The sequence below is a fragment of the Peromyscus eremicus genome, chromosome 8b (genome assembly GCF_949786415.1).
Source record: "Peromyscus eremicus chromosome 8b, PerEre_H2_v1, whole genome shotgun sequence".
NCBI lineage: Eukaryota > Metazoa > Chordata > Mammalia > Rodentia > Cricetidae > Peromyscus > Peromyscus eremicus.
Window position 1 is genome coordinate 17,261,382 of NC_081424.1, and position 122,241 is coordinate 17,383,622.

At 39.9% G+C, this 122,241-nt stretch overlaps 1 protein-coding gene across 1 annotated transcript; it reads right to left on the reverse strand.

Moving 5' to 3' along the window:
- Positions 1 to 7,281: 7,281 nt before the first annotated feature.
- Frk (fyn related Src family tyrosine kinase) lies at positions 7,282 to 108,575 on the reverse strand. The gene is made up of 8 exons (XM_059272545.1): positions 107,632 to 108,575; positions 62,227 to 62,348; positions 29,082 to 29,245; positions 27,404 to 27,572; positions 21,454 to 21,612; positions 12,669 to 12,850; positions 10,440 to 10,605; positions 7,282 to 10,058 (listed from the first exon to the last, which is right to left on the reverse strand). The coding sequence occupies exons 1-8, from the start codon at positions 107,994 to 107,996 to the stop codon at positions 9,847 to 9,849; spliced, it is 1,539 nt and encodes a 512-aa protein (XP_059128528.1). The 5' UTR covers positions 107,997 to 108,575; the 3' UTR covers positions 7,282 to 9,846.
- Between the last annotated feature and the right edge of the window lie 13,666 nt (positions 108,576 to 122,241).

A 122,241-nucleotide genomic window follows, 5' to 3' on the forward strand; every position in this document is an offset into this window, starting at 1 on the left:
CAAAGTAAAATCTCACACTAGAGGTTTACGGTTATCTGCATTGAATACTGTATATTGAATACTGTAGGTTTCTCTAAAATACAAGGAAAAGATAACTCCACACATTGTTTTCATCTGATCTTTTCATGAAGATAAGCAATTCTGCAAGGAGATAGAGTCCATAGAGCTGTTTCATTTGAAGGAAAATCTCTCCCAAATGGCTAAAGATCCTTTGCTTTTTATTATTTTTGCCTCTGAGTTTCCTTCTAACATAAGGAAAGATAGCCTGAAAGCTGACTGCCTAGTCTCAAGAGTCCCCCTCAGTTTGAAAATTCTGCGGCACTGTAAAATTAAGTTGGTGAAGATAATTCCCATGAAATGTTTTATTACAAAACCTCTTTTGTCTGATCCAGGTCCTGAAACGCCAAGCTTTAACTAAGCATATTCAATAGTCATATAATAACATTTCTGTATTATTCTTAAACCAGTCTACATCAGATAAAGGAAGAAAGATTTTCCCAAAGATTTTGATGATACATTTTCTTAAAATAGCCTCCCCTTCGTTTGTTTTTGGTATTGTCTCTTTTTCTCTTTTCCCTTTACTTATAATTTTATTTTTTAGGGTAGTTTAATGTCTTACCCCTGAGATATGAAATCTCAAATCTCCTATCACCTCCTTGGCACTATTTTAACATACTCTTAAATGGATTTAATAATTCATCTGCAATGAGCCATATTGTTTCATTTTGAATAATTATATCTGACATCCATAGCCAAGGAAAATGAATTGTCATTTTACTTAATTTTTTTTCTCTTTCTTTTTTTCTACTTCTCTAAGCTGGGTGAAAATTCTATTTCTAAAGAAAAGCGATCTGCTTGTTCAAAGAACATTAGGAAACTAGCTTGGTCTTGGGGAAAATCAGGAAGAATATTGGCAGCAAAAGCCTTTCATTAAAACAAATTAAATGGTCATTCTGGAATAAGAGGTATACCAGGTCAATATGTGTCTTTACTGAATTCCAGGTTTAAATCACCCTAAAAGAACAAAGAACCAGGTTGTAGAATGTACACAAATTTATTGGCCAAGATAGCAATGGGTAATTCTTTCAGATTCATCAGAAGCACAGACTGGTGCTGCCCTTAGCATGTTCCTGCTGAAGTGCCCTCTGGTAACCCTGCTTTAAGCTACCAGACAAATCTAGTGTCGCCTATGTTTAGAAGCACGTGCATCCCTGTGAATTCTGCAGTCACAGCCAGTTGCTATCTATGTCTCTTCTCGCTTTCACACCCACGCATCAGGAAAAGCTGTCTTTGTGATGTGTGTGGTCTCGAACCTCTTCCCTCTCACTTGGCCTCAGCCCCTCGCTGCTCGACTTCGAGCTTCCTTCCCAGATGAACCGAGTTCTTCCTCAGGACCCACAGGTTGCTAATGAGAAAGTTCCATGCTCTTCCTCTCTTTAATTTCAACATAATTGGCCACCTCCTTAATTATTGGCTCCTATAAGAGCATTCTAATTTCGAATCCACGTCTCCAGCATTTCCACTGAATCTGAAATCCCTATTCCCTTTAGTTTTCATTGACTGCTCTCCATTGCCAGGCCTTACCCCTCCCTCCCTCTGCCCCTGCTTATGCCTAACTTTGGCCCATTCTTCCACCCCCACACTCCACACTCCAGTGAAAAACTGTATTTCTTTCAGTTCTTTACCATCTTCTTTCGGTGAAGAGTCTATATGTCTTTGCCATGTCTACTGTCTCCTGACAGACACTGGCATTTTTTCTTCCTTCAGACCACAGAGAAGCATGATTTCGTTCCTTTCTTCCCAAGCCACAGGTCTGATTATACGATCTTGTTATTGACTCCCACAGCATGCCACATAACTTCTTTGTCACACTCAGCACCCACTTAGTTACTTTTTGCATACCTTTTTCTTCTTTTCCCTACACAGCAGGTTACTACTTTAAGACATCATTTGACACACCTCCTAGGCATTATGTAGCATGCTTAGGGTCTCTCTCCACAAGCTAATAGGGCATGAGGAACTATTATCCAAAATAAGGTCATTATAATTGAAAAATAGGAAAACAGAAGTCAAAATCTTCTTCTAGGAGTTTTAAAACTAAAGCTCCTGAAATGCAGCCTTCAGTCTTTGAATCCACCCAACCCATTCCCAACACAAAAGACTGAAGATTCCAAGGATACAAGGAAAATGTGAGTTGAAGGAACTCACAGGTTGTCAGGGTCCTGCTGTGGGATGTTCTGTATGGCAAATGTGTTGCTGATTAGTCAATAAATAAAACACTGATTGGCCATTGGCTAGGCAGGAAGTATAGGAGGGACAAGGAGGAGAATAAAGCTGGGAAGTGGAAGGCTGAGTCACAGAGACACTGCCAGCCGCCACGATGACAAACAGCATGTGAAGATGCCGGTAAGCCACGAGCCATGTGGCAAGGTATAGATTAATAGAAATCGATTAATTTAAGCTGTAAGAACAGTTAGCAAGAAGCCTGCCACGGCCATACAGTTTGTAACCAATATAAGTCTCTGTGTTTACTTGGTTGGGTCTGAGGCTGTGGGACTGGCAGGTGAGAGAGATTTGCCTTGACCGTGGGCTAGGCAAAAAAACTTTAGCTACAGGGTCCTGTTCTGAGAAAGAAGAAGGGCAAATGTGAAGCTCTCCATGACTGGGACAGGAATTTCCTGCTTAGTTCTTAACTTGGGTCCATTCTCCTCTGAGGGGACATTTGAGTGCCTCTACAGGGACACCATTATCACCAAGAAGGACCAGCAGAGGAGAAATTTTCAAGAAGGCTTCCTCACAACAGAAATATTATGGAGGAGAACCACTCTGGGCTGTGTAACATTTAGAGAGAGGGATCAGTTCCATGCCATCATCCTTAGAAAGATGCATCATTAGATGAGGAAGACCCAAGGCAAGATTTCCTCCAATGGGAAGTAGATATCTAAGCAGATGGCTACATGGTCAGAAAAATAAATAGCAGTTTATTTTTTAAAAAAGCTTTAACACACTACAACACTTAGGGATTACGGGAGAAAATACAGTATCAACTAATATTTCTTTAAAAGTAATGTTGGAACACAGGTTTGAAGCAGACAGGACGTTATGCAGAAATGGGCCCTGCAGATCCTACACAGCAAAGATTAGAAATAACAGCTGGCCAGCTGGCGCAACACATTTCTACTTTCCAGGCTCCAGGGCCACAGCAGAGTTTCCTGTCATCAAACACCCAGGAGTAGCTTCCATGTCCAAGTTTTCTTCATGGTTTAAGATGGCTACCCGGTTTCATGCTTCAAGGGTACAAAAGAAAGGAAGACCAATGTTCTCTTTCTGTCCCTCTCTAAGTCTTTCAAACATGCATCCAAATATTCTCTTGTATTTCTTTATCAATACCTATCTATAAAAGAGGCTTAAGATGTAATGTTTCTGTAGTTAATTTTTGGTTAAGTGAAGTAGGCAGGGAAATGGGTAACGCACAGCTGATTGCAGATCACAATTTCATTCTCAGAGGGAAAACCAGAGACAAGTTGTATGTATAGATTTGTGAGCTGAGACTCACATATCCCACCCTGATTCTGTGGCAGACTGAAAACTGAAAGAAAACAGGGGCAATGTCACTGCTGATCAATTTGATCCAAGCATCTAGCCAATTGTCTGCTGTTCACAGGCAATCAGTAAATATTTATTGAATGAATAATAAAATTATAAATGAAAAACAATGATAGAGGTCAGAGAGACGCTCAGTGTATAAAGAACCAAGTTCAATCTCCAGCACCCATGTAAACACACACACACACACACACACACACACACACACACACACACGATGAATATATATGGTAGTGCACCAATTGGTATCACTTGAAGTTTACTAAATGCTTTAGTGTACTGCGACAGTCTCTTGTCTTGCTCACTATCGTGTTGCTGAAGTCTATTTCTGGACACACAGTGGGACTGCAAAACCAGCTTTTCTTGCATGTGGGCAAAGCCACATAAGTGCAGTCAATGAATTGAGCAAAGGTGGGGTATATATCTTCTGACCCCATGGGTATAGCTGCTGGTGTGTGGTACACCAGAGCCCTCATTCCTACCACCAGAGCAGCGGCCACCTGGCTTGTGGTTTCCCCAACAGCCAGACTCCATGCCCTGCAGCGTATATTTGGCAAAGACAACATCACATATCTGGGATTCTTGGGCTTGCTTTCCATCCTACAAACTCTTTTAATGTAGTCAACTGAGGACTCATCTTACTTGCCATGAAACATGAGAAGCTTAGGTGGTAGATCCACAACTAACCTGATTCTGAAGCACTTGAGTCATCTTCTAAAGTCGAGTTCGAAATTAGCAATTTGATGTGACTCCCATGTTAAACAAATCCACTGTAAACCAAGAACAGGTAGGGTAAAAAATATTTCCATGTCAAGTGTTTTTCTTAATGTTTTAAAAGTCCAGAAGTGGAAATTATCTTTAAATAGTTACATTTAAATCAAGGATAAGTAATAGCATTATAAGAACAGTACAATTAAAGGGGGTCTTTTATCTTTTCATTACATGTATAATCATATGTAAAAACTAATCATATTTAATTACTTAATAAAGTACTAAAAGGTACAAAAAGCTCTCTTCCTTATTTAAAAACACTAATCTGGTCAGCTGGACTTACTTCAGTTTCTCAATCTATAAATAAGCACATATTTTGAAAAGTGATCAAAAACTGTGAATATGTTTTTATTTTTAAATTTTATGCTTTATACATTTTATGCTTCATAAAATTTAAATGTAAAAGTCAGTATAATATAAAGCCCGCCTTCTAATATCTGAGGAAATTATTTTAAATTAATATTTTGCTTCTTCAAAATAGAATAATTTTAGTTGCTTTTAGCCATTTTTCCCTAACACACAGTTTTGTGATTACTAGAGTATACGAGGTGAAGGCACTGTACAGAAATACACTTAACAAAACGCAAAAGGCATATCCAAGCTGGTTTCCTTTTCCGGAAAAGCTGACTACTTTCCATCAGAATGAAAAAGTTTTTGTATTTGAAATGTATTGTCTTAGATGACTACTGTTCATAAATTTAACCACTCAGGTAAAAAGAGTAACTAGAAATAACGAGGCATCTCTTTCCTTACAATCTACAGAGATAATATCATCTGACTAAAGACTTCAAGTAAATTTGTTAAAGGCTCACAAATTCAGGGTTCGCATACGTTGTTATTGTAAATGCACATTAAGTAAATTAACCAGCCATGGACGCAAATATCATACTTTGATCATGACCACCCTCCTCTCTACCTTCTTTTACTTTTTTCTCTCTGGCTTTCCTCCTTCAGACCCCTCTTACACTTTCCTACTCTATGTTTGTCTTTTTATTGTAGTTTGTTTGTTTGTTTGTTTGTTTTGTTTTGTTTGTTTTTTACTTTCCACGTAGCCCTAGCTGTCCTGGGATTGGCCTTGAACTCAGAGTGATCTATCTGTCTATCTCCCTTCTTTCCTGTTTCTAACAGTCTCTCTTCTATGGTCAGGTCATTTTGTTAAACTTCTACATACGAAAAGAAAACATGTTATTGTTGTCTTTCTGTGCCTGGCTTGTGTTGTCTTAACATGGTGTCAACCAATTCTATCCATTTCCCTGAAAATGATGTAATTTCATTCTTCTTTATGGCTAAATAATATATTCTATTTTCACTCTCTAGTTTATTTCTAAATGGAATAAGTAATTTTAGATATTAAGCAGGACTCTTAAAAGAGAAAAAAAAGAGAGTCTAGGTTTGGTGATGCACATCTACAACTACAGTATTCCAGAGGTAGAGGCGAGATGATTCAAGGACTAAATATAGCCTGAGCTACGTGAGAAACCCTATAACAATAGATAGATAGATAGATAGATAGATAGATAGATAGATAGATAGATAGATAGATAGACATGGTTGAATGGATGGACCAACAGACAGACAGATAGACAGATAGATAGATAAAATGACAGATAAAACCCAGAAAGGGTTTAGTAGGCTACTTGGGTAGTAGAGGATGGTACTATAGACATTAAAACATTGCTGAGGTCAAGGGCTTAAAATATTTATGGGTATTCTCCACCGAAATTTCTAGCTTTGTTTTCCTATAATCCTGAGTTTTTGCATCATGCTGATGATCATAGCCAAAGCTTCCGGTAGTGCCAGGAAGTACAAGAACCAACCATTTCCAGTAAGTCCATTGGTAGCATTCTCGGTATATACTGTCAGGTATACAAACCCCTTTACTTTAACAGTGACGAGAGATGGTGATGCAATTTGAGTACGAGATTAACTCATCACCATTCCAGTTAATATCCAATGCATCTCTGTAAAAAAATCCTAAAAAGTCCCCAATTACAAGCTACTGGCAAGGTGATTTGGCCTAAATATTCTATGTCCAACTATTTCAAGAAAAACTTGATTTCAGGTATAGCATGTGCTCGATGTGGAGCACCAACTGGGTCCTGCTTTCTCTCTGAAATTGTAACTGGGTTACAGTAAGGTTTCCAAGGAATTATTATTTCCTTTAGACAACTAGAGTCAAAAGAGTTAGTGTCTCTCATGGTACCCTAGATCCACGTGACTATCATGAAGAAACATGTATGTAGTAGTTATGAGTGTGGTGGTAGCTACAAGCTTGTTTGCTGGTGTCCTTTCAGGCTACCCATTCATACGGCGTGGTTGTACATTTCTGATCACTGTGGATTTGACTTTATGTTTGATGACAAAATATCCAGCTCTGTACAACTGCTAGGACACCACTCTGTGCCTCTTTGACCCTGAGTAATTTAAACCCATTTCCTTCCTTATGCTCTTAAGAGGAGGCTTAATGGAATTTTGAATTTTCCTATCACAAAACTTCTTAAGGTTTTTGTCAAAAACGATTTGAAATACCACATAAAATGTTGTACTCACATTCCTCACTACCACCTCCAAATAACTGGATTACATAAATAAAACATTCCATGAAAAATGCTTGGCTACAATTTATGGGAGGTAACTTGAACAAGAGCTGGCTTATTGTGGAAAACTCAGCCTATCTTTTTCCTGACCCTTTTATTCTATACAGGGAGAGAAATTTATGTCAGCTTAAAAAAAATCTATTACTGCTTCTCATAACTGAATCCATTATTTTTCTCCATGATCCATCAGGGTAAAAACAGGAATAATAGATTGCTTTGACAGAACTTGAACATAAATGTCCCCAAGAATCAAACATAATGAGTTAAACAAGTTTCACATGGTATTAAAACAGGAAAGGATAACCACTTTATGTTTCAAAACCAGATCTTACTACAAATTTATTATCAGCCACCACAAAAAAAGTACATAGCATTTGAATTTGCACAATGAAATGGGAATATTTCCATTCGTTTATACATATGCCCCAAGCAGAATCTGCCCTGGAGGAATTAACTCAGAAAAGGGAATCCTTTTATTATATTACTTTAACCAACTAGTTGTTGAAAATCATCTCCTTGGTTAGATTAGACTAGAAACTTAAATAATTGAAGTAACTCCATGCTCTGTTATCGGATTAAAATATTAATACTTTTACTTCTCTGAGTGCTTCTATAGCTTTTATCTCTACATGATCCAGACTGCAATCTTCAGAAATGCTTGAGATGATAAATGGATGCATTCATGTACATAGATTAATTCCAACAGTTAATTCATCTTAAATGGTTTTGTTAATGGACACCTCTCCATCAACTAATCTCTAATTTTATTTGAATAAACAGCTTGTCTTGGAGAAATTCATATCCCCCAGCTGTGCAGTGCAGACTTTCTTCTAAGCCAATCAACACACAACACTCACATTCACTGTACTGTTTGTTGTCCAGACTTGGGCACAGGACTTGTGTTTGCCACCCGCTTCCCCTCAAAAGATAAGATTTTTTTTTTTTAGGAAGCTTAGGATAATGCCTAAGTGTGAAGCCATTTTTCTCTTGTTGGTTAAAGGAGAAGGAGTCTCAGTTACTACTGATGGCCATCTGTGACCACAGGAACACAGTCAATGCTTGTGGTAGATTGGAAAATCTGAAAGGATTTGAGTCTTAAGTGGTGTGATGGCTAGCTGTACTTGACAGCTTGACACAACCCAGAATCACCTGGAAAGAGAGACCCAGTGATGGGTTGCCTATATTGGATTGGCTTGTGGGCATGTCTGCAGAGAATTGTCTTAATTAAGTTAATTGATCTGGGAAGATCCAGCTCATTGTGTGACATGCTATTCCCTAGGCAAAGGACCCCACACTTTTTAAGTGTATAGAAATTGACCTGAGCACAGGTAAGCAAGCAAGCCACACGGGCATGTACTTATTTCTCCCTCCTCTTAGACTGTGGATATGATGTAACCAGCTGCTGCAAGCTCTTGACACTGTGACTTCCTGAAGTGATGGACTGATCTGGAATTGAAATATAAAATAAACCCTTTCTCCTCTAAGTTGCTTTTTGTAAAGATTTTTACCATGGGCAACACAAAAGGACCTAGGACAATGACATCACCAAACCACTAGTGGTTAGTCCCTGGAGCCTTGCCCCCTAGTTTCTAGTTAAAAGAATTGACATTTTTTAAATTGCCAGTAGATTTTTGTGACCATCTAGATAATCTCTTCTCTCTTAAAGAAGGATGAAAGGTAAACATGATATGTCCTGTTTCCTTTTGGTATGTTCATTCAGTGCTGTGCATTAGAAGGTCTTGAAATACATAAATCTTGACTTTGACATCACTTTGGAGAAGTCTTGTTAGCCATTCACAAGGCAGAATGTTTGATACACTCATTGCCTAAGCAAACAGAGAAGTTCTTACCAAAGTTAGAAAAAAATAAGATACTAAAAAACTTCCTGTCTTAACAGACAAATGCTACAGTTCATAACCAAGTTCAGACATTATCCCAAGACTCAAGAGCTGAAGCAGGGCTTGGCCTGTCTTGTAGCCAATTTAAAACTGGCCTGTGTGCCAAAGGAACTTTTTATTGTTACTTAGAAGTGGCAGCAATTCTCCAACTCTCCTCTAGCTCCCCTAAACCACGTTAATATCTATTTTTCAGACCGGGTGGGCAATATGGTGGTTCCCTTATATTCCCAAACATAATAATTCATCAGCTTTGCAACCTGATTCCTGACATTAAGAGATTAAAACTAATGCAGACGATTCTCTGATGGCACATACTGAGGTATAGAAAAACACCATCATTTCCTTCTACAAAATGAGAAAGATTTTAATTCTTTTTCTCAACAGCTGCTTCATTTTCTTATGCATAGGAAAAATATGTGCAATTACTTCAAGTACAATCAAGTCATTTAACATGGCTTTGCCATCATTGTAGTTACAGGATATTTTAAAAGAGAGGGAAAAAATCTCCAAGCACAGGTCCTGCTGTGCTGCAGAGCAATCAGATTCCTTCATAATAACAGCCTGATGGGATTCAGCGATTTGAGGAATAATGATAACCATTCTAATCAGTAAACAGGAAAATGCTACAACAGTTACTGAGTTGGAAACTATCATCTGTTGATTCTCTTGATCGGCATTTCCAACAATAAATAGAAATGTGAGTAGTTCTTAAAAGGAAAAAAATAACTTCATTTAGTGTGTTTGATTGTACCAGGCAGTGAGAAAATGACATACATCTTAGACTGTCCTGCAGTGTTCCCTAGTCAATAAAATACACAGATAATCTTTTTTAATATATAATACATGGCTGAGTTCACCCTACCACCTGAATATGTCAAAAGAAACTGATTTCACAGTTGGTTTATAACATTGTATTTATGGACTGATGATTCTGATTTTCTTCACATCTTTGTTGTATTTCTTCTTTTTGGTGTTCATTTTATGAAATTATTTGTATCTGAATATGAAGCGTCCGTCTCAAAGTAGTCTTCAAGTTTCCAGTGCAGGGTCTCAAATGTGGGCCTTTGCTTAGGCTCTGCATTCCAGCACTCCAGCATGATGCTGTAAAATTGCTGTGGACAGTTAGATGGCTGTGGTAGTCTGTAGTTTTGACTCAACATCTGAATTACTTGAGCACCTGTCATGCCTACGAAACAGAATAGAACAAAAAAAAAATGGACAATCAGAGTCTTCAGTTTATAGACACTGAACTCTAGGTTACAATGCAAATTCTTTCCCTTGATAAAGCCGTGAGATCCACCATCCACTTCCCAGGATGTAGACATTAAACTAAAACCTGCAGGAAGTCATGTCTATAAGACTGCAATTCAAGAGCAAAGGAGAAGAAAGCAATAAACCACCTCATTAATGCAAATTATCATCATCAAATTTTATCTATCGAGCTCCTACAGGCACCTAGTGTGGTCAGCCTCATAACTCTGCCCTCTAAGTCTGGGCAAAGCAGTTAAAGTCCCATCTAAGCCGGTGACCTGCAGCGGAAGAGCCCACTTCTGAATTAATCACTCACCACTGTAAGGCATTTTGCCGTAAGTAATGATTTCATAGAGAAGGATTCCAAAAGACCACACATCGGACTTAATGCTGAATTTATTAGTACGAATGGCCTCAGGAGCAGTCCACTTCACTGGCAGCTTTATTTCGTGTTTAGATTCGTAGATGTCTTCATTCTCTACCTGTTAACGCATCAAGGATTCAAGCCAAGTTAGTGATTGGTTGTGCTGCCCTTGTTTAGTTGTGACCTGTTTCACTTGAAAATTTAAAGGGAAATATTCCATACGAGCTTAGATAAATTTCTATTATAATATCAGATATTATGACTCAGATGTATAAAATTAGAAGAATCAGTGAGAAGTCATTAGCAAGATGTGTCTTAAGAACATACTGTGCGCTAATAATAGCCTTGGAAGGAGCATCAATCTATTGCATACAGGAGAATTTCCGATAACTTGCATTTACATCAATCCTTTACAAACTGAAAAAAAGGAGGAGAAAGAAGGAAGAAGAAGGAGGAGAACAGGAAAAGGAGGAAGAGGGAGAAGAAAAGGATGCCTCATTTTATTTGCTCTTGGTATTGAAGAGCTCCTAATATTAAGGCTAGAGGGATGGCTTAGCAGTTAAGGGCATTTCCTGCTCTTGAAGAGAACCCAGGTTTGGTTCCCAGGACCTATACGGTGGCTCATAAACATCTGTAACTCCAGCTCCAGAGGATCCAGGGCTTTCTGGCTTCTGCAGCCACTATGCCCATGTATATGACGCACAGACATACACACAGAAAAAAATATGTATATACATTAAATAAAAATAAATAAAACTTTTTAAAAGGCTAGCACTGATTGTCATTTAAACCACTTGCTAATACCAGAAAAAGCAGTATCTAAACAATTTAAAAATTTATCAACAGAGTGTGTTTCTAATTAATTTCTAGTAAAGAAAAAGTGATATGGAAAAAAATCTTTACTTGTTGTGTTCCATTTCTACAGTCATATTTTTAGTGGATGATGTGGAAATCTAAAGTTCAGATTTAAACACCTCCTATAGTACCTTCTTATTGGTGCCTTCTTATTGATGGCACAAAACAGGGTGAGTATGGGGAAATGAAACCCCAGTGGTTCAGTTTTGGAAAGATGGATCACTGGACAAACTACTTTCTGGACAAGCATGATTCCCAGCACCCACATCAAAAAAAAAAAAAAAAAAAAAAGGTGATGTGATACGTGCCTGTAGCCCCTACACTAAGGTGAGGAAACAGGTGGGTCCTGGAAACCTGCTGGCCAGTTAGTCTAGCCAATATGATAACCACAGGTTCAATGAGAAACCCTACACCAAAAATAAGGTAAAGCCCACCTGGTCTCAGTAGGTTTGGAGAGAGAGAGAAAGAGAGAGTGGCGGGGGAGATCATGGAAATGAACATGACAACATGAATTTAGATGGGTAGAGAGATGGGAGACAGACCTAGGACAGTTTGGGGAGAGAGGATGAATATGATCAAGATACATTGTATGAAATCCTCAAAGAATTAATAAAAAACATTTTACTAAGTTAGAAAAATGATTGAAGAAGAGACCTCAGTGTCAACCTCTAGCCTCTACATTTACTCATAGAGGTAAGACCACTTGTACACACACATTTATAAAACACACACATGCCCACATGCATATAAACATATATAGAGTTTATGATTGCTGCAGAATCATTGTAACAGCATGCATTGTCAAGTGAGCAAAGGCAGATATAGTCTACGACTTTCTGTAAGAGATATGTAGAAGTAAATAGATGTGGCTGGTAGCATTTGAAAAATAGGCCATAAATTCAATCACAAACTTAATTACCTATTTATTAATCTACCTGATAATTGTTTTCCGTCATTGCCCCACCCTTTGATGAAGAAATAGAAATAGAAAGGCACTCTGTTGGTAAGATCCTAGACTACTTGCCTTTATCAATGAACCACAGATAAACAGCATAGCTGTTTTTACTTGCTTTTTTTTTTTTGTATATGTGGCTTATTACTTTTGTTGCAGTTATTGTTTGGAGACCAGGGTCTCACTGAAATTCAAAGTCTGACCTTGAACCCAAAATCCTCTTGCCTCACCCTCTTGAGTGTTGGGATTCCAGCTTGGGTACCACACCAAGCTGAGAAACAAAGTTTTAAATAATAATCATGAACTTAAGGTTCTATTAACCTGTATGGTGTTTAACCCACTATAAGAACTAATTAAAGCAAAGGTAAATCTACCTTAAAAACTCTTGCAAGTCCAAAATCTGCTACTTTGTAGATATTATGTTCACCAACAAGAACATTTCTTGCAGCCAGATCCCTGTGGATGTAGTTCTGGGACTCCAGATAGGCCATTCCAGAAGCCACCTGTGCCGCCATGTCTACCTGTTGAGTCAGGTGGATTTTTGACCCACCATCGTCTAAACAAAAAGAGAAAATGGGAGATTATTTTGGAAAATATTGAACTACCAAAGTGAATTCTGAGAATTCTGATAAATCAATCATATGTGATATGACACCAATCTACTAGAAAAAAAAAAAAAAAACACCATCACAACACGGGTGCCAGTCTGTGTGTTTTCAAAAGCACACATCATTGATTTGCCCCTTCGTGGAAAGGGGCAAATCATTTGGGAGCTCCTGCCTTTTTAAAGAGCATTTCCAGGATAGAGCGGTGGCTCGGTGGATGAGAGCCTGAATTTTAGATTTCCAGTACCGATATAAAAAGATCCGGTCATGGTTGAACACGCCTGTAATCCCAGTGTTGGAGAGGCAGAGACAGGAAGAACCCAGAGCTTGTTGGCTAGCCAGTCTCATCAGTGAATGAGCCCAGACTCAGTGACTCCATCTCAAATAATAAGGTGGAGAGTTATTGAGGAAAGCACTCAATATTGACCTCTAACCTACACACACACACACACACACACACACACACACACACACACACACACACACACACGGTGCATAAACACTCAATTTTTTAACAGGAAAACAGACCGCACAGTTGGCTTTAGTCACTGAGCTGATGAAGTGGCAACAAGCTGGCTAAGTCAAAGAAAAGTTTTCATCCTTCTATCATATTTTTCTTAAAAATTAGATCACTAATAAATTTTAAGAGTATACCACTTATAAAATGCATACATCCCATTTATACCAACATGCACAATGCACTTTTAATTTCCCTTCTAGGTTTACTATTCTCAGAACAGGTTGTACATATCTCCAGTACAAGGATGCCTTAAATAAACAGAAATTCACCTACTGCTCACTCTATATAACTAAGTACAGAAATTTACATAGTAGAATAGGCTTGATCATTAGTAGAAGGCCAGTGTTATCTTTGGAAACTCTAAAACTTCATAAGTCACCCTCGGGTTAAACTACCATACTGGGCTAGTATTCTCAGACATCTAGAAAATTGGTGTTATTTCACAAAAGGGCAAACTCCTGCTCTCCTTGCCTTCCTAAATCAAATCTTATTTCATATAGTTAACTGGACTTGCGGTCATTAGGCTTAGACATAAGCCCTGACTTCAGAGATAGCTATACATAGGAGGTAAGGAGACCAACACCAGGGTATCAGATTTGATGTTAGGGCTACTCTTCATATTGCTTTGTAACTTTGAACAATATGGTTAACATCCTGAGCCTCAGTGTCATCTACATAGTGATGGCAGTAATTGTCTCAAAGTATCCATTGTTAAAGTGTAATTTCAAATGAATTAATACATGTAAAGTACTTAACATGATATCAGGCACCTAAGAAGAGCCCAATAGATCCTAGATGTTAATATTATCATTGCACCTATGCAAAAGTGAAGCAATTTTAATTCCCCAGTGACATATGTGAATTACCCATGTGGAATTGGCTGGAAAAAGATAAGCCTGTGAGTCTGGAGCTCAGGGTTGCAGCTAAAGGTACAAAATGTAATGGTTGTGTTAATGAACGGAAACAAGTGTGTTAGATTCCTAGGAGAAACACATTTCATGAGAACATCAGCATTTAGAGTCGGCAGAGAAAAGTAAAACTGCAAGAAAACTGGGAAGAATCAACCAGAATCATGAAAGACAAAGATGCTGTAACAAGTCAAAGGTGTTAAGAGAAAACTACCATCATAGTCAAATTAGATAAACAGACTCAGTAAGATAAAGGCAAAAAGGCAAGTAAGGAGGAGCCATTGATGAGCATGGCCGCAGAAATAACAGTATTCCTCCTAGTGATGATGCATAGGGCTGAGGAGGGTGTGGAGATAGCCAGATGAAACAGCAAATCCCAAAGTGCTTGTCTGCAGTTCAGCTCAGTGGCAAAGCTCCTGTCTAGCAGGACACAGAGTTCAGTCTTCAACCAGGGAGAAAATAAGGAGGTAAAAATGGTCTGGTAAATGCTAGGTCAAGAGAAAATAACTAGTGTAAAATGCAGGACAGTAAGAGCTTACGGGAGTTAGAATATTCAGACATATCTGGGATGCCTGCTATGTTCAAATTCTTTGGGAGAGCGCTGCATACTTTCTTACTTAACTATTCATGTTATAATTACATGCTAAGTTACTTTATAAGATATATATACTTTCTACATTTGTAGTGACTTTTCCAATAAAAAGGAGAATAAATAGAATTAAGAAATAAATAAATTTGAGAGTTAAATATCATAAGCATTTGTATATTATATATATGTATATGTATATATGCACACACACAGAAACACACGCATACACATTTCATGAGACAAGAACCATTATTATGTGACTGATGATTCACTAATCATTTGAGTCCCAATTTCTTTTCATCCAGGACACACACAGAGAAATCACATTTAAGTTGGGCCCCTTTGCTAATTTGGAGCAATGGGATATGTGCAGAAATCGACAGGATCTTCAGTCCTGACCCTTAAAACCCCCTCAACTCTGAAGCTACAGGGATGAATTTCATAACGTAAAGTCATCCAAATCCTTGTGTCACTTCTCAGAGAAAGACACCTAGAGAGCCATTTATCCATATTAAAAAAAATGGTTAATTTTGTGGGTGAAGTCACAAAAGCTTTAAATGCTATGTTATGGTCTCTAACATCAGTTACTCGGTTGAAAACCAAATACTATCCTGAAGATGAAAGAAAGCTCAGCATGGAGCATAACGACTGCTCTGATGGTCACAGCAGCCTGACTTTTGGTATCAAATCCACTCAATAAGGAAAGAGAGGTATAGGGAAGAGGGGAAGCTGGTGGCTAGCCATAGGTGGTGGTAATCCTGGAATGGTTCCCACTGATCCTTGCTTCCTAGTCATCATCCCCTTCCCTTGGGCTGGGCTGGACCCAGTTACACATTGAACTGATGCGATATGGAAAAACCGAGGGAACAGAATTTCCAAGATTAAGTCACAAAAGGCTGGGGCTTTGTCTTACTGATGGTCACCACTCTCTTTCTCACTTGCTCACACTACTGTGACAAGCTGCTGAGTTAAGAGCTGTCCTTTGTGATAAAGAGAGCAGAACAGCCTCTCACCAAAACCCAACAAGGAACTGACTTCTTCAATACAACGGCCCAGGATGAGCCAGCTCCTGCCAATAATATGAGGTGGTTTGGAAATAGATGTAGCCCTATTAGAATTTTGAGATGATTTTGTCAAATTCTGGCACCTGAGCCATGAACTATGACCCCTAAGCTATGAAACCCAGTAAGCCACAACCACATTCTTGGTTGTCTTCATTGGGGTTACTATTGTCGTGACAAAACAGCATGACCAAAAGCAACTTGAAAGAGGAAAGGATTTATTTCACTCACTGTCCCATATAACAACAGTTCATCATCAAAAGCAGTGAGGGCAGGACCTCACACAGGGCAGGAACTTGGAGGCAGAAGCTGATGCAGAGACTGTTGAGGGGTGCTACTTACTGACTTGCTCCTCATGGCTTGTTCAGCCTGCTTTCTTACAGAACCCAGGCCCACCAACCCAGGGATGGCATCTCCCACAATGGGCCTGGCCCTCCCTTGTCAATCACTAATTAAGAAAATGCCCTATCGGCTGACCTACAACCCGATCTTATGGAGGTTTTTTCTTGATTGAGGTTCCCTCCTCTCAGATGACTTTAGCTTGTGTCAAGTTGACATAAAACTAGCCACCACACTGACTACAGCAAGTGGCATAATAAATGTTTGCAAGATAACAACAGACACCTAATTCAGGCTAGGGAAACAATATCAATGCTATCCATGGTATTAAAGCAGAAACCATGGTCCCAGACATTCACTTGAAATGGGTTGTTAACCTTCCCATGCTTGTTTCTTTGACTGTAAACTAAGAATATTTGCCTCATAAGATGTTAGAAAAATGAGTTAAGTTCACGTTTGTGAGTAATCTGGATGAACATCTGACACATAGAAAGTACTACAGTATTTTTTTAAAGAAATAATGTACATATCCCCCCCTGTTATTACCTCATGTACCTGATTTCCAGTAAATAATCTAATTAAATGCACAGACCAATATACAAACTGCCGTTTACTATTATTTCTACTTCACAGGGCTTCTGACTACCCATAGGAACAGGCTGTAGAACAGACATTCTGATCCAGGCCTGTTTGAGGCTGAAATGTTATGATCACAGAAGCTGTTCTGTGCTGCCTGCCTAAACATGCTTTGCCTGTGACTCTAAACACACAACAGTAGAGGAGTATGGAGACACCTTGAGGCTTCTGAAGGACAACAGTTATGCACTCCTGCTTGACTGAAGGCGACACTGATGAAAATAATATGCTTGCCTACTTCAGTCCACTTCAGCAAACTGTGCGTGAAAATCATGAACCATGTATGGGAACCCGACTTACGAAAACAGAAAATGTTTGTTACTCCTTAAGGGGTACATAGATGCCTGATATGTGTTAGATTTTTTTTTTATTTATTGAGAAAAAAAGGAAGCTCAATAAACTAAATCAAAAACAGATATTTACTTTCTTTAAATTTCAGTAAGATGTTATTAGTAAAATATGTATGTAGGTAAACACATTTTGCTATATTGCCTGGATTACCTGAAATACCCAGGTTTTCTTCAATGGTATTTATGAAAGAGCCAATAAATCAATCATTAAGTATTTATTTTGCTCCCCCAGATATAATATTATTCAGTTTGTGGGTATCTGATATGTGAAGATTTCTTTTACAAATATTAATTATGAATGTGCACATAGTTGTTCTTCACATGACTCCTCCTAAACGCTGGTGGCCGAACACTGGAAAGGACATCCCAGCTCACACTGATGCCATCCTGTTTTTCACATTAAACTGTCTGATTTCAGTCTATAAAGAAACCTGCATAACTTAGAATATACATAACTCAAAACATAACTTCAGTAGAAAGCAATATAAAGCTAATATCCATCATACCTTTTTCTTTTCACAGCCTGTATGAATGCCTATGTTCGTTTAAGTTTGTGTTACTTGGGTGGAGTGAAAGCGAGAGACCTCTTTTTCCCCAAGTTCTTATCAGCAGAGCAATGTGGCTGCTCATTCTTGAAACCAGACATCTATCTGCCTCCCCCATCTTCCAGTTCAGCGCCGAGCGACACTGTCATGCAGAGAAATGCTATCACTTGATCATAGTGTACATGAGTGTATTCTATGTCCTCCCCTTCCTTTGATTAAACATACAGTTAAGAGTGAGAGTGTCTATGTGTTTAGAGATTTTTTTTTTTAAATGAACCAAGTAAAAAATGGAGTTCTGAAATCTACTCTTCTACAAAGGTGACTTCTTCCTCCTTTCCATTTTGGTGACCACTTTCTCATATGAAGATGCAAGGGTGCGTTTACATTCTCCCGTAAAAGCACTTAGACCAAGCTTCCCTCTCTGATTTCTTTCATCTCCAAAGTTACTGAGATGTCTGACTGACATGAAATTTGGTACTTTAAGATAGTCTTTTTCTCATAGAGTATGTTTAATAAAAATGGTGTATATGTAAAAAAATAAATAAATACCAGTAAGATACATCAATGTAGAGAGAGGCAGATGATAGATAGATAGATGTCACCAAATATTTTCAATGTTAAAGTATTTTAATAGGCTTCTCCCATTTTGAAGAAAGTTATTACCAAAACAAATCAGCTAGAGACTACAAAGACTGTTATATAGAAAAAAAAAGGTGTACATTCTTTCAAGCATGCATTACACTGGAATCCTATTACAGAGGGCGTGGAAGGTTTTCACCAACAAGCCCCATACTGGAAGACTGGCTCATGGGCTTTGCTGTTCTGAAGAACTGGCCTAAGAATCACCTAAGGTCACGAGACTTCCATGACCACCGTGCATCAAAACTAGAGCAAAGTTCACAAACCTGCAGCAATTTATAACTTCTATTACATCAAATCTATTCTGTTAAATCTATGACATGCTATCACTAAAGAGTCTTTTGGCTCAGCAAGAGTAACAGAATCCTTTCAAGGTTATTTTATTGAGTTTTTACCTCCTTATTGGTAAAGACTTAGATGTAATAAATATGCATTCATTACTCCTCCTATCTGCAAATTATCTTTGAACATGAAGGCCTTAGTAAATTTGCCCCTGGTGGTCTCATTCAAAGACAAGGTAATCCTGAGTAAATCACATCAACAGGCCTAAGAAATCCTCAAAGTCTGAGTTTTCAATGGACCAACCAGAGCTCTTCCAGTTGGTGCCTCAGTCTCAAAACTTGCTGACTCCAAATCCCAATCTTATTAGTTTATGGGTAACCTCAACTTAACTACTCAGTCAGTCACCATGTAAGAGTAAACACACCCCTGTGCATCAGACATTGCTCAAACACTGAAACAGAAACACCTTCCAGTCCTTGTGGGGTTAAGAGATGCTACACATAAGCTAGATAAACAAATCAGCAATGTTCTCAGATGATTAACAACTAAGGGTTAAAAACAGAAGCAGGGAAGAGGAACATGAGGAACCAAGAGAGAGATGAAATGTCAGGATCTGACAGTTGGCCAGCCAAGCTTCGCTTAGATGGAAATGTCTGTGCAGACTTCCAGGAATGGAGAAGTAAGCACAGCCTAGTCCCATCCACCAGAGGAACATGCAGTCCTGTGCCCCTTTCTCAGGCAGCAATGTCCACCCACACTGGAACCCAGACTTCATCCCTGGCCACTTAAGGATCACAGAGATCCTGCTGAGCCTCCCCCAGTTAGCAACACTCATCCCTGTCACAGCCCCAGCCACTACCACCTGAGAACCACCACAGACGTGCATACCTCCTCCAAGTGGAGCCACCCACTCCCGCTGTGACCCCAGGTCCTGCCACCTAAGGACCTGCTATGTAACAGTGCAAGCCTTCCATAGATGTCTGAGTATCTGCAGCAAGCAACTGCGAATTCTCTGGAAGGCCTGTTGCCATGCTCAGAAGCTGCAGCTAGTACTAGATGAGCTAAGACTACTTCTGATACCTTACTTGCACATCAATACCTGAGTGGTGCTGGGATTGACTCTCAAGCACCATTCAGCTGGCCCATAACCTGACAAGTTTGGGTAACAGCAAACAGGGATCTAAACAGCCACTCAACAAAACTGGGACAAATACACATACCAAAATGCGACCAACAACCTAACTCCAGATGCTTAGGTCCTACCACAAAATAGAATGTAAAAAACCAACACAATATATCTCCCCCCAAAATTAGTACTACCACAGTAATGTTCCCTGGGGAAATAACTCAGATGATACACATGACAAGGATTTAGAAATAACAATCCTAGATATGTTCAAGGAGCTCAAGAGGATATGGATGAACACAAGCATTCAAACACCAAAAGCAGGTGACAGTAACAGGAAAATAAATTACAGAAGGAATGCATCTTAGAAGAACTCTCATTTGCTGGGAAGTCTGAGGATGGACATCGCAGAATGAGAAGAACCAAGAAGGAAAGATAGGATAAACAAAATAAATTAGTTAAATAGTCAAACAGGCCTAAATATTGGGAATTCACAATTCCACCTAATGTGGCTGGTATAGGTGACATTTGCAATGCACTTTATTGGATATGACAGAGAATCACTCTTCTGCATTGTTCTAGGAATAAGACAAGAAGTGTCAGTGACTGAAGCTAATTCTTCTGTGGTAGGCCCATGTTCTGAGGCTGCTAATTTTGGTGAGCTCATGCAAAGGAGCTGAGTATATTTCAGTTCTTCACAGCACTATGTAGGACACATCATGCTCTCTGTTCTTTTGTTTTGTTTTGTTTTGTTTCGCAGGTTCCCCCTTGAAAGCACAGTGCTCATATCTTCCTGGACCCTTCCTTCCCCTCTTCTCACCTGCTCATAATCCTCTCAGCTTTACTCTGATATTGAAAAAAAAATCAGAGGAAGTCTCTGTTTTCTAAGCATGAATTATTCTCTCAGTACTTTATCTCAATTTTAAACATCTTGTTTCAATGCTTATTGTTTTATTATTATTGAATTATTCATCTGTGATAAACATTGCAGTGCCCTTACTGTGACTACGGGGATCAAAATGAGCAATATAGCAATACTATATTTCTGCCGTTTAGTCTGAAAATTCTAATGGTGCCTAGCCCCAGTGGTAGCTTCAAATAACCACCCCCCATACACACAGACAGACACACAGACACACGCAAGTACAAACTTAAGAACAAAGAGCCTAGGATACCTTTCTCTGTCTTTTTCCAAAGTATTCCATGTCCACAAACTCTCCTCCATAGAAAATATTTGTCTGTGACTAATAATGTTCAATTAGTTGGTGAAGGAAATACACAAAATATCCATCCACCAATTTCCCACACTATACTTAAGTACTTGGTATGTCTATTGTTAAAAATTTCATCTTTCACTACATAAATATTCCCCCTTTTTGAGTACATAGAACATATTCCATTAAATAGTAGTTGAGCTGGTCAATGTTACAACATTCATTCCTACACATACACACATTGTAAACATCTTTTGGGTTATAGAAGGCTTGCTAAATTGACATTTATGGGACTAGCTAAACTAAATTCCTCCTTTTCTTCCTTTTATTAAGTCTTCAGCTTACTTTGGAGATATTCTTGCAGACTTCCATGTCTCATCAACTCTGTAATAATATAAATTGGATCTTCTAAAGTGCAAACAGCATACAGCTGGATAAGCTTTGGATGTCTCAGGCTCTTCATTATCTGTGCCTCCCTCAGGAAGTCATTTGGATCCATCGAACCTGAAACAAGAAGGAGAAATCACTTCATGTCACTGAGGCATTTCTATCCCCACAGCAGCCTGGTGGGAATCACTAAGATTGCCTCCTGCCTCTCAGTAATGTAAGAACATCAACATCACAAATCTTCAGAGTTATCAAAGAATGGAATCAGTTCAGCCAGGGCAACCTAATTACTACATGTGCCGTTGTGTCAGGGGTGTGCAGTTTATGTGCCACGATGTGTCGGTGGAGAGCAAGTGGATTCAGGTCCGTATGAAAAATGAAAAGACAGAGAAATACTGACAGTGTAATTGATGACACGAGGCAGGAATCTTCACACAAGGAAAGAGTGCCTCTTAACACAAACACAGGCAGACATGGAATGTTTAATTACTCCAGGCAGAGTGCTTGGTTTCAGATCCAGAAAGGACTGACTGACTGCTGCCCTGTCCTTGGTGCTCAACTGTCTGCTCTGGGAACAGCTGGAAAACACCTTAATACAATGATTTTGCCATATTCCATTGTGGAGTATGCCTTTGTGGAAATATAGGGTATAGGCCAAATAAATGTTCTGGGACATTTCTACAAGCTAACAGTTATATTGCATCATCTTTTATGTTTAGTGTGAAACTGATACTCAACATTTTCTCCTGCATTATCCAGTTCCTCCATCAGAGCCCTAAAGATTTGAGGCTCTGAAGCCTCCTTTGAAAATGCATTAACAGTTAAATTGATTTTGAATGACATAACTCTAACTCATAGGCAATGCATTAAAGAGTTAATGTCAAATAAAATGGAGAAGGAACGATGCCTGGAGTTTACATTTCAACAGTCATTTTTTAAATCTCTTATTTTTAGTATATAACATTCCAGAAGTATTACTGTGATTGATCACATCTTGATATTTGCTCGGGACACCATTCCATTCATCATTTGCACCAGACAAAGACTTCACAATGGACAACTGAACCCAGACGGAGATACATTTTGTAATGTGTGTGCTGTAAGGGTTGCACTGTGACTTGTCAACGGGATGTTATGTTATACTACGCAGTGAAACAGTCCACCCTTGCAAAGTCTAGAAGTTCAGCCTCCAGGCTCAAACTTGAATTTGAAACAATTTCAGCTCTACTACTAGCTTGCTTTGTAGTCTTAAGCAGGTTGGCTGATCTCTCTAAGCTTCAGGATAATAGCAGTGCCCAGCACACTTGGACCCAGTAACTGCTGCTGCTGATGATGATGATGATGCTGATGATGATGATGATGATGGTGATTTCACATACTCTTGGGAAAACCAAATACATTAATTGTGGTATTTTTGTTGGCTAAGGAGAAGAGAAAAGATCTTAAAGAGGAAAAGAAATGAATCTTTTCTCTTTTCATCACATATTTTTTAGCTCCCTCAATGTCAGCATTACCACTGGTCAGAAAGATTAAAATGTGGAATCATAGTAGAAAAATGTAATTGGGAAAAAAAGAGACGCATAAATCCTAACAAATCACTTGGTTCTTGGTGGTTAAAAATAACATATAGCAAATACAGATACAGTATGAACGTCTCTTCAAAAAAAAGTTAAGAAAGATGTATCTAACTCATAAAGGTTCAAGTGACAGCAACAGTTACAATCATCATTCGAACAATTTCTGCAGGACCCTTAAACCATCCCCAAGTCAAACTCCGTACTCTGCTGACGTTGCAGCACTCTGGGAGGCCCTGCAGCCGAGGGCCCCTCAGATCACTCCTTCATGACCAGGCCCACTATAGCTGACCAGAAACGGAGTCAGACCGTCTCAATCTCCAGTCAGCTAGGAATGCAACATTAAATATTCATTTTTGCCTGTCAAAGCCAGTGTGGGAGTTGATTTCAGGCTCATCTTTATTGCGTGGTAGTCTGCTAGGCAATAAATACCTGCTAAGATTGATTAATGGCCCCAGTAAAGTGAAGACATTTAACCAATCACCAAAGCTGTTTGCTGCTATTACACTGTAAATCAATAATAATTATTCCTGTTGGGGAGCAAACTATCATGGCTTTTTTGGCATAAGAAATATGACTTTTTTGTTGTTGTTGTTCTCTTTTGACCTCCAGAGAGCCTTCCATAGAGAGTAATGTTAGGAAGGATAGCTTACTGTTTATCTTTGGAAAAGAATAATTAGATTGGACAATAAAGTTTCATCTCTATTGAAAACAAGATTAGCATTTAGAAGTGCATGTGTGTGGTAACTCTGAAAATATCAATGCTGGAATAGATTGTCCTCAATGACAGCCATTAGGTGGCTTCTAGCCATAAACAAGTGTCTCTCCGATATTTCACCTGGCAGAAGTGATCAATGGAACTGAAATCCCTGTATGATCAAGCCTGAGCTTGGAAGCTGCATCTGCCTGCAGCAGGAAGACAGCACTTCATTAAGAATGTGTAGCACAACCTTTGTGCCCACTGACCTAATCTGTCCTCATAAAACTCTACCAAGTTGGACCTGTGTTGATTCTCACATCCCGATGAGGAAACACAGGAAGTTTAGTGAACTGTCCAGAGGCAGAGAAGGACAGAGAGAAGTTTGAACTCAGGGTTATCTGACCCAAAACATCTAGCTCTTACCTGTTACACCATCATACCCCAACATTGTCAGTTCATAACACCCTGAATGTCTCAGTTGGCTTTAGTCACAATGCCCCAAGTCACAGACAATATTGAACACTTAATTTGATTGTCAAGTTAGATCCAAACAACTGCAAGCTGTTTTCTTAGGAAGCTAATAGCTGTTGGAGAAGGTGATGCAGGGCAGTTAAAAGGAAAAAGGACAATCTATATTCCATTCTTAACTACAATTACTTCCTAAAGTGACACAATAGCGTAGGATATTGCATTCTCAAATCTTGCAATCAGATTGAGTGCTGTTACCCTTTGTGCCCTAGTCCATGTTGATTTTTGTGTGGATTTTGCATTTGAGGATGGCAGTCATCAAAACCCAGCAGAAAGAAATTAAACCGGAACTAAGTTGGAAGCTTTTCCTCCACTTGCTAGCTATGATAGTGTGGAGGATGGGGAGAAGATACGGTGCAGGATGCTGGGGGAGAAAAGTCACCATCAGTCTTGCTTGGCTGTAGACTCAGTGTGCTACAATGCTAACCTGCCAGGTAAGATGCTCCCACTCATGCAATAGTGGCAGGACTGTTATGGGGATAACCAGATGCTTTTTTTTTATTAGATATGAGGTCCTATCCATGAGAAAAAAAATCCATGTATGTACTAGGAACCGTATAAAAACAAAAACAAACAAAAAACTATGGCTAGTAGGGTCACAGGCCCTAGGAAGAAACCTACTACTCTTGTTTTACCAAAAGGACATGTTGTCAAGTTGCGTCCCAAACGTTTATGACTATACCCCTAGATTCGTGCTGCTCTCAGCTGTAGGGAAGCTTCTTTTTGTGGTGGGTTAGGGTTAATGCAGAGACTCATAAAATGTCAAAGTACTGAGATGAGTGACTGGGAAGAGCTCACACCTAAAGAGGACATTCATATCACCCTCCACACCAAGGCTCGGGGAACATTCTAGAAGAGAGAAAGAGTGGAAGGTAGGCAGGAATCCTGGGAAACACTCTCTTCTGAACATGGCATGGCTGTTGATGCCCTCACGGACTCACAGAAACTATGGTTGCCTGTACAGGACCTGCTCACAATTGGGCCTGTCTATATTCTATTATGGATGGGGAAGGGGCTCATCTTTACCCCTTCCTGGGGAGCTACTGACAGCTACTGGCTTCTGGGGGAGAGAGAATCATTTTCTTCAGTGGTGTAACCACTGGTAAATTTCCCATGCTCCAGTGGGAATATCACCCCCACCCATATTTTTGCAAGCAATCCTGACTAAACTTAGTCGATCATCATACACACACACACACAAAAAAAAAAAAAACAAGACATGAAAATAGGAGAGGTAGTTGTGGAAAGAAGAAACAATTCAATGGGAGAAAAGGGGGAAATGAGAGCTTAGTGGGGTATGTGAATATGATTAAAAAATACATTATATACATCTATGAAATTATCAAAGAATACACCAAAAAATGTCGTTTCACAAAAATGTGGTGTCAACAAAAAGAACATAACATTATCAAAAGCTGAAACTGAATTTCTTACATGCAACAACTTAGTGTTATATTCCAGATCTTACTTCCGATGTCCCTCAGCTCCTCTGGTCAATTCCTTGGGGTTCTGCAAAGGGTCTTGGCACACAGTTTGGGAAGCATGGTACTACACAAACCGGCATCTGAGAAGTGCCAAATGCTCAAGTCCACTCACTAGGAGGCTTCTGAAACTTTTGAGCACCGTGGACTAGGAAACAACGAAGGTCCGCAGAGCACGGTAGTCTAGCCAGTGGTTATGATCTTTGCAGTGTTATTAGAGGCGGACACAAGGTGACGAGAGCCTCAGGTTGTTCTTCCACAGAATGTCATTTCTATGGAGTAGGACCCAACCGTGACAAATGCGGGTCAGAAGCTCTGCCACTTACTCACGTTATAATAACAACAACAATATATTTTTTTGTTATTGATTTTGAACCAGGCACTATACAATGTGTCTCTGTTAATAACCCAGTTTAATCTTTGTAATAACTCTGCTAAAGTGGCCTTAGCATTATCTCTATTTCACAAGCAATGTAACTAAAGAATGCAGTGTTTCTAACAATTGCTTGGTTTATATAAGAATACTAGTACACGCTCGGAAAGTTACTTAGTCTCTCTAACATACCTTTAAAATAGAGAAAATAACACCTGCATGACTAAATATTGATCTTAGGATACTCTCATTCCACTACAGGGAAAATGAAGATTGAAGAGAAAATGATTTCTACATTTTCAAATATGAGGTCTTCTAAGCCAGGCATAGTAGCAAATGCCTTTAATCCCAGCACTCAGGAGGCAGAGGCAGGCATATTTCTGAGTTTGAGGCCAGCCTGGTCTACAGAGCGAGTTCCAGGAGGCCAGAGCTACGCAGAGAAACCCTGTCTCAAAAGAATAAAAAAGAGGTCTTTTAGATGAACTATTTTTATTTTATCCTTAATCATGTATAGTTCCTCTTTAATAAAAAATATTATTCTTTGAATAACAGTAGTTTTTCATCTGACTGTGTGTGTATGTGGTGTATGTGTTCCTGAATGCATGTGGGTGTGTTTGCACATGTGCACAGATGTGTGTGGAAGTCAGAGGCCAACATCAAGTGCTTCTTCTCTCACTCCCATCTTATTTTTCGAAACAAGATCTCTCACTGGACCTTGAATTCACAGATTCAGCTAGATTAACTGGCCAGCAACCCCCAAGAGTCATAATACGTCCCCCGACCCAGTGTGCTGCCATACCTGGCTTTTCACATGGATGTTAAGGGTCAAACTAAGGTCCTTATACTTGTATGGCATGTACTTCACCACCTGAGCAATATCTCCAGCCGCCACATCTGATTTGTATGTTTAGTCGGTGAGTTAAAAAAAAAAAAAAAAAGGAAAATGGAATCCTAACTTTTGAAAAGACATGCATTGCCAGGGTCTCACACTGGGGGTGTTTTAAGCTTCAGTGACATGAGAGCATGCCCTTGCCTTCCTATTTTAAAGTCACCTTTATATGCTTTATAGTCACCTAGTGCAGAATGATGGTAACATCTGCTTGCTGTGAGCACTGGCTGTCCTATGAAGTCTATGGCATTTACCCATAGGAATCTGTCTCTCTCTCTCTCTCTCACACACACACACACACACACACACACACACACACACACACAATCAGTGTATGCCACTTAATCTTTGATGTTTTCATACCTGGTTTTAATGTTTTTACAGCCACAGGAGTGGTATTATTCCACAGGCCTTCCCAAACTTCTCCAAACTGGCCAGATCCCAGTCGCTTCAGAAGCTGTATGGAGTTGCGGTCTATCTCCCACTGGTCCACAGTTTTATAAGACAAATCGAAAGGAGTTGGGACCTGTATCTGTGTCAGAGAATAATGAGAACACTCATCAAAATTAAAGATAGGGAACTGGCTTAGAGGGTAAAGATACTTCTCATGCAAGTGTGATGACATGGGTTTGATTCCTGGAACCCATATAGAGGTGGAAGGAGAGAAATGTCTACACACAACTGTCCTCTGACTGCTATAGGCACACTATGGCATGTAAGTGCACACACACACACCCACATTGAAAAATATATATAACATTTTGATTGGACATGATAGTTTTGGACTTTAATAGGAAAATACCGATTCCAAAAACCAAACATGGTAAATTCAAATCTGTACTATTTACTCTCTAAACCAACCGTCTCCCATATCCTACAGCCCTATGTCCATCCACCACCCCACCCCCACAGCACCCACTCTCATCCTCACAGGAGTCTGCAGTGGCTTCTCTCTGCCTCCTGCCTCGATGGGTCCTCTCGGTGTGAAGCTGAACTAGAAATTCTGCCTCCCTCGCTTGCCTTTCCTGACCTCTCGGCTGCAGTCTTTATTATATGCATGGCTGCAGTCTTTACTATATGCATGGCTGCAGTCTTTATTATATGCATGGCTGCAGTCTTTATTATATGCATCATGTCTTTTTGCAAAACAAAACCGTCACTTTTCAAATCCATTTTTGTCATTTCATTTTTTTTTTCATTCACTCATTTACTTCATTCAATAACTAACTTTTAGGCGCAAACTACGCACCGTTCAGTTAATAAAACTGACAAGGCCTCAGAGCACTATTAGGGTCATCTGGGTGGTCAACTTGAGTGGATTAAGAAACACCTGAGAGATTAGTTAACCAAACCTCTAGGTACATCTGTGGTGGCATTTCCAAGGTCGATGAAGTTATAAGAGCTTGAGTCTAATCAAAGGCTTGATCCTTGGTGTTCTTATAAAATGATGCCATTCCTAGCAGGGTTTAACGTAAGGACTAGAGTCTATTGGGTGTTCAGTGGAAGCATCTCCTCCAATTTGTATATCTCATCCTGGTCCTCTCCTGTATTCTCCCTTTTTATACACTTCCTGATTACCATGAAGGGAAGAACTTCCTCAACCACAAGCTCCTGTCACCATGATGCTCTGCCCAGGTGTGCAAAGCCAAGAGCCCACAGCCTGAATCCTCTAAAATCTGCATTTTGGTTGTCTTTGTCCATTTGGTTATAGGAACACTGTGGATAGTAAAACTCATGGTCAGCCTTACTGCATGCATTAAGTATGTCTCTATTGCAACTGCCAAACTCTATCTAATATAAGGGCACAAAGCAATAAAAAATAGTAAATAAATTGGCACATCTCCCGTAAAATAAACAAACAAGCTTTCTTTTAAAATGAGGATGGGTTAACACTGATTTGCAGGCCATAATTTCCCTATTCCTGCTCTAAGCAACCAAGTGACTATTTTTCTATGAGCTGACAGCAAATGACAACTGTTGGAATGTCTGAGAGGAAGATGCTAACTTTAAAGATGAATGAACTTAGCTGAAATCATTTCACCTTTAAGCATGGCTTTTCCAACTTGACACACAGCCCATCGCTTGTTGTGGTGTAGTAACTCACAAATTCATTCAAAGTTGAAAAGGCTTTCCTCCTGGTAAGGAAAAAACTGCCTCCATCCAGCCTTCGGATCCTGTAGTGCTTTACGACACCTTCATCTAAAACTAGAACACAAAGGGAACCCTATCAATAAATGCATCACCAAACCCAAACCATCTTGTGACCGTTTGTCACCGTATGGAATGAAATTTTCACAAAACAGTAACTTTCAATTTTGTCACAGAAAATATGAGATTTACAAAGCATACACACCCAAAAATTTGTGGTGGGGACACAGGGGTACTCAGAGATCAGACTGAAGGAGGAAAAAAAAAAAAAACAACTAAGGAGTGAGGTTAAAACTCAAACATTCCAAGTTGAAAGGCCGACACACATCATTGTGGAAAGACATAAAATGGAGTCTGTCATTCTAGCAACAGAAGGAAGAAAATCCTGATGTAGCTTGGAAATCACAGCAGCCAGAAGATAACAGCACAAGCCGTTGAAAAAGCTCAACACATGCTGGTCTTTTGCCCCTGGAAATCTCATAATGGGAAGACTGAAAGAGAGTAAAATGGGCCTATGGCGTATCTTACAATATGATAAGGAATTCCACAGAGCCCACTCTCTGTATAGTCTCCCTTCTGTGAGGACTGATAAGAGAAAGTCCCAGAACAATACAACAAGAGTGGCTAAAACATGGATTATGTGTGCAACTCTGCAGCAGTATTGTTTAATCCACAGGCAAATCCTACAGTATTTGCAGAACAATGAACTGCCTTACTTTCCAACAATCTGAGTTGCAAGGAAAATGGCATACTCTTGTCTGCCATCAACCATTGTCTCTTGCTAACAGCATTCCTGTGTTCCCCAGAAAGTCCTTGCTGTTCTACTATCTATCGCGAGATGCAGCGGGACCCCAAGCCCACCCTGAGCTCGGGAAGTGAGAGCTATCAAGAAGCTCTGATTCTGGGGCATATAAAGGAGCCCAGAAAGGCAAGACGAGTTTTGCAGTTACCGTCTTTTCGGGGCTTGTTTTGGTTTTATTTTTGCTATGGAGGTTTTGAACTATTGATATAATTTGTGTCCAGCAGGGAGGAAACTGACCTGAGAAGAGACCCAACCCAGTGGAAAACAGTGTTAACTGAGAAAGTAAATCTTTGTCCTTGGAGCAGCCACACATGGCTTTTCAACCTCAAAAGTAGGTCGGAAATTAATTTGAATCAGGTTTTCTGTGATTGTGTTCAAAACATTGACCAGTACAACTGCTATCTTCCTGTCACTTAGCAAAGGCACTGGCAGTCCTTGAGGAAAGAAACACATAGCTTTTCTGAGCTTTTTCTAAATACAGAAGCTAGGCTTGGAATAAGTAATCAAATAGCAGCAACGTTCTCATGAGAGGGCAGAAGTCTAAGCAGCATGGAGGTGAGCTGAAGACATGCAGTGGCTAAAAGATTTGTTCAGAGAACAACTGGCACAAACCAGGTCACCTAAATTAAAGATAAAACCTTTAATTGCAAACAAATATCAAATGTTGAAAATGAGGTGATACAGTTTCAGAAACACTGATGAAAGTATACTTTTTACAGCCATTTTGGAAACTGCTACTATCTAATAAAAGCAACGATAGTTATAATTAATTCTAAGTATCATGTTAATAAAAATGTGGAATGTTCTCATCCAAGCACATGTGTGAGAATGTTCCTGTTGTATCAAGAAAGAGCCTGTACTTCAGAGCTGGAGAAATGAGTCAACAGTTAAGAGCATGCACTGCTTTTGCAGAGGACCAGAGTTCAGTTCCCAGCAACCCAAGTTGGGCAGCACACAACTGCTTCTAACAGCAGCTCCAAAGGGATCCAATGCCTCAGCCTACACCCAGGTGCACATACACACACATACACATAATTTAAAAGAATAAAAAACAAATATATTTAGAAGAGCCTATATCTCAAAATAACCCAAACAGCCATCAACCAATAATAGAATTAACTAATAAATTATTGCATATTTTCCCAATGAAATACATACAAATTTATAATTAAATAAACAACAACTATCTATTCAATATAAGCAAATCTCACAAACATAAAAAGTATGGTTTCATCTTGAAAAAGTCTAAAGACAAAGAAAACCCCAGATCCGAGGGGCCAGAGTGGGAAATGAGTATCAGCAAAGTTCCATCCTATGACCTGGTGTTGGAAACATGGATTCATTCTCTCTACCCAACTGACTTACCGTTAATGATGTACTTTTATTATATGTATCACACAACAATTTAAATGAAACCAAGGAATGATTATCTGCTCCTGTTCACATTCAAATACTCAAAACTGCTGTGTTCTGGGCTTGCTGAAAAATCGAAGCTTGGGAATTTCACGCACACAGTGACCTAACTTTAACCTTGGATGTACAATTTCTCAGTGAGGTGCTCAGAGAACATTAATGGTAGGCAAGTAAACGTTCTGGTGACGACTGTGAGAAACCTGGTTACAAGACATCCTCCTTCGTCACTAAAGGAACCAGCTTGGGATACAGGGCATTGGTTACGAGCCAAAAGTGGTAGAGGAAAGATCACACAAAGCTGAGAACCATCTGAATGCAATGCTGAAGGTAAAGTTGATGATAGCCCTTCTACAACAGCATTACCCACAGTCTTGTACCCAATGCAGCGGACCAGCACAACTGATGCTCGCTTGTATAGCTTTAATTTTCTTCCTAACACACTTGAATTTGTATTCAGCAAGGACTGCACAGCTGAGTCCCTATAGAAAACCCTGTACAGTTCCTCTGCTCACTTTTATCCATCACAAAGTCCTACTTTCAACTAAAGTACCATTTTCATTCCAACTTAAAATGCCCTTTCCAAGAGAGTACCGCAAGACCCATTCCTTGATGTCTGTCTGTCTCCCCTCCCAGCTCATGGGTCTGCTTCAGGCTGAAAGGCAAGTGTGGTGTGAGTGATTCCATCTCTCTTTTTCTACCTAGAGTTTCTCTTTCCTCTACCTTCTTTCTAATGAGCTCTGAATGGTCAGGTTTCAGGAAGCGAAGAAAGGAGAGAGTGAGGAAGGAAAGATAGATGGATACCTCATCAAAGCTAATGGGCTCCACAGTTGATCCCAGTGGCTCATTCCTTGGACACTCTCCTATGTCCTCTAAATGTCACATCCCTGCACACTATCTCACTGCAGCAGAAGGGTAGGCATTCCCTAGGCTTGCTAGAATCCATAGGCTCTCGGCTTCTTCCTTTGTCGGCTTCTTCCTTTGTCAGCTTCTTTAACCGTGTTCTCTTCTGAATGTGACCACTCATCTTCCAGTAGAATCCTATTGAGATGGAACCCCAAATTTCTTTCAGACCTATGGTCCCTGGCACATTTGTTCAAGGAAGAGGATCATTTGTGTTTCTAAGAGAGTATTCTCAATGGATGAGGTAGTGCTTGTCTTTACAACTGATCATTGGGAGTTGGCAGTAATGCCACAAGGCACCTCTAACCCCTGGGCACAGCCTGTGTTGGGAATCTGTGTTAGGAACTGCCAACTGCACGGAGCATGGAGAAGTTTCAGAGTTGCCTTTCTGAAGATCCACAACTAGGTTTGGGATCCCCCATGTGCCCTGGAAAAAAAGGGGGAAATGTATAATGTGCCTATGGCTATCCCCACAACCAACATGACAAATTTTCTCTCTTCTACTCTGTGTACCCTTTTAAAGTCTTTAACAAGCCAAAGAGCCCCAGAGCAGCACAGCAGTGCCTGTCTGACTATGAGTATCTGACTTTTGAATTTTACTTCTATTTTATCGGACATCCTGTCAAAAATTCCATTTAAACTTTCTGTTATAAGCACATTTATTGAGTCAACCACTAGAATAAGCTCCATTTTACATCATGAGGTATCTTCCTCACAAGCCTATCAGGTAGGATTAACTTGTTAGTCATAAAGAGAGGCACAGCCAAGATTCAGATTTGGGGCCTTGCTTCAAAGATTCTCTATACCAGTGTTTCTCAACCTTACTAATGCTGTGGCTCTTTAATATGATTCCTCATTTTGTGATGACCCCCAGCCATGAAATTATCTCATTGCTACTTCATAACTGTAACTTTGCTACTGTTACGAATTATAATGTAAATATCTGATTGCAGCATATTTGCTATGTGACCCCCAGAGCGGTCGTGACCCCCCATGTTGAGAACCACTGCTCTATTCTACTATGTTTCAAATAGAAGATCCAATTATCTAAGTTCATGATAATGAAAGGGCATCATCTGAATTTGGGGAAACTTGCTTTCATTTCTTTTTATTAAAATACAAAAGGCAAATGTACAATTAGCTCTCTTAAAAAGAATATCAGTATCTTAAATTATAAAGTGTATAGTATACATCCTTATGCCCTGATCTGTCAAATTACCAGTGCTACTGACTGAATCTTGGGTCAAGGTTAATTGCCCTGTATCATCATCTCCAAGTAGAAGGCTTTTAATACCATGGAGAGCTTAGCTCATAATAGATTCCTGTATCTGGATTAAAAGGCTAATAAAAAAAATCAAAGATAGCTATAAACAATACCACGTCAGTCCCAATTCATTTCTCCACAATGTAATAAAAAATATCAGAAGTGGAAGCAAAATATAAAGTATAGCTGCAATTTATATAACTTATTGGCCTGAAAATTTAAGCTTTGTCATTTATCAAAAAAGAAAAGTGCATCAGTTATAGCTGTGATGTCTAGCAAGACAACAGATCTGTAATTGGAAATGATGAAAAGCAATTCTTCTAATTCCCACTTTTAAACAAGATGGACCATCTCATAGCTCCAAATGGAAGTGGACTATGTGTACACTAAATGCAAATTTATGGATTTCTCTTTAATGGGCCACAAAAGATCGAAAAGATGCTAAGCAAGAGATTTAAATCAATTGATGAATAAAGAGTTAAAATACTCTATGTTATTTTCTCAATCAGGGATGAAAATCAGCATGATTAATACAGCTGTGGCAATTTCTATTGATTATAAAGAACGCCTGAGTAAATGTTTGCCAGATTTTTGTTAATAGAGGTTAGAACTCTTAACTTACTTAACCAAATACTAATATTTGGTAATACAGGAGAAGTTTTCAAACTCAGTAAGAATAATTTTATCTCATGGTATAAGGCATCACTGCAGAAGATGGGAGATCCAGACTAAAATTTAGTACACAAGCAAAATGTGTGCCAGTCCCACTGGGCCTTGATGTTGTCAACACTGAGTTAAATGGAGACTTTAGAAACCTCCAGGTTCTCAAATGTTTCTGCATTCGTGTTGAAATCTTCCTGATGCCTGTTGATTTCTCTCCCTGGGTCCTGTACCTTTTTTGGTTTTCAACAGTCTTTTCATGAAACGTAATTCATATCTTAAACTTTTTGAGTGTCACTTGAATGACCCTTCCTATGAATGGCCTAACTGATGCCTCTCGCTCGAGATCTCCATTTAAACCCATCAGCAAGCCTGTCATGCTCACTCAAGCTCCTGGCTTAGGTCACCTGCTTAAGTGCAGTGGTGTGTATCCCAATAAAGGTGTCCCCTGCAGGGCAGAGCCTGTACTGTGCACATCCAGTACCTAGCAGAGCTTGGGATGGGGTGGCAACTCACATAAATGTCTCTGAAATGAACAATGTCATCAACCTGTGAATTTAAAGTGAAATGTAAGTAACTGAGGGGTCTGATTCAAACTTAAATGGAAAAGTAGCAATTACTTTCAGAACATAAGAAAACTTCCCTAGAGTCTCCCTCTGTGTCTGTGAGTGTGTGTTGTCTGTGTGTGTGTGTGTGTGTGTGTGTGTGTGTGTGTGTGTGTGTGCAGATGCTTTGCCAGTGTGTGTACAGGTGGAGGGGCAAAGTCGATGGCGTATCTTCCTCTTTCCCTCTCCGTCCTATTTTTGAGATGATGTCTCTCATGTCACTGAGCCTGGAGTTCACTATTTTTGTTACATTGACCAAAGAGTACCAGAGATCTCCCTGAATCTATCCTCCTACACACACACACACACACACACACACACACACACACACACACACACACGGAGGAGGTTACAGATGTGCACTACCATCCCTGACTTTTACGTGGGTGTTAAAAATCCAAAACCCAACCCCCATACTTGTGCAAGAACTACTTTGTACACTACACTGAACCATCTTTCCAGCCCTGAAATCTTATTTTTTAAAAGGAAAGAAAACAGAGTAATAAAATACTATTAAAAGAAAGCTATATTCAAAGCATCTAATTTCTTGGCTTTTGAAAAGCAGTGAATATATATTATTATCCCATATTTTCTGGCAGCATAGGCCACATGACAACTTAAATGTGAACCATTCACCTTCAATCTGAACAAAACTGAAAGATATATATTATTTAAAAATTGGCCACTGAAGTTACAGCAGAAAAATTCAATACACTGTAGTCAGAATGAAGGCACTTTTGATATTATAGGTATTCTTGAGTAGTAAGATTAAATTAAAAATATATAACTGATTTCTAAAAGTAATTTCAATTTACTAGAGTTCCAAAACTTACTAATTGTCATTCCAAATGACAATGAATCAGGGGTCTTAGAAATAGGGGGAAATGATTTTTATATTCCTTTTGTTTCTTATGATTTGTCTTACAGAATCAACTGTACTCTAAATTCTGTTGCCTATAAATGGAGAATCATGATTGGTACATTCTCAATGTGAGTTGCCGTGGGTTCAGAAAATTAAACACTTTAGTAGTTGAACTGCAAAAAAAAAAAAAAAAAAAAAAAAAATACAATGAAGGTCAATGATAAAGCATAATGGAACCATCCATCAAAAAGTCAGCAGCAGCATGACGGAATTAAGTGATTACAGATCCTGTGTTTACCTCTTTGCTCTCATTTGTGCTTTTAGACCTGGGGAAATGTTCACCTGTCAACTGATTAATCTACCAGAACATGTCTAGGAATCTGGACTACTGAAAGATGTAAGTCAGCATGTATGAGAAGTACAAGAAAGGTTTGGTGACTGTTCAAAAAGTTATATTTCTGCACCTAACTGCTGTATGGGCCATACCACAGACCACCCGACTGCCCCCTTCACCCGCAGAGTAATGGACTAGGGAGTGCAGGGTATCAATGGGATTTAAATTGTTTGCCACAGCCGGGTGCACTTATGTGTAGTTGCTGACAAGCCCAGCTCAGCTCTGTCCTAGCAGTGAGGTCTTCTTTTACCCAGTCACAAACAGTAGAAAAGGGTGGCCTGGTTCTAAAGGAATGTTGTGAGATTGTATAATTTAAAAGCTACAAAGAAAAATCTGTCCCAGCTCCATCACACAGGTAACATGGCATTCAAACATATCAGATAAGCATGAAAGCCAAGATATTCCAAAATTAGATTTTTTGAAAGATAGAGGCTCCAGAAACTAACTTTGGAACAGAACTTAAATAGAGTTAGAGACACAAAAAACGTCTAGTCCTTTCAATGAAATATACCAGCACAGAAAGCAGTTTGTTGTTTTATGAATAAACCAATGGATGATTGAGCCAATTCTTCTTTTTCAGCATGTCTTCTGGCATCATGTGGGTGCAGCCTTACCCCTTCTGATGATAGTAATCAGTTCCCACACTGAGTAAAACAATATGACTTCCTTGATTGAGCAAAGGATTGAAAATCAAGAACTCTCTGCCCTAATCTTATTCTGCCAATGATTTGTTCTTTGACCTTAGGCAAAGAATTTCATTTCAGCTTCCTTATCTACAAAATGAGAATGATGATCTTATCTATATACCCCCACAGGGCTAGTTCTAGCGTCATTGTTCACAAGGAATGATAGATATTTGCCATGTGCAATGTATGGGTACTGTATTACAGTATCAGTAATATCAAATAGCCTTGTCAACAGCTAAGAGACGCTTCTGGAGTAACATTTTCTACTCTTTGCACAATGATAGCTGCAAAACATGGTGGTTACCAAATAGATCTGGTATAAAGAAAAATGCTATTAATTCAAGGTGAGAGAACCCCGCACTTACCAACTGCTTACTTGGTTTGACTACAGAAGAATTGCTTATAAATTTTCAAAACTATGCCAAAGGCAATCTTGATGACTCTTCCTGTAACAATGCCTCAGAGCTTAGGCTAAATTAGCACTACACCAGTAAGTAAGGAGCATATATAATTGAATTGTGATGAGGTATCTCCCATCAAAACAGAATTCAAAATACACACTCATTGCTTTTCTAGAGGACCTGAGTTTAGTTCCCAGCACCTGCATTTGGTGGCTCACAGCTGCCTGTAACTCCAGCTCCAGGCGATCTGACACCCACTTCTGGCCTCCACCAATACCCAGCAGACACACACACATAGCCACATAGATCAAAATAAAATCTAAAAATAAAAAAAAATCACACTCACTGTATAGTGAAATCTTACTCTACATGAAAGGACTAGGACTTGGGAATGGGGAAATTGTATCTGTCTTAAAATATTAAGAGGGATCATGTAAAATAACTGTTCTCTCTTTTGGAAAAAAAAATTGACCAAAACTGAAAAGAATAGTGACAGCTAGATTATATTATGCATATAACTTACTTACTAGGTCCCCAAAACACCCTGTACTGGGAATTTTCAGTATGCTGTGGACATTAATCACTCAGTTTTATTGTTAAACTGGTAGATTGAATTAGGTGAAGATTCTGTGTTCGTTGACTCAGAAAAGTTTGCCGAGAATGCTCTTTAAGGAAACAGGTGGTCACTCAGACACCTCCGGAAACTCCAGGATTATTCTGGTCTACGGCTGTGCCTAGGTTGCGACTGATCTTCAGAGGCAGCATAGCCAATAACCGGTGCAATCAAACTCAGCTGCCTTTCCCATGCTGTGTAGCACAGAACTCATGATCCTGAGCCACGCAGCTGCTCAATTGCTTATCACATGTTGAAACTTATTCTGAAGACCCCTATAGACAAAACCCATATAACAGAAATAGCCCAACTCTCCCCTTAGATTTCCTGGCTCCTTGATTTAACCAACTCTATTTTAAGAAGAGAATGCTAGGTTTATTGTTTGTAATCCGATACCTAAAATAAAGGAGTATATTTTTCATTACCAATGTATAATTTTTATGTTCACTATTTAAGCTAATTTTAATGAAAATTATCTCTATTGCATAAAATTTCACATGACAATAGCCCTTGCCACGTTTGGTATTGTGATGAAACCCTCCACAAAGCAACGTGACTCTTTATTCCTCTTGGGACTCTGACTCTTCACTTGGTATTATATCTGCAATAAATCACCAGATATTAACATTCTGGCATTATATCAGCTCAGTTTCCTGCAGAAACTCTTTCGCTAGGCTAAGATATGACAGGACAGAATAGTCAGTGCTTCTCCTTTCCAAAACTTACCCTAAGGAAATGATTCAAATATTGATATGCTTTTATCTAGTTATGTCTCTGCCTTGTTTCAGAAAGGGTCAACGTTTTACATCTCAAAATAAAGTAAAATTTAAAATAAATGCATAGGGGCTGGCATAATATCTCAATTGGTGGCATGCTTGCCCAGCAAGCATAAGACTGGGTTCAAGCTCCATTACTGCACCCAGGAAAAAGAAATAAAGAACATAATGTTCTAATTGTAAAAAGAATATAGAGGTGAAGGAAATGGGACAAACAGAAAGGAAATGCCAAGATGACTCTGGCAATAAAGCTGATGTGGTACCTTCAGTGGCCCTCCACGTTGGTGAAAGCTGGGTCTGAGATCTGACTTTGCTCCTTTCGAGAAACTTGTAGTAAAGACAGAAATGCATTCAGCTATGTGATTCCATGAAGCATTTAACAAACTATTTGTCCAAAAACAGACAGAGAGAGAGAGAGAGAGAGAGAGAGAGAGAGAGAGAGAGAGAGAGAGAGAGAGAGAATGAGCTAAATATTTATGATATTAAAATGAGAAATAAATTTCTAGCACAGATCACATCCAGCAAACATGAAAACCATGGCAGTCAATAGCATCAAGGACATCCTCAATAGTAAGCACAGCAACACACTGCAAAGAGCAAGTTCTTATAAAGCCTATTGCTGTGGACTAATTTGAAACCTGAAATCCAATAAAAGCATGTGTATGGGAAACTCAAACAACAGTTAATCACCCCAAAGAGGAAAAGCAATATGAGCAAGAATGTTCACTGCATCATTTTATAGGACTAAATGATTGTTAAATTGGAGTGAATCTGGGAATTGAGACTTAATTGTAGAAACTGAATAATTGTAAAAGTTATATAGCAGGGGGAAAGATATGTATTTACTGTAATAAGTGAAATAAATGGCATATACAATTAAGAGAAGATCATAATTATGAACCTAAGGATACAGCTGGCAGCTCACATGTTCCAGAACCTCTTTACCGCTGAAGGAATCCAGCTGAGGTTCCTCGCGGAAACCATAATTGCATATGAACAAAGATGATTAAATTTGCCAACATGAAGATTACCCTTGGATTGGCAAATTTGTGGGTGTTTTAGTCCATCTGTTTTCCATGTCAGCTATAATAACAGTACACAGCCTTTAAAATAAGAGCATACACATCATGCTTCCAGGCGGTTTGTTTTTTTTCTTTTTTTAGAGAAACAATGTAAAAATGAGCCACCTAAAGCTAATTATCTATACCTTTGGCTCCAAACATTGTCTAGTGTGACACATAATGTTCTTTACACAAAGAAACAATGAAATCCATTTCTCTTTGACACTTAAAGTCGTAATCCATTTTCTCTTTAAAAAGCAGCATTTCGGGTTTTGCCTCATCTCCCAGAAAACCCCCGGCTGAAACGATTTCTAAATTCTTATAATTATCTCCCATTGCAGACTCAACAAGGGCCCGTTCTTGTTTCCTCTCCGTTGATTTCTTTATATTTATCTGTATTTTAAACTGTTTCAGCACTGTAACTTAAATGTACACTCCTTTGTAAGTCCTTGCACAAGTTAAATGATAAACAATGAAATGGCACAGTCCACTTACTCATGTCAGGAAGAATTTCTTCTGTGCCACAGCGTGTTTCAACATGCTCAACAAATAGTTTTTAATGAAGGAACTGCCTGGTGAATTAATAACTTGGTTTTTTGTTTGTTTGTTTGTTTTTTAGAATTTCTACTCATAGAAGTTTTGACACTCCAAGGTATGAGAGGACCCTTAAAAGGATGACTTTAACTAGACATGCTTTGGAATTCTAATATTCTATTAGAGATGAGACATTGGAGAAACCGAACATAATATGTGAAATAAAATTCTGTCGAGTTAGTGGGTTTTTAAATCTTTAATAATGGTGAAAATGCCTGGATGTATCTAAAGTAATGCCTACACGTCTAGTGTAATGTGTTAGTTGCTTGCAGTGCTGGGATCCAAGTCTACCCTGCAGCATGGTCTACAAAGGCCAGCACAGGCAACAAAACCCACCAATCATCTACTACCCATTTCCTGAGTGAAGAAAACGTGATAATTTAGTAACTTCCAGGCAGCATGTCACATCTTCCAAAGCTCTCTGTGGGATTTCAGATCTCCCCCAGAACTCTCAGAAAACCTTCCCCATGGTGAGGAACTCAGCTAATTCTAACTCGCCCTTAGAACTCATATTTTACTGTTACTTATTCCCTCTTTCACCTCTGTATTTCAGTTCAACAGAATGAACATAAAAATGGTGAAGGAAATGCAATCAACGAATAGCAAGAAAACTACTTGAAATCAGTTTTGATCTTATTAGCCAATGTTTCTATCCATTGGGGTTTAGATATTGAAACGTCCCCTGGAGGCTCATGAATTAAATGATCGGTTCTGAGGAGTGCAGTGTACAGAGGTGGAGACACTAAGTGGCAGCTGATCATGAGGATCCAGATATCATCAGTGGATTCATCCTTGATGAGCTATTCTGAGGGGATGACTAGTTGGATGGAAGTCACCGAAGGTAAGCCTTTGAAGGCTGTGTTCTGTCCCAGGCCCCTCGCTCTCCATTCCCCCAGATTCCTGAGTGCCACGAGGTGGGCAGCGTTCTTCCCTTTTGCCCTTGTACATCCGGTGCTGCCTGACCACCTCTGAACTGAAAACTCTGAGACCAGGAGCCAAGTCAAGCCTGTCCCCCGTTATGTTGTTTTGCTCGTGTGTTTTATCATAGCAGAAGAGCTAATGCAATCTCCTTTCAAAAGATCTATTTTTGCATATTAGCTCATTTGCTTTCACACTAGAATGCTGTCCCGTTCCATTTTCAACCTTGAGTTTTCTATAGTTGTTAGTTATTATGCGGCGCTGTGTTATTCATTAAGTGGCGCTGTTCACCATGCGAGAAAAGCCACGAGGCACAACAAAACCCACTACAAGAGCTTATTAGGAGAAGGGGAACAGAAGGGAGTGCTTAGGCCTATGGAAATGGTCATGCAACGAGAGAAGAGAGGTGTCTGTGACCTGCGTTTTGTGAATTCCCTCACGCATGTGTATGCGCATAGGGGCTTATGTAGCTGAACCAAGCATGTGCATAGATTATGTGATCACGCTGAGGGCAAATTACATGACCACTCAGCGCACGTAAGGCCCCCAAAATGACTGTCTTGCCAGGCAATTTCCTAATTATACGTTCTTATTTATAAAATCATATGTAAAATATTATTTATAGTGGAGCCTTTGGGACATAGAGGCAAACCAATGGAAGCTAAGGCTCTGGGGCTCTTGGAAGACTACTGGATCACCACCTCTTCCGGGCTTTCTTTGCTTTCCAGATGCGATAAGGGGGTCATAGCAGCTTTACTCCACACCATGTTCCTCACAGCGATGTCCTGGCTTAGAAAGGGCCCCAAAACAATGGGGTGTAGCACGAACCTTAAAAGTTCTTATTAATAAAAATAAACCTGGTGCCAGTTATTGGGATGAATGCTGGAAGATCAGAGAAGCAGAACAAGCCACAGCCACCTCACCTTGCCAATTCCTCAGCTGATCCTATTTCCTCAGACTGGAAGCCTCTGAGTCCTCATCCAGAATGAATCTCAGCTGAACTGTTTGTTGCTCAAGAGCCTAAAAGCTTAACCAGCTCTAGTTCCTGGTCCTCACGCCTTATATACCTTTCTGCTTCCTGCCATCACTTCCTGGGATTAAAGTTGTGAGTCATCATGCCTGGCTGATTCTGGTGTGGCTTTGAACTCATTGAGATCTGGATGGATCTCTGCCTTCGGAATGCTAGGATTAAAGGTGTGTGTGTGCCACCATTTTCTGGCCTCTGTATCTAGTGGCTGTTTTGTTCTCTGACCCCAGATAAGTTTATTAGGGGACCAAATAAATGGTCCAAATGGGGACCAAACATCCATGCACTGAAAGGCATGAAACCATGAACCAAAACAACCTTACCTCTTTTAAGTTATATTTCTCTAGTGGTTTATTGCAAAGAAAAGTAATTCATGCAGGCAGTAAATAACTTGCTTCTGTATCCAGAACAGGTAAATTTTAATTTTAATGGTTTGGTTTAAAACCAGACAGTAAGATGCTGACACCCACAACCTTGATCCACACCATCTTGCCCTCTTGGGAATGGGTAAGGATTTTAGGTTGCTACCACCCAGCACTGCTCCAAGCTCAAAACAAGTAACTTTACAGCTAGGAGTACTGCTTAAGAATGAGATGGTGGCCAGGCGTGGTGATGCACACCTTTAATCCCAGCACTCAGGAGGCAGAGGCAGGGGGATCTCTGTGAGTTCAAGGCCAGTCTGGTCTACACAATAATTTTCAGGACAGCTGAAGCTACACAGTGAAGAAGAAGAAGAATGAGATGGTGATAAGGTCCATTTCTACCGCTGATACCCCCTCGAGGAAATGAAGGGGTATCAACCGAGCATTCTTTGAAACATTGTAGCCATTTAATACCAGGATCCTACTCTTTACTTAACATCTTGGGCTGATGAAAAGCTGTCCTCATTTATCTTCTGTATCCCTTCAGAGACCTCAAATAAAACAGGTAAATATTTAATTCAAAGGAAACCATCAACTACAGACAGCCTACATAATGGGAGAAATCCCTGCCAGCTGCACATCTGACGGGGAATTAATATTGAGAGTCTATAAAAAACTAAACACAAAATAAGCATATAACCCAGCCGATACACAGACTAGTGAAATGTAAAAATAGTTCTCAAAAGATGAAATACAGTATTTTCATGCCAATAAGCATGAAAAAATAGTCAACCTCAGCAGCCATCAGGAAAATAGAAATGAAAACTTCATTGAGATTCCATTTCACCCACTCGGAGTGGCTATCATTAAGAAAATAAGTAAGAACACATGCTAGTAAACACAGAGATAAAAGGACCCACGCAATGCTGGTAATAATGTAAACTAGACCAGTTACTGTGGGGAGAGGGTATGAAGATAGGACTAGTATGTGACCAAAACTATCACTCCTGGGTAATTTACCCTCACAACCATGAGTCAACATATCATCACGGAAATACTTGCACATAGATGTTACTACAATGCTATTTAGGTTACACAGTCAACCTATATCAATAGAGAAAAGGGTCAAGAAAACGTGAGATGTGCCACAATAGAGTTTTACTGAACCTAAAAGAAGAACAAGGCTGTGTTGGATTCAGGAAAATAGAAACAACTATAGTTTGTCATGGTGAACAAATGAAGTCAGACATAGGAAGACAAATGTCACATGTCTTTCTCATTGGTGGCTCCAGATTTTATTTAGATATAGAACCCTGTGTTCTATCAAATTCCAAATGAAAGCAGGAATTAAAGTGTCTAGAGGAATGGAGGCAACTGGTAAGAGTGAGGGGAAATCAGAGCAGGACAGGAACAGGGTCAAAGTACTTTAGAGATTTGTATGAAAACACCCTTTGAAATCCACTCTGTGGACAGTGACCCTGTAGAAAAATTAATTCATAATCATATTTTCTTTTCTTTCTTTTTTGTTTGATTCTTTGAGACAGTGTAGCTCTGGCTGTCCTGCAACTCACTTTGTAGACTAAGCTGGCCTTGAACTTGGAGATCTGCCTGCTGAGTGCTGGGATCAAAGGTGTGCACCACCACCACCTGGCAAGTCATATTTTCTTATTCCCCAAGTTTCCTCTTAACTGGAAATCATTCTAAAAGGACACAATCATTCTAAAAGGACATTCAAGCTAGAGTCATCGGGATGAACGCTCAAGCTAGAGGCACGGGATCATCTCTGACTCCTGTCTTTTCCTGATCTTCTAACTCTGTGGGCATTATGTTCCCTCAGTCTGTCCTTCCTGCTATCACTCTCTTACTGAGGGCTCATCAGTGCTTTGTTCCTGGGTTTACCAGTAAGGTCAAATGCAAGTTGTCTCCAGCCTCATTGTGCATCTTTCATCATCAACACCAAAATGCAAATATTAACTTATTGCTCTCCTCCATAATGCTCAAGTGTTCCCATTGCCTGAAGTGCAGACCCCCTAACAGTATTCTCTTCTATATTCTCTTCAAGGTTTAAATGCTTACTTACAATTCCAAGATGATAATATTCTGTTTCCTATTCATTTGCATAAACTATTCACTACAATTAGAATGCCTTCTATTTATATATTATATATTAACTAATTTTTCAAGGCAAGGCCCAGGTATCTCTTCCTTCCTTAAGTTTCCTAGCTAGCCTAAGTAAACCGAGTAGCTCCCTTGACTCCGAGTCTCCCACTGCATATCAGCGTCTAGGGCCTAGACATTCCATGGTGTTGCTATTATGTATTTTCACTGCACCTGTCTTAAAAGGCTTTGAGCCATTTGATTGCAAAGATCACATCTTCATTGCTTTATTTGCCTAGTAACAAACACAAAACTGTCTCATCATCATAACAATCATTGTTTATTGTGCTTTTATTATATATCAAACTTAGTGCTAAGGGCTTTATATACATGATCTCAATGAATCAGCCCTGATGCAGAAAAATGGAGCTAAAATGGCTTTAATGATGTATTCAAGGTCACTCAGCAATTATGTGCCAGAGGGGAAACTGAAATCCAGATAGGTTCAGATTGGTTGATGTCTTAAGCCTTCCATCTTCTTAGACCAATCAGAGCTCTTGGAAGGATTTTTCTGGCCCAGACTCAATAAAGAACAGAAAGAATTACAGGGCAGCACACCACACCTGGGAACTTAAGTCAAGCAGTGAACTTCAGTTACACTTTTTCACTTTTTTTTTCAAAATCTCTGCAATTGTCTAATACAACAAACCTTCCAAGATATCTAACATTTATAAATCAATCAAATTAAACTGAAAATTGATGGAATTTAAGCGACTTTATACATTTGACATAGCGTATAAACAAACAAATTCTCAGCACAGTTGAGGAAGAGGTAGGTATAGAAATGATGAGTCTACAGAAGACTCGAGTGAGTTCTTATATTTATTATTCTTTATTCTCTGTAGTGCCGATGGGAAGACCCTACACCTATTACCTTGCTCCAACTCAGACAAAATCTAAGTGGCTAGCATCTCCAAGAGCTGCTGAGTCACAGTTCAAACCACATGGCCAATGTCCAATCCTACTATGAGCATGCTGAAGGCCAATAAATGCATTAGTCTACTTTTTGAAGAAAAGAATTGTTGTAATGTGTTGATTCTGACTCAATGGTAATTTAGAGAGCCTCACAGAGAACATTTTGATATTTGGTAAACTCATGTATCGGGGTTTGTGGATGGAGACTACTGGGTGATGGTAAGGAACTCACCTAGGTATCTCTCCTACATGCCTTACAAGCCTCTTCCTTGTAAGGCAATTTGGGGTAAGGACAATCTTGGGCTTGGTCTCAAGAGAGTTGGGGTGGAAACCACCTTCTCTATAAGCTTGTGAAGGATTTTACTCATGTCCTCTAACTTCTGTTTCCTCCTCTGTAAAGACTCTCTGCAGGACCATTGTGACCATTATAATAAAGACATTTAAATTTGACTGTATTTCTGTGCATAATCGCCTCTGTACTGCTTCCAAAACCCCAGGCAACCGACACCTCTCAGGCTGCCCCTTAAGTCATTTCTCTTCAAGACTCCTCCAGGAAAGGGGGAGGGATAAAAGTCAAACAATGATAAAAATAGGCAATGGTGCCTTGTTTATATTTAAAGAATAACAGATGGAATTTCTACCTTACATTAAATCTAACAACGCATTTTTGCATCCTTTTTTTTAACGTGAACTATATGTCATAGAAAGCTCTGAATCCGACTGCCTGGCTATATATGCCTCTCAGATTCTTTCCTTTTGGTCTGTATGACTCTGGACAAGCTACTTCCATCTCTCTATCCCTCGGTTTCTCCGTCTGTGAATTGGTAACGGAGTGCACTTCACAGAATGGTGAAGGCTAACTGTGTTAGCCCATAGAATATTCAAGATGTGTTTGTCACATGGTGACCACCATATAGCTCACTCTCATGAATGGTCACAACGCAGCTAGTGGGGGAATCCAGCGGAGGCTCTAATGGCCTTACCTTTCCAACCAAGAGGATTTTATCAGACAATTCTGCCTTCCAATTTCTTCCAAATTCCCAGGGTAAAGAAGCAATCTCCATTTCTACTCCAGCTCAGTATTGTTATGCAGAGAAAAGTTATCTTCTTTGACTGTGGTGATTTGCTTACTGAGCTACTAGAAGTCAGAGGAGCTCAACAAATAAGCAGGTATCTCTCCTACATGAACATACATCTTCTATTTATTTTGCATCTCACCTCTGTTGCCAACTAGGGTATAGGTTCATGAGTCAGGGACTGTCTTATTTTCCATTGTCGCTCCCCACTCTTAATACTTACAGGGACATGAAAGACATTAAACAACCATTTGATGGATGAATCACAAGTTCTTTAAGGCCTAAATCATCTCCTCACTCAGGATGGACTTACAGTACAGACACAGAAAATGCCTCTCACCATAATTACATAAAAATGGAAGCATAATTTTTGCCTATTTATTCTTCGGTACTGCTTTTTGCCTTCTCTGTGTTTTAGTTTTCATAAAACTATTTTTTATGAACATCTGCAGGTGGGAAGAAGATAGGTCTGTGAGGAGAAAGGATAGAAAGGAAGTCCCTACTCTGCTAAACAACTAGGAAAGTAAATTTAGTCTCTGTCAGGAATAGGCTTTTAAGGCAGCAAAAGGATTTCTAAGAGTCTAGTTCCTGTGCCAAAGTTTCTGATAGATGAATGCAAAGCATGTTCTTAAAATGCATTAGAAATTACTTCCTGATTGATGGGACATTAATAAAGAGCTATAAATTATCTGATATGCATTATCACTTTAAAGGTGCAGTTTAAAATTAGAACTACTATATTATTAAATTGGATTGTATTTATTTTGTTCCCTTTCTATATAATGAACAGATTTTGCATAACAATCGTGATCTAGATACTAGACGCCATAAGAAAATTTAAACTTTGGTCGGTCTTTTGAGATGAATTAAAAATAGCATTGCTACCAACTGGGTGTGTTTTCATTTACAGCATTAGTTTGTAGAAATGTTTTTCCAATAAAGCCAGGTAATTTTAACCTTCCTATAAACTACTGGGTCATGAAGACTAAAAATATAAATAAATCACATAATAAAAAAAATCCATGCACTAGTATGGTGGCAGTGTATGGGAAAAGTCAGAGTTGCTTTTCAGTTGCTATACCGTGGAAGGAAACACTAAATGTGGTGGGTCATGCACACACAAAAAGATAAAAATGATAAAGGATTTGTGAGAGAAAGGAAAAGATCCAAAGGAAGAGGGGAAGATGGGATCGAGTGGTGGAGCTGGAAATGGTATACATATTTGTGAAAATTAAAGGAAAAATTAATTTCAATGTCGTCTGGGAGTTTGATTACAATAGAAGTTTAGCAACTTTGTAATTTTGACAATTCTCCATTATGGTTTATATTATTTGTCAGCCATCTATGTGGGTATGCTTTCTCATTCTAAGAATAAAGATAGCATTGCGGGGGATGGGGGGGAGAAAAAAATAAAATAAAAATACTCATTTTCTAGCTTCATAGCATGTTATTTCCTGACATACCACAAGAGGGAGTATGTGGTCAAAAGTCGGCCAATGGCAGCGTTTCAGAGGGGAGCTGAGGAAGCTTTCAGAGTTTGGGGGTTTTGTTTTATTTCTCTTTCCCTTTTTCTTTTCTCTCTTTTGTCTTTCTAACGAGGGGTTCCCATTCACAGGCTGCATACAGAATAAAGGAGTAACTGTCCAGCCTCTGGCTGTCATCTCAGCTTTGGCTGCCCATCCTTCCCTTCACCTTTCCCAGTCGTTCGCTGCTCAAAACTTTGATCCTCCGACTTTTCGCCAACATGAGATCTTCAAGTTTACAATGAGATGTGGGCCTCCAAACTAAGGAGACTGTTAGTTTTAATTTGCTCTTGCTAGTCACAAATACAGGCCATATTGAACTCAGCACGGCCACATTTATAATACGCACGATGAAATATCTTTGCTAGTTATTCAAGTGGTAATGGATAAACAATATACAGAACTGTATTTTCTTTCTTGAGAGTTCAAAAGTAGATTGAAGAAATCGTTTTTTCCATTCTCGGTTTAAGGAGAATGATATATATTTAAAATGTAAGGAAGTCCTTAGGAATGGCTATTACCTGAACAGAAAAATAACTTTCGTTTTAGGGTTTCTGTTTTGTTTTGTTTTGTTTTGTTTTTGTCTTGTTTTGTTTGTTTTTTCTTTTAAAACAGGGACTCTCTACATAACCCTGGCTGTCCTAGGACTCCCTGTGGACCAGGCTGGCTCAAACTCACAGAGATCTGCCTGCCTAGTCCTATGTGCTTTGTTCAAAGAAAGTAAAAACAAACATTGTGAAGACCAGACTAGAAAGTTTAATCACAGCAGATAGTGTAACTCTCACAGGAAGCACGGGATAATTTTAGGTCATAGGATAGATTACCCTAGAACTACAAAGACTTTCAAAAGTTCATGGCATCCTTAGCCATCGGAGAAGTGCAAACCCAAACTACCATGAGATTCCACACCACCCTTGTCAAAATGGGTATGATCCAGAAAAGAGACAGCAGCCGACGCTGGTGAGGACTTAAACCCTTATTCACTGCTGCTGGGAGTGTGACCTAGTACAGTTATGATGGGACTCGGTATGGAGGACTGTCGAAAAATGAAAAGTAGAACTACTCTATGACACAGCTATACCACTCTAGGACACTCAAAGGACTCAGTTCTACCGTAGAGATACTCTGCAACATCCATGTTTATTGCAGCATTATTCACACTAGCAAGGAAACAGAACCAGCCCAGACATCCCTAAACCGACGAGTGGATAATGAAACTGTAGTATATAGCAATGGAATTTTGTTCAGCTGTAAAGAAAAATGAAATTTGGAGAAGCATGGACGGATCTGTAAAGTATTCTATTTGGCAAGGTGAGTCAACCTCAGAAGCACAGAAATCGCACGTTCTTGCTCACAGGCAGACTCTGACATGGAGTGTCCACATTCATTGTGTATAGTGGGGGTGTGAGCACAGGTGTGAGCACAGGTGTGAGAACAGGCTGTGACATGGGAGGGGACGCTACAGAGGTGGGAAGAGGTGGAAGGAAAAGGAGGAGACGGCAAAGCAGAGACATGTGAAGATAGAGAGATGAAGAGGAAGAGCTGGAAAAGCACCATGGGGGTTGGTGGATGAAGAACAGGGGGTGAGAATCAACAAAACCAAACTTGGTTTTAAAATGCTGGAATAGAGCTGGAGAGGTGACCTAATATTTAAGAGCAATGGTTGTTGGCTCAGAGACCCTGGGTTTAATTCCCAGCACCCACATGGCTGCTCACGACTGTCTGCAACTCCAGTTCCCGGGGAGCCAACTCCCTCACAGAGACACACATGCTGGCAAAACACCAATGTACATAAAATAAAAATGAAAATGATAGAATAAAAGCTGATATTGTGTATGCCAGTTTAAAAGTAAAAAAAAAAAAATAGTAATATTGAAAAAAATCAAGTGGGAGATTTTTTTAGGTGAGGCCATGAAAGACTAACATGGCAAGATAAACGAGATTGTGTGTGGTTGTGTGGGGGGCTATTGAATGTCTCCTCTGGGTTCTAGAAAAGATTTAATAATGCAGTAAAATGCTTAATGCTCTGTTGTATGAAAAGGAAACAAAGAACGTAAGGAAACATTTGAAGATACTTGAGTATGAACTCTATCACTGATATCCTTCCATCAGTGAAAACCCCAGAGTTTAATCTTAAGCCTGCAGAAAGGGGTAATATGGTAATATGTGAAGGAGTCATATAGCTGAAGGAGGAAGGAACAGATGCATGCAGACAGACAGACAGACACAGGGGAAGAGGAGGCGACTGCTTCCATGTCAACCGCTGGAGAACAAGAGGCAAAACTATGCAATTTATCAACTTTATTGATAAAATTGGGCTAAAAAAGGCATGCTTTGAAAAATCAGAATTTTTATCTTTATAGTGATCTTTTCCATATTTAATGGTACAAAAGGGAAATCTGATTTTTTTTTAATCTTTTGAAATGACTTTTTTCCTGGATTCATGTGAAAAATTTTTACCCTTTATTTTTGATATCAAAGTACTTTGGAAAAGATATTCACAGAGAGAGATATGTTTTCACTTATTTTACATGTAATGCTGAGTCATTTCTTCCTGAAGGGCAAGGCTGTTATTTTTGGGGGGGTGAGGTGGGGTGTTAAATGCTAGGGAACTTGTTCTTCTGTTACCAAATTACTATCGTTTCATTTAACCTAACACTTCCATTTAATCTAACAACTTTCGGGGATGCTCCTGCTTTTATATGATGTGTGTTCTCACACCCTCCATCTGCTTCCTTCTCTGTCCACTGAGCCCTTCAAGGAGACGCTTTAAGATACCAAATGCTATCCACGGGGAAAATTTTCTGCCTAACATCGTCTGTCATCATTTCCTGGTGCTTCCTGTGCCTGGTTGCACAGAATTTTTGCTTTATTGTATCCCAGTAGTTCAAATCCAATGTGTTCAAATTTGTCTTCTATTCCTTTTAGTAAGTATTGCCTCTATATCTTCACACCTTGCTCACCATCTCACAGGCTACTACTACTTTTCTTCTTGAACTCTGTTTTACATAAAAAGAAATTATTCTGTGACTAAGAAATTTGAAAATCTTTACACTGAAAAAGTTTAATTTTGTTGCCAGAGATTACCCTTCCCAAGGGCACTCATTTTTATTTGAAATCATTTTACTGCATACTTATTGTCTTTCTCTTTTTTTGAATTTTTTCTTTTATTTTGAGATTACAGTGTTATTATATCATTTTTTTTCTTCCCTTTCCTCTACCCAAACCCTCCCATATATTCTTTCTTGCTCTCTTTTGAATTCATGGCTTCTTTTTTTCATTAATAGTTGTTATACACATATATGCTTACATATATCCATATGTGTTCCTAAATACAACCTGCTTGGTCTGTATAAAGCGACTTGTATGTACAATGTCAGTACCTTTTGGAACTGGACAACCAGTTAGTGTACTCTTCCCTGAGGAAGACTCTTTTGTCCAATTCCTTAGCTGTCAATAGTTCTTTGTATAGGGGTGAGGCCTCGTGGTCTTTCCCCCTCCACTTGGACATGTCTATTGCTGCTGTCCTTTCCCAGCCCATGTCTAGGCAGTCACGCTGGTGAAGCTTTATGGGTGCAACTCCTGACATTCCTAGGAGATACCATCTCACATCAAACTCCCTGAGCCTCTGGCTCTTCCAGACGCTCCACCCCATCTTCCGCAATAAACGCTCCTGATGCCTTGGGTGCTGGTGTTGTTTTATAGATGTCTCCACTGGGACCAGGCTATACAACTCCACATTTTGATTGGTTATGTTTTCTGTAATGGTCTCTATCTGCTGTAAGAGAAGTTTCCTTGACAAGGGCTACTACTTATCTGTGGGCCTAAGAACAAATATTTAGAGTATAGTTTGGCATTATCCTGGTTTGGTATTCTAAGAAGTTTTTAATACAATTTGTCTATCCAGTACAGAGGGAAATAATACAGGGCGATTAAATACACTTAAATGCTGACCTGTGCTCAATATAAGAATGTTGGCTAATCACGTTTTAGAACGTAAGTTGGGAAATTCTTTCATAAGTAGCCAGAATCTCAGGCAGCTGTTGGTACAGAGTGAATAAAACAATCTGAAATCCAGGCAAAAACAACAGAGACACCATCTGCCCTCCTCTTTCCATTAGATGCGTGCACAATTCCTCCATATGCAGCAGAGCACCCAGCCTCTAAATGCATGCCAAAGGAGAAAACATCAACCCTCACTTGGCTAGGTGGGTGGGTCTCTACCTCACTGGTATGAACACTAGCAATAAGAGGAGCTGGGGGATGGGTGAATAGGATCAAAACATGTATGAAACTCTCAAAAACTAAGGAAAAGTTAAATTAAAAGGAAATGTAATTCAATACATTGCAACAGATCTGACCAGGTTTGCCTGTTCCAAATCCAAAAAAAAAAAAAAAAATGTACCTTGAAACTCTAATTCCCCAAATGATGAATTTGGAAGTGAGGCCTTTGGGAGATAATTACAGGAACTCATGAGCATGGAGTCCTTTAAACGCCATGGTAAGAAGAACCTAAGGGCCTTATCTCTGTCACATGAGGCAGCCATCTGTAAAGCAGGAAAATAGCCCTTCCTAGACACTAAATACCCCAGCACCTTCATATTACATTTCCCAGCCACAAGAACAGTGAGAAATAAATGTTTTATGGTTTAAAACCACCTTAAACCGACTATGATGGCGGTGATCAGTGGTTAACACTGAACCAGACGAATGTGTGAGAACAATCCCAAGAGACTTACACTCTTGCTCTTTTCCTGAAGGTCAGCCCCACAGACCAGTGTGCACTACCCTATTGTCATTTACCTGTCTTGAACTGGAGTCATGTTTGCTGGGAAGGAAGGTGCTGTCCCACTCAGACATGGGAAACGTGGAAACGACAACTCCGGGGTCATGGAGCTGCTGCTACCTGGCCTTTGCAATCCAATGTCTTTCCTCTCTAAGGCAAGGGCACACGCTGAGCACCGGTCAAGGAATCCTTCCATCTTCCCCCTGCCTTGCCCTCATCACCAGCCACTTACATATCAACTCATCTACGCTCCCATAAGAAGCGGGTGGGTGGGATGTCTCTAACATAGTGACTCTAACAAGTCACCATGAGTGGATAGAGTTTACAGGGCTGTTAAGATTCTGTCACTCTTAGTGTGTTCCAGAGTAGATGAATAGAAAGTAGGACGGTGCTTCCTACAGAAACTATTAGCTAGCCACTACCAACTTGTGAAGGCAACATGAGACAAAATGTAATAAAGGAACAATATAACTTTCCAGAAATAAAAATTTTAAAGCAAAGGAGTTCGTTGTATCATGAACCACAAAAACATCAAATTCACTGACCTCCATAGGACATCAGTTTCTACTTATTTAATAATGGAAGTTGATTCTTGTAGTGTTCCACTCAAAGAGCAATAATGTGGATCATTTCTTATGCTTTCCTTCAAGTAGCTCAAAATGACAACATGGAGAGTCTTTTAAATAAACATGTCAGGGTATTCAAAACAAGAAGACTTCAAAGAATCCACCTTATGGCTTCACAGAAAAGCAGAAAAGAAAAAATAAAAAAGTCCTGTAATGAATACCGTAGCATCCTGAAACACTAGAATGAGCTTCCGTAAGAGCTTCCTCCGGGGGTCAGTACTCTAGAGAGAAGGAAGGTGCTTTGCCTGTGCATCTGCATGTGCGTGCACACCCACACAAGCACAGATCCATGAGCTGCATAATAAAATGTTAGTTTAACTTTATAGAGTATTTAAAACATTGGAAACACAACTTATCAGTAGTAACATTAGGAAAAGGCAGCATAAACCATAACTCACAGAAAAGTCACTAGCTATTACAGTCAATGATATTTGCAATTAAGCTGAACACAACTAAATTACGACTTTAATTAAAAGGCATTTTCTGAGATGGCACCAACATGTTTAAAATTTAATACATTCTATATGAGATAGTGGAGTTATTAACAGAAGACTCCCTTTCTGCAGTGTGTGCACTTTTTAAAAAGCAAAACATCTTTAACCAGTATCAAATGCTCCCAGAATCCATAGAAAGTTTCATTGCTTAATAAATTCAAGGAACAATTTTTTTCCCAAGTCGTTTAATACTTGTTCATGCTTGGGATATACAATTGTATTTACATTCATGGTTAATAGTAACAGAATCAATGACAAACTCTAGTGGCCACAAGGTCCAGATTAATTTTAAATGAAGAATGAATAGATGACTCAGGAAACTGCTAATGAAACACAGAACCCTTTGCCATGGGGTAAGAGTCAGCCTTGCATGACTCAGCCTATCTGGAGAGTTTGGGAGTAATAACAGTGGCTGAGCAGGGTGTGTGAAGTGGGTTTGAGTCTGGACTCTGGACCTGGCAGGTGTGGGATGCAAGGCAGGGGTCACACTAAGGAACGGCGTCTTCCGTTTTTTTCTTCTTCCATAGCTGTATTACTTGGAAAAGGCTGACCTGTTCGGGTATGAAACCATGCTTCTAAAATAATCTAAAACATAAAAGACAGGAGGATTATCTGTGATCTTAGAAGGCCCAGGCTTGCTGGTTTAAGGAAGTGTTGCTGGCCTTGTTTCTCTTTGTTCAAGAGACTACAGCATGAAGAAGAAAGTGCTTGAGTGTCTACTGACAGTTCTTTACAAATTATTAGGAAAACGTGGAGGGACAGAAGAATCATGAAACAGAAGCAACAACAAAGTTCCTCTGCCCTTTGCAATGCACTGGGGAAAGCACATTTTTACACCTAATAAGAAGGCTGCTCATAAGTAAGTATGCCTTTACCTACGTAAATTCACCATGAAGGATACACACAAGGTCAACATGAAGGACACACACAAGGTCATCAGGAAAGATAAAGATAAGGTAAGTATGAATGATACACACGAAGTCAGTGTGAATAATACACACAAGCTCAACATGAAGGACACATGCAAGGTCAACGTGAAGGATACACACAAGGCCAATGTGAAGGATACACACAAGGTCAATGTGAATGATACACACAAGTCAATGTGAATGATACACACAAGGTCAATGTGAAGGATACACACAAGGTCAATGTGAAGGATACACACAAGGTCAACGTGAATGATACACACAAGGTCAATGTGAAGGATACACACAAGGTCAATGTGAATGATACACACAAGGTCAATGTGAATGATACACACAAGGTCAATGTGAAGGATACACACAAGATCAATGTGAATGATACACACAAGGTCAATGTCAATGATACACACAAGGTCAATGTGAATGATACAAGGTCAACATGAAGGATACACACAAGGTCAACATAAAAGATACACACAAGGTCAATGTGAATGATACACACAAGGTCAACATGAAGGATACACACAAGATCAATGTGAATGATACACACAAGGTCAACATGAAGAATACACATCGTTTTCAAGGAGACTGCTGTTGTCCTAATTCTCTTTCGATTGTCTTTAACATTAATTTATAAGGCATGTGTAAATACTTAGTATACTAGAATTCTATAGCATCACTCAGATTAATCCTCCCTTATAGTATTCAGGAAGTCACTTCACATCATGCTGGCCTCTTCCACATGTGGACATTATTCTCAGCGAACATGCATGAGGTGATACTCTTCTTGCAAAGGCAGTTTTGCATTTATGTGATACTTCTAGTAATGGTAACAAATATTTTGAAGGATAAAACTATTTGGTTCTAAGAATTCTAGTGTATGTGTGTGTGTGTGTGTGTGTGTGTGTGTGTATAGATATATCTGTGTGTGTATATATGTGTATGTATGTATTAAAAATAGGTATGTATTTTTGCTAGAGAAGTATATCTTACAGTCTCATGAAAAGGCTTCACAGCAACTATAAATAACCATAAGTAATGCCTGCATACTCCATGGAATCTACATGGTCAGAAGAATGACATTTTATCATAGAAAATGTGCTACTCAAAGTTGTTTTTACAAAAGGTCTGAAACACTTCTGGTTTTGAAAACCTCTCAATTATTCTTTACTCAATTAAAATGACTTAGTTTTTTAAATAAGCAACTCAAAAAAGAGATCCTGTGAGCTGGAGAGATGGCTCACTGGGTAAGAGCACTCTCTGCTCTTCCAGAAGACCCAGCATGCACAAGACAGCTCTCAGCTGTTTGCAACTCCAGTCCCAAAGGATCCAATGCCCTCTTCTGGCCTTCTCAGTCATCAGACACACAAGTGGTTCACAGGCATACATTCAGAAAAAAACACACCTACACATAAAATAAAAATGCAAAAATTTAAAGAGATGATGGTTTCTACTAAGTTCACCCAAAGTTGTCCCTAACACCTCTGAGGTAATCCTCCTTCTCTCCACTTTCGCCCTGCAAATCAGTCTTCCTGGATCAGGAAGCATAGGGTTAGCTTGGCAAACCAGACTCTGCTACTCACAGCCCTTTTCCCAACAAATTACTTAGGAACTTGGGGCCAACACCTACACCAAGCTTCAAGCACACTGCTTTTCAAACAGAGCAACTGATCACTCCGATCTATAGTGGCCTATAAATCTTTAGTAATTCTCCTTTCATGGCCAATCCTGAAGCATAGCCTGTGTTTGAGGTATGTGAGCAGGAAGGCAAGCTGTGTCTTCTGAGTGAACTCTTAGTGAAAATCCACGATTTGCTTAAACCCTAAGCATGACTGGGCATACATGAACACACATATCCTTAAGGTCAGATGCATTGTGGGAAAAAAAGATACTTGATAAACAAAGGCTTACATAACCCAAACCTACCAATCAAAATACAAACTACATACACTCTGCCCCTAGCAACCAACTCCTCTTCCCAGACCTACAAAAGGAAGCTCCAGGCAGTGACCAGACTTTTTGAACTGCATGCTTTGCTGGGGACCTGCAGCTCCCTTGCAGAACATCAACTCTGTAAATTCTCTTTGCCTCTGAATGAAATCCTTGGCTATTCTGCTTTCTGTGTGTGCTTCCTCAATCCTTCAAACAGAAGACCAAGAACCTACAAACACTAAGCGCAGATGGAGACCACCAATACTACTCCTACAGAGTTCACTTAGCTTACCAGAGATCAGATAGGCGTTCTTCATCCTCATGTTCCATGTCTGATCAACCACCAGTTGTCAGCTCATCTTCAGATACATCCATACCCTTCTTTCTAGTTTTCCAAACTGTCCTGGTTCAGGTTGGTATTTGTGGAGAGAAAGGAGGACTACTTAAGAGTTCTTTCTAGATTACATCATAAAGATCCCACTGGGCAAGACCCAACATCAAGATGGGACACCCTTTAACTCAGCTTCCTATGGCCCCATGGTTACCTCTTCTAAGCCAAGAGGAACTGATATTTAATAGTGTGTGAAACTCATAGGTTCTGGAATTTTCTTTTTAAACAACCCTGGAAATAGCTGACACTAAATCAGACTACTTAATACCAAAGTATTTTTTGATCCCTATTCTAGGTCCACTCCTCTACTCACCCTACAAAGAAGAAGAACACAGGGAGTTTGTTGTTAGGACCGTGCAGTCCACTGAGTCTAGGGCATGTCACCCACATCTGCAGAACGCTAATGGGCATGGCTGGCCTTCCACCTGTGCCTTCAGATAGCAGCAAATGATACCCCTGTGTTCACCTCTCTTTCCTCTCCCCAGACTGCTGTCTATTATAAACATTACTCACACATCTCACCAAATCCATTGTGAAGGTTAATATTCATTGACCCCTTGGCTGGATTTAGAATCAGCCAGAAGACACACCTTTAGGGTATGTCTGTGAGGCCTTTTCCAGAGAGATGTAACCGTAAAATATAAACCCACCCCAAAAGTGGGGTTGGAATGGTCTCATAGACTGAGGTGCCAGAGTAGCTAAAAGGGAAAAGAGAGAAAAAGAGCTGAGTGACCATAGTCATCTCTCTCTGGTGCAGACACAATATGACCAGCCACCCCACACTCTAGCCACCAGGCCTTCCCCATCATGATGCACTGCCCCTTCAAACACAGAGCAAAATAAGCCCTTCCTTGCTTAAGCTGTTTCCTTTCACGTATTTTTGTCCCAGCAATGAGCAAGAACTAACGTGTTATCTATAACACAGATCAGGTCAATCATCTTCTACCTAAAACATCTCTCTATAGAGTAAGGTCCAAAAGCTCTCAGCATGGATACATGACTCTGAATAACATAAAGCCATCTACACCACACACACACACACACACACACACACACACACACACACACACACACCTGTACTATTCACCCTTCCTACAAATGTAAAAATAGCTCTGGCTTCTGGTAGGAATAGTCTTTTGGACACTGTCATCTTGTAACACAAACTGATATAGAGCACCAGGGCAGCCTCTGCTTTCCCTGACTTTCTCTGGGTGACTCAGCCTCTGCACCCTCTTTTCTCATAGGACAACTATATTACAATCCTCCTCGAGATTGAATTCAAGGATTACTCCTTGCTGAGCTCTGCTGTCATCCACCTAGCAGAGAACCTGAAATTCAGTGTGCACTGTCAATATGCCCATTCAAAGAAAGAAACAAAAGCATAATTGGTAACATCAAAAACCGTGAGTCTGATAGATTGCTGCTACCCAGTAGGTTATTATACACAGATTCCAAAAGCAAAACTACAATGTGCAGTGCAGAATCTCTTCTAAAAAAACTCATCTGCAGCTGAATGTTAGCCCTCGAAGCACAATCCTTTAAAGAGCACATCAAACAAGACTACAAATGCTTTATAAGACACCAAACATCAAATTAATATTAATGGTAATAGCAATAACAATTTCCTTTTAAGTAATTGATTGATGTGGAGGAATAGCCAAAGCAGTTGACATGCAGTCCAAATTCTACATTTTTCTTCAGAAAAACAATTCACCACCAATGACAAATAACAATAGAGCCACTAAAACTACCTGTCATGTGTCTAATGAAGACAGATTCTCTGGCTACCACGTATAATATGTAATATCCAAAAGCGCTGCTGTAATTCATAGCTAATTAGTGTCTCAACTTTATGAGAGGTGTCATGCCCTAAGTCTCTTTTCTGATCTCCTCAGACCTCACAAGATCCGACAACCATGCGTAGATCACAACAACTCAATTAGCACCCATCCCAACCTTGGACCACTGCTTCCCAGAGCTGCCCCAGCCTCCATAAATCATGCTCTGTCATGCAGCTCTTCCCTGACAGCTGCAAGCCATTGCTGCCCGAGGAATAAAGACAATACTTGTAAAGAAAAGTCATATGGGAGAGGCAAAGATAGAGAAGGGATATCGTTTGCCTTCCTTTAATGGCACAGCAGTCAGCAAAACTGAAGACCATCAATTCTGACTGATTAAGAAGACAAGTGCACTAGGAAATAAATCTATGAGTGGTACATCTGATGCTCCTTAGTGATAATCAACTGTCAGCAATCGGATTGTTTGTTTGTCTTATGTGGATTTACTGAAGCCTTTTTCCTTTCCATTTCCCATTGCCTAGTCTTCCCTCTGACTAATAAGAGAATTTCCCTTTCAGCAAAACATAATCAGATGCATTTACTTTATCCCCTGTGAATACCCAGCAATCAGATAATTTGTTTGAAAGACTCTAAATTGTTTGACTTCATTGAAAAAAAGAAGCTATAATGATGTGCTGGTCTCCAAAACAGTTCTACAGTGCTTCCCAAGTCCATAAGCAAGCTCTGGAGTATTCACAGCTCACGGCAGCCAATATCCTTGTAATTCTCTCCTAAGCCTGTCAAGCTGTTTTGTGTTCCATAATACTCATAGAGAATGTTCTGAATAGTCACTGTAGCCTCAAAGATATGTGTGAGTCAGGTGACCCTACTTACAGTTTGCTTTCCCCATGGCAATATTCTTCTAGATCTTATGCTAATCTGAAACATTTCATCTAGCTTTTAATAAACCACTGCGGCCAAACTGGATATATAAATAATGACAAAGGCAAATAAACAAATATGGATACATTAAACAAGGAATGCTTTTATAGCTCTTTTTATTAAGTATCTAGATTTCAAAAGGATTCGATTTTCCTCCCGTGAAAATAGCATTCTCATGTAAATATTCAAATATTTATCTACAGAGACTCCCAGTGCATCATTTTTATAATAGAAAAATAATTGAAACAACAATGTATGGAATATGAAACAAGTCAAATAAAGTGATGATTCTCCTCATACAAATGTAAAGTTATGTACCATCTAAAACAGTAGTGCAGAATAAACACTAAGGGCATGTAGGAACATTCACAGGATACTGCAAATAATAGATAAGAGAAATGGAGACTGACTTCACATCATACATATGTAATTATGCATGTCCATATGTTTATTATACATATACATGTTAGTGTTATGAATATAGATATACATAGGTATATATTTCATGGTTACCAGATCATCTCTGTTTTATTTCCTGTGTATGGAAGTATATGTGTATAAAATTATACACATAAATAAATGTAGGACATTATAGAAAGAAGCCAGTAGGAAGAGATTTTAGTATTGAAAATATATCTCTCTCCAGTAAGTAATGTCAAGATAGTTCTTTTATATATATATATATACATATATGTATATGTATTTGTTTCATAACCAGGAGAAAAGCTCATATAAAATATTGGCGTTTACTTTAATCATTTAGATTTACACAGATATATACTAGTGTGAAGTCCCATTCTGCCAGGGGATCCCTTCCAAGTGACCAACCCCAATATTCAATAATCTTATTACCACCGTGAGTGTCAGCAACATCTTAAAAATCTAGGATCGTTATACTTAGGCACAACTCAAGAATGAAAATCAGAACAGCATTTTCATCCTCTTATCCATGGAGCTGAGCAGGGATGAGGTTGTGTTCATCTAATTCTCAAATACCATGTAAATTCGGTGCCACAGTCGTCAGGAGTGCAGACCCGCCATAAACCTGTGTCTACATCACTTGCATCACCGCCCTTGATTCTGCCTAGTACCAACCCATCTTCCCAAACTTTGGGACCACGGGTTTGTGGAAGGATGAAGGATGTTACATTTGCACAACCTGGCCAGAGATTCTGTCTGAATTCTTAAAAGGTGACGTTGTGAAGGTCACCACATCTTCTAATGAGCCAAGAAGACATCATGAAATACCCAAGATCTTGATTAACATAAAACAGGAAAACAGAAATGAAGAAAAGCAAAATCTAACCCTGCCCCCCCAAAAAAACAGGTTTTATTTAGTCAAAAAAACCAGAATACATGCTTAAAAGGATAATAACATATATATCTGTGTGTGTGTGTGTGTGTGTGTGTGTGTGTGTGTGTGTGTGTGTGTGTGTTTGTGTGTGTGTATGTGAGACATAGAGATCTAGACAAGGCAAGAGAGAGAAAGTTTCACACTTAGAGGGGGGTTGGTGTGGGAACTCTAAGCAGAGATATTCTGCATTGTTGCATCTGGCCTGGAACACAGCCTTGTGAAAGCAGACGTGCATGTCTGCAGCTCTGGAGATGCCTCTCAAGTCCCCCAGGCTTCCGTTCTCTTAGGACAGCCCAGCAATGCATTTTTTCTTGAACTGAAAAACCTGTGTTTGACCAAACTATGCATCTAGTAGGTTGACTAAATGAATTTTCATTCAACGTTTCAATTTTTTTTTCCTTTTTCTCAGATAAAGACAAGTGAAAACTTAGAAAGAGGAAGAAAGGGAAAGAGAAATTGAATTTTCACAAGACTGATTTTGATAATAGTGAGAATTTTGCTTCTTTTTAAACATCTCTCCAAAAAGATGCTAGGTAATGCAAACCCCAACCACGTGATGCCTGGGCTTTTCGTTTCTTATCTATAGTTCATATACGGGGAACTGTTTGTAGAAACTTCTAGCTGTAGGGGTTTTATGTATTTTTTTGGTTACTCCTGAGCAGTTCAGAAGGTTTAATTTTGGTGAAATTGTGAATAAAAGAAATTGGGGAAACTATCATTAGCATACTCAGGTACACACAGCAAGCGCCTGACTGCAAACTTTCCAACTCCTACTCCACCCCCTCAGAGCAATGCCGTACCTGAGAGGGAGAAGTCTCCCTTCTGGCTTTCGCTCTCTCTGATTAGAAAGGCGCCCGTCTGGTTTTCCGCGTACAGCAGCTGCTTTTCTGCATCTGCTCTTTTGATTGCTCCAAAGAACCACCTGAAAAGGAAAGAGACGTTAGCCCCAGTTAACCAATCAGAGTCATTTTAAAAAGAACAAGAAGAGAACATTGCAACACCAGAAAACGTTTGATATTGCTTCAGTGAAATCGTCACACATGTAGATGGTAAGCTTTTGATACTTGAGATGACTTTTCAGGCATCGATAACCCACTCCAGGACTCCTGAAATGAAAGTACAACGCAGAAATCTGATAGATGCCTGCTCCATACTCTTCCTCACCCTTAAGTCTTTTTGAGATCTTATGCTTGTATAAGCATGGCGCCAAAGAGCTGCGTGTTACACTCACCACCACCATCGAATTTCTACCACCATTAAGGTCAGAACAATTAAAAATACTTTCTCCGTTCATTAATTCTTTTTCCCCCACCTCCATCACTACCAAAGCCCATGGCAATATGGAATTATTCCATATGTTTCTGAGAAACTTATTAACGTAAGGAAAACTTTAATCAGTAAGCAGACTATATAAAGATACTTCTGCCTGGCAATATGTTCTCTATACTACATTCATCTCTGCCTTTGCACACACACACACACACACACACACACACACACGCACACGCACACACACACATTCTCACAGATAGATGCTGTGAGACAGATAATGAACACACAAGCTTGTGAGTGTGATCAAATCAAGAATTACAGATCTTCAATGTCTCAGTCAGTCTAATTCTAAATACAATTGTAAAAATTCAAACTCAAACACACAAGTTAGTGCTAAGGGTGAATGATTCAGTGAATGATGAATGATATTGGAATCATTAAAAATTCATATATATATATATATACATATATATATAGTATGTATGCCTCCAAAATATACAATAATTTCACATAAGAAATCTAATACAAAAGGTGAATTTTAAAACTTTTTGAGGATATTGGGCCAGAACAACAACACCACTCCCCCCAAAAAATCTATAAGAATGAATAAGCAATACTAATTGGGAAACCTGGTAATATTTTGAATATTCATTACAACACACCTTAAACTTCAATTCTAAAAAATTGCTATAAAGTAAAAGTAAAAACACACCCCACGAACCTTTGACAAAGTATTTACAAAATATATAACCAAAATGTGAGTGGGATTCATATTGTACTGGGGGATGGTCATCAACCAATAAAAGACAGAACAGGAGAAAATTGGCAAAGGCTATATGTGGACAACTTACAGAAACAGGAAGCCCAAGAAACTAATCAAAATAAGCAGCATGGCCAGGGCCTGTGCCACAACTAGGTATTGTACATAAAATCACAATCAATGAGGTATAAATTCATACTTTAGAACTGGAAACTTATGGTCCTCATATTGTTGGGTGTTGGGGAAAATGTCAAACAATGTTTATGCAATTATAGTGGCAATATAATTTGATATAACCTATTCAGAGACCATTCCGGCACCAACTGGTGGAACTGGGTATTTGTAGGCAGCTCAGATTCACTTTCTGACTCTGTGTTTAATGTGTTCAAGGAAATACACAACAAGAAAATCCACTGAAGAATTTTAGCATTGGCACAGAAAACAAGTACAGGGAGTGTTGCTCAGTGATAGAACATGTGCTTAGCATGCTCTAGGGCCTGGGATGGATCACTAGCACCAAAAAAGAAAGAGAGAAAGAAAGAAAGAAAGAAAGAAAGAAAGAAAGAAAGAAAGAAAGAAAGGAAGGAAGGAAGGAAGGAAGGAAGAAAGAAAGAGAGAGGGGGGGAGGGGGGGAGGGAGGGAGGAAGGAAGGAAGGGAGAAAAAGAGAAAGAAAAAGAAAGAAAGAAAGAAAGAAAGAAAGAAAGAAAGAAAGAAAGAAAGAAAGAAAGAAAGAAGGAAAGAAAGAAAGAAAGAAAAAAGCAAAAGATAGAACCTGAATATCTATCACAGAGAATGAACAGTTACAGGTTACAATAATTAAGTGGAATTTTACAGAGAGGTTAAACTAAGTAAATCATAAGGGCACAAAAGGAAGCTGAAGAACAATTCATACCATTGTGATAGTATTTGTATAAAACTTAAGCAAGCACATTTTCAAAAACTGTACACATATCTATAAATATGGACGAGATTATTGAAAATGAATAGCTAAATAGCCAAGCATTTCCAGAAATGGTGAAAATTCTTCATATATTCCCAGCAAAGAAGCAACACAAATGAAATCTACCGATCAACTTGGTGCATTTCCCTGATTCAAAGTGCATTGATCATGCATCAATTTGTGTAACAAGTTACATTTTTAAAAATTATGGTATCCCCTATATTTTATTGTCATGCATAAATACTCCATTATATAAGTTTTATGTGCATACATTACATTTGAATTTGGGATACTTGTCTATGAGTGATGTGCTTCTTCTGCCCAAGATACATACAAGCAAGAAGCTTGTGTAAATCCAATGATTAAAGATAAGGCAATCTTCATTTGTAGAGAAACTTATTCACTAATTTTCAGAACTTCTGTCTCAGCACTTCTGGACTTCTGTTTCCTACATAGATACAATTTAACTGTTAGACCAAATGTATCTGTTTACGTCATACTTAGAATTTTGCTTGGCTTCACTCCCATCAGGAAGGGAAGAATATAAATAAGCTATTTGCTGCTTGCACTGGCATTGTAATGGCATCCTTCATACTCAAAGATGACGCACCTGCTGTGGCTTGTGATCTGTAGAGCATGTGATGCTGCTGAGCCTAACGCAGGAACAATAACTCATCCCACCCTTTGCACCTGCAGAAACTCTTCCTTAATTGGAGGTTGAAGCTCCTGGCAGAACTGTTCCTGTCATTGGCTCTGATTTTTAGAGACCTTGCTGGCATCATTTCTGGAAGGACACAAACATCAAAGCCTTTTGCACCCTCTCCAAGGCTGCTGTTCTTCTGGGCAGTGAACAGTGGGGACCAAGAAAGGATCCAGACATCACAGGACATGTGAAGTGCTAGAGAGAGTCATGCAGGTCTACAGACCTCAAAACATGGTCTCTAGGCCAGGAATATCAGCTTTTGCATGGGAACTCTCAGGCCTCACTCCAGACCTGCTCAAATAGAGATGCTAGGGATGTGGTCCAACAATCAGGAACATAAGAAACCTTCTGGGTGAATTTGATGTACCCCAAAATCTGATAACTATGGATACGTAGAAATAGTGGAGAAATTAGAAAATTGTACACGATACCCGAAAATAAGTCAAGAGTCTGACACTTAGCTGTGGAAAAGGGTTATCGCACAAATGACAGCATATGCATCCAAACACGTATGCTTCATTGACACTTAATGAAAATACTGTTTTTATTACACCCTACCATGCCGTAGAGGAGATACTGACTAACAGCAACCAAAAGAACAGAACAATAATAACTTGGATACTGGGAGAAATAAGTGCTTCCTTGAAAAAAAAAAACAGAGAAAATAAATCCCTGTTGTAGAAGTAAGACATATATGACCAAAGCCTGAAATGTGTTTTGCAAATAATTGTCAGGCGTCTATCACACCGTCATCGGAACATCTGGAGACCACTGTTGATTGAAAAGGGAAAACTTCAGAGCAATAGGAGCATTATATTTGTTTGTATTGTAAAAACCAGCGAGAGCCGGGCGGTGGTGGCGCACGCCTTTAATCCCAGCACTTGGGAGGCAGAGCCAGGCGGATCTCTGTGAGTTCGAGGCTACCATGTGAGTTCCAGGAAAGGCGTAAAGCTACACAGAGAAACCCTGTCTCGAAAAGAAAAAAAAAAAACCTCTGAGATTAATGAGAGATGATGACAGAGGACCCTCCGTTTTCACTCTGTACTCACTACAATGGAGAGGTTTCTAATAAGATGTAATTACAGAGCTTTGAAGCACTTACTTAAATATAGACAATTGAAAGAAGTCACTTAAGAGTACACTACAAGATTCAAAATGTTGACAATCAAAATTGATAGACATAGCCAGGTGGTGGTGGCCCAAACCTTTAATCCCACCACTCGGGAGGCAGAGGCAGGTGGACCTCTATGAGTCTTCACTGCAACCAAACTGGTAAGAAGTAGGCACCTAGGTCGCTCATAATTCTAAACAGATGCATATAATTTCCTCCTACAGTGTAAAGAGCAGCACCACTCGGTAAAAGCTGAATAAAGTGGAAAAGCGTTGACCTCTACTGTCTTATTCTGTCTCCCTAAAAGCTAAGGCAGCTGATCTCCAAACACCACAGACAGATCCTGGAGGTGAAGGAGGAACTATGTGTCATGAGCAAACAAGAAAAGGAAAGTCCAGGTCGACTTGGCAAACTACCTATGTAGAAAGTAGGTTAGAGCAACATGCCAATGGAGTCAGGGTTACAATGTCTCGGCTGTCATCATCCATCATTACTCATAGCATAATGAATAAAGTCAACTACTGTCCCACACCAGTGTGGCTCAGGAGGCTTCATGGCACTGTTACAGAACACCTACAGTTTTCAGGGCACACTCATCCACATCCAGTCACTTATCGTGTCTAAACAGAAGCCTTCGACCTAGAGCACCCTGGAGCTAGTGTGGTTTCTGTATCTCTGTATCACTCACCTGCATCTGTGTTTCAACAACACTGCCGGGAAGGCCTCTGTCTAGTTCCTGTTCCAGGTAATTAGGCCTGCCCCTTCTATGAACTCTTCCTGGATTCGATGTCCCCTTGGCTCGGGGGCGGCTACCCCTGCTTCTCTTCCCCCTCGCATGTTACGATCACGGCAAAGAGAAGAAAATAATTCCCAAAGGGATTATGTTGCTCATTCCTTCCTTTCCTCCCTCCGGCCCCGCACCCACCAACACCTTTCTCTAATGGGACCCACACAGACTGTGGTAGTATGTCACCATCTTTTCTCTTTAACCTTAATCATTTCTGTTTCTTCCTCATAGGCAGGAGTCAAGCACCACTGTCAGAAATACCGTATGTAACCCCCGTCTGCCCCTTCCTCATGCTAACACCGCTGGATTCAGCCTCGGAAAATATGACCCGGTACATCTCACCACATGGGCCAGGTCGTTTATTGTAGTTGTTGGTTGGTGAGTTGGTGGTTTTGTTTTGATTCAGCTGGCTGTTTTGTTCAGAGTGTTTATGAAATAAAGCAGCCTGCTGACATGGAATTTCAGGCCTTTGAGCACATGGCTATCAGCCATCATCCAACTTGTCTCACCTATATCTGCTGTACCTAAATTTACACTTAAACTTACTTCCCCCAAATACCTACAGTGTTCAGCAACTGGGCTTCAGGTTTGACACAAAGCAGGACAAATGAGTGCACCGATTTTTACATTTTTATTTATTTATTTTACATCCCAACCACAGTTTCCCCTCCCTCCTAGCCTCCCAGTCCCCCCCCACCTCCCCTTGGCCCCCTCCAATCCATTCCTTCTCTGTTTCTGTTCAGAAAAGAGCAGGTCTCCCATGGATATCAACAAAACACGGCATATCAAGTGGCAGTCAGACTAAGCACCTCCCCTTGTATTAAAGCTGGGCAAGGTGACCCGGTATGAGGAATAGGGTCCCAAAAGCCAGCAAAAGAGTCAGAGACAGCCCCTGCTCCCACTGTCAGGACTGTCAAAAGAAGACCAAGCTATACAACTGTCAGATATAAGCAGAGGGCCCAGTCAGTCCCATTAGTGTGCCAATTTTTAATTTACTTGTTTATTTTAGGTAAGTCACTTGTCGATAAAGACCTATCTCGGCCAATGGCCACATATAATACCCTCAAAGACCCCTGGTGGCAAATACTTGCCATATGTCCTTTGGAGCTGTTAACTAAACACTTGATAAAACTATCGATGCATTGAACTTTGACATGGGATTTATAGTCATGTTGATTCTGAACACCGAACTTTCGATAATGTGTTTTCATGTAATCTTCTGTGCTTGTCCAATAGCCGGCAGTATAAAATGCCTACGTGCTAGCATCCAACGGCAGTGCAGGTCTGATGTTAATTAGCCTTAGACCATAGATTCCTACTTGAATTCCTTTTTCTTAAACAGAAAAAGATAGGGCTTTTGTACAAGGAACAAGAAGATAGAAAATAAGGCTGACTTCTCCATCCTTCGAAAGGAGCCTATTGGCTGCACACATGTAAGAATGTCGATCAGATGACATCACTCAGGGTCAGTATCTGAGGTAGCCCTTGTAGTCACATTAGAAACTAGGAAGTTCATTCTTGGATCACTTAATAAAGCATTTTTTTTGTTGCTGTTGCACACCCTAACAGTCACCACCACGGGGGAATTTTGGAGGAACTGAACTGTGTTTCCTCATTGGAGGAGGTGAGTGCTCATTAAAGAACCTGGTTATAACCTGAGCCTACTTCCCTCAGTGGTTACAAGAGCACATGACTTCTCACACAGTTCATCCGGGGAGAAAGTACAGGGAATACAACGACACTCACATACACATTTTGGAGGGGGACTAGGGAGTGGTACTACACTTTCAGAAAGTAATATTCCACACATCCATGAAAAAATACACTGCTCTGAAAAGTCGAACACAGACAATGAGAATAAACATTTGAGATACTTTGTGAAATCACACATTGCTGGAACATTGTAAGGTCAGTTGCCTTTGCCCTTCATGAAACATGAGGAAAAAACTAACAAATAAGGCTTTTATCTATTCTTCTAGTTTCTGGGATAAATGGGACCACACATATACAAAAACTAAGCAGATGCATTAAAATTTACATTTTTAATTTGAGATTGATGATTGGTGGTATCGTTACAGATGCGCACTTGACTTCAGAATTCTGTAACTACAGACAAGCCACCTAACTTTTTATGTGGGTGGTGGAAATCCAAACTCTGATCCTCACTCTTATGCAAGTGCCTCTTCAACCACTGGGCCACTTCCCCTGGCTCTCAAAAGAACATTTTAATTTATTTAATTTTAAAGAATTCCCAGTGGTATGAATGTTATCATTCAATTTTAGTTAAAGCATTGAGTATGCTGAAATGATATACAAAAATAGTCTTTTCTTTGGGAATTGCCATTAATTACACTGGTCTAAGTGTTGAGTTGGACGAGCCAATTAGCAAGCACACCCCCACCATGAGTGCAGACAAACCCGAGGCCTTGAAGTCTGCAATGGTGCCTACCATGTCAAAGCTAAATGATGACATGAAATTTCTGATCCCAAATGAAACACTGTGAACAACTTGAAGGCGCTATAACCATTTTTTTAACCTGATATACCTTGCTACCTGCATAACTAGTAATTTTATCATTGTCGGTGTATTTAATACGCGGAAATTCATTAACATCAATTTCATACTAACTATATTGTGAAAAGATGAAAACACAAAGGGCCTGTTAACCATTTCTTTGAGACTCTGACAGCATCGAGGAAGAGAACAATTTAAGTTTTGACTTAAGTAGCAAGTCAAAGGTGGGGCATGTAATTATAAGGATGCATAGTCAGAGAAATTCACAGTCAGACTGCAGGGCAAGATAGGAATACGCTGGAAAAAGAGGCCTGTTGAGACCCTGTGGAATAATATAGGGTAGAATATTCTATTTTCTATTCAGTGACCACCTGCCATTCAATTGGAGTTTTAAAAACATTTTGGGATAAATGAAGGGGAAGAGTGAGGTGACGTAGGTGACTGACTGAAAGAAGCCAGAGAAACCGAACAAAAGCCCTGATGAACCGCACAGAGTGTGTGAAGGCGGTGGGTACGAGACAGAGAAAAAACAACCAAGAAAGGAGATGAGGTTTTAAGAAGGGGGATTTGGAGGGTCTTTTCACCCGCCCCTGATGTCAGAGAATCACAAGTAAATGCAGACTCTAGGGCTGAGGCCAGGATCCAGATGCCTCAGCCTCAGTGTGCACCTTTGTCAGTATTTGTCTCTGATTGAGAAACAAACCATGGCCATGCCCTCACGTGTTTCTACCACTGATGTGTGTAGAATCACAAGACAACAGAAGCCGTGGACTTCTCGGAGGAGTTCCTCGGGCTCTATGATTCTTTAACCAGGGGAAGGAGGAAGCCGTTTAAAAGGGAGAGAGGAATGTTTTATGAAAACTAACTGTACACAGGGTGTAAAAAGTGTATTGAATTATAGTGAAATATTTGAAGTAGGATTTTTTTAATACATCTTCCTTAAACATATGAAAATCAAAATGTTTAAATTAAATTATGTATGTGAGTGTATGTGGGGGGTGTATACATGTATGTGGTATGTGTATATGTGTCTATATGTGTGGCATATGTGTATTGTATATGTGTAGTATCTATATGTGTGTTCATGTATGTGTTTATGTATGTATATGTGTGGTATATATGCATGTATATGTGTGGTGTGTGTGTATGAGTGTGCTTGTATGTGTTTATATGTGTGTATGTGTATCTCTGTGTGGTGTTCGTATATATCTGTGTATTTCTTTATGTGTAGTGTGTGCATGATTGTGCATGTATGTGTTTATGTGTATATGTGCACTGGATATATACATGTTTATGTGTGGTGTGTGTGTATGTATAAGCATGTATGTGTTTATGTGTATGCAGGTGTGTATGTGTAATGTGATGTGTATATATGTGCATGTACATGTTGTGTGTGTATATATGTGTGGCATATATATGTGTGTGTACATGTATGTGTGGTATGTGTATGTGTGTGCGTGTTTTCATGTTTGTATGTATGGTGTGTGTATGTGTTTATGTGGTTCATGGTGTGTGTGTGTAGGTCCCAGCATAAATGCACAGATATGTATTTTTTCACCGCTCTTGAAGAGTACATTAAATTATGTTTCCCAGGCAGCCAAGAAAGGCAGACACAGAGTCCATTAAAGGGCAGAAGAGGTTTACCCATTCTCTCTTTTTAAAAAATAATTTGGTTCTGTGCAGCCAGAGACTCATTAAACACCTCTTAATTAGTAACTACCCATTCTAACCCTCCCATCGGTAACTCAAGGTTGTTTATTTCCCATGAAAGTGCAGCTCACCGGACAGTAAAAAAATCAAACACTGAGCAGGTCCACAAACTCACTTGTCCCTTTTAGGCCACAGAGAGAGCCAGGGCCAGAAAGTGCACCCTCTGTGTTTGGTGTCCACAAGCTGTTTGTCAGGACACAAAGGACAGCTCCCAAACGCTGCTGGGTTGGTGTTTTGTTTTGTTTTTCTGAAATTAGTTTCCTGTTTAATTTTTACATAGAATTGATTGAAAAGACAGCTTCACAAAAATGATATGCCCCACTCCCGAGAGCTGCCATGGGAAAAGCACTCTGAAAAATAACCCCCTCCAGTCCCCAGTGCCCCTCAGTCAGGGCTAGCTGTCGGGGGCTAACTTCCCCAGGGCTCAGTTCTCAAACTCCAGTTTCTGAACTTCAGGAAGAGTGTGTACAAGGCAAACATTGCCAACTGGCCCGAGGTGGAGCTCAGGGTATGCTCCAGATCCCAAGAGCAGTGGGGAATTCTAAACCAGGCTACCCAGGGGCTGCAAAGCACAGCCCTGCTTATGGAAAGGAGGGCCACGGGAATAATTTCAGGAAACGGAAGGTGTCTCTTTTCATCTGCTATTAGTTAGCAAACCACAATAAAGTGAGATTTGATTCCACGAATTTGGTCATTGGTAGAATAACTTCCCTGAGTACTAAAATGCCATGCTAACCTCTTTGTCTAAGACTGAAGGGCAAAAGGTGGGGCCCTCAGCAGCCTATACAGTAGGCTTTGACCAACTGTTCTTCATGACCCATGAAACAGATGTCTATATCTTGCAGTTTCGAGTCATCTGCTGTTGGAACATGGGCATGCAGAAACCGAAGATCTGAGAGCTTTGGAAATGGGAATCAAACAGACCAGGGGAAGAGATTTCCGCAAGGTTGGTGATGGCAGATTAATTATCAAAGAACATTTTCTTTTCACCGACATCTACTCACTACAGGGCTACAATGTGTAGAAAGGAAGCCATTCCCTTCAGATCAAGCACACCTGAGCACGGTGAGCCTTGTCTTCCTTTCATAGCTTTTTCTTGGTTTACTTCAGTTTCGATATGTTTGATTAAGTCCTACTCACTCCTACTACATTTGCAAGCTCTAATCAGCTATGGCTTTAGCCTATCACTCTAATCCCCAGGCCCAGGACAACACCAGGCATAAAATACATTCTCAATACTCTAAAATGAATATATAAATGATGAGCAAATGGTTGTTTGGGGGGTATGAATCTTGCAATCAAAACTTAAAGTTGACTAAATAATTTAAGATTGTAGAAGCTGAACACAGAGAGAAGCATCGAAGTATTCATACAGAACAAAACAGCAAATCAGACCTGCCAGTCATGAGTTATCCCTCGTCAGTCATGTGATCACAGTCACACAAGCACGGTGACTAAAACCATCACAAGAAGAGTTCCACTTCAATTCTACTTTAGACTTCACAGTGCCATCATCTACACCGTGGCCTCATCCTCATTCTCATGGTGTGTACAGGGCAGTCGGAGCAGGGGCCTCAATCTCAGATGTTACTGAAAGGGGGAGTGAGTGAAAAGGAACCGAATTGTTTGTCATGCAAATAGTAAGCAGAGCCCATGTTGGCACATGCACCAAGAGTTCCATGTGACCTACTGAAACTGTGCAGACTGGGGACTGAGAAAGGCGGGTTTGTCCTCAAGTTTCCCAGGGTGGGTCTGAAATAATAAACAGTTTTGGGCTGTGAAGAGCAATCCCTTGGGTTCTAAACATGTTTCTGGAGAATAGCACAGTGGGATTTTATGACGCTAAACATGAACTTCTGTTGTTTAAATGTTGGTGTGGGTGCATAAGAATCTGAATGTGAAAGTAGAAAGTGAAATGGCATTGAGTAAACATTCCAGAAACCTGAAAGTTATAAATTATGCTGCATAGAATCAGTGCCAACAACTCAAGAAGCTTTTCTAAAGTCCTAACAACAATAAAAATATTAATCAAACATTTCTAAGGTAAAACCAAATCGCTCTTCAATTCTTTTGATTAAAAAAAATGATATTGTCGGGCTAGTGAGATGTCTCAGTGGGCTTGCCACCAAGCTGATTGACCTGAGTTCAATTCCCCAGGACCTCCATTGTGGAAGAAAAAAAAAGTCTCATTCCTACAAGTTGTCCTCTGACCTCCACACATGTGCCATGGCATGATGCACTCACATGCATACACAAGCACACACAAAAAATAAATAAATGTTAATTTTTTTAAAAAATAGTATTGCAAAACCATTGTCATGTGAAGAGTCAACGAGAATTAAGTTAAAGACTATGGAAAACGGTATAGAGTGAAGTTAACCAAAACTTTCTAATTATTGTAAGAGATGTTACTAGTCATCTTCTCTAGATGATATGGAATGATTTCTTCCATGAATCTACTTGAATTATTCCCTTCTGATATGGTTTGAGTATGAAATGCCCCCATACTCATGTTTTGAATGTTGGATACCCCTCCTGTACTCCTGTGTTGGAGGCCATGGAGTCTTCAGAAGTGCTGTCCACTGCCAGGGACCGCTCACTAAGTACAGGGCTTTCTCAGCAGTACCAACTCTTAACTCTAGACATCGCCATGTCACCAATCCACCCCTACGTTCTCCCACTGCCACAGAGGTGTTCACACCACAACAACATTACAGTCATCTGATGACATGAAATCTCTCTGAAACTAGGAGCCTGAATGAACCTTTCCCCCTTACTTCAGTGAGGCATTTTCGTCTTGGTAATATAAAAATAACACAGCCTTCTTATCAAATTTTCAATATACAACTTTCTATTATTTTTCATAAAAAGGAATTCCTGCCATATTGTCAATGCTGTAGACCCATAAGATCTTCTGCTGTGGAGAAATACTTTGATAGACAAAAAAAAAAAAAATTTCAATGATAAGACGTGGTTTCCCCAGCTTCCTGAGTTTCCATATATGTGCTTACCACAAACATTTATAAGGTTTGTATTATAAGAATTTTTTAATATATTTTAAAGTTAAAAGTAATATATATGTGTTTGGGGCTGGAGACATGGCTCAGCAGTTGGACCAGGGTTCAGTTCCCAGGCCCCACATCAGACATCTCATAACTGCCTGTAACTCCAGTTCCGAGGGATCCAATATCCACATTTGGTCTCTAGGGGCACCTGCACACATGTGGCATCTACTCACATGGACACTCACATTGGGATACTTGCACAAACATGGCATTCATCCACACAGACACTAACATGGGGGCACTTGCACATAAATGAGGCAGTCACTCCGACAGACACTCACATAGACACATAAATGAGAATAAATAATTCTGTTTTAAATAGGCTTTTCCCCAGCACCCAGATTCAACAATGATATCTTTCTAATCTTATTTCTCATAAATGTCTTATAAGTTTTATAAATGTGAAAAATCTCCCAAAAAAAAAAATTGTAGAGTGTGGAGAAAGCCCTGAGTGAACGTGTATTGTTGAAATGAGCTGGCCCATGTCAAGGATCCTTAGAGCCTCGGACCCATGGAAGAACGGCAAAGCTTTGCCCCAGAGTGAGGCTTAGAGGCATGGCAAAGCCTTCCTCTGGTCCAAGTGTGGATGTTGACAGTGTAGGCGGGAAATATCCACTGTAACTTTCTTTACTGTCCCTCCTCATTGACAGCCTGAAGAAGAGTGCTCCCCTACAAAGACTGTGTCTACCCAGATTAGCTAGATTGTCTCCTTGATCCATCTGCACACCATAAATCTGTCTCCTTGTTTATCTATCCGCAATAACCCACCTCCTTGATTGAACTGTATCCAATAGCCATGCCTCCTTGTTCAACTCTGTATAAAAAGAACCACACTGAGCTTCCAGAGTACTGTGGCTTCCTCATCAGAGAAGCCAGACCACTCAATCCTAGCTTCTATCTATATGTCCATCTTTCTCCTCACTGCTGTGGATATCTGTATGCTGTGAATGTGTTGCTCTGATTGGTTAATAAATAAAATGCTGAATGGCCAGTAGCCAGGCAGGAAGTATAGGCAGGACAAAGAGAGAGGAGAATTCTAGGAAGTGGAAGGCTGAGTCAGGAGACGCTGCCAGCCACCACCGCCATGAGAAGTAAGATGTAAGGATACCGGTAGGCCACAAGCCACATGGCAAGGTATAGATTTATAGAAATGGGTTGATTTGGGATGTAGGAACTTGATAACAAGAAGCCTGCCACAGCCATACAGTTTGTAAGTAATATAGGTCTCTGTGTGTTTATTTGGGTCTGAGCAGCTACGGGCCCAGGATGGACTGGAGAAAACTCCAATTACACCTCACCACCCTGAGACAGCTGCAAACCCATGTGAGCCATGCATAGACTCCACAGAACACATATCTCATACATAAATATTCACTGAGGTTTACTGTGACCTAGAGCAATAATGACAGCACTGTGCTCACTTACACATCCACTCTAGTATTGGGAAAACATTCCTTAAAAAAAGGACAATAGAAGCTACTGAACTGGGCCATTCATCATTGTGTCAGATCATTGGAGAAGCCCACTTCCAGAGGAATGTGTCACGAGGAAATGCTTCATAATTGACATATGTGATCAATATGCCAATGGTGTGGCCAAAACCTCACACAGCAACTGGAAAGGCAGGAGCTGTGATAAAAGCCCTATGCAGGGCAACAGGCCAAGACACATAACTGTGCCTCCAGCTCCTACTCAAAACACTAGTTTTAGTGATCTAGTTTGGCAAGAAAGGAACAAGGGTTTTCTGCCTTGTGGTCTCTCTGTGCCCCTTGCCATCTCCATTGCATTGTATGGAATCAGTCAAAATTCAGTTTATAGCCATGGTCATGTTGCTTTTTGTGGAAAAAAACAATGATAAGAAGGTTGCAAAATTTGTGCAGCATAAATGGCCTAAGACTATCCTAATGAAAACATCTCTGTTGCTTTTTAAAAGCCATAACAGATGCATCCCTTTGAATGAATTAAAGAAGAAAAAATAAAGTTAAATGTAAAGGAAAACTAAGATAATAATGAAGAATGGTCATAGGGAAAAAATAGAGGCTAGAAGTTGGAGAGATGAAAAGCCAGAGTTAGGAAGTGATGCTGTCATAGAAGCAAGCAGAGGGGTAGAAGAAGCATAGAGAGATCCTAAGGTCAGGGAAAGTTCTACATGTTAACTGTGTGCACAGTATACACATCTACCAAACTTCACTGGAAAGCAAGCTAAGACCTGTGTCCTTCACTGTAGTAAACTGTGCTTTATAAAAGTTAGGAGGGTGGACAGATGTCTCAGTAGTTAAGAGTGCTCAACTTGGGTTCTGTTCCCAGCACCAACATCCGGTGGCTCACAACTGCTTTTAACTTTAAGGTGATATGGTGACCTCATCTAACCTTCGTGAGTAGCAGGAATACATGTGCTGTGCATACATATATGGAAACCCTCACACAAACACATAAAATGAAAGTTAATTTTTTTAATGATCTATTTATTTTTATTTTATGTGAATTAGTGTTTTGCCTGTATTTATGTCTATGTTAGAGTGTTGGATCCCCTGGATCTGGAGTTACAGACAGTTGTGAGCTGCCATGTGGGTGTTGGAAATTGAACCCAGGTCCTTTGGAAGTGCTCTTAACTGCTGAGCCATCTTTGCAGCCCAAAAAGTTCAATCTTTTTTAAATTTTCCTTTGAAAAACTAATTTGTGAGGGGTCATTTTTTTTTATACGCAGCTGCTCTCTGGTTGAACATAGAATGTTGTTGTAACAACTGTAGGTTTAGTCACATTCTCTTGAAAATTATTGTGCTTTTTTAAAACTGGACAATGAAATAGCCTGGACTTGAAATATAAAATTTTGCTTCCGTCAAAGTCTGTAATGACAAGTATGTCTCTTCTGTCCTATGTTCATTTGAACAGAAGGTCATGGGGGAATATGTTTAAAGTATGCCATGCTATATATGTTTTAATCATAGATAAGATGTCACGCTGAAACCCATTATTTTTGTACATCCAATATATACTAATAAAAATTTTAAAGCAACAATACTCTGCTATGGTAGATTTCTTGTTACCCTTATGCTTCCTTAATTTAGACTTAAAAACAACAACACTGACTTTGTTTGTAAGTGTGTCCAATCAGAGTATGACCTCAGGAAGCGTCTTCCTATAGTTGTGTCTCTGCACCCATGAGCATCTGAAACCTATACACACATACCACCAGAAAAACACCACACATACATTGTCTTACTTTAGGTTTCTATTGTTGTGGGGAAACATTGTGGCCAAAAGCAACTTGGGAGAGAAAAGAGTTATCTTGCTTTCACTTCCACATCACAGTCCATCAGAGGAATTTGGGACAGGAACGTGGAAGCAGGAACTGAAGCAGAAGCTATGGAGGAGCTTGGTTTACTGGCTTGCTCATCAAGAAAATGCCTCACAAGCCAACCTTGTGGGAACGTTTTTCTCAACTGAGGTTCCCTCTTCCTAAATAACTCTAGCTATAGTTTGTGTCAAGTTGGCATAGAACAAGCTAGTACACACACATACACATATACACACACATACACACACACACACACACACACCATCACACACAGAGAGACACTGTCTCTCACACATACATACACACATACCATCAAATACATAGAGACACTGTCTCACACAAACTGCACACACACACACACACACACACACACACACACACACACACCATCACATACTGAGAATCACAGTCTCACCCACACCACCACACATACCATCAGACCCTTAACTGTTCTGTCTTCTGCTGAATTAAGATCTTATTCTCATCAAAGGACTAGATATGGAAATGTGAGTTGCTTGGAGATAATATCTACTTCCCATTAGAACAGTTACCTTTCAAATAAAACAAAAAGGCTTCTGGAAGGAGGACATTAAATCAAAGAACTGCAAGAATTCTAGACTCGAGGAAAGGAAGGAACTAGAACCAGCGAGGCCTGAAAATCTGTGTCAATGATCTCATCGCAGCTGCTGCTGCTGTTGCTTCCTTTTGGAAGATACAGAAACTTTCACAGTGCTAGCAGTCTAGCTGGAGCTCAGGCCTGGGGTCAGGTCAGCAGCTCATCCATGACAGCTGCAGTAAAATATGTTTCTAACCAGCTGGTGAGTGGGAACACACATACTAAGACCAGGAACTAAACAAAAATGTATTCTCTCATTTTTATTAGAAAATTGAATGAAACCTCATCTTTAAAATCTGTGTGGGTACCTCTGCTGTAACCAGCTGCAGCGTTTCACTAAAACTCCTGCCGGATGGTGAAGTCATTATAGACCTACGTCCGATCCATCAGCATACTTTCCACCTAACCAGGTTCTCTCTGGAAATGATCAAGCTTATAAATTCATGCTTGTCCATTTGACCTTTTAAATGACCCTTCCTAGTCTAAGACCCCAGTGGTCACTTGGGCATGGTTATTTCCTTCTTTATGATACTCTATTTCTCAATAATGTTTTTCCTACCACTAATCTGTGTATGCTGTAATGATCTGACAGGAAGGCCAACCCGACCAAGTTAGTTCCTAAACAGAGTAAGAAGGAATGAGCTGCTGTTCTGTTCATGCTTTAACCAAACTTAGCTACTTGACTCGCTGTTGACTAGAATGTTTGTGATGTTACATGACCTCTGACCCTAATTTCCTCGCCTGTAAAAATAGGGGTAATAATTCTATGTTTACTTTTTGTTTCGTACTGTGCTGCCAGTTGAATGCAGAGCCTTGTCCAGGTGAGACAATCACTATATTCCCGGTGTATACTTCTTACACAACTATCACAAAGACGAAAAGTCGAACTCAGTAGGGAAATACAGAGCCTCTCAATCTCATCTTGACATTTCTATTGAAGGCCCTTCATTCTAGTAACCCACCAATGACCATACAATGCTGAGAGAACAGTGGTCCTGTCTTTCTGGACCTTCCTTTCTTTACTGACCACACCTACAGAAGAGGCACTTTATCGTTCTTTACAATGCTTAGGACCATCCATAATATTTTGAAAAGAAAGACTCCAACTGTGTAGACTATGTTTTTCATAGTCTTTTCTCCATCAACTCGTTGGCACAGGTTTCAACTCAAGGACCAAGAATATTGGTTCCTATTGACAAGTATTTAGTGGGCTGGGGAGATGACTCAGTCTGTAAAGTGCTTGTCACAGAGCAAGAAGGACCTGTTTGACACCCAGCATTCACGTAAGAAGCTAAGCATGTCAAGTTATGTGTGTAATTCTTGCAATGGGGAAATTGACAGCAGTAGATTCCTAGAGATCATTGGCCAGCTGGCCTCACCAATTTGATGAGCTCCAGGTTCAGTTAGAGATCTTATCAAAAAAAAAAAATGTGAAGAAGTGCTTGAGGAAGGCACCCAGCATTGACCTCTGGCCTATATATATAGGAACGGGAGGAGGGTAAAACTATAGAGGAAATGATTCATTTATTAAAATTCCAAATCAAAGAGCTAGAATAAAATCTTCAGAATACAGGATTAGGCAAATAATTTTCTCTAATTTAAATGTGGAGTATTACCCAAAAGCCTCTGTGTTAAAGATTTAGACTCCAGTCTGTGGGGAATGGTGGAACCTTTAAAAAGCTGGGCCGCCTGGAAGGAAATGGGTCATTGGAGGGGTGCCCTTGAAGGGTAATGGGCGCATCTCTCTTTACTTCCTAGACACCATGTAAACAGGTCTCACTCACTGTACACTCCCGCCTCGTATTCTGTGTCACAGAGGCAAGTCAGCAGAGCCAGGCACCCATCGACTCTAGTCTCTGGCTAAAGACATCCATCTCTTTCATCTCTGGCTACATAAGCTGAAATAACACAGTTCATTGTGGGTTGTTCATCTCAAGATTTTGCCGCCCTAACAGAAAACTATCATAGAGAAAAATGAGGAATTAAACCTCAACACAGAGAAAAACTTTTGTCGTCTAAACACTTCTATTAAAGGAGACAATGTACAGATTGGTAAAAATTGGATAATGTGTTTACGGATTACATATCTGATAGAAGATTGCTATCTCTATCTAGAATTATAAGAAATTCTTCAAAGATAATAATATAAAAAAATCATCCTAAATGGTTGGGCAAAAACATTCAGAGATATTTCTTAGAAGTTAAATGTGGAAGCATAAACATGAAAAAATGTTCAACATAATTAGCAGTTAGGGAAACAAATTAAAATTAGACAATACCATTACTACGTAAATGACTAATGTAAAAACTAGTAACTATTAAATGCTTATATAGATGTGGAGAAACTGGGTCATTTGCACATTGTTGGTAGGATTAAATGACAGAGTCATTTGTAATAATTGTATGGCAGATTTTTATTAAAATGAAACACACAGTACCATATGGCCTAGCAATTACACACTTGGGCATTTATCCTAGCGAAATTAAAATTTATATTCACACCAAAATCTGTAGGAAAAAAAATGTCTGCAGTGTCTTCATTCATAAAAACCAGAGACTGGCAACAACTCAGATCTTGTTCAGTAGATAAATGGCTATTCATTCTATGTACATTCGAGCCACAGAATATTATGAAACAATTAAAAGGAAGATACAAATGTCTAGCAATCTGTATGAATATCCAGGAACTTTTATTTGATGGAAAACAACAACCTCAAATATATGATATGATGTTCTTGAAAGTGAGTTACATAAGTAAACACTGGCCCTTGCTGGTACCCAAGGCTGGAGGCTGTAAGCAAGACAGAGGAGGTGGGGTAAGAAGCAGAAATGGGGAAGGGCTGCCGTATCTGAGCAGAAGGCAGCCCTGTGTAGTGTGGGTGGAATGTAGTGCAACTTTGAAAGTTGTTCGCCATTAGCAAAATGGGATAATTTCTATGACCTGCAGCTAAATCTATAATCATCTCTGAGAAAGATTAAGGGTCAGCTAGAAGGCCCAGCAGGTAAAGACACCTGTTCCAAGCCTGAGGCCCTGACTTTAACTCTTAGGTCCCAGGTGGTAGGAGAGAAGCCACTCCTGCAAACTATCCTCTCATATCTTCATGTGCACCACAGCACATGTGCATGCACATGCATGTACACACACACACACACACACACACCACACGCACATGAGACAGAGAGAGAAAAATTAAATAAATAAATATGAAATGCAATTTTAAATTTTAAAAATAAAAATAAACTGATTAAAAATTTTAAAACCCACAAGATTTTGGGCTCAGTGGTAGAAGCTTGCTAGCATGTGCGAAGTCCTAGGCTCCATCACCAGCCAGTACCACAAAAAAGACATGGATACTTACAAATAACTGCTCTACTAAAAAAAATGCAGTATAACTAAAAGTACTAGAAAGAAAAAAATTGAATCTCTTTGTACTATATATATATTAATGTTTATAGTATTACAAATTACTGTTACGCAAGATTCCAAAATATGTATGTGCTTTGTGTGTGAAATATTCAAATGAAGGAGTGAATTTCATCAAAGTTTGTTATACACATGTATAAAAATGTCACAATGGAACCCATTATTTTACCCAATGACCAGAGAGGCTAATAAAAACATGAAAAAGTATTCACATCGTTATTCAAAATTGATTCCACTATCCACAAGGAAGAAAATGTAAAGAAAAAAAATAACTTACGTTTGTAAGGCTTGGGAGAAGTGATACAAATTTGCTCTCAAGAAAATGTCAAAGGACAAAGTCCCAAAGCGCTAACATGTATGCCACAGCTTAACGACAGGGAGACGGCAGGCTGAGTAGAGGAAATTCAGTGCTGAGGTCAACAGCGATACTTGACGTATAGTGCCCAGAAACTACGTGTCTTCAAGAGTCTGCACACATGGCAAGGATACAATAAGGACAATTAGAGGGTCAACATAGATCAAAAAGTTCAGGGCTTTGAGCATCCCTGGAGGAAGTGGGTCATTGTGGGCAGATCTTGGGAATTTATAGCCTAGCCCTGCTTCCTGGCTGATATGTGTTTCCTGCCTGCAAATGCAATGTAATCAGTCACCTTACACTCCCTCAGCGGTGCCTTCCCCTTTGAGGCTGACTGTATCCCCTAAAACTGTAAGACAAACAAACCCTTCCTCCTGTACCCGGTTCTCATATATTTAATCACAGAGACACAAAAAGTAGCTAAGGCACATTAGTAGATACCTACCCAACTGCATAACCAGACCATTGGGTTTGTTCTTATTGATGAAGTATCAGAAATATGGATAAGCTGTGTTTCAAATAGCTAAGATCTTTAGAGAGAGCTGGTTTCTGTGTCCATCAGAATAATCCATAAAGGAGAAGTTTTAAGAAGAAAAATAATGAACAGAGTAATTATTCTACAAGAGACTTTCCAGAAGGGAAAAATACAGTCTAACAAGGGAATGATGATGTTCAATTGACTCTCAAAACTGTAAGGATTTAACAACAGAGAAAGATGAGGGAACGGGGACACAAAACAAGAGCATGAAGCAAGGAAGAGATGATGAGGAGCTCACAGTGTATCCCCAAAGTAATGGACCCTGGCCGTAACATCTGCTTTAGGTCCAAGTAGAGCCAAGTCTTGAAGAGTTGAGTGTGGAGCATTCTAAGCTCTCAAATACATCAGTAAAGATGTGTTAGATGTGTTGGAGACTTATATGGAGTGAAGGCAATAATCGCCAACTATATGTCACATGGTGATTTCAAAGACAAATGAGAGAACACAATTCTATCATTGAGTAGTGTCCAAAGAATGCATGTTTTGAGTTGAAGTGTGCTCGCCCCTCCCTGAAAAGTTCATAGGTTAAATTTCTAGCCCCGCTGCTGGAGTCCATTTAGGTTTCCTAGTGGCTTTACCCAGCAGGTCTGCATAAAAAGGATGATTGGATCATGGGCCTGAGTACCAGGTGTCTGAGATGGTCTGCACTTGGCTGTGCTGTGGGGAGGTCTTTTGCTCCACCCCTTAGCATTCCTTTAAAAACCCTAGGGCAGAGACAGTCAGGGATGGATGGATTAGGATCCAGGACCTCCCAAGGCTATTCTGTATTTTCTATCTGTTTCTCTCCCCTTTATCCTTCTATCTAATATTTCCTGCTGCTCCTACTCAAGAGTACTCTGGGGAAAAGTGGGGGTGGGATGCCCCCCACACTCCTCCCACCTCAGAATGTGACACCATTTGCAATGAAGTCATTACAAATTTAATTAAGATAAAGTTGTCTCAGAGTATGATGGGTCCCTGACCTGATACAAGGTAGTAGATTACCTTGTTACAGTATCCTAGCAGTTTACTGTACTTGTTATTCTCTTTAGCAGAGTCTGGAGTGAGGGAAACTCCCAATTTATAATAGTCAAAGTCTAAATGTAATTAGGAAAAACTGCAGTTATAAGAAGCACGTACAAAGCTCGAGATATGACTAAGTCAGCGAAGTGCTTGCCAGGCAAGCATGAAGATGTGAGCTCTGTCCCATGTGATCACATAAAATGGCCTGATGTGGAGCATCCCTTGGTAATCCCAAAGGTAAGGAGGCAGAGGTGGGGGCTTACTGCCCAGCCAGCCTCACCTATTGGTGAGGTACAGAAGACTATCTCAAAAACCATGGTGGGCAGACCCTGAAGAACAATACCTGAGCTTTATCCTTGGAAGAGGCTAATTCTTCCTCCCTTAGCAATCACTGGTTGTGTTCAGGAGCTTCTTAACTGGAACTAATAGTATTTACAAAAAAGAGAAAAAAGGTTTAAACCTAGAATAATATCAAATCTCAACTGCTCCAAACTACATCAAAAGACATTTATCAGCGGGCAATATGAATCTGGGACTCAGACACTGGGCATTTTCACAAAAGCACTAATTGTGGAGGGATACTCAGTGGGAATCTATTCCTTGCTACTTTGTGCCATAATCAATTAAATTTTCCATGACAGCTGTGAAAAGTTATGTTTTTCTTAAACAAAAATGTTCATAGAAAATGTGGCCAGTTGGCAAATTAAAAAAAAAATAGATTAATTGCAAATAAAAAAAATAAAACAAAAAAAACAATACCTAAGCTTGCCTCTGGCCTCCACACACACAAGTACACACATAGACACATACACCATCACATACATGAGCATGCACACACATGTATACACAAATATACATAAACACACAAGAACACATGGGGGAATTCAAATTTATTAATATAAAAAGGTTTACTACTGTTAGAAAAAATATTATAATAAATCCAAATAACGATAAGGATTTTTATGAACATAAAACTACCCTGATTGGACTGTTTAAAAAACAAACAAACAAATTTGGCAAAAGCAGAAGAGACTGAAAACGAGCTGTGTATCCGATTGGTTTATTCATTCTGATTCTGGGAATACATGCTAACAAAATCCTACAAAATATGAGGGAAATCTTTATGTAGGAAGATAGTTACTGTTACACTATTCAAAACATTGTAAATAATAAATAATGCCTCAGAGCTTAAATGCTGATTGTTGAAACAAGCTCCAATAAGCTGTGGTACATTCACTTGACAGGATCATAATGAAAATTATAAAAGCTAAAGGAAGACAAAGCAGCAGCTTAGAATGAGATGAGTCAAAAGGTAGACTGTGTCTGCGAGCCACTTTGATGTGGAGGACACCTGCATACAAACATCAAGAAAGCATCCCTGTCTGTGTAGTATTCTTGATGCAAAACACTTGAAGATGTCTTAATAACCATTTTAAATGTCACTGTAAGACAAAGTGGAATAAAAAATTGCAACCACCTCAGTCAATTTCTGAGAAGTAGAAAATCATGTGTAGAGGCAGTGGCTGAAGGAAGACAACTTGAATTTAAACTTGAACTTTTAAAAATTTAAATATCAGAGAAACCAGAGCAAGCATGCTCAGAACTATACTAGCTAGCTAGCTACCTATCTATAGTATCTATCTATATCTAACTATACTGTCTTCTTCCAGCTGCCATTTCAGTGTGGGTAATAAGAACTCACACCAGTGTTTTTGAATACATCCAAGCTAATTACGATTAAGGTCCAGGGAAGGTCCTTCAGTCCTGAAACCTGCACCCACAATATCAAAATACCTTGAAGTCAGCTATAAGCAGATACAACCTATTCTTTTTAGGATGAAACTGTTATGAACTTGGTCATATCTTAGGTGACTTTAGCTCTAAAATATGATGTAATGGATCAAGGAGGAAATTCATTTTAGGAAATGAAATGAATTTTTAAAGGAAATTATACCAGGTATTCAGCTATTCTGAATTCCTACAGTGGTCACATTTCTCAGTGTTTCCTGAAACTCTCTGTAGTGGACATTTTCTAGTTTTTAACAATATTTATACCTATTTTTGAAACACGCAATATTAACATAAGTGACATCAACACAGGAAAGGTGCTTTGTGTCCCTAAGTGCCACCCCTCCAGCCGTCCCCTCACCCTGAGAAGGGCTTTCTGTGAACCGTGTAGACTGAACTCACAGGACAGAGCCTGTCTCTGGTGCCAGAACATCCTAAGGAAGCAATGATAACTACAGAACAAATGAGCATAATAGAACAGTCACATCCTATGTGTTGGGTTTAATAAACTCAATGGTTCAGCATTCAAAGAAAAACCTTCAATAAACATGAGGTAAACTGATAAATGTTCACAACTCACTGAGCATTGCTATTACACTCTGTGTTTAAACACTTTACAATGTTAATTAATATTGGTTAATACAAGAGGTCCTGTTAATTACAACTAAAATGTCAAGTGGAATTACATCAAACTCATATCCATTTCTTATATTTTTGGTTGTGAGCCTAGCCTTTAACAGCTGAGCCATCTCTCCAGCCCTCATATCCATTTCTATTTCATGACTGTCTTTAGTTTCTTAGGGGAGGGAGACACATCTTTCAAGTAATGATTTTTGTGGTGGCACTGTGGAAGTACTGGGGTTGTTTTTCAAACTATTTTAGGAATATGCATATGGCATTGAATTCACCATAAAATCAAATCCATCTTTAAACATATAAATATTGTTAAATGCCTAATATAAAATATACATGCCTGTTTATTGATAACCTAGAATTTTATCTTGTTAGAAACAGTAAAGACCATTGTTAGACACTCAAAATTTCCCCTTTTTGACTCAAAAATCAATGAGTGAAAAAGACTGTTTTCATGAGACTAAGCAGGGAAACACGGGCAGCCAGTTTTTAATAACAATCTGTTTGAAATGTCAAACATAGATGAACCCTCAACACAAGCTAATTAAAAATTTTAGTTAGAGATTTCCCCACAATATCTATAAAATTTGAAACTGTTTCCCAGTATTTTAGGATGATTATATGCATACAAAGACAAAGAAAGAAACTGCCTTTTATGATCAAACATTTGGGATCATTTGGGGCCTGCCACAGAATGTCAGTGGCCTAAATACGCAAGGTCCCTTTGTCTCTTGGACCATTTACAAAGGTCTCCAATTGCCAGATTGTATTTGAGCCACTCACTCTATTTCTTTATCATTTACTGAACAATAGGAATCAAACATGAGGCTCCAAACAAGATGTACAAATGAAGTTTTAGGTCTCTGTGGCCACTGGTTCTGTGAAAGAATTAGAAGTCAAACCTGACCTGTGAGATGGAACTCAAAGAGGTAAATGGAAACAGAGGGTCTTCAGGGTCTGGTAAGTCACCACAGAGAAATTCGGGGTTTACCTGAATAGGGAGCTGCTGGAGAATTTGGAGTGGGAAAGAATTTTTTATTTTCTGACAGCTCAACTCGTTTGCTCTAGGTTTTTGGAGAGGATGAGCTAAATCAAGAAAATTGGTGGAAAAACTAGCACACCAAACCAGACTGAAAGATCAAAGGGGTTCTTAAAATATATAGTGAGAGAAGATAGATTACAAGTACTTAAATAAAGGAACAAGCAAGATGACATACTGATTGACTGGAAGTGAAATAGGGAAAGTAAATGGGAGTCAGAATGATTCTGTGATGCCCGTCCTTACTTAACAAGTGTCCCTCCGCATGCTATGCACAGAGCTGAACAGGCTTGTGGAACTGTCCCATCAGAGGTTAATAAAAGGTAGAAGAATATTTTAAGTTTCAGAAGTATTTGCTATATTGTGATCATGTTTATTTGCTTATTAGCCTTTCATATCTCTTAGAGGCACAAAAAAATTAAGGGGTAGAATTATATTTACACACATCTAGGATTTGGTTCAAAATACTTCAGGGACAGAGGTGAGAAGAAGTAAAAAGATAAGACAAGATTTCCCTGGTATTGCGAGTTTCTGTCCTAACCATAGTCCACGGCGTGAAGAAGCAGGTGATTAGTCATAAATGGGATATCTATTTCACACCCTCTTCCTCAAGGTTTAGGGTACGTGAGAGGTGTGGAAAGATGAGAAACAGAAGCCAGGCAGGATTGGGGCAAAGTAGTGTCTCCCACATACAACAGGACTGCTGCACTCATGAACCCCCAGCAGGTAAGGTTGCCCACACAAGACCTGCACAAGATCAAGCCAACCGCTATTTCAGCACAGAGGGAAAAAAAGAGTCACACATCCCTACCCGTAGCTAGGAAGCTATTGACCATTGATGGCTGCAGGAATTGGAAGAGTCAGTTTGAGTTAATGTTGGGTGGTCCCTGGTAGGTGGACTGTGCTCCAGTAGATGGCCACACACGATGCATCTGTGCACAGCACAAATTGGACTAGTGAGTAGGTTACAAAAAAAAAAAAAATCAAAAGGAATCCATGAAGGTGGTAGGGATAGGGAACAGATGGGAAGAGGTAGATGGAGGAGAGTGGGGGTGAATATGATCAAAATACACAATATACATTCATGAAATGTGGTGGCTAGTTTCGTGTCAACTTGACACAAGCTATAGCCATCAGAGAAGAAAGAACCTCAATGTGAGAAAATGCCTCTGGAAGACTGGCCTGTAGGCAAGTCTGTACAGCTTTTTCTTAATTGGTGATTGATGGGGGAGGGCACAGCCCACTGTAGGTGGTCCACCCGTAAGCTGGTGGTCCTGGGTTATATAAGAAAGCAGTATGAGCAAGCCATGAGGAACAAGCCAATAAGCAACACTCCTCCATGGCCTCTGCATCCACTCCTGCCTCCAGGTTCCTGGCGGGCCTGAGTTCCTGCCCTGACTTCCCTAAGCAGACTGTGATTGGGGCTGTATAAGTTAAACAAATCCTTTCCTCCTCCAAGTTGCTTTGGTCATGGTGTTTCACACAGCAATAAAAACCCTGAGACAATTTTTGAAGAATTAATACAAGTGCTATATTTTAAAAGATTTCCGTGTGTGGTTGTTTTTGAAGTTAAGTGATAGATTGGAGTCACTGTTTTCTATAATTTTGCAAGTGTTTTATATTTTCATTATAAAAAAATAAATAAAGGTGGCGTCATGGAGATGTCTTTGTGGGTAAAGGCAGTTAACCAAGACTGACAGTCTGAGTTCAATACCTATAACCCATGTGGAGGAAAGAGAAAACTGACTCCATAAGTTGTCCTATGACCTCCACAGAGGCACCCTGTGCTCTCTCTCTCTCTCTCTCTCTCTCTCTCTCTCTCTCTCTCTCTCTCTCATTTTTTAAGTTAAAACTAAAAAGAAAGAAATAGGACTCCTTGTTCAGACAATTTTTTCAAAGAACTCCAATTATTTGGAGCACAAGCAATAGCCGGAGGGGAAATGGAGTCAAGAATTGTTTTGTAAGAGGTAAGAATATTGATTTTATTTGTCTGCATCTGTGTGGCCTTCCCACCAGAATTTAAATTATAGTGGTGAACTTGAGAGCAGTCAAGAATTTTTTATAAGAAATCAATACCCACATATCACACTTCAATTGAGCCCAGAGAACGCTTCAGAATCATGTACATTCTAAATGTACTAACAATCTTATTCTTCTCTAATTCAACCTACCCATCCACTTACAACACACTTTCAGAACCCCTTAATAACTGATTGAAGCTTCTTTTCCAAAGGGATAATACACTATTATATTTGACTACCAAATTGTTGGTGCCTGGTAGCGAGTACATAGACTAAATGTCACAGGTACCTGAATCCAGAGGAGAAGAGACACGAGAAATGTCCTACTACTCAGGAGCTACTCCATAGAAGACCCACTTAGCTCTTAACAGAATAACTGTTAAATGTTTTTTTAATCCCTACTGGACTGATTTTTTTCAACATTGTTGACTGAGCTAACCTGTCCAGAGTTTCTGTGTTGTAACAACTACCTGTGAATAAGGAGTGAGCAGGTGAACATCGGTTTCTATGGTTTCTATTTATAGTAGAACACATTCATGGGTTATGGACATTTGCCACTTTGTAATAGAAATCTGAGCACTGTCTTTCTCTCCCTTAATCCTTCCTGGTTTCTTAAAATTCCCCGATTCATGTCTTCATACCATCTACTTTCTCTCTCCGTCTGGAGGGAGAAAATTTTTGCAAAGGACTCTATTTGAGAGAGCAGTTACACAAGCAAGAGCCTTTCTCTACTGCCATTACCTGTAAGTTCCATTAAACATGATTTAATTTTGTTTTTCAATCCCAGGAAAAGCATTCGGATAGGGGAAAAAAAAAAAACCCCGCACAGTGGGGGCCAGTCTGATATCTTTAGAGGCAGTTTGAACATAAGCTTTGTTTCTGAAAATTGGATTCGTTTGCTCCCCTGGCTGGACAAAACCCCTTTCGGGGACAGATGACCAGCAATGAGGAACTCGGCCCTTCTCTCTCAGGACAGGCTACAGAAAGTTCTAGAGTCTGTAAAGCAGGAGCTGCCCATTCTTGCTGCCTTCATAAACGCACTGGCCGTCTGCTGGATCAAATTAAACCATCTGGCACTTGTGCATGCTACCCTTGCTTTCTGGTGGCACACAAACATGGCAACCCAAATTTACTAACATACGTCAAATGGCTAACAAAACATAGGTTTGAAAAAAAAATGAGTTCTTTTCATAATGCCCACTGTTCATAACTCAACCACTGCTCCTGCTCAGTGGCCCGCTAGGATGCAGTGATGCAGTCAGAAATGGGAAAAAACAACATGCTGTGAGGAGGATTTTATCTTCACAGGGCCGTTGAGCACAGAATCTCCTAGGAGATACTGTCCCTTTGTATCTGAGGAAGATCAGCTTCTGTGGATTTGTAAGTCCAATCAGCTGAAAACGTTTCTTTGAGAAAGGAGAAATTTGTATTTTGTCCATTAAATAAGTGCAAGAGCTTTATGAAATGAATATCCCTCTACTAAACTGTATACAAATGAGTGGACATGTTGCATAGTGGAATTGTGCAGAATTTTGTGTAAACCATCTCCGTGTTTAACTTCTCAAAAAGCAATTTCCTATCCTACTTATAAATGTGTTTTTCTTACTGTTTGCATGGCATTTCTTTGAGCATTCAGTCATTGACTGGCATATATTTCATGTCTGCCCAGGCGGAGATGATCAGATCCATCCTAATGTATCGGTAGTTTCCTTTTCTGATTCCTTGCATCTTTGGGTACCAAAGTAAGACTATTAACTTACTTTCATTCCCAACAGAAGTCTTTTGTTTGTAATAGTGTGGCTCTACCGTCAATTTTCCATTAGCCAATATAAAAGAGTTCTCACATCAATACCAACTTGCTTTAACCAGTACGCACACTGTATCAGCCAATGCACTTTTTAGTGTGTCACATCATTTGTTATCACTGTCTACACAATAGGGTTGTACATTGCTGGAGGTTTTCTTTCTACTTTGTGAAAGTTTGCCAATACCCAGACTAACAGACAAAATTGAATGGTGTAAAGGAGACAGAATAAAGGGGAAGTGAGCTTAGCTGTGTAGGTGACTATAGCCAGTATTATATATACTTCACTTGGCCTGTCGTAACCAAGCATGGGTTAAAATTTGCTTATCTCCTTGGTGTATATGCTACATAAAATGAATACAAGCTCCAGGGATATTTTTAATCGAAGTTAAAATAACATAATCATCAAATCCTCGACCTCCATGGATGTCCACACCTTCTTTGAAGAGCCAACATTTGTCAGACTCAGTTCCACACTTGGCACAGATTCCTGGGCAGGTCTTCTCAACCACAAACCAATTAATGCTTTTATCTCCTTATCAGTCCTTCTTCTAATCTCTCCACTTCCTCATACACTCCAGCTTTATTTGTTTAGCTTAAACGTTAACTTATCTTCCTTTAATTTGCTTACCCAGCTAGCGAGCAGAGTCCTCTCTTTACTCTTACGTCTTCTTTCCCTCAGCCCTTCTCTTCACCCGCATTTTTAATCCATTGTGCCCCCTTCTTGTCTCAGCCTCCTGTTCTCTTCATGCCTTGTGTTCCTCATGTAATGGACCAGGCCCTCAATGAGGGCTGACATCCCTTAGCAGGCATGTTAAACTTCCCTACCTGATTCTGTTGATAGGAGCCAAGCCAAGAGAGTGCAATACACACATGATAAACTTGGAAACAAAGAGAATGGTGAGATGTTGGTGTCAAACTCTCCAACAGACAATGGCATTTCCAACTGATGCTCAAAAGGGAATGAAAGGAACAAAGTGGCAGAGGAGGCAGAACCAAGCAGCTCAAGGTCCAGGAAAGCCAGGTGATAGGGAAAGGAGGCTGGAGTTACAGCCCACAGTCACACAACCTGCCCTGGTTGTTTCAGTAGTAGTCTCTCAAATAAACTGAGAATGCCTATTTTTCAGTTGTACACATTGGTTAGTATATAGATTAGGATACAAAATTTGTTTGGGTTGAGGTTTTGTTTTAAAGTATAAATTATATTTATACTCATAATTGTTATTTATTCATTAAAATAGATTACGATACAGACCCCCATCCCCAAAAGAAACCCTCAGCATATATTGATGAGGAATTGTAAACATATTTTAAAAGGAAATAAATAGGACCGAGAATAAACCATATTAAGGCCAAAGTTATGACTAATAGGCATATAATTGGACTCTGAGCTTCTTGGCAACTTAGACGACCATGGGATGTAATAAAATTCTAGTGCCCAATATAAAGAAGCAAATCAAGTTTTCAAAGGAAACAAACTTTCAACTTTAGCCACACTCATTTCAGAATGCCATATCTTGTGCTTTTAAAACACCGTTTCTTGAGTCTCTCGCCCTAAACACACCACAATAATTGCATGCATAATTTCAGAGGTTTGTGAACTATCTTGAGGTATGTCACTGAGATATGAGTTTAACATGCCTTCAGAACCTAGAGCAGGCATGATCTATAGGACGAGGACCCTTGGTATCGGGATGCAAACAGAGGAATCTTAGAAGTCACAGTGTGTAATGACATCAGAAACTGTAACAACATTAGAAACTGCAAAGGCATCCATTTTAGAATTTTCCTACTCATGTTAGGAATGTGACATTAAAGAATAATTTGGTAAAACAATATTGTGACAAAGGAAGTTTCACGTGCCGCCTGTGCAGTTACAATGTCTGTGTTTAGCCATTTTATGGTCATCAGACATGCCATCCTTTGATGTTATACTTAAGGAACTTTTAGTTTTGTTGTTGTTGTTATCTTTTTTTTTTTCAGTGCTACGGACTGAACTCAGGACTACAGGCTTGCAAAACAAGCGCACCTGACTCCAATGTCTTATCATTTTTCTAAATCTACAATACTCAAATGACTAAATCAAACAGCAATCTACTCATTGCTCCTTTATTTTTATTTGTAGCTTTCCAAAATACACATACCTGAACAATATAGTATTTAACTTACTTGGAGACATTAAAAATAGACCTTTTTTTCATTTTAAATACATACATATATACAGTATCTTGAAAATTTTTTCTCACATGTATATGTGTGTGATATGAGTGCATGTGTGTGTGTATATATATGTATATGTCTATATGCACATATATGTGTGTGTTTGCATGTATGTGGGCACACATGTGTGGGTGCATATGCACATGTGTGAGTATGTATAGAGAGTCCAGTGCTAACACTAAGTATCTTCCTCACCTACTCTCAATGCAATTCACTGAAGCAGGGTCTCTCAGTCAAACCCAGAACTCATGAGCTAGCCATATTGCCCTGGAGATCCTCTTCTCTGCCTTCCTCGCCCCAGAATTACAAGTGGGCCCCCACACTTGTGTGCTTGTGTGGTAAGCCCTTTATTCACTTCCCCGTCTTCTGAAACATGTTTTAGCTCAATGTTATGCTTTCAATCTTTGTCCTTGTTGCTGCATGTTATTCAAGTCATTTTTTTCATCATCGCATAATGTGTTACTGAATAAATAAACCAAAAGGCATCCTTTTTTTTCCTCAACGGGCATTTGGATTGACCTGGTCATTTCCTTTCAAAAACTGAGTTTCCGTCAGCATTTTCTAGGGAAAGCAGGTTTTGTTCTGAGTCTGGGAGGAGAACCCTCAAGGACCCACTGTTATAAATTGCCTGTTGGACAAGCTGGGAATGATATTTATCAATCATAATTTCAAAACTTCCCTAAAAGTTACACATATGCTTTTATATTTATCAGATTTATCTTAAAAGATTTAAAAAATAAGTTATTGATAAACCAGAATATTGTACAATACTGCCTAACTTTGGAAATGGACTTTGGGGCTTTAAAAAGGATCAGGAGTTTCTTTAAGCCCCCAAATTTTCTTTCAAAAGTGAAAAATCACTTAGTGTGACTCTTTAGCCTCCACTAAATAGCACCTACATCTTTTACTTCCTATTATTTTCCAGAACCTGGCTTCTCCTTTTCAAAAACTATAACTTCCCTAAGGCAGCCAGCCCTCTGCTAAGACAGAGCACGGAGCCCAGAGCCCAGTGATTCAACCTCAAAACCAGTTTGGCCTGTTTGGTTATCAGCTATTGTATAACACAAGGATAGAAGCTACTGAGTCACTTTTATATTGTTTTTATCTGAAACATCACTGCATCTACCGTATCATAACTGTAGAGGCAATGACTACATGCCAGAGCAGAAACTAGGGAGGGCCTAACTCAGTCCCCAGGGATTTCCAGAAAGCACAAAGGCTCATGTATTGCTCTTATATATAGAAGTTTCCTAGAATAAGTGGCTCTGAGTACATTCTTTTTTATTCATAGTGATAACTAATATACCACAGAAAAGTTATTCTTCCAATGTACAGGCAAGGTATATTACTACATATTGGGGCATTTTCAAAGTTATTAACCTGACTTAGTGTTTCCCAACAAGCTCCAATCCTTAATCTAGTGCCAATCAAACTTCCTTCAAAGTAACATGTGTGTCCTGCTTCTCTTCAAGATCCAGTACCGAGTGCACTCTTCATACAGTGTGGCCCCTAAAAGGGGGTTATACCATGAGAACATTCTACTGCATTTTCAAAGTGTTTGGGGACAGCCAATATGATTGAAGTGAAATACATCCTCAGTCTGTTCTCATTCTTTCTCAACTGCCAAATACTCAGTCCACTAGACAATAATGCATAGCTCCCAACTGATACCCTAGAGATAGGTCACAGGCTATAAATCCTAACCAAACAGTCCTGTAAGACACTCCAGACTCTGCTTAGAGGTGGAGGCAGCTGGACTCCACTGAGCCTTTTGTGTTTCCTAATGCTGACTCTCTGGATTGACCCAAGTCTCATACCAATACCTTTACTATGAGTCAACAGGCCTAAGCCACCAGTACAGAGTCCCAGACAGAAAAAAAGCAGTGCTCCTTTGTAAGTCTATATCTTTATTGCAAGCTGTCACCAGCCAGTGGCCATTCATTAACTCTTTCTCTCTTGTTCCCTTGGCCTTTCTTTAGCAACTAACCCAAAACCTTCTGTTTGCATTCTATTAACTTGTTTTGAGAAAGATGCCTTTGGTTTTCATCTACTTCTGAGAGTTCATTGTTTACTTTGGTGGCTCTTCTTCCTGTATTAATTACATTGGGTTCATAAAAACTATTTAGTTAGCTCCTAAACTAAAGGTTAGTAGCTTAGGATGGGCTCCACTCATCTTTTTTTTTTTTTTTTTTTTTTTTTTGCTTTTTGATAATTTTATTTTTTTCTAATTTTGTAATTTTAATTTCCCTTAGCACCTTGGCAATGTTGAAAACAAATACAAATACAAAGATGTTCATTTTAACAGATTATGCATGAGTATGTGCCACACCATTTTTGGGAGGGGTGAGGGGATAGTTTTAACAAGGACAAGTCTAAGCTACAGACAAAACAGAAGCCAGATAACTGGTTCTGCCACCTCACTCCCCCAACATTTAAGAGATGTCACTCAAGGGACACCTGAATCAGCTGAAAAAACAAAAATAGAACATCAATGTGGATGTCTCTTTACATTACTAATCAGTGTTCTGTGCTATAGAACTGAAAACAGAATACTTGGCCCACAGCTCACAGACATCTGAGCCTCACCTTTAGGACTGTCTAATAAGACATAACAAATTGTTAGTTTAAAAATAAACATTAAGTTATTTAGTAATCAGGTCACTTTGAAAAGAGAATTCTAAACGTCCTTATTCAGCTAATAAAAACTGAAATGTCCATGCATAGTATATGCCAAAGAGTCTAAAGTTAGATTAATACCCACCAAATTGTAAGGAAATATAAAAAATTAGAAAAAATCCATCATTTAGTAGCTTTCCTTAGGATAAAGAGAACCAGAAAATCTTATTTAAGAGTTAGGAGCATTTTCTCTAGTTTTGTTAGTTATGTATGGCCTTCATAATCAGTCTCTTGGCTTAAATGTTTGCTGGTTTTACTTTGACACAGTTGAACAGCACTGGGATTCAGTTCCTGATGTTTGTGTTGGCAATATATATTAACCATATTTTAAGAGTATCAATTCTGGCTTTTTATGGAAAAGATAAAAATCAAACAGTATATTTTTTTGAGGGTTTTTTTAATATGTAAATATATATAAATATAATATATGATGGGCTCCACTCATCTTAAACGAGCTTAATCATGGGTCTTCAGTCAGCTAACAAGACAGGTTGACCAGAGGGAGCTCTTGAAAGTCTTTTACCTTCCTGCAGATTGGCTGGTGAGTTGATACCTGTAGAACTCTAAGGACAGCAAGCAAATGCCAACTTACAAACTCTGAAGTCTCTCCTCCTGCCATGTTTGCTACTATCCCATTGAGCAAAACAAGTCAGCTCATCCTGATTGAGGTAGTTGCCAGAGCGGCAGGAGGTTGCTTAAGAGTGTGGACATATAATACACAACCCAAAAGGGCATTTTACAAAAATTTATACATCACTCTTCCTCAGCTGACTACAGAGGTTTCTAACGACTTGGTCTTTTCCTCCCTTCTGTTTCTTGGGCTTTTACTCTCTGGTCCTTATAATACTTATAAAGGCTACAGTGCTCCATGACTTTTAAATTTCTGTGACACTGTAACTTCTCCATGTGAATGATTTCTCCAAGATCCATTTTCACAGAACTACCTCGTCCCTCTGACTGGACCTTTCTGTTTCTATATTTCTTCTAGATATTTCCATTGAGATATTGTACTTTGCCTTAAAAGTTGATGTGTCAAAGAAGGAGAGAGTGATATAATTATGTCTCAATCAAAAAACATGTTTTTATAAACAGAAAAAAATGCTGTACCCAAAATTGATGTATGAAATGAATATTTCATTTAATGTTTCATCTGTTTTTAAATGACAGTTTTATTCCAGTCCCTTTCTCTTTTTCGTCATCTAATTTAGTTCCACCTCCACTATTCACCAGATAAGACAACTCTAGAATGTATTTAATTTTAGTTTCAATTTTCCAGCCCTAAAAACAGTGATATGAAAACTTGCCAGACAGGGCTATCATGTAAGAATTAAATTGGTTTCATATGTGCTTAGTACTTTGAAGATACACAAAAGAAAACATTCATATTGCCCTCAAGTCCTATATTAAGCCACGGGACTGCTCACCTCTCTACTCTTCTGTTTTAATCAGACCTAGAAATCAAAATTAAGTTCTAATAAAATCCTGCTGAACAGTTTACTTAGCTTTATCCTCCACATTTATAAATGGTTACAATGAAACACCCACCTAATGAGGATGTTCTAAGATAAATGACAATACAAGTTAAGTTATATGTATTGGGGAAGAACAAGGATAACCCTTCTTAAATGACAATTACTATAACTTCTTGCTCTACTAACAATAAATACAAAATTATAGGGAAAACCGATTACCAATCCTTTTAAAAAAGAATTCCTTCTAGAAAGAAGATCATGTAAGTTGAGCCTTGAAAGAAAGTCTGATTTTCTCCAAATCAAGACTGTACCTGTTCACCAATGTATTGCTCTCTTCATTCACATATTAAACAATTATTTTTTAAATGTGCATAACATGACAGTTTGTGCTATTCCTATGGCATAAGTCATCATCTATCTATCCCAGGAAACTTAAAAGAAGTTCCTACATTCAGAAGCTAACCCAGCACTTAAGGCTAAGTCTTGGTGTTCCCTATTAAATATAAACAGTTTCATAGGCCATCAACATCAGTCATGATCACTTTGTGATCACGATAGATCACAAAAAAATCAAGATAAAATTACTATATTACCATATTTGTTTATACATCGTTTAATGACAAAAACAACCAAAGACCCATCTATCTTGGCTCACTTGGGTGACTCCTGCTTCTTTGCCAATTGTGTCTTCTGTCTCTAACTAGTCTTGCCTCCTCAAGGTTTACTGATGCTCAAATACATGTGCATCTCTACTTCCTGGTAGAATTCAAACCAGAGCTAAGTCTCTCTTCCCTAAACCCAGAGCTACACTTTCAAACAAAGTAGTCTTTTCTAATGCTCTATTTCTGAGATGATCCTATGTTCTCTATGCCATGTTCTTTCTCTACAAACCACTATAACTGTGCTACTGGAGGGCTTTTGCTAAAGAACATTGGCATAACATTCTTTACATTTTCTTCTGACTTCCTAAGACTAGAAAATTCTCTGAAGAAGAAGCACTGTCTCAATAATATTGACAGTACCCATGATAGAAACTTTTAATACAATGTTTGTTGAGTTCCGTAGAAATTGTTTCCTTCAATGATCAGAAGTGGTACAGAGACTGAGGAGAAAGAATTCTAATCACACCATTCAGAATTACCAAAGCTCCCCCGCTCCCCAGAAATGCTTCCTGAGCCCCAGTGGAGGAAAAAAGTAGTGTTGGTCTCATGGCGTAGCATGTCAGTATATTATAATTAATACTCAGATATGTGAGATCAGAATATCATTATAAAGATCTGGTATCTGTCAATAACACTCCTCTGTCAGAAGAACCATACAAGATTCCTATAAACAATTCAAATCAAGCTGCCAATGACCTATGCAACATTTGTGCTAGTGGAAATATTTTTCAATAAGATTCTAAATTCCTTTCAAATTACTATGCACGTGATGTTCAGAAGTTCCTAGTAATTGCATTTCTTGAATTATTCTTTTCATTTTACCCTCAAAAAGGCAGAGAACTCATGAAAAATTCTCATTAAAATTTTTCCAAAACTTGAAGGCTTTATAAACCATCCTATGAATTATAAAAATACATATAAACATTAAAGACTTTGACATGCTAATTAACTCAATTTTTAAATAGAAAAACATCTAACTGAAAAATATCAGTAGAAAAAGCATGACATAACAGAAAATCATATGCAAGGGTAGTATCTGAATTGAGCTAAATAAGCAATAAGATGGGTAATAGAGATCACATGATCTATATTTGCATCTATGCATTTTAGCAAAATTCTGATGTTCCATTAATCTTCAAAGAAACAGCCACATAAACTAATACTAAAGTTGCAGGCTTTGGGAAAATAGCTTTAAGGAGCCCTGAAATGCCATTAAAGCTGCTATTAATCTGCATAACTACCTTCCCCGGAGAAAGCAGCTCAATGTTTTCAGTGCTAAGAAGTGCTAAGGACCCCATTAAAAATGGAAATCGGAGAGAATGCTGTAGAGAATGTAGCAGTTAATTAGCAAGGAAATTAGCAAAAAGAAGATAGAATTATTTTGTTTGGTAATGTTTAGAATGTAATAGTGAAACTCTATTAATATCCACTCCAGTCAACTTTTAGCATGTATAAGCTGAAAATATTTCATAAACATACTAATTTGAAATTATATATGTTGACCATAAAAACTGAAATTACAAGTCTGGCCCACAGCATTAATTTTGTAAATTGGGTTTTGGTTTGCTTCCCATCTTTAAGGTCTGCCCAGTAATTCCTTTACTTTGAATAAAATAACTAGGAGATAGTTTAGAGTATATGTATGTGACTTTTAGATACTATCTCCATGAGAATTATCATTTTTTCTGGCTTCATATTCATTCTATGTTATGAAAAATATTCTGTCAGTCCTGAGGGTAGAGTACAGCAATTTATTGTTTTGAAGGTTTGAGATTATGGTATTGTGACTGTAAATCTAACAAAACATTAAGGTATGAACAGCTCACAGAGATGATGCATAATGGTTAATACCCTTAATATAGATCCCCTAACAGGTTAAAAAGAAGGTAACTTAGACAGTTCGCTCTGTTAGCTGCTCTTTAAAAACATCTGAGGATTGCAATAGTGATGCACTGAATTATTCATTTACTCAGGTAGTCTTATTACACATACGCTAAGGTCAGAGCAGAGGCATGATAATAGCTTTCCTTTTGACCACCCATGTCCCCTGTTCTGCAGAAAACAAAGTTTCCACAATGACAAAGGATGCTAAAACCGATAAGCAGAAATTCTTAATGTGTTCTAGAAGCTAGGGTGGGACTGAAGAGGAAGAGGCAAACTAAGTTCCACCACATCGGGTAACAAAGAGGAAGGGGCATTATGGAAAGGTGAAATGGAATAGTCTGTCTGAAGACCAAATCTACAGGTGAGGGACAGTACTAAACTGTCTAAGACAGAAAGGTCCCCAGTGTAGGACTCCAGCTACAGAGAAAGTATATTATGAACCTAGATTAAAATAGTGCTATCCTATACTATAGAAGTGGAAAAGAAGTTGCCAAGTAAATAATACGTAACATTTATTAAACCCTTGCAGTGGAGAGGTTCTTTACACTGAATCTTTTTGGACAGTATCATATCAGAGAATGAATCTTGAAGAACAGGTGTCGAAATAGTTTGCTCAAGGTTACACAGGTGAGTGATGGCCGCCATATTGAAACCCAGATGCTGTGTCATGAAGCATACAAGAGTGTAGGTGAGAAAGAACAACCAGTATATTTCCATTAAAAATCTATTCCCTCAGTGCTCGAGCCTCACTCAGATATTTGCTAAAAGAACCGAGTCTGTCTCTAAAATTAATATAATTAAAATATATATATTAAAATTAATATAATATAAAATAAAATTAATAATAGAGATTATTACTGTAATATTGGAAGTTGGATGACCCCAAAGGAATGTTTTTTGTCAGTTAAGGCAAATATTTGTTTGGCAGTCACGAAACAAATCAAAAAACATGGGAAAAGTTAGCTCTTACCTTACTGCGCACAAAGTTGTGTATGAGTGACATGTTTACCTTTTATTTGTAAAAAAAAAAGAAACAAAGAAAGAAACATCAAGATCCCAAGATACATCAACAAAAGCAATCTAAACCCTGAAATGAACTCATCTTGACAAAAACAAGCAACCTGGGGGTCCACTAAACTATTGCTATCAAAAAGCAAATTCAGTCCAATTGAAATTTAGGTTCTATGCTTTAACTATCCACTTTAGTAGTTTATGATTTATCTCATTCACATAGAATCTTCCATTGTTTGTAATTTGTTAAAAATCTGAAAAAAAACCTTGGGGTTGGGGATTTAGTTCAGTGGTAGAGTGCTTGCCTAGCAAGCACAAGGCCCTGGGTTTGGTCCTCAGCTCCAGAAAAAAAAAAAAAAAAAAAAAAAAGGAAAAAAAAATCTGAAAAAAACCACTACTTTCTTTAAATAGAAAATCGTCCTGAATGAAACACTGTAAGTGATTTTTCCAAAGTATTATCAACTTCATTATTTTTTGTAGAGAAGATAACTCTCAACTCATCTTAGTGACTCCAAACCATGATTCATCAATGCTCCTCAAAAGTATAATGAGATGTATGGAATCAAGTCTTTCCCCTATTAATTATTTAAGACCCTATTAACTAAATTTTTAACTGTGATTTCAATGTAGTTTAATCAGTACCACTCCTACTTATTTCATTATATCTTTGTGGTTCTTCCTTTTTTTTTTTTTGTTTTTAATTTGAAGGTTCCTAAACAAGAGTATTTCTCATAGTTTTGGATACTTAGCCATCCTTCCAATACAGTTGAAACTAGTAGTTGATCATCATTTTCTGTAAAGTGGTGACAATTATATAAACATGTACTCTATAAAATAATATAGATATATTTATATTCTATGAAATAATATACTGAATATAAACAGTTTCATGAATGTAAACATAGTACAGTGTTAGCATGAAAAATGACATTAAAACTGAGATAAATTTTCATGAGTTCATTCCTTCAGCAACACATTTGCCATACTCTTGATTCAAACCACAGCAAGAAGCAGATAATAACAAACAATTCAAAGAGGAAGAAGAGTGTGAATCTACAGGTAACACAGTCACCTAGCGATATCTATTCCCAATTGACTTCATGGTGTCTAACTACTCATTTGTCTGATTTGAACTGTTACTCCTACACACATTCTTATCTTTGACTGAGCAAATATACTTTATTTCATAGACAACTATATGTATATTTAAGATGTATTTAAATTTTGTGGATATAAACCCCTTTTTAGTTGACTTCTAGAATTATAATATTTAAATATGCTTTATCTTGGGGAAGAACTACACATCTATTATTTTCATCTCAACACACATACATTCAATATTCCTTGAGAGTAAGCACAAAGGGAAAGAAATCACCCACACGAAAAACGATTGTATGATTGGCTGGCTGCCCATGGGGATTTTCTAATGACTTGACTACTCAGTAGAGGTGAACTCTATTATGCCAGCATGGTTTACAAACATTTTGAAATCTCTTTCTTCACTCATTTATTAATGAACTTTTTATTTTGAAACTACATTGCTTATCTTCAACTAATGTAATTTTCAAAAGTTGGCTTCATATCCCAACTGAGAAACTGACTGACACCTAGGTTGAAAATGACTGACATCACTGAGTGCATTTTCTATTGATAATTATTAAATTCAATAATATTTGATTCATCAAACAGTAAAGCTTCACTCTGTTCTAAAATGACAGAATGAGACTATTTCTGAAAATATCCATTTTATTTCCCCAGGCTACTATCTTCAAGCCAGACAATGGCAATGGCCTTAGATTATGTAATACTTTAAAAGAACTCTCATTTAACACTTGAAAAAGATTACAAGTAGAAACGTATATTCTAAAAGGACAGGAAAAAGTTCCATTATTTTCATACTTCAAAACATTCTGATATTTTTATCCTGTAAGCATCGATTACCAATAATCGCAAATTACAAGTACTGGGGCTGGAGAGATGACTCTGAGTTAAGAGCACTCACTGCTCTTCCAGAGGGCCAGGGTTCCATCCCCAGCTCCAATAGCAGCTCACAACCCTCTGCAACTCCAGCTCCAGGGGATCCAATGCCCTCTTCTGACCTACAAAGACACCAGGCATGCTCATGGATGCACTTGCATACAATGCAGGCAAAACACTCATACGCGTTAAAAATGAATTAATAAATATTAGAAAGCTACAGACACTGATTCTTGCTGTCTTTTTCAAGGTAGACTCTAAAATAGTATTTAGACAACAAAAGAAAGGTAAGGAGGAAGAAGAAAGAGGGAGAGAAGAAGGAGGGAAGAATCTACATTTAAGAAGGAGGGAGGGAAGGAGGGAGGGAAGAATCTACCTTTAAGAGGGAGGGAGGGAGGGAGGGAGGAAGGGAGAGAGGGAGGGAGGGAGGGAGGGAAGGAAGAATCCACCTTTAAGAAGGAGGGAAGTAGAGGAGAGGGCAAAGTTTCCCACACAATGTTTTGCTTTTTGTCCAGGTGATCACAAGACATTCAGGACTCTCCTGTACTGGTGCCTCTCTAGCATTCCTGTGCACTAAAGTAAGCTACCGTCAAGCTTAGAGGGCAGAGAGAAACTTCATGCCCTTTATAGTTTGCCTCATAAGTGCTGAGACACTTAAGAACATAAAGCCAAGTTATATACCTAACAAAGCAAATCCTGATTCTCCCAACTTTGCTGAGTCCTTCTCCTAATGCAATGGATGGTCACAGAACATGGCAGTTGAATCTTAAGTAAGAACACACACACAAACGTGAGACAAAAGGATGGGTTTTAATTTTAAAAAATGACACAGAAGTTACTGTGAGGATTTGATGTTTCTGTTTTGTTGCTGTTGACTTTGTGTTGGCAGCTCCGATGTGACCCAGAGCCTTGTAAGCATGAAGATCTGAGTTGCATCCCCAGAACCTTTGTGAAAAATGGTAGCATGCACTGTATCCTGAGCTCTTGGGAGGCAGAGCAGGCAGCTCCCTGGCACTTAGTGGACAGCTAGCCTAGCCTATTTGCTGAATTCCAGATCGGTGAAGGATCTGACTTACATACAAAGTGTACAGTAGCTGAGGAACAGGGAAGTTGTCCTCTGGCCCCCACATGCAAATGTAGACTTGTACACAACATGCACACAACATGCAGACCAGAAAAGGAAACATGTTGTTCAGGTCATAGTTTTGTAGACTCCATACCAAGACCAAGTTGACCCCAGCGCTGTGGACCTCAGATATAACAAAACAGTACAAGTGGAGGCATAGTAGAAAAAAAACCGCTCACCTGGTGAGAGCAAAGAGAGGGGGAGAGACTGAGGTCCCACAGTCTTGGAGGACACAGTCCCAGTGACCTAAGGACCTTCCAGTTGTCCCCACCTGGGGACCAAGCCTTTAGTACATCGTAACCAGTATATTAGCTGTCTTTAAAAACACCAAATAATATTCTCTAAAGGAGCTCTGAGTAACAAGACCTTAAGCATAAAGTTTTTGATGGATTCTGGATTGAAAGTGTTGAAGGAAAGCACTCAGCTAGAAGAGGATCTAGGAATGAACTCAAATTGAAGATAATCTGAGCATAAGGGTTCTTCACAGAAACAGAATTCTTTAAGAACTGGGTCATTGTCAATGTAAGATACTCAGGGAACTTAAAGCATGTCCAAGGGTAGTAATAATCTATTAGGACAGTGGTTCATTTTAACCATAATGTGGTTCTTGTAAGATCTCTACTTCCAGGTATCAAAGAAGTTGAGGGTAGATTTCAATAACTCTAGAACTGTTTACATTGTTTTCCTACTAATGTAAGTCAAGATAAAGACATAAACAGATAAGCGCTACTATATGTTGAACTAAATAATTAGAAATTAGATGACTCCTCTTTCATTGGCTTCCCATTGCCTACTCTTATCCCTTCAATGAATGCAGGCAACAGTCTCTATTCAGTTCTACTTACTTAACTCAATTCACCACAGTAATTTTTACAGTGTTCAAAAGGAAAACTGGAATATGGGCTGAAAAATCTCAATGAAAATATTTAAATTTTTCTATGATTCCTTTGATAAGAAAGCACTGTATGAGTCTCTAAAACATCCTCACTCTGAAAACTGGGAAGTTCAAATCACTTCTGGTGGTGGAATGGAAGGACTTTTGGCAACCTGTGGAATTTAGCCAAGTGGTGGCAAGAAACCAGGTATCTAGGTGACTCTTTTCTGTGTGCCTAGAAAGAAACAAGTATCCTGTCCCAGCCAAGGCAGACATCCTCTTTCTACTGAGGAGGGTATAGGGAAGCACACTATGGAGACCTGAGTTGGCAATGATGGTAGCACAGTTGACCACCAACTCCAAGGAAAAGTCTAGAGTTAGGTGGAAGGTCAAAAAGAGTGTTCTTGACTACAGACCATCCCTGTGAATTGAAATATGACCACAATACTTTAGCTGCTTTGTTTTGTATTCATAGGCAGATACTCTAAATTAGTCCAGACACTGTCCAGCCTTTTAACCAGGGTATATTCACCTTGGGATAGCTCATCTTCTTTCAGTACTCTAGCCAGCAGCATTTGTATAAGAATAAATGTAGCTAATATAACACATGAAAAAAGGTTAAGAGTTTTCATTCACACATAGTCATGAAATAAAAGAGTCTAGGCAACCCCAGAGATCTTTAGGAGAAATCAGAGTCCCTACCTAAACTGCAATGAGTCAGATATATTTAAACACTAGTATACCACAAATTCAAGGCACTAAATATTAACATTGAAGTGTTTGTTCTGATGATGTTACACTGAATATAAAATATGCATAATGTTTGACGCAGAAACCAAGTAGTAAGAAACACATGTAACCAAGCATTTGGTGGATGAGAACAAGATACATTTTTTTCTGTTTAGGAGTGCCTCAGATATTACTCACTTTCATGAGAAATTAGGTGAGAGAAAATCTAGGAAGATCTAGATCACAGAAAATAAGGGTTTATTCAGGTCTTTCTTTTCTTTCTTTTTCTTGAAACAAGGTTCTTAGGCTGGCCTTGTATTGACTGTGTAGCTCAGACTGGCCTCAAACATGTAGCAATCCTCCTGCCTCAGGCTCCTGAGTTGCACCAGCTGGGGCATCTTCTCACTGATAACTTAACAATTCTGGCCGCCCAAAGTCTAAGTCAGTTAATATCTAGTTAGGCATAAATTATAGCCTTCTTAATTTTAAAGGTTCTTGATGTTGGGGAAAACATCTCAAAAATCACTAAACTGTCCTTCCTTTGGAAATACTAAGTTTGGAAATCAGTGGCAATGGCCCATGGCTGTCCTTGTCATACTGTTTCCTGAGTCAGTAAGAGATGTGCAGCTCACAAAGAAACAAAAACTATGGAGGAAAGGGAGTGAAAATGATCAAATTAAACAATATGTAATTCTAAAGAATTAACAAAGATATCACATTAAAATAATAATAAAAGCAAGCAATCAGAAAGAAAATCCCTAGATAAGAATATGAGAGGATTCCTAGTCATCTCCCGTATAAGGAACCCTTCTTTACAATGAGTCCGTCCCCTGAATTAGATTTCATTGGAACTCATCACCAACATTGAATCTCCTCAACTTGCTTCCTAATCCCCCAGATCCTATAAATCCATTGTCAAGATTACACTTTATCCACTTCCTAATCGAACGGCACTAGCACACCCACAACTATGCCTGCTGTTTGAATGGATGAATAAACTCATAAATTTTTCCTCTTTCATGCCATTACAAACCATAGCGATTATTCAAATACTAGGATGAATTCTCTCTCTCTCTCTCTCTCTCTCTGGAAATATTTATTTTGGCTCATGGCTTCTGAAGGTTTTCATCTATCATGGGAAAGCAGGTACAGTGACTAAGTTCAGTGTGGAAAGAACATGTGACTGACAGGTCATATTATGGTGGAGCAGTAAACACAGAGTCAGATGGAGAGTAAAGGCTGGGTACACCCTTCAAAGGCATGTCCCTGATGATGGACTTCCATCACCTAGGCACAACCTCCGAAAGCTTCCACACACTTCAATAGCAGCGCCACCTGCTGGAGAAAAAGATTCAAAACCGGAGCCTATGAGGGATATTTCAGATTCAGACCATAAATGGTGGTAGTCAGGTTTATTCAACAACCTGTAATCCATCTTTACAAGGGTAGATAATTGTTTAACCACCGCAATCAGAGACAGGTAACTGGAACTAGGTCTGCTCATCATCAGGCCCCCCAATTAAGTAGTTTCTCCAGGATGAAATGTTCTAAAGAAATATTTCCATGACTTTTCTTTTTAAAATTTGCTGTCGATATATACCTGACTAGTTTTTAATCCTAACAACCAAGAGCTATCATAATATGAATAGTACACCTCAGGATCCAGGAATTCCAAGACAGAGTTCTCCCTGTTATGATTTCACCAGAAGAACTAATACTGTGTAGGTGTGTCCTGGACTGTGTAAATCAGCCCACATATGAGCGCTCCAGATTGGAAGTGGCTGTGGTTAGCTGGAAGGTCTGTAGCATGAGTCAGGAATGCTTGGAAAGTTAACACCAAACAAAAAGCCTCAAATTTTAGATTTAACAGCAGGTTTAGGGGAGACTATGGTTCCCCATAAATGAAAATACAGTTCTATGTAAAGTGAGGCAGAGGGAGAGTATTAAATGGACCGGAGGTGTGCACACTGTAATCAAAGTCATTTGAACAGTGATCACCTGCCCGGTTCTCTCTCACTTTTCTAGGAAAAAAAAAAAAAAAAAAAAAAAAAAAGAAGCATGTTTCAATTAGTGGCTTCTGACCAGTGCTTCCACACATTGAGCCGATCTGCGGGTGAAGGGCAGTGGATAAGTAGAAGGTAGTGCTCAGTATCCAGCCCCCAGTGATTCGAGAAACAAAATGTGCTACTCACGGCTCTGCCTGGAGACTCCGGTCCTCTGCCACGTAATTGGAAGGAATGTAGCCCTGCAGCTGCTGACCCAAGCCGGCTCCTTTCTTCTCCAAATGTCTGGCCAACCACCAGCCCTCATGCGAAGTGTCCAAGACTTGGAGTTTGTCGCCTGCACGGAAGCTCAGGTCCTCTGCAGTACGTGCTTGGTAATCAAACAGAGCCACAAAGTAGTGGCCAGGGCTTCGCTCCGGCTCCTGTGACCTCGGAGCCTCTGGGGGACAGCAGGCCCCCGGATTCTCAATCACCACTGACTTGTCGGCCTCTTGGGACCAGCAGGGGAGAAGAGGCTGAATGTATGCCCAGAGTCTCACACAGACGCTGCCCATGGTGCCCTGGCTGGGAGTAGGGGAGAGGATGTCCCTCTCCCCACAGGCTGTACAGATCCACTAGTGGTCTTCCTCCACCAAGCAACTTCCAGATCAGCTCCAACTCACCATACTGTGCAGAGGGGCTAGAGTCCCGCTTCGAATCTCTCTCCGGCAGATCTGGGCTTGGCCAAGACACACTCACAGCTGGCTTTCTGTTTGTAGCTGCTGCCCTGGGGCAAAATCAAGCGGGGACTGGACAGGAGGTCCAGTGGGAAGGTACTTCTTCCTGACTGCTTAGGCACCAAAGATAAATAAAATAAATGGGGGGGGGGAGGTTTATTTAAGCAGCCATCTGAGAACAAAGGACAGCCACCGCTCCCTCCGTCCCAAGAAAAAGTTAGTAAGAGACTGATACTAACTCCGGGTAAAAGCTCCCGACCTGGCCTGCTCCAGCGGCTCTCACCCTGCTTCCAGCCAACAGCTGCACTGGCCCTGTACTCCCCCGAGCTTTCCTTTTTGCTAATGAATAACCAGGCCGTGGAGGTTATCGCCTTTAACATCCTGAGCTGAACAGACTGTAATAATTCCTCCTTACTTCCTGGTTTCTTTTTTGTCGGATCTAAAAGGAACTCCCAGGCCAGCTTTTACCCCTCCCTCCTCCCACACCTAGGATAGACCAGCCCCCTTACCAGGGAGCCAGACTCTTAAAGCAGCCAAAAAGCCAAACTCTAGAGAGAAACACGCTAGCCCAGAGAGCTCCCTGTCTTAACTATATCCCCTCCGCAGAATGAAGGGCAGAGATTTATTTCCCCACAAATATGTGCAGGATTGTTTTGATACTGGTAGAGAAAAATTAAAAAAAGAGAAAACTGGGCATTTAGGTATTTGCTGCCAGACAAGGAGCAAGTGGGAAAGAGCCCTTGAGTCCCCAGCATTTTTTTTTTAATCACTGGGAATAGATTTTTAATAGCCTCAATCGTTTCTGAAAAAGTAGAAAAGCAGCCGGGTAAAATGCTGGGAACCCGAAAGGCTGCTTTTTCCCACAGAAACATCCCATTCCCCGTTCCCCATCCCTTACGTCGCTGTGTCTGTGGCATGCGCACCCGAGCACACACACACACAGACTAGGAGACTGTCTGCTAAAGCCATTGGTGAAGATTCTGTCTGTTGAAGTTGGTCCATACTAATCCTGACTCCGTTGGTGGTAGCTGTGACAGGACTTCAGAACAACTGAGGCTGGGACTGGGATAGCCATCACGGGGCCACCAGCAGGCTTTGCCCTGCGTCCTCTGGTTCAGGGCCACTGTCTCCCCAGAGGTCAAGAGCAACTGTGCAGACTCTCTACATAGGCCCTGTGCTGATGGAGAGCATCACAAAATTTCTCATGGTGTATCATTTGGTTGAAAAGAAAACGTTTTTCTTTGTTTTGTATAAGATGTTTTTTTAAAATTCTTTCTTGGACCTGGAAACAGCCTAGATGCCCGTCAGCTGAAGAATGGATAAAGAAAATGTGGTACATTTACACAATGGAGTATTACTCAGATGAAAAAAAAAATCATGAAATTTGCAGGCAAATGGATGGAACTAGAAAAAAAATCATCCTGAGTGAGGTAACCTAGACCCAGAAAGACAAACACGGTATGTACTCACTCATAAGTGGATATTAGCTGTAAAGTAAAAGATAACCAAGCTACAATCCACGGCCCTAGAAAAGCTAGGCAATAAGGAGGGCCCAAAGAGAGATGAATGGATGTCCCTGGGAAGGGGAAATAGAAGAGATCTTCTGGATAAACTGGGGGCAGTGGGAAAGAGGGAGATATGCAGGTATGGGAACATTAAGGATCTGGTTGGGAGGGTTGGGGGCAGGACAGACAGGGGGAATAATGAAAGAGATAGCTTGATGGGGGGGTTATCATTTTGGAGTTAGGGAGAAACCTGGTGCCAGGGAAACTCCCAGGAATCTGCAAGGATGACCCCAGCTAAGACTCCTAGCAACAGGGGAGAGGGTGCCTGAACTGACCATCTACTGTAATCAGATTTGTGACTACCCTAATTGTCACCAGAGAGTTTTCCCTCCAATAACCGATGGAAGCCGATGCAGAGATCCACAGCCAAGCACTGGGCTGAGCTCTGGGAGTCCTGTTGAAGAGAGAACGGAGGGATTGTACAAGCCAGGGGGCTAAAAGTCATGACAGGGGAACCCACAGACACAGCTGACCTGAGCTTGTGGGAACTCATGAACTCTGGACTAACAGCTGCGGAGCCTACATGGGACTGACCTAGACCCTCTGCATGTGTGTGACAGTCGTGTAGCTTGGTCTGTTTGTAAGGCTCCTAGCAGTAGGATTAGGACCTGTCCCTGGCTCTTGAGCTGACTTTTTGGAACCCATTCCCCAGCCTTGGTGCAGTGTGGGGGCAGCTTGGTCCTACTTCAACTTGATGTGCCATGCTGTGTTGAGGAGGTCTGCCCCTTTCTGAATGGAGATGGAGAAGGAATCGATGGGGAGGATGGGTAGAAGGGAGGTGGAGGTAGGGAACCGGAAGAGAGGCAGGAAGGGAAACTGTGGTTGGTATGTAAAATAAATGAAAGAAAAAATTAATAAAAAAAAGTTTTTAATTCTTTTTTGTGATTTGGGATGCACTTAGTAGTTGATAAGTCTTGGCTTCAACCCACCAATATACCCTGAAAATGTCTCTCCTGAAACAATCATTCAATATATGGACAGAGCCTTCAACCTGGCTAACCTCATCCTAAGACAATTTCAAAGCTCCTTTCTCATCAACTTGCACTCAGGTGGCAAAAGCAGGCAGATCTCTGTGAGTTTTTTGAGGCCATCCTGGTCTACATAGTGAGTTCCAGGACAGCCAGAGCTATGTAGAGAGATCTTGTCTAAATTAGTAAGTAAATAAAGTATCCAACTCACATAGAAAGAAGAAAAGAGAAAACAAAAAATAAACAAACCAATCAACAGAAAAACAAAAACAAAAACAGAGAAATGTGTCACGAGTCCCATATACTGTTACTTGTTCCAAAGCCAGGCTCTAGTGGACAGAACATCTTGAGTCATGCTTTGAGATTATTTAACTGTCCCCAGAATCAGAGTAGAGGTAACATTTTCCGGGAGCAGAAAAACCACAGGTAGGGTTGCAGAGATGACCTGATGGGTAAGATCTAGCTACGTGAGCATGAGAATCTGAATTTAGATCCTAGCGCCCAAGTGGAAAAAAAAAAAAAAAAAAGCAAGCATGATTACAGCCCTGTAGCCCCAGGACTTGGGAGACAGGCAGGAGGCAGCTGCCAGCCTTGCTCCAAGGACAATGAGAGACCATGTCCAAAGGCGATAAAGTGAAGAATGACAGAGCAAGACACCTAATGTCCTCCTCTGCCCTCCACATATGTGTACCCCCATACGTAGGCACATATGCACCGTGCATGTCATACACATACACACACAAAGAAAAAGCCAAATCCTGAGCCATATTTTTTATTCTAATAGCATGAGACCTAAAGTAGAATGCACATGTGATTCCATATTTTATACAGAAGTGAAAATAATGACCATGTGACAGCCATCAGTCATAACAAATATTCTGTGCCAAACACTATGAACAGTGAAGGTGTGGTGTTCTCTTAGGGCCTTTAAACAAGGCCGCAGAATCTAAAGTCTATCCCGGGACATCTACGTGATCTAGAAACCGAGAAGGGTTAGGGGTGTCCACCAAGCAGAGGTGGTGCAAACCCAGCCGTAAGTGGGTGCAAGACTCCAACCCTTCTGCTGTTCTGAATTTAAACATGGTTTCGCCATGACTAGATCAAAACACGGTGGGAAAAGACAAAGTGACAAGCACCACAGAGCAGCCACTGAGCCACTGAACGAAACTGAAATGGCACCCATCATTTAAGGATGTCAGGAGAACGGTGGCCTGAGGAACTGAGCCCAGTGTGAAAGGCTTCTCTCATGTCCACGACACTGGAGCTCTCCCAGGCCCCCAAACTTGAAGCCTGGCAGGCGGTTTTTACTCACTCTCTGGCTTCTTTCATCTGCTCAGTCACCCGCGTCTACTCACTCTTCCTTTTCATTTACCCCACAAACTTTTTATTTTTTTTTTAACTCCATCCGATGACAGCTGACCACTGACCAGAAAATAGAATCTTTCCCGTACATGACTCCAGAGGTGTCTTAGCTGGCCTCTCTTCCTCCGGTTTGGTCTTCTCTCCAGCTTGCCTTCCACCCTGAGGTGAATGGTGTTTACAATAGAGGGGTGTTCCTCATAGGGGCGATGACTGTAGCAAGAGGAACACAGACAGCTAGATCAGTGTTGAAGAGCTTCTGTGTACCGAGAACCAGACGAGGAACGTTGCAAACGATTCGGCATTTCAAGAACATTGTCTATGAAGAAGGTAGGCTTTTGTGTTTTGTTTTGAGAAGAAACTGAGGCTTGGAGACGTTAGGTAGCTTGCCCAAGGGCGCAGAGCCACCAAGTGGTTGAATCATGAGTAGCACCCTGACTCAATCGCCGCAGACTCTAAAAATGAAAAATAAATAAATAAATAAATAAATAAAAATTAAAAAAATAAATCTGACGCCACCGTCCAAGGTTAAATCCTCCAACAGCCTCCAGCATGCTTGGAATGACGCCTAAACTCTTAAGCATGACACCCAAAGTCCTGGAAACTCCTCCGACTTCCTGGTCCCTCACTCCTGGACGTAAGACCTATCACTCATTTCCCAAAACTACCTGGTAGCAGCCGCTCCTGAGGACAGAGTCCTCTTCCCCACTATGGCACAGCATCCCTCCTCTGATGGCTTCCCCGTCGTTTCTCCATGCTGGCCTCAGCGTCAGCTTCTCTGACATACTAGAGTAGTACTTTGCGCACCCCTGAAGCCTGGCGCAAACTTCTACCTGGTTGCTCTCTGCTCCTCTGGCTTCCTTTATTGTTTACTTTTCTCAGGAGAACAGAACCCGGTTCTCTCAACATTTGGTGCCTCGGACAGTATCCAGAATGTAAGTAGTAGATAATGAGTATCCGCCAACGACCCAGTTAACAAAGACAGAAAGTGAGAAACAGAGATGGACGGAGGGGGAGGAAGAGAGGGAAGGGGAGGAAAGAAAAAAAAAGGAGGAGGAAGTGAGGGCGAGAGAGGAAGGGAAATGGGTTTAATGGGTTGGAGGTGTGACAACACTTAGGAAATACCCGCGCGGAGTGAAAGTCTGGAGGGTTTAGCAGCCTCCCGCACAATGGACCAACAGGCTTTGGAAAATGCTTCTTGGGGCCCTGATTTCAGGCTTTATTGAACCAGCTGCCCAGAAGAAACCGGCATTCCTTCTGGTCACTGTCCCTTCTCATCCCTACACCAAACATCCAGAATACATTAATAATACCACCCTCTTGCACAATAACCTCCAGCAGATCCTCAGTGCCTGAAACTGTGGCTTAGAATCAGAGCTGAGGAACGCAGGCTTTATCCAGGCATTATCAGACAGGGCCTTTCAACAATCCCATTCCATTACGGCCCCGTATTAGCCTTCTGGCTCAATCAAAGTGGTTTATGGAGGCTCCCAGTGCGCCTTATCTGTTCCCACATCTGCTTCTGTCTCCGTTGACATTCCATTGCTCAGCATTCCTTCTCCTCCCGGAAGATTCTGGCCTGCATTTCAAAGTCTGAATAAAATTTCTATTACCTCCTCTAGGCCTTCCTCTGTGCATCCCTGCCAAAAACGATTTCCCTTCCTCTGAGATTTTTCTAGCTCTGTACTCGCTGCTCCCGACACCCACAGCCTTGAGTGAATTTAACCCCCCTCCTGTATCTGTTTTTCAGAGTGTTGTGACATCAAATCCCACTGCTGTTCAGTTTTATGTTAGGCCTTGGTTCTCATCGCTCCTTGCTGTGCTGGTTGGTCAGCATGTCAGTTCCTTCCATCTCTCACAGCACTGTTAACTCACTCACTGGTCTGCTGGACTCAGTGGGTTCCACCTTCTCTGCTGACCTTGTCACAGAAATGCACTGAAATTCCCAAGCTGGCTGATGTCATTTCCTTTGCTCGCATTAAAAACAACCGTGAAGTATCACCTGGCTAAGACACGGTCTTTCCTCCGGGGACAAGTATTTCTACGGCTTACCCAAAGCCCATTTTCTTTCTTCCCTTTCTTTACTGACAATGACACCTTTAAAAAAACAAAGGCTAATGAATACATTGTCTTTAAAACTTCCCAAAGTCATAAGTGACCAAAAGAAAACTAAGTAAAACTCCTTAGGTAAGAAAGTCTCTTAAGGGAGTGGACTCAGATGGACAACCTATTCTTGTCTTCCTCTCCAATCTCTTTCCTCTTGTGTAGAACTCAGCCGAGATGGGCTAGGAAAACCAAAAAACAAAAAAACAACAACTCCTGGCCAAAGGAATAGGATCTCTGGCCTGGGTGAAGACTTCGTATTGCAGGTGGGCTGAGTCAATCACTTTGACTAAGGGACCACCCTTGAGAAGACAGGTTCCCTTTAAGCAATGCTAAAGTGCTAGTTAAATAACTAAAGAATAACTAGTTCTTTAATGAGATACTGTGTTTCCCCCCCACAGAATCCCTGCCCCTAGTGAGGGACTAGGAGTTAGACAGAGTCCCTGATAGGCAGACAAACAGGGAGAGGTGCCATAACTAGGTCATGAAGATGGTCGACTTCCAAAATGGCTGCCTTCCTCTTTTCCAAGCCGGCTTCTTCCTCCGCCTCCAGACCTAAAACAAAAGCCTTGCAGCCTAAAAACAAAGGCCTGGGGGACTTTTGTTCTTCCTCCAGTATGGCTCTCCTACTGAAGGGCCTACCTGACTGGTTCACTGACGATCAAGACATGTTTACACAACAGTTGTGGGCCAATCAGCCATCCTGTCTTTGTTCAAATTAACCAGTCCTTACCTGGGGAAGAAAGACCCATCACTCAAGAAGAGGCTGGATTTGGGGCTCCCTGAAAAAACCCCTCTGTGGTGATATTGTGTTCCCCAATATATTGTGCACCCTAATAAGCTTATCTGGGGTCAGAGGACAGAACAGCCACTAGATAGACATAGAGGCCAGAAAATGGTGGCACACACACCTTTAATTCTAGCATTTCAGAGGCAGAGATCTGTCTGGATTTCTTTTTTTTTTTTTTTTTTTTTTTTGGTTTTTCGAGACAGGGTTTCCCTGTGTAGCTTTGTGCCTTTCCTGGAACTCACTTGGTAGCCCAGGCTGGCCTCAAACTCACAGAGATCCGCCTGGCTCTGCCTCCCGAGTGCTGGATTAAAGGCGTGCGCCACCACCGCCTGGCTCTGTCTGGATTTCTGTGAGTTCAGAGCCACGCTGGAAACAGCCAGGCATGGTGACACGCGCCTTTAATCCCAGGAAGTGATGGCAAGAAGCAGAAAGGTATATAAGGCATGAGGTCCAGGAACTAGACCCTGGTTAAGCTTTTGAGAAGCAGTTCAGCTGAGATCCATTTGGATAAGGACTCAGAGACTTCTAGTCTGAGGAAACAGCATCAGCTGAGGAATTGGTGAGGTGCGGAAACTGTGGCTTGTTCTGCTTCTCTGATCTTCTTCCAGTGTTCACCCCAATACCTGGCTTCAGGTTTGATTTTATTAATAAGACCTTTTAAGATTCGTGCTACACCCCTCTGAAAAGCTGGCTATCTTGGTCTCTGTGTGCTTGTCATGTGTGTTGGCACATTTCCTCATTCCTAATGAAATTCTTTCTTCACCAGCTGGTTCTGTCTGCACCTGTCTGCTATGTTAGAGAATTTCCCCAACCTTTTCCTGCCTTTTAATTCTTTAACTGGCTGAGAAAAGAAACCCAATCAAGACCCATAAGTGGTAACATGAGTGCAGAAGCTTATGGCCCATAGGCTTGTAGGGTTGTAAATCTGCCCACTTTTCCAGCCAACCCATAATTGTGTAGCTTCCTTTTCTTTTATCTCTTTTCTAAGGATACTTTTCTTAACACTTTAGGCTCCCTACTCCCTGACATTTTGGGTGTCTTTACCTCTTCTCTAAAGCCCTACCACCACCACCACCACCACCACCATGTGACCGACCCTGATACCATCTTGAATAGCATGGTTTGTCTTCTCCTCAGCTCCCTCTTCCAAGCATCCTGTCTGACCTGAGTGCTTTCTTTTAAACACTAATAAATTTTGCATTGAACTTACATGAATCTATTCTTAAATTCTCTCATTAATAAAACTAAGAACCCTAAAAACAGACGCTGATTTTCCTTGGATCAGTTGTTGACTACAATCAGACATCTCGAAGCATATAATGACCTTAAAAAATCGAAACAGCAATGCAGTGGTGGTGGTGTACACATGTAATTGCAGCATTCAGGAGGCAGAAGCAGGGGAATCTGGAGTTCAAGTCCAGGCTCAGCTACCCAGTGAGTTCAAGACCAGCTTGGCCTACCTTATCTGAAAACACATACACACACATACAGATAGGAAATAGCAAAGTATCAAAGAAATCTGTGCTACTAAAGTCTTGGAATGTCTATATTCAAACTTCTTTGCAATATAAAACCTAAATTATCTTTTGTCGACATGAATAATTATTTTAAAATTTCTGTATGCAATAAGACTCATCATACCTGTTTTTGATGACAGAATCAATGCCTGGATCCTGTATCTATGCTCTTAATTTCCTTGTAAACTTGATTCCATCAATTAACTCTCCTCATTCTTAAAACACTGTAGTCAAATTCAAGTCTATTGATCAATATAAATAAAAGAATAGCATGTACAAAGGAAGAATGAAACAAAATGAGGAGTGGAGGGGAAATGTTTAAATCCCTTTTCCAACTGAAGTTATCAACCCAGCTCTTTGCCTTTCATCTCTGGGAAATACTGAGTGTTGCCTCCCAGACTTCTTTGAAGCTCTTTGAGTGAAATTTGGTTTCACCTCATGCATTGAGGTAAACCCACATAATATGCCACGGGCCAATATCTGTCCCCAGCCTTCTTCCTGTAGCTGACCCTCACTAGTTGATAAAGGCAGATACTCTAAGCCTCGTGGAAGGCTTAAAGCTGTCTTTGTTTACTGTATTACCTGCCACACAGGTGTGTGTTCCCTCCCCGAGTCTCTGTGCAGAAATGCTCTGCTGGGGCTTTTCTTCCTCTGGCACACACTGGACAAACACGCGGTTTGCATTTCCACTTTCATTTCTGATACTTCCAACAGCTACATTTCCATATGCACTGACCTGCTGAGGTTCCAACCCACTGAGCCATGGCCTTGGTGATTGGACATAACCTTCTAAAATATTGCAAGTTGAAGTTCAACAGATTCAAAGTACCACCGGTTATCATTCTTTCAAAACTTTCGTTGTCATGTACTCTGCCTAGAGCCTTAAGAAGCATCCTGGATGAAAGCAGAAGTCTTGAGACGTGGCATCACTCAGCAGTTTAATCTTCCCGTTTGCTTCTAGACAATACTCACGATAATGCCTTTGGCTGAAGCCTGACAGGGTACCTGGGAGTGCTCCATCGGTTTCTTCTTATCTTTCTCCAGCTCCTTGTTTAATTGTCCTCTGTGGGTCTAGATATCAGCCTGACACTACAATCTGTTAGAATGAGCTGCAGAGTGTGAAATATGTTACGGAAAGGTCAAATTATATTCAGAGGAAAATGATGGTGGTGGTGATGAGAAAGAATAGCCTTAGTATACGAAGCACATGAGAACTTATTTCTAAGTTTGTCCTGGTTTTCTTGGTCACAGGGTATAATGCCCAGACTAGAAAATGATCAGACGTATCTGAGTGACATTTGGAATTAAGGGAAAGCAGTAATTACTAGGAACCAACATGGGCTGAAAAGGTAAAGAAGGATGCCAAATTAAACTTAATTTATTTTTCCATGCAGAAGCTCTATTAGAAAGGGAATGTTTAAATGACAAGAGCACTCAGGAGATATGAAAATCAAATGCTGTTTTTACCATAACTGCTTCTATCTACCCAGCTAAATGTTGAAGGACATGAATTTTGAGGCAGCTTAGTAAAGCCAAAGGTCTCTTATCCATAATAACGGTATCTTTCCTGGCCATGGTGACACTGGACAATCAATATTCAGGCAGCACTTGGTATGGACGTAGTATTGTGCTTTGATACTTAGATAAAGTTTCTATTGCTGTGAAGAGACACCATGAGCCACAGTAACTCTTTTTTTTTCTTTTTTTTTTTTTTATTTTGCAATACAATTCAGTTCTACATATCAGCCATGGATTCCCTTGTTCTCCCCCCTCCTGCCCCCTCCCCTTCCCCCCAGCCTACTCCTTATTCCCACCTCCTCCAGGGCAAAGCCTCCCCCAGGGACTGAGATCAACCTGGTAGACTCAGTCCAGGTAGGCCCAGTCCCCTTCTCCCAGGCCGAGCCAAGCGGCCCTGCATAGGCCCCAGGTTTCAAACAGCCAACTCATGCAATGAGCACAGGACCCGGTCCCACTGCCCGAATGCCTCCCGAACAGATCAAGCCAATCAACTGTCTCACCCACTCAGAGGGCCTGATCCAGTTGGTGACTCCTCAGCCATTGGTTCATATTTCATGTGTTTCCGTTCGTTTGGCTATTTGTCCCTGTGCTTTATCCAACCTTGGTCTCAACAATTCTCACTCATATAAACCCTCCTCATTCTTGCTAATTGGACTCCCAGAGATCCACCCGGGGCCTAGCCATGGATCTCTGCATCCAGATCCCTCAGTAGTTGGATGAGGTTTCTAGCACGACAATTAGGGTGTTTGGCCATCCCATCACCAAAGTAGGTCAGTTCGGGCTGTCTCTCGACCATTGCCAGCAGTCTGTTGTGGGGGTATCTTTGTGGATTTCTGTGGGCCTCTCTAGCACTTTGCATCTTCCTATTCTCATGTGGTCTTCATTTACCATGGTCTCCTATTCCTTGTTCTCCCTCTCTGTTGTTGATCCAGCTGGGATCTCCCACTCCCCCAAGCTCTCTTTCCCTCGACCCTCGCCCTTCATTACCCCCACTCATGTCCAGGCTGTTCATGTAGATCTCATTCCATATCTCTGTCATTGGGAGATCCCCGTGTCTTTCTTGGGGTCCTGTTTTCCAGGTAGCCTCCCTGGTGAAGTGAGTAGCAGTCCAGTCATCCTTGTTCTACATCTAGTATCCTGTTATGAGTGAGTACATACCATGTTTGTCTTTCTGAGTCTGGGTTACTTCACTCAGGATGATTTTTTCTAGATCCATCCATTTGTCTGCAAACCTCATGATGTCATTGTTTTTCTCTGCTGAGTAGTATTCCATTGTGTATATGTACCACATTTTGTTTATCCATTCTTCAGTCGAAGGGCATCTAGATTGTTTCCATGTTCTGGCTATTACAAACAATGCTGATATGAACATAGCTGAACAAGTGCTCTTGTGGTGTGGTTGAGCATTCCTTGGGTATATGCCCAAGAGTGGTATAGCTGGATCTTGGGGGAGATGGATTCCCAATTTTCTAAGAAAGTGCCATATTGATTTCCAAAGTGGTTGTACAAGCTTGCATTCCCACCAGCAGTGGAGGAGAGTTCCCCTAGCTCCACATCCTCTCCAGCATAAGGTGTCTTCAGTGTTTTTGATCTTAACCATTCTGACAGGCATAAGGTGGTATCTCAGAGTTGTTTTGATTTGCATTTCCCTGATGATTAGGGATGTTGAACAATTCCTTAAATGTCTTTCAGCCATTTGAGTTTCCTCTGTTGAGAATTCTCTGTTTAGTTCTATAGCCCATTTCTTAATTGGACTGTTGGGCATTTTGATGTCTAATTTCTTGAGTTCCTTATATATTCTGGATATCAGTCCTCTGTCAGATGTGGGGTTGGTGAAGATCTTTTCCCATTCTGTAGGCTGTCGCTTTGCCTTGTTGACCGTATCCTTTGCTCTACAAAAGCTTCTCAGTTTCAAGAGGTCCCATTGATTGATTGTTTCTCTCAGTGTCTGTGCTACTGGTGTTCTATTTAGGAAGTGGTCTCCTATGCTCCTATGCCAATGCGTTCAAGACTACTTCCTACTTTCTCTTCTAGCAGGTTCAGAGTAGCTGGATTTATGTTGAGGTCCTTGATCCACTTGGACTTAAGTTTTGTGCACGGTGATAGATATGGATCTATTTGCAGCCTTCTACATGTTGATATCCAGTTATGCCAGCACCATTTGTTGAAGATGCTTTCTTTTTTCCATTGTGCACTTTTGGCTTCTTTGTCAAAAATTATATGTTCATAGGTGTGTGGATTAATGTCAGGGTCTTCAATTCGATTCCATTGGTCCACATGTCGGTTTTTATGCCAGTACCAAGCTGTTTTTATTACTGTAGCTCTATAGTAGAGCTTGAAGTCAGGGATCGTGATGCCTCCAGAGGTTGTGTTATTGTACAGGATTCTTTTGGCTATCCTGGGTTTTTTGTTTTTCCATATGAAGTTGAGTATTATTCTTTCCAGGTCTGTGAAGAATTGTGTTGGTATTTTGATGGGGATTGCATTGAATCTGTAGATTGCTTTTGGTAAGATTGCCATTTTTACTATGTTAGTCCTGCCTATCCATGAGCATGGGAGATCTTTCCATTTTCTGACATCTTCTTCAATTTCTTTTTTCAGGGACTTAAAGTTCTTGTCATATAGGTCCTTCACTTGCTTGGTTAGTGTTACCCCAAGGTATTTTATGTCATTTGGAACCACAGTAACTCTTATAAAGGAAAACACTTAATTGGGGCTGGCTTACAGTTTCACAGGTTTAGTCCATTAACATCATGGTGGGAAGTGTGGCAAAGAGCAGGCAGACACAGTACTGGAGAAGGAGCTGAGAGCTCTACATCTTGATCCAGAGGTAGCAGGAAGAGATAGTGACCCACTTCTCCTAACAAGGCCACACCTACTCCAACAGGCCACACCTACTCCAACAAGGCCACATCTCCTAATAGGGCATTCCCTGTGGACACAGTGGGGACCATTTTTTTATTCAAACCACCACAGAGACTAACAATAAAACTTCATTTTTAACACTTGAAAGCTCATGAATTATTCCCATACTGACTACTCAGTGAATTTCTGTACTGATAGGAGTTTCCTTGATGCCAGTAAATAAATTTAGCTTTCATTAAAAAAGAATAAATAAAGAAAAACAATACTTTATTGAAGTCTTTGTTATGTTCTTTGACACTGTGAAAGACATGGAATAGGCATAGAGTATCGAGTCTTGTATAAGATTTTGAAAACAATATTCTATAGTTATTTATACAAGATAATGGATAACTTATTTCCAATAGAATTAATAAAAAAAAATCTTCTATATAGAATCTTCCAGAGACAGCTGATTGTTTTTCTAAAATGGAGACTGGCCTGCCATGTATCTTAGGTGTAGAACACATGCTGAACATGTGTGAGATCCTGCCTAGATGCTATACCTAGCGTGCCAAGTTTTTAAAAAGAAAAGCCAGCCAGTGTGGCATGTGTCTATCATGTCAGCATTTAGGAGATGGAGGCAGGATGATCAGAATTTCAAAGTCATTCTCAGATGCAGACCAGCCTGTGGTATATGATAAACTGAATAGAGATGGGTGTCTATGGTCCACCCAAGTGTAATTTGTTCTTGACCATCATACAGACACTTCCTCTATCAAGCGAGGTTCACATTTCTCTAGCAGCAAAGTTACTTAATAATACTAACCAGCTACTGTGTTAGGCACCACCACAGTTTCCCCAAATGATGTAAGACTAGATCACCTGGAGAGTACTGCTCTCTCCCTCTCCCTCTCCCTCTCCCTCTCCCTCTCCCTCTCCCTCTCCCTCTCCCTCTCCCTCCCTCTCCCTGTTGTTCTTACTCTCTGGTTTTCTCTCATGTTTTGACATAGAAAATGGGTGATTGGGCAGACTTCACATGAGCATATATAGGACTAGAGTAAGCCACTTACCATTAAGCACTCAAGTTTCCTGGGTATTCTAAACTCTGTGCAAAGTAAGATCTACAGAGTCTTGACTCTTGTAGTTGAACTCCCGACAGAAGATGTTGCTGGTTGTTTTCTTACTCTTTGTCTCTTTGGGGGCCTGCCACCCAGCTCCCAAATAAATCATACATGGAAGCTTATTAATTATGAATGCCCGGTGTTAGCTTGGCTTGTTTCTTGCCAGCTTTTCTTAAGTTTAAATTATCCCATCTGTCTTTTGTCTCTGGGCTTTTACCTTTCTTTCTTTTTATATACCTTTCTTTCTTACTCCATTGCTGGTTGTCTAGCTGAGTGACTGGCCCCTGATGTCCTCCTC

Excerpts from the sequence above, each read along its gene's own strand:
- Frk (XM_059272545.1), bottom strand. The coding sequence starts at position 107,996 with ATGGGCAGCGTCTGTGTGAGACTCTGGGCATACATTCAGCCTCTTCTC. Across the intron at positions 62,349-107,631 it reads CGGAGTCTCCAGGCAGAGCC|GTGGTTCTTTGGAGCAATCA; the intron begins GTGAGTAGCACA and ends TTTCCTTTTCAG. Across the intron at positions 29,246-62,226 it reads GGGAGACTTCTCCCTCTCAG|TTTTAGATGAAGGTGTCGTA; the intron begins GTACGGCATTGC and ends TTTGTGTTCTAG.